Source organism: Lissotriton vulgaris, chromosome 7 (assembly GCF_964263255.1).
Source record: "Lissotriton vulgaris chromosome 7, aLisVul1.2, whole genome shotgun sequence".
NCBI lineage: Eukaryota > Metazoa > Chordata > Amphibia > Caudata > Salamandridae > Lissotriton > Lissotriton vulgaris.
The window spans coordinates 386,108,940-386,213,169 of NC_141695.1; the positions used below are offsets into that span (position 1 = coordinate 386,108,940).

The 104,230-nt window shown below is 45.2% G+C and overlaps 1 protein-coding gene across 1 annotated transcript; it reads right to left on the minus strand.

The window, feature by feature from the left end:
* Window positions 1-31,495: 31,495 nt before the first annotated feature.
* On the minus strand, window positions 31,496-100,963 carry HSD17B14 (hydroxysteroid 17-beta dehydrogenase 14). Its single transcript, XM_086930335.1, has 9 exons — window positions 100,787-100,963; window positions 71,994-72,029; window positions 69,900-69,997; window positions 59,259-59,325; window positions 58,141-58,232; window positions 55,304-55,408; window positions 46,470-46,537; window positions 44,490-44,586; window positions 31,496-36,478 (listed from the first exon to the last, which is right to left on the minus strand). Exons 1-9 carry the CDS (start codon window positions 100,890-100,892, stop codon window positions 36,314-36,316), a joined length of 834 nt encoding a protein of 277 aa, XP_086786461.1. The 5' UTR covers window positions 100,893-100,963; the 3' UTR covers window positions 31,496-36,313.
* Window positions 100,964-104,230: the final 3,267 nt, after the last annotated feature.

Consider the following 104,230-nt stretch of genomic DNA (forward strand, 5'->3'; position numbering starts at 1 on the left):
CTCCCTTTTCCACAACAGCAGTTAAAACATGAATGGCTAAATATCCTAGTTTGCAAAAGTTTTCTAAATAATAATGGCTCAGCCATATTTGTCTCATAATGCAAGATGATGTGATCATTTCAACTAATAAATTGTTTGTAGCTCAAACATATCAAAAGTTAAGAAAAAATGTGACTTGTGTTGCTGCAGAGTAGATGACATAGCTCAATGTTCTATGTTAGGATTTTAACTTATAAACTGCAAGTAACAAAAGGAACGCTCTGACAAAAACAGTAGCCCACCACCCACTGGCCTATTTACATGATTATGTGCACTTTGTGATCTGCACGGTACATGTTTTTTGCAGCAGGTACATTAACCCTCTGAGCTACCTTTCCATGAGTCAAATCTTCCATTAGACAAAATTCCGATCTCGCTCTAGGAAGAACATTAATCACAAGTCATCCTGACATTTTTGTAGTTACCGAAAATTGCTGGAGGGCAGGGAGGAGGCACTGGTTATTAAGGCTGGCTGAAGTTGGTTCCCCAGTTCCAAATTCAGCAGCTCCTCTGCCCATAGTGCCACATCCTTTCCCCCACTGAACACCATACTGCAGTGCCCCACTGAGAAAAACTCAGACTGCCTTCAACTACAACCCAATTATTGCCACTGCGCTACAAACACCTGGATGCGGCTCAATTACGCACTAGGCAAGAAGAGCAATATGCGGCCTACAAAGCAAAAGTGACAGCATCCTGGAAAAAGCAAACAATCAAACGGAATGCAAAATGTTGCAAACCATGTATAATGTAAGCAGGAACAACATGGCTACTTTAACGCTTTTACACTCAGTGTTCAGAAATGAGTGCTTTTGCTTGAAAAGTTAAGGACATGACTCGGGCCCTGAATGGCCCATTTCAATGGCCATTGCTTATATCCTTACAAAACATAAGCAGTATCTATGGTAAAAAAGACATCTGTAGGTGCAGAGCAGCAGTACAAATTTTGTTTTTGAATCCTCACTTTGCAGTACCTCCAAGATTGGTGCACTAGTTCCAAGCCCTGAGAAAACAATGCCAAGACAACAAAAATAGCGCTTCACTGGCAAAGTCTGTAAAAGTGGCGCTAAATGTATTTGGGTGTGAATAAAATCTATCTAGCCAGTTTGCTACCACTAGTCTGTCTTACTTTATTTAGTTATTTCTTTTTTATATTCTTTAACTTTTATTCCCGATGCTGCACTTTGGAATTAAATGTCAGAAAAATACGACATTAATTTCCAGCAAGAACTACAACCCATTACAGGCAGTGGGCAAAAAGAAAGTATAATAGCAGCTCCTAACAGCGTGGAGAACTCAAAGGCAAATCAGCAGGGCATCCCTTTGGCACTCATGATGAACTCCGCAAGGCCGCAAAAACTATCATCTGCGTCACTCACAAAGTAAAAAGAAAAACAGAAGAGCAGCCTGTGACTGTGTTATTATTAGTGCGTGTGCCCCCCCACCCCCGCCGGTCCGGACGGAGAAACTCACTGACTCACCTGTCCTGCTGTTAGACGGGGGGAGGGGTGAGTGGGGGGGGATCTACACATAGCTGCCAAGGTTTCAGATTGATATGTGTGACATTTTCATAATTTCAGTGTAATTATGAGTGACATTTCAATGACTATGAGTGACACTTTCTCGCTAGCAAAATCAAGCAATGAAGACGAGGGAATCATGTAAATATCGGAAAGTACACCCATTTGAGCATAGCTGCTAAAGTTTCAGATTGATTATGTGTGACATTTTCATAGATTCAGTGGATTTAAAAGAGTCAGAAAATGACTAAATATGTAACACATAGAGTGGCAATTTCTTGCAATCAAAATAATGTAATGAAGTCAATGGAAATAGACAAATAGCAGAAATTAACCTCATTTGAGCAACAGGAAGTCGAAGTCTGCAGTAGGTGCGTTTAAAGCTATGTCTTAATTTCGAAACAATCAGCACCCTCCGCCCCAGGCTCTGCTGAACCACAATGCGCCTCGGAGTCAGAGGTGATCTCCTAACGTCTGCCTCCACCCCTCCTAAGCAGCAAGAGCACAGTGCAAAGACAGACCCTCTCAAGCACAGTGTGCCAGGCCACAGAATGAGACCCATGGGAGAGTGAGACAGAGCCCCCCCAACCTCAGTTCTTGTCCCAATCCCTAGTCTGCCCCCCGCAAAGCAGACACAGAACTGAGCTAAGAAGAGAAGTGTCCAGGGTAGGACAACATGGGAGAAGCACATAGTGCTCCCCCAACCAGGCCCAGACTCTTACATCCCCCTGCCCCTGTTCCAATCCAACCGCCAAAGTATGACAGACAGGGCATTGCCATGTCTCGGGGCTGTAAGCACCCTTCTCAGACCCTCCTCCCTGCCGAGAAAACATGTGGGACTGGGAGAGCAGACTCCTTTAGGCTGCACTGCTCCCCCACCCTCGGGACGTTTTCTCATCCCTCCTCCCTGCCGAGAAAACATGTGGGAGAGCAGACTTCTTTAGGCTGCACTGCACACCCAGCCCACGGGACCCCAAACGTCTTCCTTCAATCACTTACACTCCCCATCTCTGAGCAGTTGGATTTGTTCCCCAAATCGTGGAAAAATACATGGAAAAAGGCATTACTGGGTCTGTGCGATCTTTCCACATTCCAGACGTTTAACAATTATTCTGCTTTCAATGATTTTCAAACAGGCAGCGCTGCCTGACTGGCGTGTTGGTGACTCAAGACAGCTCAGGCCTCAACGAGCGAGCCACCGCACTGACCCCCCCCACCCCCTCCTCCCCCAAAACACACATCCGTCTTACTTGTTGGAGGTCCGGGTGGCTGCTGCAACCTTGACGCCGGTCATCATGACTTCGTCACTGACGTCCTGTCCCACGGTGCTCTCTCTAAGCCGGCACGGAATTATACTACATTAATATACTTGAAATGATCATCGGTCACGGTGGCCGGGGAATAAAATTAAAATCAAGACGTGCCGCCTCTGATCCACCTGCTGCAGTGCAGGCCAGTCATGCGCCCTTAGGGCCCAATGCTGCGCATGCGGATTCAGAGTCAGAGATGAATGGCAAGACATCATCCGCAATCCGCCTGTACGCGAGCGGCGGGCCTAAGAGGCGCGCTGACGTGGCACTGCGCACAGGCACCTCCTCCAGTCCTCCTGAGCAGGAAAGTAAGGTTGCAAGTTGCTGCGAGGCAGTGCAACTGACTGAACTTGCACGTACGTTGCGGTTGCAACGTCGTTTACTAGTTTTTCACTTCAAGCAAGTCTGCACACTGTTTACAGCACACACTGCTGCTGACCGCCTTGGTGTCACCCCAGTGGGATGGTGACACCCGGTGCGGGCCGCACCCCCCGCACCCCCCTAGTGACGCCGCTGAACTGGAATGTAAGTGGTGGGTTCGAAAATGAATATTAAGTCTGAGAAAGTCTAAATTTTAGGAGGTACCATGACCTAACCTCCTCTCTTGCCCAATCAGAAATTAGGGAACCTTTCACTTGCAACATTTGTGGGTGGTACATTTTCCCGAAAACAGTATAATTTGCCTAGGTTTAGCTAGAGAAATTGTCCGACTTGTCCGAATAGCTGACCTGTCACTGACCCAACAAACTCTATGGGTGATTGATACAGAGAGCTGCGGAGCACTCTGTCCGTAATTTCCACAAACTCAGTCGGGGTTTGGGAAACCTTAAGTGCTGGCGAAGCACTTTGCTGGGAGATTCGAGTACCCAATCAGGGTTATTGGCAGATTCCTTGCAGAGAGGGGGTAGCGCAGGCGTTGCATCCGAAGCTGCAGGTGTTGGTCTTACCCTTTGGTGAGCCCAGTCCTGATCCAAATCCTGGGGTTATCCTGTCCTGACTGTCCATGAGCTGTACCTGCTCGCCTACTGGCAGCCTAAGTCCTTGAGGGTTCTTTCCCGCCTTTTCCAACCGACCCGTGGCCAGGGTTGGCCTTCATTCTGTCGTAGGTAAATATAAATTCTACGTGGGTGTTTGTCTTTCTTAAACTTCTTTCCCTTTTCCCCAATAAAGCATAATTGCCTATTGTCCTTTACCCTGTTTTTCTCTACAATTAAGATTTTTCGTGCAAACTGGTGTATTAGCATGTTCCATTCTCTCCCTACCCTTAGTCAAATGCAGAATCATATGCACATATAGTTTGTTCCATTCGTACGCTCCCATTAGTGAATAAGAACATCTGGACGAATCAAATTAAAGTTTTGTTTCTTATAGACCGTTAGTGATAACCAAAAGTCTGCTTTGATTAGTATGTTCCCTTTTCTTACCCGCCTTTAATGAAGTTGAGAAAGTCTGCTGACCTAAATTTAGCGTGTTCCTTATTTTTCCCCTTCCTTTATTTACCAATTTCCAAATGTTTCTTACTCTAATTCATAGTAACACTATCTTCTTAATCTTAGTAATAGACAGTTTGATCTGTGTAAACTTGTGGCTCATGGCAATTGAAGACGACGAGAACTAGATAAAGGTTTTGAAAACTTCTTGCGTTTGTGGTTATTAAAAAATACAACTGTTATTTCACATATTGCATGGTATTTTTGCGTTGTTTACCTACTTCTAAACTAGCTCCTGATCCATTGTGAGTTTAGGTACCTGTTACAAGGATTGGTAAGTCTGGTACACGGAAATAGAAAGGAGGAAACTGAATTGCTGATAACAGCGTGTAGGTTACCTGATTAAAATATCTATATGAAAAATTATTTTTTATGGGCCCGAGTGTGCATTGTGTTTGGTTGGGTGACCTGCGCGCTCTATCACTGTGACATGAAGATCCTGCAGCAGAAACATGCCAAGAAGATTTTGTCCTTCTACAAGTATAACTTTGGACTGAGGGAGCCTTTCCAGTTATAACTGGACGGGACCTTCTGCCAGGCAGTGCTGCTTGGCCAGATCAAAGAATAGCTTCTTAAATACCGAATGGTTGAGGTTACCCTCTGTACCACCGGGTAAGTGGCCGCGGTGACGAACAGAAGGCGGAATATAATTGGTTGAAGAGTATACAAGCGTGACTGTGAGGTGTAAAAGCGGTCTTTATAGGACTTAGGGGTGAGCCCCAAAACCAGGACATGACAGCCCTCACTTATATAGGAGTCTAATAATGCTTCGCTCGCGAGACGTTATAAAAAGTATACATTTAAACCAAGTTTCCCTTGAGATAAGTGTGTGAGCGATGATCAAAAGTGAAAACAAGCAACACCCGGACATTAAGTAAAGAGACGCCGTTGGAAACCAGCGTCTGACATTTGATCTCCGTCTTTGAATGCTCAGCAAATGTGACGAGAAAAGAACAAGATTTACAGGCCTGTTAACAAAAATGGAGCAGAGCTGGGAGTGGGTGAAAACAAGACCGATCGTGTGAATTGTTTTTAAGAAAGAAAAAAGTAGTTCTTAACAGATGCTAAAATGATGATCAGTGGATTAATATAGTGCTTGGTCTCTGCTCTCAGGGATGCCTAAACACAGAAAGAGGCATGACAATCACGTTCCATGGACAAATGGGGAGAAGCAATAGGAGAGCGACAATGGAGCCAGCAAATGGGAAGGCTATGGGCAGGCTAAAGCCCACAAGGTATATACATGTCTCGAAAAGACAACGTGGTCGCTGTCTAGCGGAGACCAGTGGTGTAACGAAACTTGGGGGGCCTCCCTGCAAGGTACATGTAGGAGCCCCGCTATGGATTTATTCAGGAGCTCTAAGGCCAGAGTACTGTGCTGAGGGGGCCCCCTAGAGCTCAGGTCCCCCCTGCACCGCAGCGGCTGCCGGGGCCTGTGTTACGCCACTGGCCGAGACCTAAAAAAAAGGAAGGAGAGGCCAGTAGGTGACTCTTCCAGACAAAGGCAGGGAAATAAGACCTGCCTTTCAAACATAAACAACATTGCTGCTACCAATGTCTATCCTCTACAGCCAGGCAAGCTGATGGTAGTCACAGGCGGTAAAACAAAAATGCACATGGAAGGTGCCACTGGCGCAGAGTTACACTCTGAGTCTCAATCCTCTAGCGCACACGCATGATCATCATGTGTGGTAAGGAAAGGGTCCCTAACTGTAGCTTTGCAAAATCGAGATAGGGGCACACTCTTTCCAGGGCCATGCAGGACACTTTTCTCCACCCCAAAATGCGCAAGGATGCCTGAATGTAGAGATAACTGCAGTTTACAGTCTAATTGAATAAGCACAAATCTGATTGATAATAAAGAATTTAAAAAAGGAACTTCTTCGCAGGGCTTAATTTGTATAATAATAGGGGCCTAGGAAGTTCACAGAAGCCCCCGCCGACAGTTCTGGCTGCCAGGGTTGCCGAATGCCAAGGATAACTAGTCTTGATTCGATTGCACCTCATGCCTCTTTCTTCCACCACCTTCCACACTTCCTGTGACTTTAACTCACTCCTGCCAATGGTTCTTTTACATCCCAGCCGATTGTGAGTGTGAGTGTGAGTGTGAGTGTGTGTGTGTGTGTGTGTCCCTCTCTCACATGATAAAAAAAAATTGAAGCCCAGGTCCCCAAAGAGGAGTGAATGGTGGTGCCCACCACATGCACAAATCGTGCCTTGTACGTTTGAGAATGGATCATCCCCCAACTATCAGGGTCATATTCCATTTCTGTTTATTTTGGCCAGAAGAAAATCTGGTGCTGGGCCATAAAAGCACTTACAAGGCAAGCTGCAAGTCTCAGAGAGAAGTCTTCCCCTGCTGCGCCTGAGAAACCAGCAGTCTGCATTTCCTGCAGTAACCGGATCCTGCATATAATATACCCTGATATTCACAGCTAGAGTTAACCATTGTGCCAGTCACAATGACTCTTGTCCAGGAACAAAGCGAGCAGGGAATTCTAGTTAACTGGCGACGCGGACAGACGCCGATTTTAAGTTCTGGAATCGCCTTGTGGTTTACGGCCACGTCTGCATCCAGGGTAGTGCAGAGAAGTTGGACTTTCTTGTGTTATTGGGGTTTGTTTCTGCACCTGTCACAGCCGCTGGGTGTTTTGGGCCGGCTGGATGGCAGGTTTGCCTAAGTCTCAGGGCTGCCAGATTCCTGAGCTGATACAACACGACTGTGGGCAACAGGCAGGCGCATACCTGCTGTAGTGTTTTGTTAATAGCTTGTTATTATTTTACTTCTTCTGTAGTCTTTTCACTGTTTCTCTTACCTTGCTCATTCTCAGAATACCACTGTAATCTACATGCCATGACTTCATGTGGCTAATGTTCCAGCTTGGTCAGTTGGACTCTGGTCAGCTGGTGGTGTGCTTTTTCTGTTCTCTGTACTGCAATAAATACTTGAGGACTTCTAACTTATAAGTTGTATTGGATCCTTTCGTCTTACAACATAGTGATGGCTAATTAATCATGTAGACCAGAGGTCTTCAAACTTTGGTAGGTTGAGCCCCCCATCTGAATTTATTTAGATGTCGGGCCCCCCCACCACTTGACAAAAAATTCTGGAACCTGGTATTCTACATAATCGACCGTCATCCGCATTTCCCAGTCCATATATGGCTAATAATGTTAAACACAGTAAGAGTTTAGAAAACTGCAGGTTTGCGAGTTGGTGCGGTGAAATGACAGAGGCTTACTACACAGTCCAAAACTACATTTTTCAAGATAACATTTGTGCAAATTGTAACGGGTTCTCCACTTAATTCTTGCAAAGCCTCCTCAAAGAAACTTCTGTGGTCAATAAAATAAGTACCAATCAAAGACTATGCTCTTCACTGAGAAGCACTGTAGAGTTACATTTATGTCACCGCATTTATTCAGGCCATACTTGCATGTTTCCAAAGCCTGGTGCTTGTGTTTGGCATCGCAGGAACCTCAGGAACAAAGCCTCGTGCTTATGTTTAGTTTTTCATGCCGTACTTGCATGTTTTCAAAGCCTCGTTCTTGTGTTTGGCATCGCAGCATCCATGCATCCATCCACCCACCGACCCACCCATCCATCCATCCATCCATCCATCATGCACCCACCCTTCCACCCATACATCCATCCATCCATCCATCCATCATTCATCCATTCATCCATCCATCATGCATCCATCCATCATTCATCCATCCACACATCATGCACCCATCCATCCCCCATATATCCACCAGCCACACATCATGAATCCATCCATCCCCCATACATCCACATGCACCCATCCATCCATCCATCATGCATCCATCCATCATTCACCCATCCACCCATCATGCACCCATCATGCACCCACCCATCCATCCATCCCCCATCCATCCACCAGCCACACAGCATGCATCCATGGACCCATACATCCACCCATACATCCACCCATCCATCATCCATCCATGCATCCATCATGCACCCACCAATCCATCCATCCATCCATCCACCCATCATGCATTCATCCATCATGCATCCATCCATCCATATATTCCATCATTCATCCATCCATCCATCCATCCATCCATCCACCCATCCATCTATCTATCCATCCATCATGCACCCACCCTTCCACCCATACATCCATCCATCCATCATGCATCCATCCATCCATCATTCATTCACCCATCATGCATTCATCCATCATTCATCCATCCATCCATCATGCATCCATCCATCATTCATCCATCCACACACCATGCACCCATCCATCCATCCCCCCATACATCCACCAGCCACACATCATGCATCCATCCATCCCCCATACATCCACATGCACCCATGCATCCATCCATCATTCACCCATCCACCCATCCACCCATCATGCACCCACCCATCCATCCATCCCCCATACATCCACCAGCCACACATCATGCATCCATGCACCCATACATCCACCCATCCATGCATCCATCATGCACCCACCAATCCATCCATCCATCCACCCATCATGCATTCATCCATCATGCATCCATCCATTCATCCATATATGCCATCATTCATTCATCCATCCATCCATCCATCCATCCATCCATCCATCCCCCATACACCATCCACCCATCCATCATCCATCCATGCATGCATCCATCCATCATGAACCCATTCATCCATCCATCCATCATGCATCCATCCATCATTCATCCATCCACCCATCATGCATCCATCCATCCATCCCCCATACATCCACATGCACCCATCCATCATTCACCCATCCACCCATCATGCACCCATCATGCACCCACCCATCCATCCACCAGCCACACATCATGCATCCATGCACCCATACATCCACCCATCCATCATCCATCCATGCATCCATCATGCACTCACCAATCCATCCATCCATCCATCCACCCATCATGCATTCATCCATCATGCATCCATCCATCCATCCATATATTCCATCATTCATCCATCCATCCATCCATCCCCCCATACACTATCCACCCATCCATCATCCATCCATGCATCCATCATGCACCCATCCATCCATCCCCCATCCATCCACCAGCCACACAGCATGCATCCATGGACCCATACATCCACCCATACATCCACCCATCCATCATCCATCCATGCATCCATCATGCACCCACCAATCCATCCATCCATCCATCCACCCATCATGCATTCATCCATCATGCATCCATCCATCCATATATTCCATCATTCATCCATCCATCCATCCATCCATCCATCCACCCATCCATCTATCTATCCATCCATCATGCACCCACCCTTCCACCCATACATCCATCCATCCATCATGCATCCATCCATCCATCATTCATTCACCCATCATGCATTCATCCATCATTCATCCATCCATCCATCATGCATCCATCCATCATTCATCCATCCACACACCATGCACCCATCCATCCATCCCCCCATACATCCACCAGCCACACATCATGCATCCATCCATCCCCCATACATCCACATGCACCCATGCATCCATCCATCATTCACCCATCCACCCATCCACCCATCATGCACCCACCCATCCATCCATCCCCCATACATCCACCAGCCACACATCATGCATCCATGCACCCATACATCCACCCATCCATGCATCCATCATGCACCCACCAATCCATCCATCCATCCACCCATCATGCATTCATCCATCATGCATCCATCCATTCATCCATATATGCCATCATTCATTCATCCATCCATCCATCCATCCATCCATCCATCCATCCCCCATACACCATCCACCCATCCATCATCCATCCATGCATGCATCCATCCATCATGAACCCATTCATCCATCCATCCATCATGCATCCATCCATCATTCATCCATCCACCCATCATGCATCCATCCATCCATCCCCCATACATCCACATGCACCCATCCATCATTCACCCATCCACCCATCATGCACCCATCATGCACCCACCCATCCATCCACCAGCCACACATCATGCATCCATGCACCCATACATCCACCCATCCATCATCCATCCATGCATCCATCATGCACTCACCAATCCATCCATCCATCCATCCACCCATCATGCATTCATCCATCATGCATCCATCCATCCATCCATATATTCCATCATTCATCCATCCATCCATCCATCCCCCCATACACTATCCACCCATCCATCATCCATCCATGCATCCATCATGCACCCATCCATCCATCCAGCATCCATCCATCATTCATCCATCCACACATCATGCATCCATCCATCCATCCCCCATACATCCACATCCACCCATCCATCATCCATGCATCCATCATGCACCCACCAATCCATCCATCCATCCACCCAAATACATGAAGAAGACGTGACGTTGCTTGCCGTGACAAACAGGAGCAAAGCAAATGGGAGCGATGCTGAAGCTAATAAATGGTAAGCTATTGTAGGGCTGTAAGCCCGCTGTATGTAAACAACATGTCTTGTAGAGACTGCACATGCGCTGTCATTGCGAGACCTAAAAATGCAACTACCCTAACGAATCACGCAGGAACCTGGGAACCTTGGCAGCTGACTTTGTTGGGGTTTAATTTACAAAGCAGCAGTCAGCACTCTGCTACCCGTGGCAATTAAAAGCTGTGCCCCAGGTCCTGGAGTGCTAAGTTTGTTTACTTCTGCTTTCATTTAAACCATTTCAGCTGTGGCTTCTATGAGGCGCTCACAGCATTGTGGATCCAGCTTCACACATTTTAAAAAACAAACATTCTCCGGTCCTGCCCAAGGCGGGTACAGCATCTTTTCTCAGATCTGTCCCAACCCAGTTGATTGTGCCACAGCGTAAAACAGGAGCGCTGCCAATTGCCACCTCCCTGATAGCAACTAAATTTAAACTAGTCCTGAGGCTCCTGTGTAAATGTAAATGTATGTAAATGTATAGGCATTTATATAGCGCACTACTTACCCGGAGGGTCCCAAGGCGCTTCGACCGCTGCAAAACCCTTCCTGGCTTCCCTGAGAGATGGTCCCTTAATGGGTATCTCCAGGGTGAGACCAGGCATCCCCGGCGGTCTGGTGGGGCCGTTAGTGAAGATGAGGCAAGCTAATGCCCAGAGTTGCCGAGTGTGATCGCTGATCAGAGTGGGCACCGAGGCGAGAGAATTATCGAGTCCGCTGACCCTGGTCCAGAAACCTGCCGCGCCGGGAATCGAACCCTGGTCCCCGGCCGTCCTCTGCTCTCGGGTCTGCCGCCTCTAACCAGTGAGCCACACTAGTGTGCCAACAACAGACGTCTGGTAGATTTCAACAACCTCCAACAGGTGAGGCTCCAAAGTAATCTGCTAAGCATTTATAATTCAAACACTCTGGTCTTGTTAGCTTACGTTTTTCATAAAAAGGTAAAACATAACTAAGTGATACTGTCCCTTCTTCAGCAGTCTGAAAACATGTTCATTGTTCTTTGCCGCATTTAGGTGGTGTTTTGCTCATGACAACGCTGAAAGTTTAAAAGGACTAGACTATAGTGGTTTTGCTAATAAAAAAGTTTACAGGACCTGCATTTTTCAAAACGAAACAGAACAGTTTACAATATTTGAAATTCTTTTTGTGTGTGCACTTGTGTTTGTGTTCTCATGCATCGGGGGCATGATGGGAAAGTGGCAAGCCATGACATATGATATAGCTGGCATGTCACCCTGCCCTTGGATGACTGAAAGCTTCAGTCTGTTCTTGCTTTTCACAGATCAATTTGCTTTCTGGTCTGTTTTAAGGCAATTTCTAAACCCTTTAATGTGCAAAGCAAGAGTTTCCCAATATTTGTCTCATTTCATGGTTATTACTGCTCTATTTAATTCACGATAAAGCGTCACACATATGGCCTTAAAATGTCACACACAAGCAAACCCAATATCTGGAAATGTCACCCATAAGCAAACTGAAAACTTGGCAGCTATGCTGCCACATCCTAGAAACACTCATCCACACACAGAACTCACCGAGGCCTGTGGAGGGAACGCAGTTTACAGCAGGCGCAATACAATACTTCCATTTTGCAAGAAAAACACAATTATAGAACATAATCTGGAAAAAGCAAACACTCTTTTGGAATGCAAGAGGAACAAAAAACATATGAAACGTAAACACAAAATGCTATCACTTACATGGATTCCCTATTGGTTTTTACAGACATTGTCAAGAAATCGATATGTGTTTTGCCTGGAAAGTTAAGGACATGTCTCTAGAACCCTATAAGCAGCCATCCATTCAAAGTAGAGTTTTAATTGCTGCAGGAGTGAGCCCTGTGATGAGGTACAACCCAGCCGAGCTAAAGTGAGGTCTCAGCAGAGCAGCTCTGACCTTCAGTGATTACCGCTTTCTTTGTCCGCGTCAGTCACTAAAGGAGCAGTTACAGAACAGGGGAGCAACCGTCATGAGCTCACAGTCTCACAAATACAGAGCTGAGGCATCCAGTGAAGTATACAAGCGTTCTAAGATGGCTGCCACGCACATGTGCAATGGGTTGTCTTGGTTTTCTGGTTACTCCAGAAATCTTGCACATGTGCTGCTTTCACTGTCGAGTCGCCCCTGTACTATATGAGCATCTAGAATTTGGAGTCCTGTTGATGGAGCAAGTATTCGCATGTGACGCGACTTGCTTGTATCAAGAACCTCAAATAACATTAATAAGCTAATTCAACATGTTTGTCTTACTAATATTGCACTTTTACACTACACGGGGGTGTCCCAGAGAAGCTTGCCTATGTGTTTGCTAAAAGGTAATAACGCTTGCTTCTAATATGGTCGCTGCTTTGCGGGAATCTAGTCTGCGCATGCGTCGGTCATACCCATGTCATGTGACGCACTCGCAGTTCTGGAGGAACTTGTTGCTCATGCGCAGTATTGCTAAAATGGCCGCTTTGTTTTTCACATGCTCCGTGCTTGCACTGCTGCTTTTGCAAAGCTGTTTGTTCTGCTTAACTCCTAATGCTATAGTTATTATAAAGTAAGGGATCTAGTATAGCCATTTACGGTATACAGTGTATTAATTTTTTCTTGTGTTTCTAAATTGTTTTCGCTTACTTTTCATGTATCACCTTTGGGGGGGCCCGGGAGGCGCTGCTACTCCATCTTGAAGCCCGTATAGAACCAGTCATGTGATGGGGGAAAAGAAAGTCATGCAGCAATGGAACCCAGCCAGCTGGCAGCCGAAGCCAAGATGCTCCTGGGAACCTGAACTCCAACCTAGCTGAAGAAGCTGATGTACCTGCATTTGCTACATTTGTATAATTTTACAGTATACCCCATTGTCTGCTAAAACTTCTCTTGCCATGGGAACTGGAATGTAAGTGGTGGGTTCGAAAATGAATATTAAGTCTGAGAAAGTCTAAATTTTAGGAGGTACCATGACCTAACCTCCTCTCCTGCCCAATCAGAAATTAGGGAACCTTTCACTTGCAACATTTGTGGGTGGTACATTGTCCCGAAAACAGTATAATTTGCCAAGGTTTAGCTAGAGAAATTGTCAGACTTGTCCGAATAGCTGACCTGTCACTGACCCAACAAACTCTATGGGTGATTGATACAGAGACCTGCGGAGCACTCTGTCCGTACTTTCCACAAACTCAGTCGGGGTTTGGTAAACCTTAAGTGCTGGTGAAGCACTTTGCTGGGAGATTCGAGTACCCAATCGGGGTTATTGGTAGATTCCTTGCAGAGAGGGGGTAGCGCAGGCGTTGCATCCGAAGCTGCAGGTGTTGGTCGTACCCTTTGGTGAGCCCAGTCCTGATCCAAATCCTGGGGTTATCCTGTCCTGACTGTCCATGAGCTGTACCTGCTCGGCTACTGGCAGCCTAAGTCCTTGAGGGTCCTTTCCCGCCTTTTCCAACTGACCCGTGGCCAGGGTTGGTCTTCATTCTGTCGTAGGTAAATATAAATTCTACGTGGGTGTTTGTCTTTCTTAAACTTCTTTCCCTTTTCCCCAATAAAGCATAATTGCCTATTGTCCTTTACCCTGTTTTTCTCTACAATTAAGATTTTTCGTGCAAACTGGTGTATTAGCATGTTCCATTCTCTCCCTACCCTTAGTTAAATGCAGAATCATATGCACATATAGTTTGTTCCATTCTTACCCTCCCATTAGTGAATAAGAACATCTGGACTAATCAAATTAAAGTTTTGTTTCTTATAGACCGTTAGTGATACCCGAAAGTCTGCTTTGATTAGTATGTTCCCTTTTCTTACCCACCTTTAATGAAGTTGAGAAAGTCTGCTGATCTAAATTTAGCGTGTTCCTTATTTTTCCCCTTCCTTTATTTACCGATTTCCAAATGTTTCTTACTCTAATTCATAGTTACACTATCTTCTTAATCTTAGTAATAGACAGTTTGATCTGTGTACACTTGTGGCTCATGGCAATTGAAGACGACGAGAACTAGATAAAGGTTTTGAAAACTTCTTGCGTTTGTGGTTATTAAAAAATACAACCGTTATTTCACATGTTGCATGGTATTTTTGCGTTGTTAACCTACTTCTAAACTAGCTCCTGATCCATTATGAGTTTAGGTACCTGTTACAAGGATTGGTAAGTCTGGTACACGGAAATAGAAAGGAGGAAACTGAATTGCTGATAACAGCGTGTAGGTTACCTGATTAAAATATCTATATGAAAAATTATTTTTTATGGGCCCGAGTGTGCATTGTGTTTGGTTGGGTGGGTGACCTGCGCGCTCTATCACTGTGACATGAAGATCCTGCAGCAGAAACATGCCAAGAATATTTTGTCCTTCTACAAGTATAACTTTGGACTGAGGGAGCCTTTCCAGGTATAACTGGACGGGACCTTCTGCCAGGCAGTGCTGCTTGACCAGATCAAAGAATAGCTCCTTCAATACCGAATGGTTGAGGTTACCCTCTGTACCACTGGGTAAGTGGCCGCGGTGACGAACAAAAGGCGGAATATAATTGTTTGAAGGGTATGCTTGCGTGACTATGAGCTGTGAAAGCGGTCTTTATAGGACTTAGGGGTGAGCCCCAAAACCAGGACATGACAGCCCTCACTTATATAGGAGTCTAATAATGCTTCGTTCGCGAGACGTTATAAAATGTATACATTTAAACCAAGATGCCCTTTTGATAAGTGTGTGAGCGATGATCACAAGTGAAAACAAGCAACACCCGGACATTAAGTAAAGAGACGCCGTTGGAAACCAGCGTCTGACATTTGATCTCCGTCTTTGAATGCTCAGCAAATGTGACGAGAAAAGAACAAGATTTACAGGCCTGTTAACAAAAATGGAGCAGAGCTGGGAGTGGGTGAAAACAAGACCGATCGTGTGAATTGTTTTTAAGAAAGAAAAAAGTAGTTCTTAACAGATGCTACAATGAAGACCAGTGGATTAATATAGTGCTTGGTCTCTGCTCTCAGGGATGGCTAAACACAGAAAGAGGCATGACAATCACGTTCCATGGACAAATGGGGAGAAGCAATAGGAGAGCGACAATGGAGCCAGCAAATGGGAAGGCTATGGGCAGGCTAAAGCCCACAAGGTATATACATGTCTCGAAAAGACAGCGTGGTCGCTGTCTAGCGGAGACCAGTGGTGTAACGACACTTGGGGGGCCACCCTGCAAGGTACATGTAGGAACCCCGCTATGGATTTTTTCAGGAGCTCTAAGGCCAGAGTACTGTGCTGAGGGGGCCCCCTGGAGCTCAGGTCCCCCCTGCACCGCAGCGGCTGCCGGGCCTGTGTTACGCCACTGGCCGAGACCTAAAAAAAAGGAAGGAGAGGCTAGTAGGTGACTTTTCCAGACAAAGGCAGGGAAATAAGACCTGCCTTTCAAACATAAACAACATTGCTGCCACCAATGTCTGTCCTCTACAGCCCGGCAAGCTGATGGTAGTCACAGGCGGTAAAACAAAAATGCACATGGAAGGTGCCACTGGCGCAGAGTTACACTCTGAGTCTCAATCCTCTAGCGCACACGCATGATCATCATGTGTGGTAAGGAAAGGGTCCCTAACTGTAGCTTTGCAAAATCGAGATAGGGGCACACTCTTTCCAGGGCCATGCAGGACACTTTTCTCCACCCCAAAATGCGCAAGGATGCCTGAATGTAGAGATAACTGCAGTTTACAGTCTAATTGAATAAGCACAAATCTGATTGATAATAAAGAATTTAAAAAAGGAACTTCTTCGCAGGGCTTAATTTGTAGAATAATAGGGGCCTAGGAAGTTCACAGAAGCCCCCGCCGACAGTACTGGCTGCCAGGGTTGCCGAATGCCAAGGATAACTAGTCTTGATTCGATTGCACCTCATGCCTCTTTCTTCCACCACCTTCCACACTTCCTGTGACTTTAACTTACTCTTGCCAATGGTTCTTTTACATCCCAGCCGAGTGTGAGTGTGTGTGTCCATCTCTCACATGATAAAAAAAATTGAAGCCCAGGTCCCCAAAGAGGAGTGAATGGTGGTGCCCACCACATGCACAAATCGTGCCTTGTACGTTTGAGAAAGGATCATCCCCCAACTATCAGGGTCTTATTCCATTTCTGTTTATTTTGGCCCGAAGAAAATCTGGTGCTGGGCCATAAAAGCACTTACAAGGCAAGCTGCAAGTCTCAGAGAGAAGTCTTCCCCTGCTGGGCCTGGGAAACCAGCAGTCTGCATTTCCTGCAGTAACCGGATCCTGCATATAATATACCCTGATATTCACAGCTAGAGTTAACCATTGTGCCAGTCACAATGACCCTTGTCCAGGAACAAAGCGAGCAGGGAATTCAAGTTAACTGGCGACGCTGGCAGTCGCCGATTTTAAGTTCTGGAATCGCCTTGTGGTTTACGGCCACGTCTGCATCCAGGGTAGTGCAGAGAAGTTGGACTTTCTTATGTTATTGGTGTTAGTTTCTACACCTGTCACACCCGCTGGGTGTTTTGGGTACGCTGGACGGCAGGTTTCCCTAAGTCTCAGGGCTTCCAGATTCCACTTTTTTAATTAGATTGTAAATTGAAATTGTTTCCTGCTGTTTGTAATGATTTTAATTAATCAACAAATAAAAAAACTACTACTACTTTGAAACAGATTCCTGAGCTGATACAACACGACTGTGGGAAACAGGCAGGCGCATACCTGCTGTAGTGAAGGTTAATTAATCATGTAGACAGTCCGAGTGGTATATTATAAGGTTTATTCTAGGTAAGTACATCAATCCATGGACCCCACCAGGAGCAGGTTACTACCCGCTCAGCCTCAAGTCTTCAACTGAGTCCAGGAACATTCTAATAATGCATCACAACATGTGAGCATTCTACAGGGACACGTCAGAGGCTGAGAAGGATGCAGGGAAGACAAGACACTACACATCTCCCTTTTTTTTACAACAGTATTAAAAAGAAGTTTCAGGAGGAAACATATCATTAACAATGTAATAACCATAACACTAAAGGAAAAAGAAGCAACCAGGTAAGCAAGAAACAGTAGAGAAAGGATTCATAAGGTCGAAGGAGAGACATCACAATCAAATACAAGAGGTGATAAAGGAAGTGAGTAACGAGTGATAGTGAAAAAAGAAGTAAATTATGAAGGACAGATTTACACACGTAAAGGATAAAATAAGAATGGAAAGAATGCAAATGAAAGGAAAGAGAACAAGGAAAGACAACAGATTTTCTCTTTAAATGACAAGAGAGAACACACCTTGTCCGTAAAAGGCAAAAGAGAAGGAGATGGTAAGAAAGTAGACACCGAACACCAAGTTGAAAGCAAAACAAAATACACCAATTGGCCAGACTGGTGAAATTGTGAAACAACAAACGAAAAAGTGAAAGGTATAACTACGCATATGAATATACATAAAAGAAGGAAATGCTCCACAAGAGAAAACAAATAGAATCTCCAATAAAATTAAGAAGAAAGGTGAGAATAAACACCTAATGGAGCACGAACAGAGGAAACCCTCAATTGCCAGTCCGAATAATGAATTGTGAATGAAACCTTTAAAAAGACAGACACTACACCTGCCAACTCACACTATATCGGCTCCCATCACACGGCCTCCGGCGAGGAGCGGATATCACACGGGGGCAGGAAACACACGCTGAAAACCACTGTTCTACAAGTTGGCAGGTATGCAGACGGAAGTCTGAGGTAGTAGCAGCGGTGCTGTTGTCTGCCTGTGGTATGTTATGCAGGTGATGTTTTAGGCAATGTTCATGCTGGTGTATGGTAACGTTGCTTACCTGTAACCGTAGGTTTGCAGCTTGTTCTGCTTGCAGGTGCATTTTCTTTGGACAAACAAGCACAGTTTTTTCCAAACTCTTTTGTTACCACTCTCATCGTGACTCGTGACCACGCCACCCTGAAGCACACAGAGCACCGGCTCAGTGCCCAGGGCTGACGCACGCGCACAGTGCAGGGCGGGTCTTAGATGCGGGGGAAGTGTTAGGCGACGGTGTGTGCAGTGTGCACGTTATGGAGTAGGCAAGAGATATTGCAGGTGAGGTGTTCCAGGTAAACAGAGGGGCGCGGATGTGTTGGAAAGAGGAAAGCCCAGGGTGAATAAATTGTATACTTCGAGATGGCCGTGACCAGGGATGTAGCCTCAGGGAGGGGGTGTTTTCAGTGGACTATGGTGAGGAGTATGTCGGGTTTCACCTGAGGTTTTGCCTCTTTGTTGTAGAGCGTCCTACAGTGCAGAAAGCCTGGGTTCAAAGTGCTCACACATGCAGCGTTTCCATTACACATCAGAGCGAGACACACAGAGGCCTATAGTTGTAAGCAGTCCTTGCATTGAACTGCATGAGGGACCAAAGTGGAGACAGAAGGCTAAACCCAAATATCCAATAGCAATAGCGTAGAGGAGAATCCTCTCCCGGGAGGAGCCAAGACGTGACTGACAAAGCCCCAAACCAGTAGCAAAAGTGTGGTCGAAAAAAAGGTCATGGTAGAAACTGGCAGATCTAAGACTGAACTAAGTATATTGTTAGTAGTAGGCCTGTTTGACTGAATTTTAAAGTAACAGTTTCAAACCCATTCTAATCATGGAGCTAGATGATAAAAGAACGCTGGTAAAATGCAGCTATGATCAATTTACAGACGATGTGGCGGATTTATTAAACTTTGACGGTAGAGAAGCCAGCCACCTTGTTGCACCGCGTGAAAAAGAAAGGAAAGGAAAGGAATGGCCAGTATTTAACAAAATATGCAGCATTCCTGTCCTTTCCCTGCACTGGAGCCCTTTTGGCTGCGGGTGGTGCAAAGGTGTCTGCGTTGTAGGCAGGATTTCTTTTGTGCAGGAAGAGACACCTTTCTGCCCAAAAACAATCTTCTGAGGTATTTCCCTCTTTCTATTTATGCCGCAAAAGGCAGCACACATAGAAAGAGGAAAAAACGAGTAGAAAACGTGATTTCTCCTCGTTACACCTTGCCTGTGAAGGCATCGCATTTTGATGCATTCCCAGGTCTGCCAGTAATGGTAAATCTGGCAATGCACCACAGTCCCTGGGTGGCTGCATGATGACACCCATGCGCCACCCATGGAACGCCTCCCTGGGGCAGAGCAACGCACTGCAGTGACTTGTGCTGCGTTACTCTAGATTTATCAAGCCACGCGAGGAGGCCTTGTGCGGCTTGATCAAGCTTACTTAAGTGTTGCATTGCCCTTGCGCCCTCCTTGTGTGGCGCAAGGGCGACGCAACACTTTGATAAATATGTCCCTGGTTGTAATGCAAAACATGTAGAGAGCCTAGCAAGAACAGCAGATACACATGGAGCTGAGTCGACTTACACGGTTAGTTTTACCAATCCAAGATGTTATCTACCATCTGCTCTATGCTGATGGCTTCAAATGAAGATGGGGATCTGAAGCCAGGTCTCATTTGTACTCATACAAATGCTGCTGACAGCATATAAGGGGGACTGTCTTTTGTCTGTTACGTTGCAATGTTGCAGTGTTTTTATTCTCTGTTTGTTCACTGTATTAACCCTATTTGTCATCACCTTCTTCCCCTTTAGTTCCAGCCTTGCTGCTCCTCGGGACCTGTTCCTTCCTAATTCCAGTTAGCTCTACCAAGCTTTAGTCTGAGCTAGGATGGCCCAGAGTCTGGGTAATCATTTAGTCTTCTAGATAGCTTTTTATTATGCAGCCTACCAGACTGCTTTGCTAAACATATCTTGGGGACATTCAGAAAGTTGATTTGAAATGCACTTCGCCCGTTGCTTACCATTCGCTTTGTAAGTCACATTTTCTGGCTTTCTATTTGCCTGCTTTATTTGTTTGCGGCTGTCCAGCTCGAGTTCGCCCCTCTCTGTGCCCAAACCTTGTTTACTGTATTCTTCCTCGAACTCAATTTCTGTAAGCATGCCTCTAAATCTTGTGCTGATCTTGTCACATTTGCTGTGCATATGAAGAAGGTCAAATGTCAGGCTGTGTCTTCCAGGGAGCTACGTGTTTTATTTTCATCTGACTTCAAATTGAGAGGCTTTATGTGACAATCATGTTGGCTATTGGGGACCTGCTTGAGGAAGGCTGTACAGATATTTTGTTTTCTAGCACACAACAATATTTAAATGTCTGTAAATAAACTGTGCTGATGGTTAATAGAATACATTGGGTGATGACATTTCCACACATTATCGTTTGTGCACTGCAAACTTTTATCAGTAAAACTGTATGTGAGTGCAAATGTAATGGTCATTTCAATTGAACATATGTTGTCTGTAATGACAGTAGACTACCAAACCATCATTACTCCACATTACCCCACTCCACTCTACTCTGCAATACTCCACGCTGCAGCACTCTGCTCTGCACCACTCCACAACACTCCACTCTGCGTCATTGCACTCTTCTCTGTATTACTCCAATCTACGCCTCTCTACTCTACACAAGTCCACTCTATGTCAATGCAATCTACACCTCACTACTCTACACTATTGCACTCTTTACCAATACACTCTAGTCTAGACCATTCCTCGCCACTCCACTCTAAGCTCTGCAGCACTGCACTTTAAGCCAGTGAACGCTACGCCAATCTACTCTGCACCACATCATCCTACACCGCTATTACCTATGCCAATCCACTCTGTATTGCTGCTCTCTTTGCCACTCTATTCTACTCTGCACCACTGTACTCTATGCCACTGCTTTCTAAGCCACTCTACTCTATGCCGCCGCACTCTACAACAGTATATTCTGCAACACTGCCCTCTCTACCACTCTACTTTAAGCCACTGAACTCTACACCACTGCACTCTATGCCAATCGACTGTAATCTACTCTGTATCACTACACTCTATGACACTACTCTAAACCACTGAACACTACGCCACTTCACTCTACTCTGAAACAATCTACACTGCCACTGCAGTCTATGCCACTCTAGTGTACTCTGTGGCACTCCATATCACTGCACTCTACGCCAATACACTCTGTCACTTTAATCTGCACCACTGCATTCTACGCAAATTCAATCTACGCCACTCTACACCACTGAACTCTCTGCCGCCGAACTCTATAGCACTGAATTCTCTGCCACTCTATTATGTGGTGCTCTTTGCGCCACTGCACTCTACTCTGCACCACCCTATGCCAATGCACTCTGCGCTACTCAAATCTAATGAGCTCCTCTGCACTCTGACACTGCACTCTACACCTCTCTACTGTACTCTGCACCACTCTACTTTTCACCATTGCACTGTTCGCCAATGCACTCTAAACAACTCCACTCTGCATTCTGTGCCAATGCACACTTTTCCACTTCTCTATAACACTCCACGCCACTTAACTGTACTCTGAAATAATCTACTCTATGCCACTACACTCTGTGTCATTGCATTATATGCCACTCTACTCCACTCTGTGCAACTCCACTCTATGCCACTGTAATCAATGTTGCACCACTCTACTCTACACCACTGCGCTCTACACCACTGCACTCTACCCTGTACAACTATACTCTACCCTGCACAAATCCACTCCATGCCTCTGCACTGTACCACTCTATGCCACTGCACTCTACGCTACTCTAAACAACTACACTCTAAGCCAGTTCATCTTACATAACTTTACTCAAAACCAATGTACCTTACGCCACTGTACCTATGCCAACTACTTTGCACCACTGCACTTTATGCCCCTATACTCCATCATTTTACTCTATGCCACTGGCCTCTACATCACTGCATTCTATGTCACTCTACACCATTGCTCTCTATGTCACTGCACTCGACCACTCTATTCTACTCTGCACCACTGTACTCTACGTCACTGCTCTCTGCGCCTCTCTATTCTGCACCACTCTATGCCACTGCACTCTAAGACTCTGCAGTCTACATGACTGCACTCTACACCACTAAGCTCTACTGCACTCTACACCACTGCACCACTCTATGCCAATGCACTCTACTCTGCATCACTCCACTCTGTCACTCTACTCTGCAACACTACTCTCTCCACCACTGAACTCTACGCCATTCTACTCTGCATCGCTCAACTCTATGACACTGTACTCTACACCAGTCCACTCTAAGCCACTCTATCTACTCTGCACCACTGCACTCTACTCTATACCTCTTCACTATACGCCACTTCACTCTACTGTGAAACAATCTACTCTATGCCACAGTAGTCTGTGCCACTCTATTCCACTATTCGCCAATCCACTCTATGCCACCGCACACCATGCCCATCAATTTTATACCACAGCACTATATGCCACTGCACTCTACACCAATGCTCGCTACTTCACTTTTCCCAAAACCAATACACTCTACACCACTGCACTTGATACCAATCTCCTCTGTACCACTGCACTCTATGCCACTATGCTCTACGGCACTGCACTCTGTGCCATTCTACACCATTGCACTGTCACTTTATTCTGCACCACCCTACGCTACAGCACCCTACATCACTCTACTCTGTAGCACCTGCACTGTCTGCCACTCTACTCTGTGCCACTTTAATCACTCTACGCCAGTGCACTCCACGCCACTCTAATCTACTGTACACCACTGCACTCTAAGACACTGCACTCTACACCCTTCCAGTCTAGGCCACTCCACTCTGCAACCCTGCACTCTACGGTGAAACAATTTACTATATGCCACTGCATTCTAAGCCACTGTACTCCACTCTACGCCACTGCAATCAATGCTGTGCCACTCTACACTACTCTACTCTACTCTATACCACTGCGCTCTACCCTGCACCACTCCACTTTAATCTGAAACAATCTACTCTACGCCATTGCACTCTATGCCCCTGCACTCTACTTTACACTACTGCAGTCTACGCTATGCCACTTACTCTAAACCACTGTACTCTATGCCAATGCACTCTACACCACTTTACTCAAATTCAATGCACCCGATGCCACTGCACCAATGCCAATTACTTTGCACCACTGCACTTTACGCCATTATACTCTACAACATTCTACTCTATGCCACTAAACATTACATCAAGCTACACTATTGCACTCTACGTCACTTTATTCTACTCTGCACTACTGTACTCTTCTTCGCTGCCCTCTGCATGACTCTACAACACTCGAGTCTGCAACACTTTACGACCCTGCACTCTGACACTCTACTCTGCTTGAGTGCACTCTATCCTGTACCACTCCACTCTATGACACTTCACTTCACTCTACACAACTCTACTCCACTCTGTGCCAATCTACTCTATGCTGTTGCACTCTATGCCACTGCGATCCACTCTGCACTGCTCTACTCTATGCCACTGCACTCTGTGCTTCTCTACGTCACTGCACTCTATGCCAATGCCCTCTACACCACTGCACTCTACGCCAATCTACTCTGCACCACTGTACTTTAGGCCACTTCACTCTAGGACACTTTACTACACTCCACTCTATAGCACTTCACTCCATGATGCTCCAATCTATGATGCTATAAACCCTGCTCCAATGACACTCTACTCCACTCTATGCCACCCCACTCTACCAATCTCTACGGAAATTCCTCTATACAACTCCATGCTACTTTACTTCATTCTATTCTAGGACTCACTACTCCACTCAACTCCACTCTGTCTTTCCACTCTATACCAATCTACTCCACTGTACCCCTCTCTACTCTAGAATACTCTACTCCACTCTACACAACACAGTCTATGCCACTCCACTCTGCTCTACACCACACTTCATCCCATTCTATAACACTCTACTCAACTCGGACACTGTGGTCCACTCCACCCAACTCTACGCCCTTCCACTCTACAACACTTCCTCCCTCCACGACACTCCAGAACACTGTATGTTACTCCATGACACTATACTTTACTGTACGCCACTCCACACGACTCTACACCACTCCATAACACTCCACTCTACTCTACTCCACTTTACGAAACTCCACTCCTCTCCACTCTCCTTTACCCTACTAACTTTTAGCCATGCTGAATAGCAGCCACTCTGGTCAACATTGCTAAAACTTATTGGCAAAGCCAATTAGTCTTGCATAGGCTTTGCCAATGCTTATTTATGTCAGTGGTTTATCCATCCTCTGGCACTTTTTCTTAGGGACATTTGCAAATGTCAAGGCCTTTCTGACAGGAAGTAGCTAGAAAAAATAAAATACTCCCCCCCCCTTATAATACCATCGAAAATGACACTGAGCAAGCCAGTGATGGGAGCGACTCCAGTGTTTGCTTGCTCGTGGTTGCTTTCTCTAAAGAAATTCTGAAAATAGTGTGCGGAACAGTGCATTTAGGGTCTCAAGTCTCAAAGAATGTTGTTCTATAGTGAAATTCTGTAGGTCTCATGAAATAACCACATGCCTAGAGTGGCTGATTTTCCTCAGATATGTGAAAGGTGTTACTCCTTCGAAATAAAACTTTGATATAATGGGGCCACCATGTGCATTTTACAGTAAAATGTTCAAATAAGTGCCTAAAGTAGTGTTACATTTTGCAGGTAACTATGCTTAAGACCAGGCTTAGCCACACCTGCAAATGTTGGAGCTGGGCTACCACAATCGCATTGCTTAATTTGTAAAAGCTTAAGTGTGGGGGACCACACCTCTAAACAGTAGCCCAATGGAGGCGCTGTTACATGTTCGGGCACCACATTCCAAAGCTGCATAGTCTGGATTTCACCCCTGCATCTTTAATCGACTACCAGACACTCTCTGCACCTCTATGTCACTCCAGCAAGTTCCTGCCTTTTCTCCCTTATGACAGTTCTTCCCTCTTCTTTCTGCTTTGTGGATTTTCCGTCTCTTTCTCTCTGGGAATGTGAGATGTGGAGAATAAGTGCAGGTCTCCAAAAAATGTGTGCCTGTGGCCCACACCGGCTCAAATTAAGCATTGCTTTCCCATCATTCTGCATATATCTTTCCATATGTATTTTATTCTTTCTGTTTTTTATTCTTTTCCTTATTTTGCTTCTATATTTTCTTATGTCACTTTCCATGTTTCTTGAAATTTGGGAAAAATGTAAAAGCATTATGTGGAGGGTGCAGGTCAAGAGCAGCACGTCAGAGTTTCAGGTTGGTGCCAGTACTGGAATGGAAGTGGGTGGGTACTGCAAGTCAATGGTTCAAGACAAAACTACATGTGGCTCTAAGTGTTGGAAAGGCACAGGGCGGGGGGAGGGGGGGGGGGGTTGGGGCTTCAAGTCAGAGGGTATATGGCAAAGCTACATGTAAGTCCCAGCAGTGGATTAGGGCTGCAGACTAGAGCAATATGGCAAAGGTTATCATTGTAATTTCAAGCTTGTTTGTGCCAAAAGTGAATTGGGAATACCTTAAGGAATATGATCCCGGTAGAAAATGGCCTAGATTCCACCTTAAATCAGTCTGACGTTTGCTGCCCTCAGAACGTTGCATTCTGGGACTTGTAGTATCACTTCAAGTATGAGTTTTCAGGACTGAGAATGCACATCTATATTCTCTTGAAAGTCAGGCCTGCCTGAAACTGTTATCCTATCACATGGAACCAGCAACCATCACCACCCCTTACAAACCTATTCAGGTTCTGGTTTCTCATGGAAACTTATGAACCATTCCGAAAGTCGCCTTCTCACTACCGAAGACACTGAATTGCACGAATAATAGCCTATTGTGTGTTAAATAAATCACAAAACATAATAATAATAATATGTTTACTAACCTGTGAGTAAACTGGGTGTTTTTTTTTAGAAAATCTTGTTCAAGGGAGCTGGAGTCAAATGTGATGGACTCTGCATCAGCTTTCTTAGGGGGAAATTCCCAATTTCTGGCATATCCGAAGAGGTTACCAGCTGCATGGAGCGCTTAGAAAAACCCAAAGAAAAGAAATATAAAAACAGTTCCCCAGAGGTCTGCCTCCATTACCCACACCACCCTTACCCCCTTGTGAGGTACAAAGAACGAGGGGCACTATTTCATCAAAATAATTGTTTTTATTGTCAAAACTGTTAGTAGAGTATTAGTTGGATTAGAAACAATTATGAGGTAACCTTCTCATTTCGAACGGTTTGTTGCCACACAAAAAGATCCCGTTGACTTGTGATTTTACCCCCTTCTGTTTGGCACGTGACAGATCATCCTCTAAGGTCTGCCAATCTTGACAAACAAAAAACAGACTCAATTAACTTGATATCCCAACACTTTCACACAATACCCAGCAGCCCCCTTGATTACTATTAGTAGTACAACAGATTAGGTGGCAGATTTACAAGCCCCTTGCGCCACTTTTGCATCACTTTTAACATGGGAAAAGTGACGCAAAAGTGGCGCAAGTGGCTTGTAAATCTGCCCCTAAGTATCTTGTCTAAGATAACACAGTGAGTCATTGAGGAATGGAAGCTGAACTAGGGGAATGAAAGGAAACCCATAGTTCACGGCTCCTGCATGTAAACGCCCCACGTCTTCAATCTCGCAAGCAAGACAATCGGGACGAGCTTAGGAAAGTTCTTAACACGTCCATCACCTCAGCCTCGTTCCCTGAAGAGTGGAAAAACACTGAAGGCAAGCCCCTCCTGGAAAAAAACATCCGCTGACCCAGAGCTGAAGAACAGCCCATCTCCCTGCTCCCCTATCCAGCAAAGGTCCTCAAGAAAGCGATCAACCAGCAACTCACCCAGCACCTGGAACACCACAACCTCCTGGACCCCTCACAATGTAGATTTTGGGCTAACCACAGCACAGAGACAGCCCTGACTGCAGCCACTGACAAAATCAGGGCCCTCCTGGACCACAGCAAAATGGCAGTTCTCATTCTCCTGGACCCATCAGCCACATTTAACACTGTCTTCCATCACATCCTGATCAACAGACTCCAGCACTTTGGGATACAGGGAGACGCCCTTCAATGGATCGCATCATAGATCACCAGAAGAACCCAGAGGATCCGCCTCCCACCGTTCAACTTGGAGCCCAAGAAGATCGTTTGTGGAGTTTCCCCAAGGATTGTTCTTCAGCCCCACCCTCTTCAACACCTACCTGACCCCCTGGCATACACCGTCAGATTGCATGGACTCAAAATCCTCTCCTATACCTACGACACCCAGCTCATCCTCTCGCTGTCCAAAAAACCCTCTATCACCAGAGCCAACTTCCACAGATGCATGAAGAACATCGCTCAATGAATGAAGGGTAAAGGTCTCAAACTCAACACGGACAAGACGGAAGTACTCATCTTTGGAAACAACACCTCGTCCTAGAACAACGCATGGTGTCCCGTAGAACTAGGTCAACCCTGACAGATGACGCACACAACCTTGACATCATCTCAGACAGCAAGCTATCTATGAAAAAACAGGTCAAATCAGTCTCATCCACCTATTTCGAAACCCTTTGCATTCTCCATAAGATCTTCAGATGGCTCTCAGTCAACACCAGAAGGACATTCATGCAGGCCCTTGTCACCAGCAGGCTGGACTATGGAAACACACTATGCAGGAATCACTGCATGCCCACTGAAGAGACTTCAGACAATACAAAACTCAGCAGCATTGCTCATCCTCAACCCAGGGCTGGCGCTAGGATGGGCAGTGTGGGCAGCTGCCCAGGGCTCTGTAGTCAGCCCTCTAACTTGGGGCCCCACACCAAAGCTACAGATTCAGATTATGGCATGAAAAGTGTGCCACCTTGCAAGTGGGTCACCTTAGGTGTGCAAGGGGAGCAGAGGGGAGGGGGACCCCCAGTTCCAGTTGCAAGAAGACATTTCTCAGGCTTGTCCGGCAATTAGGCCTCCACCACCCACATACTCAGAGGCACAGTGGGATGCCTATTGGCCTGCTATTTAGCTCAGTGGTAGTATTAACCCTCTCTGGAGATAAGCAACCCTTACACCTTCAGCCCTTCATGAGCTGTTAAGAGGTGCTTGTAGGTGGCTGTGAAGGAGAGGCTACAGCTCCAGGAGCATCTGTCCAGATGCAAATGGACCTGAATGTGTCACGTCGAAGCAATTTAGTGGGGACACCTACATTCACTTCTACCCTGGGCCCCAAAAATCCTTGAACCGGCCCTGGCCTCAACCTCCCCAGAAGGACCACATCACACCCAGCCTCAAGAAACTACACTGGCTCCTGATCCAGAAGAGATGCCAGTTCAAGATGCTGAGCCATGTTCACCAAAACCAGCACAACAAATGACCACCATACATCAACAAACGCCTGACCTTCCACCAACCGACCAGCCACCTTCCACCAACCGACCAGCCACCTTCAATCCTCCCTCTTCCTTGCAGACATCCCCAGGATCCGCTGAACCAGCAGCAGAGAACACTCCTTTTCACACCTGGCGGCCAAACCATTGAGCAACCTTCCCCTGCACCTGAGTACCACCCCCTTCCTACAGCAATTCAGGGAATAACTCAAGACCTGGATGTTGTAATGAACAAACCGTCCATAGGCGTGTCATAGTAGGAATGAACAAACCTCCATGCAGTAGCCAACATCTCCAGCGTCCCAAGATCCTCACGGTTAATTTGCTGCGCTTTATAAACGTTTGATTGATTAAAAGTGGACTCCATGGTGTAAGGGTCAATTGGTAAACAGTGTCTAGTTTTATAGTTTAGGCTTATTTCCTTTTTGGCCACATGGTGGCACTGCAGTATTACTTTTGTGAATGGTCGCAAGACATCGTTAGTTATTGGAAATAATTAAATTCCTACTACTTGTTTTGCAACAAAGTGACGTCGAGACGGTCGCTGAGCGTTACTGAGTCATGTGCCTTATCCCACTATATCAGTTTCACTAGGGGTCTCCTTTAACTTGTTCCAAGGACATTGAAGGAAACTGGATGATGTCTTCAAACAGAAATGGTATTCGCTGTGTCTGGCTCCCTTGTTACCTTTGAGGGGAAGCAGTAAGTTATTATTAATTATTTTTTATGTGTGCATTTTTATAAAGCGCGGACATTACCCGAAGGTGTCAGAGCGCTGTACAATATAGCCAGTTACATTACAAAAGAACAGCGGAACACAATAAAACATTGCAAAAACATTGCAAAGCTAAACAGTAGTGCTGTACAATAGAGCCAGTTACTTTACAAAAGAACAGTGGGACACAATAAAACATTACAAAGAAAAACAGGACACTAAAAAGGAAGGTTACATAGACTAAATTCCAATAAAGCACGCAGGAGAGGGGAATATACAGGAAAAAATACAAAATTTTACAATGATGAGCGAACTTCCAAGAGGGGCCTGAGAATGAAAGTATTAGTTCTCAAAGTGTCTGTGGAAGAGGAGAGATTTGAGATCAGCTTTGAAGATCGGGGTAGAGGAGGTGGCATGGAGCAATGGGGGAACTGAGTTCCAGATTCTCACTGCATTGCCTGAGAAATATTGTGCCATCAATCTTTCTCTTTTGAGGATGGGGGCTCAAGCAGAAGCTTTTCCGCATTGCAAGAGGGTCGAGAGCCTCCGGACAATTTCAATTTGTTTGCCAGGTAACGAGGGGAGGACGTGTGTAAGGCTTTATGCGTGATGCAGACAGTTTTGTAAATGGATCTTGCCTCAATCGGAAGCCATCGAAGAGCAGACAGGATAGGGGTGACGTGGTCGCGTCGTTTAGACCCTGAAATGAAGCGTGCTGCTGAATGGAGGATGGATTTGAGAGGAGAGAGGTGGGATTTAGGTAGGCCCATCAGGAGAGAATTGCAATAATCCAGTCTTGAGAGAACCAGAGAGTGTACCAAGGTTTTTAAGTCTTTCTCCTGGAAGTACCAACGGATCCCCCACAGGAGGCGCAGCTGGTATCGTGCGTTCTTGGCAATAGAGTTGATGTGGGAGATTAGGTTGAGTCTTTTGTCAAGAATGACACTTAGGGATTTAGCGCTGTCGACAATGATGGGTTTGCTGTTTAGTAAGTTCAGCTGATCCATCCACGATTGAACGGGAAGTGAGAGAGAGGTAGAAAGGAGGAGGAATTCAGTTTTGGCGGGATTTAGAATGAGTTGGTGACCTAACATCCAGTTGTAAATGGAGTTGAGAGTATAGTTGAGTAGTGAAAGATCATGTGCAGAAGACACCTTGAGCTAGATTTGAGTGTCATCCGCATATAAATGGTAATGGATCCCAGATTTGCTTAGGATATTCCCTAATGGTCCAGGTAGAGATTAAGCAAGGTGGGTGCCCGGATAGAACCTTGAGGGACACCTTGACTTACAGCCAATGGGGATGAAAGACTGTACGCTATCTTAATCATTTGGGATCTGTCCAAGAGGAAAGAGGCAAACCATTTAGCCCCTTTGATGCTCATGACGAGCTCAGCTCGTCATGAGGCACGGTTGAGCTGTGCTGATGACGAGCTGAGCTCGTCATGAACAATAGGAATGCAGAATAAGCAGCACAGGCGGGGAATTGCTGCAGCAGCGATGGTGTTAAGCACTGTGCCTTCCAATCCCATTCTCTGTTGAAGAGTGTTAAGGAGGGTAATATGATTAACAGTGTTAAAGGCTGCAGAGAGGTCTAGAAGAATCAGAAGGCACGAGTCGAGTATATGCAGCACATTATCAATCGCTTGCAGCAGGGCTGTTTCAGAGCTGCAATTTTGGATGAAGCCAGATTGGAAAACGTTGAGGAGATTATTGTCCCTAATATGTAGGGCCAGTTGTTTCGCAACACATTTTTCAGTGATTTTCGACAGAAAAGGGAGAATGGTGATAGGGTGGAAGTTGTTGAGGTGTTTTTTTTTTTTTTTTAGAAGAGGGGTAACCTGTCCTGTTTTAGGGGCAACAGGGAGGGAGCCCTTGACTGAGGAAGAGATTAACTAGCCTGGTCCAGTAAGAGAGAGTATGGGTGTAGAAATTGATGGCGATGCCGCTAGGGATGGGGTCAGAAGAATGGTTGGATGGGTTGGTTTCGAGGATGCATTTGAGTTCATCTTCCAAGATGACGTCATAGTGTTGGCTACGGATTTCCGCTCCTCAAAGGGGGTGGGGTGGGCGACCTGATTCACCAGTGCTTTGACCTTTTCATCAAAGAAAATAGCAAAATCGGCTGCTTTCTTTGTGGAGTCCTTAGGCTTAGTAGTTCGGGGATGACTGTTTGCGTTTTTGATGAGGTCAAAACGTTTTTTGGGTCTGTTTTTGGCTGAGTCGAGGGGGAATCTGAAATGTGATGCTTTTTCATGGAAGGTTGAGGTATTTGGATTTTGCTGAACGTAAATAAGAGAGAGTAGAGGTGGAAGGATATTTTCTCCAATATTTCTCCAGGGTTCTAAGGTTTTTGCTTTAATGGTAGAGGGCTTTATTGAACCACAGTGCTGAGGGGGTGGGTCTTTTCCTTTTGCTTTGGAGTGGAGCTACATTGTCAATTTCGACTGCTAGGACTGAGAGGCACTGAGAGGCACTGAGAGGTGAGAACGTTGACATCCATGCTGGGGTCAAGTCTAGGAAGTGACTGCATAGCAGAGTTACAAAAAGTGACCAGTTAGTGCTCTTTTAGGTTGACTGAGCGTTATAACGTGCGAAAGGTGAAAAAGGAAGGGAACAAGGAAGTGGTCAGACCAGTCTACATGGATAGGGGGAGCAGTAGTCAGCAGGTCTCCTTTGGATATGACAAGATCCAGAACTGAGCCCCTGGAATGAGTAGTTTCAGAGCAATGTTAGAACAGATCATTGGCTGAGAGAAAGGTGGCAAGCTGGTTGGCAGCCGAGTCTTCCAGAGAGCCCCAAAGGAGATTAAAATTACCCAGGAAGTTCTGCCTGTCATTTTAGGAAACTTGGTCACTGATGAAGTCAGTGAGTTCCTCCACAAAGGCAGAGCAGTTACTGAGCGGTTGGTAGATGGCATGGAATCTAAAGGGTGAGCCATGATGTATTTGAAGTTCTAGAGATAGGCATTCGAATGAACGGAAAGGGATGGTAGGGAAGGCTTTCATTTGAAGAGAATTCCTGAAGATGATAGCGACACCGCCCCCGATATATCTGGTCTGTCATTTCTGAGGACAGAGTAGTCAGTGGGTACCAGAAGATCAAACAAAGTATGAGAGGAGTCATTAAACCAGGTCTCAGTGAGGAAGAACATGTCAAGATTCTGGAGGGTGATAATGTCAGAGATTTATAATTTGTGTTTGATTACAGATCTGCAGTTGTGGAGCAAGCAGTGCAGCTCTGACGCAACTGCTTTGGTGACAGGGGTGTTAGGGCTGTTAAGGGAGATAGGGATGAGATTCTTGAATGAGGGTGTCCGGTAAGAGGGAGGGTGGTAGGTTCTGACAGAGGAGATGGTCTGAATAGTGAACTGCGTAGAATTCGTAGGAGATGCTGGTGGACTTGTAGCTGGCTAGTAAGTTGGAGATGCCAGACTGTGGTTGGCTTTATTGGGGAGCGGGAGCACTGAACTCCTCGGGAGGATATTAGGGAAGGGGGACTTCTTGGCCTTAAAAGTGAGATAGACGCTACAAGCTGGGAGATAGACGAGATGAGAGAATCAAGTTTATTTTCCAGGAAGAGGAGAGCGGAGCACTGAGTGTTAGGAGGCACGAAGAAAAACGGTGGAGTGCGGAGGGTGTGTGGGGTCAGGGAGGGGTGGGGGAATGGGATATGGGAGGTGGTAAAGATGGTGATTGAGGGCGGGGAGGGATGGAGGATCGGGAAACAGGAGGGAGAGCAGGGAGTGAGGGAGGACAGGGCTGGGTGGGGGAACAGGATAAGGGAGGAAGTGCAGAAGGAGGGAGGGGAGGGGTGGTGGAATGGGTGGGGATTTGGGGAGCAAGGGTAGAAGGTGGGGGAAGGTGGTGGGCGATAGAAGTGGATGGAAACACCGTGGTGGGAAGAGAAAAATTATTACTGTGTTGAACAGAGGAGAGGAGAAGAGTTCGAGGAGAGGAGAAGAGATCAAAAATAGGAGGAGAAGGTTGTGGAGTAGGAGGGGGGTCAGAGGAAGGATAAAGGAAAGGGGATAGGAGAGGAGAAGAGGCTGAGCAGGGAGGGGAGGCCAGGAAATTAGATGAATGCCACAGAGGAGAAGAGGCTGAGCAGGGAGGGGAGGCTAGGGGGTTAGATGAAAGCAACAGGTTCATGGAGAAGAGAGGAGAGGGGGCAGTACAGGGGGGAAGGGGGGGTCCCAGGAAGGCCAGGAGTATGGGGAAAAAAGAGAGGATGGTGCTGGACAGGAACTGTAGGTTATGAATGGTGGCTGTAGGGGGACAGATGCCAGGTGGAGTGGGGGGGATTGGGCTAGATGGAAACTGAGGGAGAAAGGGACTGCAAGGTCAGAGGTAGAGATGAGGAAGGAGTTGTCAAGGAGGGAAACATGGTTGGGAAGCAAAGGAAGAGGGAGGGGAGGTTGAAGAGAGAAGGGATGTGGAAGAGAAGAATTTGGGGTAAGGGGGACGGGGAAGAGAGGAAAGGGATAGGGTGAAAAGGGGAGGGAAAGGGGAAGGTAAGGAAAGTTGAACGGTAGAACTGGTTGTAAAACAGGCGGACTAAGAAGGGGGAAGGTTGGATGGATTAGGGGGGAGGCAAAAGCGTTTGAGACTCGGGCAGGTGCAGGGTGGGGAGGTGGAGTAGGTGCCGGAGGCAAGGCAGTCGGGATAGGGGGAGGAACATATTGGGAAGTGGGAAGAGTGGGAGAGGAGGGCGCAGAAGTAGGGTGGAATAAAGGGTGGTCTTGTGACTCCGGGGAATGTGGCCTGATGGCTCTCTTGTTGCCTTTGAGGGGAAGCAGTAAGTAAGTGAGAGTCGACTGGGGAGTCGGAGTCCGCGGTGATGTCATAATAAACAGTGAACGGGGTGGTAGCATCACAAATCATGTACAGCGGTGCCTGTAGGTGGGGCCTTTGAGTGAGCAGAGTGCAGACATCAGGAAGGGAGCAGAAAGAGAAAGGGGGGGGGGGGTGATCTGGAAGGCCACCTGTGGCGAGAGCCTATGGCTGCAGGCGACCCTCAGCTCCAGTCAGCCTGGTCACTATAGGAGAAAACAGTATTCTGGTGGATCCGGTCTGCTTGTTGGGACTAAGGCTACATCTGTTGCTAAGCATGGTCAGGCTGAGAAAAAAAATAGACCCGGGCACCCAAAATATACGTGGCCCCCATTAGAGAACTAATGAACTAAAAAAAAAAGTGACCATGTTTCCAAATGTTGGCAGTTTTGAACTTGTAAAGGACACGCTGTATAAGTGCTTTGAAAGGTATGGAAGACAGCATAGATTTGTGCTTGCTGCAGGCAATGTTATTTTAATATCTGGGAAACCAACAGCAAAACCGGCCCCAGCAGGCCCACAAACAGCCAAAAAATGGCCCACACACTGACTAGTCAGATCAGCTCATCAGGCACTGCCGGGCTGCCCTATAGGTCTTACGACCCTGTTACAAAGGTTTGAGTGTGTGAGAAGGCCCTGGATATGAAGAGTAAAAGTTCATCTCTTACTTCTGGTATTTTGTTTGCTCCTATAAATAAATCCACCGACTGTGGCCTGAAGAGGGTAAGGAGCAGCGGATGATCACAGGATTTACCCAACAACCTACTTGTGGTTCTACAGTCAACAATGTTGTCCCCAGACCACCTTTGTGCTAACCCAGAGGAGAAGGATGGATGGAAGACGGTTGCAGACTGTGCACGGGGCCTGGAAGGGAGGGAGACATCCTGCCCAAGAGGGAACCTCGGGTTACCCCCAGGAAGATAACCCCTAAAAGAAGCACGTCTTGGAAAATGGAATGCATCCATTCAGGGAAGAATAGAGGTATTTCCTTTAGTCTGATATAAAACTGGCTTTCTAGAAAAGTATGTATGTGGACACGTATGTCTGCGTAAAGGGTCTATACTGACCTGAACAACATCCCTTGCAAGATTTGGTTCTTGTTGGCCTATGTAAAAAGATATTCTATGCAAGTGTTGACCCTGAGAAGTACTACACCCCTCCCCACCCTACCACTCTACTGCAAAATCCTGAGTCTGTTGAATAAAGGTCACCTGAATTTAAAGGCTGGTGCCCATCCTAGCATTTGACCTTAGTGCAAATAGATTTATCATTCTTTTAACTGCATAGCATACATAATTGCCAAGAGAGTATCACGACTGACCCATTAATCTGTTACAAATCCATTTAGGCAGAAACACACCGCACATTATTCTAAAAGACAAGACGCTAGCCCATTTCAGCCCTGCTGATCATGTAGTATGCACTCCAGCGACATGTAAGGTGTCGCCCGTTACAAAAAATTTAAACAAATATAAAGCACAATTTGAAAACCTGGAATTATCTCTCAAAGGTGACATCTGCGGAATAGACACGAGAAAGGCCCGTTCAATGAGAATGTGGTGCAAGTATAATATTCACATTTTCAGGGTTGCTGCCTGCAGACGAGCTCTGGTTTATGAGAACGAGAACAGTGACCTGAATTAATAAAAAGGCAGACTCCATGAAATGCCCATTCTGGATTGTAGACCAGTGGAGTCTCTCTGAAAAGTCTCCTGGTGAGTTTTCTGTCCAGACGGGGGGTTTCCATAGGTACACCGTGTGCATACCCCGGCTCTTCCCGGAAGTGCAGACCCCAGATCAGTGGTAGATGCTGCTCTTTGACAATGTCTGGTTCTTGCACGCGTAGTTGAGCTCGGCCCCTCCGGTGAGCAGCAGATCCACGCCGGTGCAGAAGGTCCCTTCAGATGCCAGGTACAGGGCGGCTTGGGCACACTCCTCGGCAGTGCCCATCCTGCCCAGGAGCTGTGTGCGATCAAAGAAAGGGAGCAGGTCAGATACTGCTGCACGAAACAATGCAACAAAAGATAGCAAAGTAACTACTGTGATGTCAAACACATGCTAAGAAGTAGAAGGTGGATGGCCACGTCACACGCAAGGGGAGGGGGTCACTAAAGGGGGCAGTTCCTTAGTGTGATCTCATTGCCCAGGGGTAGTATCTCCTCAGTGGCCACCTGGTTTAGTAAGATAGCCATGGCCAGCTCGAGATTACGCCTCCCCATTGACCCCCGGTGTATTGCGTCACTTTCTGCCCGGGGAGTGGGAGGGGGAGGAGGTCGGAGGGGTATATAGGTGGGCTCACCATCTGGATATTCCTCTTTCGGTCACAAAAGTATGTGGGTAGACATGTCAGATGACAACAGGGCTAGGAGTGGAAACATCAAGAAGTGTGGACAGGACAGCATGCGGTGGCAGGATAAGTTAGCAGGCATGGTGCAAGTGTGTGGGCATGGTTGCAGCTGCGGCTCCTCCACTATGGCGGAGAAGCATCGCCTGCCCAAAAAATGAAAAATATAACTATAATAAACGCTTGTTTATTATCGTTTCATTTTGGCTGACGGAGCAGAAATGCTGGTGGAGGAGTGTTTTACCCTGTTATCAGTGTGCATGAAGGTTTGGCTAGCCGTCTCCTGACGGCCAAACTGACATGCGCACTGAAGCTCTCTCCAACCCCAGCTCCGTTGCTGAGTTGGAGAGAGCATGCACAAGCTCCCAGTCTACCTGGGAGCGCAAATACATGGCGCTAAGGCCAATCCTGATGCTACTTTCCTGTAGTGGCAGAATTGGCTGCAGGGGATTCTGGGTGACTGTGCCTGCAGTGCACGGAACCAGATTGGAGCGTGGATGCAGGTACTTTTTTATTTTAATGTCCGTCCCCGGTTCCCTTCTCCCCCCGCCTTGCTACTTTTCCCAGATACCAGCCGGTACTGAATGGATGTGAGATAGTGTGATAGTGCATGGCAACATACAGTGCTTAATTTGTAAAAGAATAAAGGGAAGGGCACAACATTTGGCTTCCAAGACATATGTAGTCTATTCCCAGCCCAGTACAGAATATAAGGAAACCCTGCAGAGGGCTGCAATGCTCATGCTTGCCTACCTAGGCATGCAAATAGAATAGAAACACTGCACTTCAGCTCATGCCATACCAACAATTTCACAGAGAGTTGATGACAAACATACATTAATTTCATTACATTTTGATACAATTTAACAGAAGGTGGCACTGTATATATAACACTATTTCAGAACAACTGCATGGTCTCCTGTAATTAGCAAGATAAATATGGCAATTTTCAAAAATCTAGTTAGTAAATGCTCTACTGACATCACTTACAGTGGAAAAGGATCACCAATGTATGCCCCTAAGAAGCATGAAGCATCATTACAGATCTTTGTTAATCAGTAAAGTACATGGCGCTGTAGTATTTTGTGGAGAAATTTCCGATTGCACTGAAAGATCAGCAATGCCACAACAGACTCAAACCTGTCATCTATGGAACACTGTAGTGCTGCTTCAAAATAGATGTCTCTCGCTGAACGAGTGGCGCTGAGTATGCCCCTGACATAGGACTTCAGCCTAACATAAATACTCTGTAAGACTAGATTTTGTCAGCATGATGGCATCACTCCTGTAGCATGAATCAAAAAGAGGGGGACTAGGAACCAGATTAAGGTCCAGTACTCATGCTCCTCACTATAATTGATATGTCTAATCAGTGGGTACTTGAACCTGTGTGGAGAGGGTATAGAAAACATTAAAGAAAAGGTGTGTTTGGTATACATGTTTCCAGGGGGTCTTCCTTATTCGGAAGAGTTGCCCTCACACACCCTTGTGGGTGTCATGCTTCATCAGGTGCTTTGCTCCTCGTGGGGCCGGTGCTGCAATGCCCGACGGGCATCGAAAGAGGGCTCTTTGTCAGAGATTTTTTCTTGTATCAGCCATGATGGTGCATGGGTAGAATGCTTGGGGTATAATGTGTAAGGTGGCGAGTGTGATCTTAAAATTGCCTAAAGGTGATCAAATTTCATTCAGAGACCCTTCAGTAAGGTTAAAAACTAAGATGCAGTAGTGTGAGCAAGGTCATAATATGCCACTACTCAGTGAGTGTGCTGTAGTGAACTATCGTAGTTTCACTATTCAGGTCGACATGTTTCACGCTATGTTGGTCCAATACTGAATCCCTAGCGTTTCTTCAGGAACAAAAAATATGTTCCCTACCTTTGAATTAGGGTATGTATCTAGAGTCTTATTATACTCAATCCCTGGTAATGATACAGTAGATACTAGGTATCCATGTCATGCTCACCACAGTACGAATCCAGGTAGGCAAGACGAGGGGTAGGTAACGGGCTGCTGACCGTGTATGGAATTAAACCACAATAATCTCGCAGTCCCCTGCCTTTACCTAGAGCACATTATGGCCCATGAAAAGGTTGATTTATAGATTTGTACTGGGATGAGCATGACATAGATACCTAGGATCTACTATATCACTACCAGGTATTGAGTATAACAGGACTCTAGATACCCACACTAATTCAGGGGTAAGGAACATATTTTTTGGTCCTGAATAGTGAAACCAAGATAGTTCACTACAACACGCTCACTGAGCAGTGGCGTATCATAAACTTGTGCACACTACCGCATCTTAGTTTATAACCTTACCAAAGGGTCTCCAAATAAAATTTGATCTCCTTTAGGTAATTTTAAGATTACACTCTCCACCTTACACATTATACCCCACACACCTGCATGCACCATCACAGCTGATACAAGAAATGAACTCTGACAAAGAGCCCTCTCGTGGTGCCTGTACTTGAAGGAAAGGCCCTTAATAATTGAAAGCTTGAGGGTAATATTTTACAGGTCTGAAAATCACAGTGGCAGCGTCCAAGAGCCTTAATTTAGAAGCCACTACTAGACTGTTCTGTCTAAAGCAGCTGTCCTTAGGGTCTAGGTCTCATGATATAAATATCCCACATAACATAACAATAAAATATTGTGTGGTTTTAAACCCTACAACCACATTAATTCAGACAACTGTACCTCTAGGGCTGTCTAAAAAGTAAAGCTTCAACCATAAGTATTGGGAATTGCACTTGATGAACAAACCAGAGAACAGGAGCAATCAGTAACCTGCCTCATTTCCCATCTCATCTGAAATTCTCTTTTTAGGTCTCGGCTACACACAGCTTTAGCTGTCTGGAGACCCATATGTTTTTTAAAATAATAAAAAATACATACTTATTTAGATAAATACAGGGACTTTCGGTCAGCCCTCTCAACTCATTGGTTTGTTCAAGTGACATTTACATTTCTTTTTGACCCACCGCAGCATACAACATGGGGCAGAGAGTTTGACCACTTCCTCCAATGGCTGGCTTGCAAGGCGAGTGACAGCATTTTTCCTGATATCATGTGCACAACCACTTGAAAAAGAAGTGCACTTCAGTGCCAAGTACAAGTGTACTTTAGCCATCCTTTTTTTTTTGTATTTTTTAAATACTTGCCGGTTGTTTTTGGATACTGCATATGTCTTGCATATGTCTGCAAGAAAACTTTTAAATGTTCATGCTTGCCAAGTCCATGCCTACTGGCTTTGCCAATGATTGTTTAATGTTCAAGTAAGATGCATGGTTATTCATGTAGGACTATGGTGTAACATTCCTTTTGACAGGTCCTTTGATCAGTTCGGTAATGTGCCACTTTGAGCCTATTTACCAGTCACCTCTTCATGTTTTGCCTCCTCCACTAATTACCCTCACTCCCAGAAGGCATGAATAAATATTTACATTTATAGTTCTTTTATTATTTATGAAATATAGCATTAGCCCCAAGCTTGCTTTATCAATTGCTTGACTGTCACAGTGTGAGTGACAACGAAGAGTAATAGACCTTCCCCTAGAACCTCAAGAGGTGGTTTCACCCATTATCCATCACAAAGGAAGGAAGCAGGACCATCCTGGCCATGGAGGAACAAAAATATAAACAACAACTATGGCTGGACTGCGTCTCTCAAACCCTTGGCAAGCAAAATGTCACTATTTGAGTTCCTCTAAATTTTCGTCCCTGTTGGGTACGCCATTTGTGAAATTTTGCTCCCTGTTTTTTTCTTAGATCTTCTAATCATCAGGAAGGCGCTGAACAGATCTCTGCGTGGCCAGAGGTCTTCAACTTTTCACACTCAACCAATTAAGCTTACTTACAGACCACCTATGATGGGGACAACGTTTGTATAATAATAATACTGAGGATCATAAAGCGCAACAGCTACCTCTAGCAGAGGTGTCCCGGCGATGTAGTAGCAGACACAGCGCGCAGCAGGGCCAAGCATTAAAATCCAAGCCTTGATAGCACTGAAGAGCCACGTCATCAAGGCCTTTCTGAAACAGGTCTCTGATTTGGCCTGGCAAAGTTTCCCCGGAAGGGCATTCCACATTAGGGCCGTTGTAACTGCGAGTGCTCTGCCACCCAGCCGTGCCTTCTCAAAGCGAGGGCTGCAGAGCAGATTCTGAGAATTAGACCTTAAAGAACGATTTTGTCTGTAGCGGCAAAGTCTTTGTTTAAGATACTCAGGGCAGTTCCAATTCAAGACCTGTAGGCCAAGGTCATGGCCTTGAATTCAATTCTTTTGGCAACTGGGAGTAAATGGGGCTCATGTAAATGCGGAGAGACATGGTTCCGAAACGGGATGTGTCTGACCAGTCGCATAGTCAAGCCTAGATGTCACTGTGGCATGGACCACGGCTTTAGGTCAGTCTTCTGGTAAGAAATGTAACCATTTCCAGAGGTTTCTTACTTTGTTGAAGCAAGTAGAGGAGACCTGTTGGATTTGTGCTGAGAAAGCGGGATCAGGCTCCTATCTCACCCCTAAATTTCTGATACAAGTGGCGGGAGAGGGTGGTGGCCCCATTTCTGGGGGCCACCAAAGATCTGAAGATGGCACTGTGCCCTTTCCGAAGAACAGTACTTCTGTATTTCCCGCATTGAGTTTTAATTTGTTGGAATTCATCCAGATAGCTATGTCTCTCAGGCACCCTTTACAATTCTTAAATGCATCTACTGTCTGCTCCTGAAAGGGGAAGACCAACTGGGTATCGTCATCGCAGGAAATCGCATTCACACCCCAGTTAGCGATCAAAGAGAAGAGTGGAGCTAGGTAGAGATTAAAAAGTAGAGGGCTCAATGTTGAGCCCTGCGGGACCCCACACCAAAGATGTTTGGGTTTTGATTCAAAAGGTTTTAGGTCGATTCTTTGGGTGCGACCGTGTAAATAAGATATCAGCCAGTCCTGCACCTTCCCCCCCAAATCTAGCTTCTTGTAGTCTATAGGCCAATATGGCATGATCTACAGTGTCAAAAGCTGCTGACAGACCCAGGAGCACCAGCAAAGCTGATGCCCCTGAATCAAGTGTCCATCTCACAGACTCGGCCACTTCAAGGAGAGCAGTCTCCATGCTGAAGCCCGCCCGGAACCCTGATTGTGTGTCATGCAAGGATTCATTGCTCTTGATGAAGCTAGTCAGTTGGCGCTGGACCACATTCTCTAGCATTTTACCGGGAGCAGGGAGCAGTGCGATTGGCCTTAGATTATTAAGACCTCCTGGGTCACCATTCGTTTTTTTCCTCAGGGGGAGAAGCGGTGCGTGTTTTCAGATCCCTGGAAAGACACCCGTATCAAGCGAAGAGTTCCAAATATGAAGTAGGGCACCAGAAAATGTAGTGGACAGCTTATTCCAGAGTTTAGGTGGACAAGGGTCATCTGGGGCACCTGATCTGCATTATAGAATTTCTGTTAGAGCATCTTGATGCGAGATAGGTGAAAATTAAGTCAATATGGGGGCCTCCAGTACACTGAGTGGCATATCAAATTTCTCTGTTGCCATTGGTGTCGAGAAGGAGTCGTAAACCTTTAAAATTTCGTGATAAAAAAAAAACTGGCAATATTCTCACAAAGGGCTGGGGACGCTATCACTTCCGTCTCTATTGCTGTAGGTTTAGAAAAGATCTGAACCACCTTAAAAAGCTCTCTACTAGAGTTGTCTGCATTATGGATACTCGAGACAATAAAATTTCGCTTTTAGAGACGTATGTAGGTTTTCCAGTGCTTTTTTTATAGATTGCTTTTTCTACGTCGCAGTAGCTCACTCTCCATTTGCGTTCCAATCACTTGCACCTACTTTTTTCTTCTTTTAGGGCACCAGAAAACCATGGTGCTGATGGGGACAGTCTAAGGGACTTTACCATTCTGTCAGGAGCAACGGCCTCCACCGCCGTGGCAATCCATTGCTTTATTACAGCAGCATCAGCATTGGGGTCAGAGGATAAAGAAGGATAATTGTCCTGAAGAATGGGACTTAGAGAAGCTGTGGTCACATTTTTCCAGTTTCTTTATAAAGTGGTGTGTTTTGCAGTGGGATGACCAAGTTTGGACAGAGTAAACGAGAAAGGAATATGGGAATGGTCAGACTAAACCAAGGGGTACAGAGCCTCCATATCTATAGAGGTGATGTTAGTGAAAACTAGATCCAGGGTGTGGTGTGGCCTGCTATATGCGTTGGGGAAGATACCCATTGTGCTAGATTTGCCCCTACTGGGGACGAAACCAGTCGAGCGGCCTGTACACAGTTAGGGTTAGGAAATTGGTGTGAATTAACGTTTTCAGAGCAATATAATTGCATAAATCCTGACATACCTTTGCAGCACAATCAGGGGGTCTATATATGAGTAAGCCTGAGAGGGAGGATGAAGGGTTAATTTGGAGGCAAAAATTAAGTCCTTCTACTCTCTGCATATAGAGAGGGGCTGAGGAGACTGGCTCCCATGAGTCTTTAAAGATAATAGCCACACCCCCACCCTCTTTTGTCACCCTCTCAATTGCCATATCCCAGTTTAAAACCCGGAAGAATGGCCAAGGCAATTGCAGCCATTGAGTCCGTATTCAGCCAGGTTTCAGTCAGAAACATAATGTCCCAAGTAGTCTCATTTAACAATAGCCACACATCCTCAGCATGCTTGGGCAGTGATCTACAATTGACCAAGCAGGCCCTAATTTTATCTGAGAGCTTGGGATCACTACCCCAGGGAGAGGTTTTCCCTGTGCTAATGTCTGTAGCAACCTTCAGCAATTGACCACAAGAGTCACATCTGAGAGGCAATGTTGTATTGGCTAGATCAATCTGGTGTGTCCCGGACAAGCAGGGCCTTTAAGGAGCATCAGCTCATCACAAGACCATCTCATGACCTTCTCGCATCCCCAACTGGCAGCATGGCTGGCGCTGGCAGCGTTCGGGTTGCAGACAGGCGTAGACGGGCTTGCCTTTGGTGCGCCGGCGGCACGTCTGCTGCGTGCGTCTGCTGCGCAGCCGAGCAACCATCCCACCTTAGTACCTGGGGGCAGGAAGTGCTATTGTATTGTGAGCGGAGTCGCGTCCCTCCGTTCAAGCTGCACTGAGAGCCGTGATGGACTGGGGATCTTGACACAAAGCAATTGAGGATATACAGGTCACAAAAGTAAGAACCAACTTGTTTTAAAATGCGGCGATCAGGGTTTCAGAGCAAGAATTAAGAACACTTATTTTTAAAATGCGGCGATCAAAGTTCAAGAGCACTGCCTGATATTTAAAAAATGTGGCGCACAGAGCTTAGCACCACTTCCCAGAAGTTAGCTTTGCAGCGCGTATCATCTACTGCTGTGCGGCCGAGCAATCATCCCACCTTTGTACCTGGGGGCCGGAAGCACGATTGTATCCATTTACTTATTGTATCCATTTACTTATAACAGATACTGCGTGTCTAGTTTTACGGGTAGCCAACAAGTACAAAAGTATCTGTCCCCATCAGAGGTGCCTGTTTCTCCATGAAAAGCACACCCACAGCCAGGTACAAATTCTCATGCCACATCACCCCAACAGAGCTTGATGAGTGACAAGGTGGATAAGCGTGGCGACCAAAAGCCTACCGAAAGCCTACCTGCGCATCCCGCCCTCCTTGGATCATTGCCTCAGGGTTGGATGAAGCACTGGAAAGTTCTTCCCACAGTGGTGTCCAGATATTCCCTGGGGAAATACTAACAGATGCAAAAAGATTAATTTCATGATTAAAGTTGAAAAGTTTTTTCTAAGATAGAACTTTAAAACTCCATATTGATAGCGGTTCATGCAGCAACATATCCCAACAACCACTAGTCTATAAAAATATAGAAACATACAACCAGCTGGCCTGGTTTCACTTAGAGCCAACGTCCTGCAATCCCTTACTCAACCCCCCTGGCTTCATGCACAACCTCCTCAAAACCATCTTGTAAAGGGCATTTCTATGATCCTATTGAAGAGGTATTTCTTTTTAAAGGGGACATTGTCAGCGAAGCACATTATTGACACAACATTAGCCATTCTCACCTCCCCCTTAGACGTAATGTAAGTAAGTTGGACATAGTCAACAATGCCGCAGGGTATGCTTGGTGCCTTTTTGAAGGTGAAGGGCAATGTGCTGGGGAAGCCACTGCCAGACCACATTAGAGTCTACAGGTATCTCTTCTCACCCAGAAAAGAACCTTTTTCGATAAGGCCCCAGGTAGTCACGTGTCAGAGGGAAGAAATAGATCTTTTAGGTATGGGCATTGACAGCACAGTCGTCAAACAGACCAGTGACTAACAATGTACACAGAATTCTTTGGGTCTGCCTCTTCCAACTATTGGCTTTCTTGGACTAGTCTCTTTCTGCCATGGGTTTGAGACTTTGGCCATCATGTCTAAGTTTAGCCTCTTGCAGCATTCATCTCTCACCTATTCATATTAGCTCTTTGAGTGGATCATTCTGATTTCCCCCAAATCCCAGTCTATTGATCTACATGAGACACTATTTCAACTATAGCCTTCTCTGTCTGTTCCTGTTAGCTTCACTTGTCTTGCTCTAGTGTGCTAATGAAACATGTGTTAACGCATTAAACCCAGATCTATTAACTTTGCCAATGCTTGTTTAAAGATCTTCTCTCCAGAATGAGGATTGAAAATTATACTTGTAACAAAAAGCAAGATGATCTGGCAGAAAATCAAGAGATTCCGCTGACAGGCCATGACTCTGAAAGGCTGAGAGGGCTGAGACCGAGCCGGTCACATTTCGGGCAAGGCCATTTGCAAGTTAAACAAACATTGGCAAATACAGTAGGTCTCGCCTTTGTGTAGAAACACGCAACCCAAAATAACACCTGCACTTCTTTTTTTATTTTAGTTACCGATACGATTTGATTCAGTAAAACGCACATAAGCTTTTTTAAAGCGGGTGGTCGGGTGATGCAGAAGCAACACGGGGGTGGGTGGAGGAAACAGCAAAGTAGTGGGCAAACAAGGGAAGCAACATGGGAGGTCGTTGGTGGCATTGAAGCAATACGGAGAGAAGACACTGAAGCAACACCGGAGGGGGAAGGAAAGCAATACAGAGGTGAGAGGACGTGGGTAGAGGGCAGCATTGGTGAGAAGCACACGGGCAAACACAAGGGGAAGGAGGGGGAGGAGAAGCAGTCGGGCAATAGTGAGCAAAACAGAGTCCTCCATGTTCTTGGTAAGCCACAATATACATCACAACAGACGGCACCTGTGCTGCCAAGTGCGCTCGACCTAACAAAGCCCAGTACAGAGCAAGACAGACTCAATCCCCTGACGGTCCAAGGTCATGGGCCTTTCGTTCTCATTGCTAAGCTTCTGCAGACTTGGCCAACTGTATTGGATTGGTGGGGTAAATTTGTCAGACTGGAACATGAGTAGGTCAATGAAAAATTGGACCTTGCAAAAGAAGTCTCCTGGCTCAAAATCCATTCCCATAACCTAATGATACCAGATACCAACCAAAGTGGGTGCAGAAACCAGCCTTTTTGGCTGCTCTGATGAGAGTGTGACACATATACCATTGACTGGCACCTACCTGTGTGAGAATGACCATCCCAATGCTTACCCATTCACCCTGACACCATGCCTACTCTCGTCGACTGCCATAGCCTTGGTCATAGCAGTGATAGCACCCTGGAAAAAAAGAAATCGAGTAAACAGCAAGATTAGTGAGTAGGCAAATTAGAAGCCAGCAAATGAGATACATTATCATGCAAGGGAAGTCAGTTTCTAAGGATTTCTATACCCCCTGACTTCTGATCATTAGCATTAAGGCTGGGCTTCCAGCAAGGAGGCACAAATCCCAGGAAACAGGTTGGACTAAGGACACAGCAGAGCAGTTTTGCACAATGACAGATAAGTATTAGTGCACACAAATATAGTGATATTCTCAACACACTGACCCATGACACACACTCAGGCATACCTCCTAACATGCGGAGCCCACGTGCATACAAGCCATTTCCTCTTTAAAAAAAGCGAAAGTATTCATTGTTTGACTAAAAATTATGCTCTCAGTTGAGCCAACAAGGCTAGAGATGCAAAAAAACAAAAAAAGTCATGCTTTCACTCAATCAATCAATCATAGCATTTGTAAAGTGCACTACATACCCGTGAGGGTCTCAAGGCGCTAGGGGGGTGATGCTACTGTTTGAAGAGCCAGGTCTTGCGGAGTCTCCTGAAGGTTAGAAGGTCTTCGGTCTGCCGTAGGCAGATGGGGCGGGTGTTCCACGTCTTGGCAGCGTGGTGGGAGAATGATCTGCAGCCGGCGGTCACGCTTTGGATGCGGGGGATGGTGGAGGGGGCGTGGTCTGAAGAGTGGAGCTGGCAGGCGGGGTGTAGAGGCGGAGTCATCTGTTGAGGTACGCTGGTCCGGTGTCGTGGAGTGCCTTGTGTGCGTGGGTGAGAAGCTTCAAGGTTATCCTCTTGTTGATGCGGAGCCAGTGCAGGTCTTTCAGGTGGGGTGTGATGTGGCTGCGGCTGGGGATGTCGAGGGTCAGGCGTGCGGAGGTGTTCTGGATGGGTTGGAGTAGTTTCAGGAGTTTGGCCGGGGCTCCTGCGTAGAGTGCGTAGCCGTAGTCCAGCCTGCTGCTAACGAGGGCCTGGGTGACCGTCCTTCTAGTTTTGGTGGGGATCCACTTGAAGATCCTGCGAAGCATGCAGAGGGTGTTGAAGCAGGAGCAGGAGACGGAGTTGAGCTGCTTTGTCATGGAGAGTGTGGAGTTGAAGATGACCCATAGGTTTCATTTGTGGTTGGTGGATGTAGGGGGTGCTCCTAGAGCCATCGGCCACCAGGAGTCATCCCAGGCCGAGGGGGTGGAGCCGAGGACAAGGACCTCCGTCATGTCCGAGTTCAGCTTCAGTCGGCTGTTCCTCATCCAGTTGGCGAGGGCCTTCATTTCTTCGTGAAGGTTGGTTTTGGTGGTGTGGGGGTCCTTGGTGAGCGAGAGGATCAGCTGGGTGTCGGCGTAGGAGATGATGTTTAGGTCGCGCTGTCAGGCGACGTGGGTGAGTGGTGACATGTAGACATTGAACAGCGTGGGCTGAGAGTTGAGCCTTGGGGTACGCCGCAGATGATCTCAGTGGCTTCGGAGCGGAAGGGGGGGGGGAGGCGGACGCTCTGGGTTCTCCTGGAGAGGAAGGAGGTGGTCCAGACCAGGGCCTTCTCTTGGATTCCGGCATCGTGGAGGCGTGTTCTTAGTGAGCGGTGGCAGACTGTGTCGAAAGCGGCTGACAGGTCCAGGAGGATGAGGGCCGCAGTTTCTCCATTGTTGAGCATGTTCCTAATGTCGTCGGTGGCGGCAATGATGGCAGATTTGGTGCTGTGGTTGCTACGGAACCCGGACTGGGATGTGTCCAGGATGTTGTTCTCTTTGAGGAAGCTGGTAAGTTGTTTGTTGACGGCCTTTTCGATGACCTTCGCTGGGAACGGGAGCAGGGAGATGGGTTGGTAGTTCTTGAGGTCCTTGGGGTCCACCTTGGGTTTCTTTAGTAAGACGTTGATCTCTGCGTGCTTACAGCTCTCCGGGAAGGTCGCTTTCTTGAAGGAGATGTTGATGGTTTTCCGGAGGTTGGGTGCTATGGTGCTGCTGGCTTTGTTGTAGATGTGGTGTGGGCAGGGGTCTTCTGGGGAACTGGAGTGGAGGGTGTTCATGATCTTGATGGTGTTGTTGGAGTTGATGTTGGTCCAGGTGCGCAGGCGGATGGTGGTCGTGGGAGCGGGGGTATGGGCTGTTGCCGGCGTGGTGACGGCGTCGAAGGTGTCGTGGATGTCTGTGATCTTGCAATGGAAGAAGGTGGCCGACGAGTCGCATAGGTCTTGTGATTGTGGGATGTCGCTGGTGTTGGAGCTGGGGTTGGAGAGTTCCTTCACAATGCTGAAGAGCTCTTTGCTGTTGTGTGCGTTGTTGTCTAGGCGGTCTTTGAAGGCAGTCCTTTTGGCAGATCTGATGAGTTGGTGGTGTCGGCGGGTGCCGTTCCTGTGGGTTGTTTAGCTTTCTGGTGTTCTTTCGCAGGTCCAGTTTTTTTCTAGTTTTCGGCAGGTTCACTTGGAGGTCTGGAGGTCTTCGGTGAACCAGCTGGTTCTCTTGCTGATGTGGGTGTTCGGGGGTTTCGTAAGCGGGGCGAGGGTGTTGGGGCAGTCATTGATCCATTGTTTGAGGCTCGGGCTGCGGCGTCTGGGTCGGTTGGGTCTGCAGGTGGGTTCTGGGCGAGGGCGGCGGTTAGCTAGTGCTCCTCGTTGATCTTGCCCCAGCTACAGCGAGGCATCTGCTGGGTGCGGTGGGTTTCCGGAAGGTGAAGTGGATGCAGCGGTGGTCGGTCCAGTGGAGTTTGGCGGTGCGGTCGAAGAAGACATGGGTGCTTGCTGAAAAGATGGGGTCAAGTGTGTGGCCGGCGGAGTGAGTGGGTGCTGTGACGAGTTGTCTGAGTCAGAGGTTGCCAAGGTTGTCGATCAGGGTGGAGGAGTTGGCGTCGTTGTTGTTCTCGAGGTGGAAGTTCAGGTCCCCGAGGAGGATGTAGTCCGTGGAGGCGAGGGCGTGTGTACTGACGAGGTCGGTGATGGAGTCGCAGAACTGCGGTCGGGGTCCAGGGGGTCTGTAGATGAGGGTGCCTCTGAGGGAGGTGTTGGGGTCGGTGTGGATCTGGAAGTGCAGGTGTTCAGCCGTGCTGAGTGTGTCGTCTGCGTGTGTCGAGATTTTGAGAGTGTTTCTGTGGACGATGGCAATTCCTCCTCCTATTGCATTGGTGCGGTCCTTGAGGGTGATCTTGTAGCCTTCCGGGTCGCCTATGGCGATGTCAGGTGCCGAGGAGGGGGTCAGCCAGGTCTCAGTCAGGAAGGCGACGTCTGGGGTGTTGGTGTCGAGTAGGTCCCAGAGTTCGACGGCGTGTTTGCGGGCGGAGCGGGTGTCGAGCAGGATACATCTGAGGAAGTTGGTTTCCATGTTGGGTGGGTTGGCGGGCCAGATGCTGGTGAAGCTGCAGTTACAGCAGGAGAAGGGTTCTTGGGTGTGTTTCGGGGCGGCCAGGCAGCAGGTGCGAGATCGTCCGGCGTTGAGTGCATGGAGAGTGCTGGAGTCGTAGTGGAGGAGGGTGTTGTGGTGTATGCGGGGACCAGAGTTCCTGGCGCTGGGCATGATTCAGGTGCGGACGGGCGCAGACGGGCTTGCCTTAGGTGCGTCTTTGGCGCGCCTGCGGCACGGCCGCGCAGGTTCCGGCATATATGGGGAGGTGGGAGGGAGGAGCAGCTGGGAGGCGGGAGCAGCGAATGGGCAGTGGTCAGTCAGGGGGGCTGGGACGCAGGGGACACAGAGGCGGGGAAGACGAGGGGCACAGAAGGCAAAAAACAGGGCACAAGGAGGGGGAAAACAGTGGCACAGAAGGCAAAACAACGGGGCACCATGACGGAAGAAGCACACTTACGAGCGAGACCTCAGCAGCGGCAGGGGCACACAGGCGGAGCTGTGCGGAGGGGGAGCGACCTAATTGAACTCACATTCAATTACATTTTTCGTTAAGTGAGATTATTTTTAATGCACTTGAAAAACGCATTTCCTTTTTTGGACTAATGTTCACAGTAGTGTGTTTGAAAACATACTACTAACAACTGAAAGCCCGAGCACACATTTTCGAGTTATGCTATGCTAATTGCAACATAAATGCTCATGATTCTATTTAAATTCTTGGACTTTTATTGTCTTCTTTGATGAACCAGCCAACACGTATTTCGTCATCCGAGAAGTTAACTCATGACTTCCTCAGGGCTGGAAAGACAATTATATGACAAACACTTGCATTGTGTACAAAGAACATTACATTATACATATTAAACCTCGTGGAGACCCACACTTCAATATGTATCTATAGCACTGAGGATATATCACAAAGTTGTGTTACAAATTATCATGCCTATAATGCCCAGAAAGTCAGTGTGTAGTGAGATTCTATAAAATCATCCTAGCAAGATATTGAGGGACGTGGTGCACTTATCAGTATCACTGACCATGCAAGTTAATGAAAAACAGCACTGACTCACACATTGAGGTGGTGGGGAAGATGCGCTTATTTTTGCTTTCACAGCGAGAGTGAACATCAATAGAAACCTATGAGCAAGAAAGTAGGAGGTTGCCTACCTGCCTTGATGCGATAATTTACAATAAACCTACAATAATGATGTAAATACTTGGTAAGGATCTGAAAAAAGTAATTCCAGTCGCGAGAATGGCAGAAGTACAACATAAATGAACATTTCTTTTTTTTTGTCCTACCTCTGCGCTAGTTATTTTTCCGTCTCGGACTAGTCTTTGAGTAATTGCCAGTGCAATGCAGAAAATAATACCCAACACTTTATTTAGCTCTGAAATGCGAATAATGGAAAGATTACCCTCAAATGTGTATTCTTAATAAGTTAAATAATCAATGATAAACATAGCAGTGCAGGAAGACCAAAAAAAAGGTGCATTATGTACGCAGTGGTAGTTAAGAGAGTCACTGCATCAACTAAAGTAAAGTTAGATACAGTTACAGTCAAGCGGACATCTAATAATTCATGAGGAGATATTCACCCCAAATGTATTGGGAGAGAAGACAATGCTACAATACGCTGAGACCAAGTAAACATAGGAGTCATAATCAAAGTATCTAGGGGAATAGTAGAAACTTCATAAGGTAAATGACCATAACTTATTTAGCAACTAACTGTAATAGAAAAACCCAGGCTTAACGTGCACACCTAAGTATGGACGGCACATGATAGAACATGAACAAGGCTAAATCTTACCCAACACGCATGCTGATCTGCGTGGTGTTGTCAGGTAAATACGGTGATAGGGCATCAAGTATTGCCTGGTGTGCAAATGTAAATTAGAAAGCAATAGTGCTTAATACTCTCTACATATTGGAACTGTAAGTACCTGGTACACCTTGGTATGACCTACCATACAAGGGTGCCTACTCGCATCCCAAAACGGCTCAGAATACTGCCACAGCGTGGGTTCACTTCGAAAAAACAGGAAGTAAAATAGCTGGGACAGGAACGCTAGAACGTGTCTCTGTGTCCCCATCAGAAACGATCCGCCATGTTGAGTTTCTGCGCCAAGAGGGCCAGATGGAAAAGAAGAGAATTGTGCTCCAATCGAGTAAATTGCAAGTAATGTGGCTAGGACTGGAATCACAGCAACAACTGGTCACCATATTGAAAGACCCGTGCGTACAGTGAGGACATGAAGAAATAACATTAAATAGCTGCAATAAAACGGTCAACCAAAGATGTTTGGAATAAGAATCGGTATCCAATCAATACCCTTCTGTGCAATAGCATTTTAGAAGTGACTAATAACAGATCTGTCAGGGGTGATAGCAGCAAAAAATTGAATGAATTTGCTCACCCCAATAAATTCAATAACAAGTCATCAATTGGTAAATGTATCAGAGTCACAGTTCACAGTCGATGGGTCAGTCACTGTTTATAAAAAAAAGAAGGCGAGAGGACAAATGTCTGCAAAAGTGAGGTAACTAAAAAATAGGCTGGCATCTAAGATTTACTTTACGTGTTGTCAAGATATAGAAAAAGAAAAAGAAAAAGAAAAAAAAGGACGGACAGAGATATATTAATTAGATTGAAGTCAAAGCCCAAGCAACCCATGCGATTCAAAAGGATACACCATGGCGCCACGTCCACTAATATGGAATACATCAAACACATTATATTGATGTCATTGTTATGTGATCATTAGTCACTAGACCATACATGTATTTATCATGGGGGACTTACATATAATAGATGTATATTGCAGCAAGTGCTGTATAGTAAGTCCACAGCAGAAAATGTATCATAATATACACATACAGCTCTTGATAACAAAATATGCAACATGCATGCACCAAAAGAAATATGGCAGGTTATCAAACATTATTATACAGCATATCATTATTCACCAAGAAAATAGTGTCATTCTTGATCCAAGTTCAAGCCACATTCAACCCCTTGTAAACGCATAATCCAGGTAGACTCCCTACGCCTGAGACAAAGTTATCTGTTGCCCCCTTTTGGATCTGTCACAAAAAATAAATGCCTTGTGTAATCCCTGAGAAATACACTCATTAATATGTGTGGCCGTGGGGTATTTTATGTCTCGATATCTAATGGCTCTCACATGTTCATTGATCTGTTCTTTCAATGATCTGATAGTACTTCCTATGTAGAATTTATGGCATTCACATTTCAGCATGTATATCATGTACTTGCTGTTACAATTGATCATGTGTCTAATTTCATAAGATCTCCCATTGGTATCCTTAAAGTATTTTGTATTGTCCATCCCCAATTTAAATGTACTGCAGTTGCCAGATTTGTAAAACCCTCTGCATCTTTGAGTAAGCCAATTGTCTTTGGGTATAGATCTGGTGTACGTATTTCTTGAATGCTGCCCTGCGAGGGGTAGTGTGCCGTCTGAGCTGCAATGGGAGGCGCCAGTCTGCTGCTCCAAAATAACTGACCTACAACTGTTTAATGATTATTCAAGTTAATTGTTAGCAAAGACTAGTACTGTTGAGCAGTTACAGGGCCCAGTACACAAACTGTGCTTTGGAATATTAAAGTAGTACTACAGTAGTATTACTTACTACAAAATGCAGTTTGCAGACCTACGGGTGCAAAACTCCACTTCCAACTCTCCTATATTTTCAATGGAGAGATTTCTGCACATGCAAGTTTACTACTTACTAGTAAATGTGTGAGACACTAGAGGAAGCGTGGGAAAATGTGGAATATCCAAAACAAAATGGAGGGGTTTAGAGAGGGATGTGGAGGGGTTTAGGGAAGGGCATGCTAATACAAACACCCACCTACAAAAGAGTAAAATTATTGCTATTCACAAACAACACCTTCAAAGTTACAACTGCCCTAAAAGTGAATAAACAGAAGTAAATGTATTCCTGCCCACTATGAGTAAGTATAGCATCTCACATAGACACTCACAGGTGCTGCAACAGACTCCCATAGAAAATAGAAGAAGAGACTTAACATAACACACTATAGGAAATAAGGTTAAAATAATTAAAATATTTCGACTTGTAAATTATGTGTATATACCTGTTTATTTAGCATTAAATATTCAGTTACTTTAAAAGTTAAAAGTTCATCTTATCAAAAAAATTATTTGAATTGAAAAATGAAAATATCAGTTACATTGACTAAACACAACTTGTAGTTACATTGACTAAATGTTGATTCTAAAAATTTGCTAGTAGTGTGTTTTTATTTTGTTTCTATTTTACAATAAAAGAAATAATTTATTTTAAAAAGTAATAACTTGTAATAATTTTTAATTTTGTTCCCATTGGAAGATATCCACCTTAGTGGCAGATATCTCCATCATGTTGGCAAAGAGCTCCGCCTGTGTGTGAACAGTTACAAGTAGTAACTTTACAATCCGACATTTGGCTACACTTCCTGGTTTGAGATGGTAGGGACATGCAAGTCTACACTTTGGAGTAAATGTCCACTTGTAAATGGTGAATAGGCAAAAGTAGTAAACTTACTCCAAAGTCTAAGAGTAAATCTACAAGTGTAGATTTTGTAAGCCCCTATGTGTTTACCACAGAGAAATCAATCCGATGTGCCCTGTTAATACCAAAGTCAGTTAATGACTGTCATTGTCCCTGTAGATATGTATACAAACCATCCCTTAAAAACTTGCAGGCAAATGTGCCCATTATTTGATTTTCATCATGGATCATCTCTGACAACTAGCAGGTTCAGACTAGATTTTCAGGACAGCCACATAAGGTACATTTACATACAATGGCTAAAAGGAAACTACATAGGTCGTGATTAACCTGAAAAACGGGCATCGATTGGGTACTCTGGAACTTACTCTGGACAGCCCTACTATATATAAGGGAGCAAGCTTAGATTCTTAATGGTGGTAAGACGCTTGACGTTTTAATGCTGTATTTTGTTGTTTATTATGAGTTTCAGTGTTGCAGTGGTATGTTTGCTACTGTTCCCGTTTTCTGTGCGAGCGCTCTGAAGCTGCTTCTGATATATGCGCGTTATGCAAATAAAATAAATACAACTAGAAATCTAGTAACGCACTACCTCTAATAAATGCTGCCTACACTTTTGTATCACCTTTTCTTTTCGACGTGTGCTGCCGTCTGGTGTTGTTATACTTCTCAGAATTTCTTTTAAGGCCTGTTTCTGTCTGCACTAGTTGTAATAAATATTTACTATTTAGGGTAACGAAGAAAAGATCTGGATTTAGCGGTCATCATCAGCACTGTCTTTTGTAAATGGATATCCACCCAACAAATCCAATACACACACCTCTGCAGGCAGCCTAAAGTAAAGTGAAAACTGCTCACTTGTCCTTTGCCAACACCTCCAGGGGTTGCCCTTACCTTGGTGGCAACATAAGGGATGGCGCTGCTCTGTCCGATAAGTCCCACGAGGCTAGAAAGGTTAATAATGTTCCCTTTGGTCTTTCGCAGGTGAGGCAAGGCGTACTGGAAGACAGACACAATAATGGAGATTACTGTATTGGAATGCTGCAACTATGTGAGCCCCATGCCCCCTATATCTATACAATCATCTCCTTATGAGCCCTCCCAAATAATATACGAGTCCCCATCACCAATAGGAGGCCAATGTCCATAAAAGCACTTCCTCACATGGCCACCAGCCCACACATATCGCCCCCTTGTGCATTGGAGGATGGTTAAATAGCCGAGTTGGTACCCATGAACACTCTACATGGTACCTAAATGTGCTTTTTTTTTTAAACGCACTACTCCGAAGTTCTGTGACCAAGATCTGGGCTGAGGGCCTTCACACTGGAGCTCATAGGCACAAAGGAGAAACACCTGCCCCATGAGGCAGAGAGCCTTGCTAGCTTGTGGTGAAACATGCACACAAGAAGGGACTTGCTGTAAAATAAGGTATCGCAAGGGAATTGAATTAAAGTCCTGCATGCTTTTGGTGACCATTGTTTTAATCGCCTGGGCAACCATAATACAAAGAGGCACAGTGCGGGACATACAAAAACTTCAGAAGCATTAAAATATTTCAGGAGAGTTGCAGAGTAGGAAAATGATAACGGGCACAGTGGAAAACTGCATTTTCAACCTCGCTCAGATTAAAACAATTTAATAAATAGCCGAATGAGTTTTTGAAGGTATGGACCTTCTGTATTCAGTAGAATTTATTTCAGTGCTTTGTATTGTCTGCCCTGCAAAACCCAACTGCTTCAAGGCACAGAGAGAATAAAAGGACTCGGGAATTTTTTGTACATGATTGTGAGTCCACGTGAGCAAAGAATCCTGGGAGCATAGGGTTTGGTGCTGAACATGGCGGATGATTGTACATGGTGTACACAATTTCGGTTTTGTGAGTGTGGCTTCCAATAAGATGGTGTAAGCAGGCTTTACAATGGATGCCTTCTTAGTCTAGGCCTAAAGAGCATGGGATGGGGCTGTTGTGAATGCCTTTAGGAAGGGGAGATGATGAGAAGCAGGTGAAAGGTATACATCACTTATGTGTTTGTATCTGGTATTCAGGGGTGCAAAAGAACAATTATCAGATGAGCAGAAATGTCGGTTGTGGGGGTAGGGCTTTCATTTTGCTGGTATTTAGGGGATGAGCCTTCTAGACATTTGAAGGTGACACAGATTGGCTTGAAGGAGTTTCTGGCCCGCAGAGGCTTCTGGGGTTGGGTTTAACATAGTGGTGGCTTTAGCGATGATCAGGCTGCTGACTGCATTTTAGTCTTTTTACAGTTATTTGGTTAGATGGGTTGAAAGGCCAGCATGGAGAGCATTGTTGTAGTTGAGTTGTAAGCTGGCCAGTGCACACTCTACCATGAATTGGTGTCTGGGAAAAGAGAGGTCAGGGTTTTGTGAGCTTAATTATAAAGGAAGAAATTGGCTGTAGAGTTCCCTTTCAATCAAGTACACTCTGTCTCTCAAAAGTGATATAGTAAATTACGATTTGCAGTTACTGACAACTCTATTCATTACATATTCTTAGTCTTAAATGCCATAAAGAATAAAATGTTGAAGCCTTTGACCAATTGGGTTGTTAGACACAATAGAGCCACCCAATAAGGACTGGGTATCATTAATAACAAAATTACAGAGCGTCCACCTAGGAATTGTTTTACAATTATTTACAATTTCAAATTAGTCACAAAAGTGATCACACATTAACCAATGCAAGGAAATTAAAGTTTTATACTATTATTTATTATTATTATTTAAGAATGCAACATGGCAAACCAAATACTACTAGATTTGCAGATCTAATTCCAAGTAGTATATAACACCTTTTGCTTTTTGTATGGGGAATCAAAATACCATACATAACAGAACTTTCAAATCATAATACATCAATTTCAAGATCATAAAAGATTCATATGTGAGCAAAACGATGTTGGGCGGACATTTTGAGTCGGGTGGAAGTGAACGCCGTGGGTTTCCGAATTAATTGATTAATACGCTTAAGAAGAATTCTGCTATTGATACAGGATACTGGTCTGAATAACGAAATGTAGATAAAAAATCTATTCGGCAAGTCTACATTGTGACACTGGTGTCCTTTGGAGCTTATCAACTTCCGGCTGGAAGTGATTGATATATATGTGCAACTTTTTTGTCCTGATGATGGTCCTGTGGATTGTTTAAACCGACGGTGGACCGAAACGTCGACGCCCAACATCGTTTTGCTCACATACGAATCTTTTATGATCTTGAAATTGATGTATTATGATTTGAAAGTTCTGTTATGTATGGTATTTTGATTCCCCATACAAAAAGCAAAAGGTGTTATATACTACTTGGAATTAGATCTGCAAATCTAGTGGTATTTGTGTTGCCATGTTGCATTCTTAAATAATAATAATAAATAATAGTATAAAACTTTAATTTCCTTGCATTGGTTAATGTGTGATCACTTTTGTGACTAATTTGAAATTGTAAAAAATTGTATAACAATTCCTAGGGGGACGCTCTGTAATTTTGTTTTTGACCAATTGCGGCCACTCAAAGTAATCAATAAAATAATCAGCAGATAGACAGACTCCGCACTCTGTTACTTCAGGTAGGTTCTTCCTGTGTAAGTGGTCATCAAGTCCTAACAAGACCTTTATAGGTTCTTTAGGTTCACTTCCACCGTATCTGGACAGACAGGTTCTAAGTCCCTTGAAGAATGGCACCCATTGTAAGCACCTAACGCAATTATATACCTTTGCTGTTAGGAAGTAGCCAATAAGATTGAGGTTCAAAAGGCTGCGGAAATCTTCTGCGCTGGTATCATCAATTGTCTGCTCTGGAGGATCTATAAATAAGCAACATCAGGGACTTAGTGCTGTGTAGGGGCAGCTGTAAAGAATACACTGGAGGCAGTGGACAAAGAGATTAGAAAGATTTCAGAAAGTGAGAGTCTATTTTAGATCAAACATGAATCAAGCTCCTCTGTGACTCCAGCCCCTTAAACTCTGTACAAACCAACATCACAAAGCTATGTGGATGAAATCAATAACAAACTGTTAATCTTGAAAAGCATACAATGTTTACATTTTCCAAAATATATAATGCCGTTGCTGATAGGAGTCTTTCTTCCCCCCATTATTTACAATTGAGAACTATTGATTTTTGTCACTTCCTTTGTATTTTATGTTCCTGTTTGAAGTCTAGTTCATGGATTCACTACTTCCATTTGGACATTGTTCGGTTGATACATCACCATTTGCTAGGATGGAGGGGGCACTGGGTGTGCCGCGGTCCACCTTTCTTTCTGTGACAAAACATGCGAGTTCTTCTAAGCCTACTGTATACCTTATGCAAGATTCATTTTGTTGAATTATTTTTGAGATTAAATAAAGTATTTAGCCACCCAATCTGTAGCGTGCACCCCTGGCGCCTTAGGGTGTACACCACATCCACAGGGGACAGTCTTCTTCTTGGCATACTCGGTGTAGGTGACGGCGTCCGGAATCACATTCTTCAGAAAAACCTTGAGCACACAGTGGGTCTCCTCATAGATCAGGCCAGAGACGCAATTGGATCCTCCACAGCCCGCTAAGAGATGAATAGCAATTTTGGTGATGCTCTGGATGTTGCCCCTAATCACTTTCCTGTGCCTCTTTTTACTCCTGTTGTATATACAAACATTTTCTATTACACTTTATGTGATGAGAGGCTTAGTAGCACACAGCTTCTGGTCTACATACAACTACAGACAAATATACATATGGATACATGAACATAATTCCCTCGCAAGGTGTTAGACAGAAGTGGTGCTGGCTGACTGGCGGTGCCCATACACCAAAAGTCGTGTGTATTGCATCGAAACAGTGCTTACGCCATCCGGCATTGTTGATGAGGCAGTCAATCTTTCCATACCGCTCCACTGTCATCTCGATGAGTCTCTGTAGAAGGTAAGAGGGAAGACTTAGGTGGTTCTGAAGACCTCAGTAACTGTAACAGAACTAGTGTGCATAATTCAGAACAGTGGTTGGCAGTACTGCACATCCCTTGCAGTCTGGCTTTACAAGTCTGTCAATGGAGCCAGCTTACAGTGGATGTGTGGCAGGTTTTCCACAATGAAACTAATTAAAATGCTTAGTTTAGTAAAAGGTAAATGTGTCTACCTTTACCCTCCACCAAGACAGAAAAGACAAAGTTGAAACAAGCTTGCTGGTCATGGGCAATAAACGTGAAAGATGTTATAACATTAAGGACAATGAGAGGTCACGTCTTAGTGTATTTTTTCAGAATTCGAGACCAGATCTCAACACAAATGTATTTTTTCATGTTATGTTATGTTAATATAATTTGTAAAGGGCATGAATCACCACGGAAGGGGCAACTCCGCACTACAGTGAACCGCAGGCAAGCGGTATTAGTTTTGAGAAGTTTCCTAAAGTGAAGGTAATCCGTGCACTTCCGAAGGTGAAAGGGTGGATGATTCCAGTAAATGAGGGTCAGGTAAGAGAAGGTTTTACCCACGAAGCGTGTTTTCCTAAAGCGAGGTATAGTGAGAAAAGATTTCACACCAAATCGCAAAGACCTGCTCAGCAGGTACAGAATGAGTTTTTCTGTTAGCTTACTAGGTCTTCTGCCATTCGGTGATTTGTGTACTACACAACAGATCTTGAATGTGATTCTCTTGCATATAGAAAGCCAATGGAGTGAGCTCAAGAGGGGGAGAGGGGGAGAGAGGCAGTTCTGGCCGGCATATCCTGGACCAGGTGGGTTGGGGTTTTCTGGACCACTTGAAGTTTGTAGAGTAGAGCCTCACTAGCAGTGGCTAAAAGAGCATTATAATAGTCTAAGCGGCTGATCGCCGGTGCCTGAACCAGGGCTTTTCTCACCGAAAGTGGGAGAAGTGGGAAAACTCTACACAGAAGACTCATCATGAGTAGTAGCACATAAAGTGAATACCCTTCACATTTCTGAGATACCACCAGAGACTTTTATTGTATTCCATGCTCATGTTTTATGTCCACTGAGACCAACATACACAAACTTTCAATAAATGTCCTGAAAAGTGCAGAGATATTGACAGTTCAGTCAAAACAGCCAACTCCTATATGGGAAGACTTTTTAACAAGCATTGTTTAAGAAACTGAGGCATGAAACCTCGACTACTTAAACGAAAGCAGGTACTTTGTGTAGAATGTGGGTAAAATGTACTTAAGAGCTATGGGTAAAAGTGTCATACCTTTTTGCTCGACTTTTAATTTAACTTAATATTTAGCTCCACGTAGGCAACACATGGCAACATCAATTAGTTTTCTTTCTGGGTATAGATTTCATATCTGACGTTTATGTAATCTGGTTTGCAAGCGAAGACAAGATGACTCTTTACATAACTTGACTTCTAGGCAGTTAACATGTGATGGACAAAACTCTCACACTGTCGGATTAGTTAAGAGCCACTCTGAGAATGCCCCTGCCCCCTTATAAACGTATATTTTAACTTTTTTATAGAGAAAAAAGCTGAAGTCCAAAGTTCAATGCCCATTCAGTGTAATGTATTGTGAAATCATAATAAACATAAGTGTGGCACTTGCCAAGCAAGCAAACACACACACAAAGAGTGACCTCAAGTGACTGACATAAAACATTCAGACTCAGAAGACAATTATGTGTTTTCTTCCGCCATCAAAAGCAAGGTTGCCCTTTCGTAGTTGCATTGTGCAACATGCTTCAACTTCGTGGCCTTTGGGGCAAGTGTGAGATTCTCATTACCAAATCTGTGCTGCACCATACAGTGTTAAGATTTGCCACCGCCCAGCCAACTATTATGCAGTCATTTTGTGGCTCCCATTCTGTGATGTTAATTTGCCTTCGGCTTCTGAGATCACTCCATCGGACCACTCATGGTCCATCCTTAGCCTTCAGTGGAGCCCGAGATCTGCTATAGAGCCCTTCTGGGATCTCATCATTTGAAACTTTGAGCGCATTTCATAATATAACGTTAAGTACGACATTTTCTCAATGCTTACAGCAGGCACTTGACAATCGAAGTTGTCTGTTGAGACAACTGCCCTACTTTTACTAGGGATTGACAAAAACACAGGTGCCATTCAATTCAATGGCCTTTCATGTCTTTGGAGGTTAAGGTTTGGCTAGGTAGCAGACTGTAAGTCCGAACTTTGACTTAAGGTGAGTTCAAGGTGTGGATCATTTGAGGAGTCTGCATAGAATGTTATAGATGATGATTTATACTGAGGTTTTAGAACTAGATGACTTACTTGAGTGAATCTTGCTTCACTTAATTAGGTGACTTTAATTGGGTCAGTATAGTCTAGTTCTGTGGAAGGGAAACTAAGAATAGTTGCCTAATTAAGTTCCTCATGTAGTCTTGAGTTTTCTTTCCATTGCACTATTGCCACACTCATCAGGGCTCCTTAAATTGGAAGCTAAACCCTTATTTGTGGATTATCTTGGAACATGCTCCCAGTTATAATTGATTAGGCACTTTCTAACATGCATCAAAAGTGGCCGTAGCATGACTCACTTAACTTCAGAGGTGATATGAGATATGTCAGCAAAATGAGATCATGTACCGTAAAGCTACTTTACTCCCAAATCAGTGAATTTGTTATTCCATGTTTCTCTTCCCTCATACTGCCATCCATGCCCTTTCTAAAATATGCACTTGTGCTGCTTCCTGACTACTGCTTCCTCAGTCTCCATGAGCTGTCTTGAGGTTATTAGGTGCAACTTTATGTGGTCTTTTGTTAGGGACTGGATGGCTTGTCACACAGAGTGCATCATTTGTTAGCAAAAGAAACCTGGACGCAGCCTCCTCATCAAACTGGTCAGTCTTCCTAAAACCACATCTCTCTAATCTGCGTCTGCCTCTTGACACCTCTTTCTGTTGCCATCTTCTTTGGAATGCAGATTATTAATAATTAGACTATTGACAAACCACACCAGTTAAGATGTGCAAATGTAAGGGGTGAATTTTATACTACATTAACTGTGAATATTATTGCTCAGTGTGTTTGCAAATGTATAGACATGAGAGAATTTTGTTGGCTTCAGAAATGGTCAGATGACTACAATTATGTAGTAGAGAGGGCCAATAAGAAGGGTCAATAGGGATGTCCTATTGCAAGCATGTTAGTTGTAACTATAACAGCTGTGGTTCATACTCAGAGAAGTTGTGCTGACTCAGCTGTCTAGTAGTACAGCATACCAAGCATCCTACGCAAAGTTTGAGGAAATGGCCTTAATGTTGCAAGCTCTTTCATGCCTCAGTACTGCCCACAACTCCCTCAACAGCCCCTAGCTCCAGATCTGGACGCTTGCCCCTAATCTGGGCCTTCCGTTGTCCGATACATGAACGAATATTTCCAAATACCACAGTGTCACTACATCCTGGAATATGTGGTCGGCAAGTACCCTTGAAAGCGGACATCTTCACACGAGTCAAAAGTCAAAGGCATTAAAGAAAACTTCCTTGTTGGATGAAGATTTCAAAGGATTGAAGAAAAATAGAAATCTGGAATGGGATAGTGGAATTCCCCAGGATCATGAAGTCAGGATCAGCAAGTGGAAATGCAAGGAAACAAGCGAATGAACACATCTTTGTCCTGATACACCCTCCAACCAGAATAAAGCCTTTATATAAAAAAAGAAGAGAAAAAGGAAATTACATCAAACATCACAATACAGGAAACACAAAGGATTGGGAAAACCAGAAAGGAATCAAGAAAGAAACAACCATGATGGAAAAGGGGAAAAACACAGGAACAAAAACCTGAATCTAGTTGAGGCAGCTGCAAACCCCTATGCAGGTGGTTACCATTTTGGAGCTGGAGAAGCAAGAAGAGGCAACCAGGAGACCCCGAGCATGAGGGAAGGCAGCTCCACGAGAATGAAAGTTGCAGACCACAGCTTAAGAATTCATGCAGTGTTTCCTGAGACCCGGGAAGAGCAGGATTGCACAACGTAACTATCACAACATTACACCCCTTCTCGAGGCACCAGGCTTCTAAGGAAAGGCCAGAAAAAATTGACAAATCAACCTAGGGGTCCTAGACTGAAAGGGCAGCAACCCTTGAACGCTCACTAGCAGGATAGCCTTTTAAGGGAACAAAACAATGTAAGCGTTCTCTAAAAATCCAGTAATCCCGGAACTTACCAACTTCGCACTCTGGTTCTCCGTCTACCATAACCAGGGCCAGCTTTAGGCGTGGTGGGACCGGTGCAGCTGCACCGGGTGCTTACCTGGAAGGGGGCACTCACCTCAGCAATAATTTATGATTTAAAAGCACCTGCTGTGGAATTCCTTGTGGTCCAGCTTTCAAGCAGCAATACAAATATAAAGATAACTCTTGTGATTAATGTTCCTGGTAGAGATTGAGATCAGAATTTTGTGTAGTGGCGGTTTTGACTCGCCATGAAGTAGTGTAGGGGGTTAATATGCCTGCTGCACAAAACAGATCTGTATTTTATGTGAACAACTGAGTGGATTGGTAAAGCCAGCCTTAACCAGCACTTTACAATAAATGACATATATGTGAGAGAGGAGATGATGAGTGCTTTTGCTGGGTGGTAGTGAGGGAATCCGAAGAGGAGGTCAGGGGATGGGGGAAAGTGGGTGCCAAAAAAGAATGTCGCGCCGGGCGCCATCAGCGCTAAAGCCGGCCCTGACCATAACTGAAGTGGGAGGAGAACTCGGACAAAAAGGATCAGGCACAAAAGGCTTCATCTTGAAAGACATGACAAGTAGGGTGAATCACCCAAGAGTTAAAGACAGAGCAACAGGGCCTAAATGTTACATTATTGATTTGTGTGGTTATTAAAAAAGGAACAAAAAAAATTGAGGACAAGACTGGACTGGCAATTTTCGGTGCGCAAGAACCTATAAGACAGTCAAACCTTCTCTCCTACCTTAAAGTTTGGGACCGGTCTTCTTAATCTATCTGTTCTAGGCTAGCCTTCATAGCAGTTTTAGAATCTTGTACATTCCAGACAGTCACTTTTCCTTTTAGAGTCAAGTATTCTAGGAAATCAGCAACAGCAGGTTCAAGAGGAGTGGATAATGGAGTAGATGGAAAGAAACGTGGATGGAAGCACTGCATACAATAGAATGGTGAAACCTTGGTAGCAGAGTGAACAGAGTTGTTATACGAGAACTCTGCTGAGGGAAACAATTTTGCTTAGTTGTTTTGAGAGGCATTGCAGAAACATCTTAGCTACTGTTCAAGACTATGGTTGATCCGCTTAGTCTTTCCATTGGATTGTGATGGTAACTTGATTAGAGCTTGATGGTTGCCCAGACCAGTGCAAATAGAGTGCTAGAACCTAGAAATGTACTGAGAGCCCCTGTCTAAGAGCATAGTGTGGTTTCACTCACTGCTGCAGCCATTGATGACGGGTGTCTCAGAGACATAAAAGCACGCAGGATATTCCCAACTCTCGGACCCCGGACCCCCGGGAGACACAGTTATTATTAAGTGCTGCCTCGCCCCAGCGTCAGCGTCAGGAAGAGGCGGGGCATGACCACCCTCCTTGGTCCTGGTCACGGAGCTATACGTCGCAGACAGGCTTCCTATTGCCTTGCAAAACCATCTCAGAAGGGTATTTGGTGACCCTTCTCACCCAGAGTTTCTTTGAACTGCTAACAACTGAAAATGTAAAGCAACAGAATCGCTTCCTGGGAAATGGAATAAAAGTTCAAAAACTGCCCCCTAGGTTGCGGACTGCAATTCTACAACTATCGTGTCTCTGGACGATATTGACGCCCTCATCGAAGAGTTTGGGTCTCTTCTAGGGGTAGGGGGTATCAGGGGGGGTACTGGTGCAAAACAAAGTAAAGTTGATGGAAAACTAGCTCCGATCTTTGCATCTAAGTGGAGAACTGCCCAGCAGACTACACCCCTTGTTCCAAAAAGCAAAGATTATTCATCCAAAACTGACAGAGGGTGCGTCTGCGGACAGTCTTCCCTGTAATAATCGTGCTTGTCATGGGTCTGTCCCTTTGGAGCCAGTTATTGTTTACTCCAATAGGTTTGCAGTATTTACCGACCCCCAGCAGAATGTTACCACAGAGGGGGTTGTTGAGAAGGTTGAGAGGGCAGCCTGTGCAGCGGGGAAGGATTACGGGGGTTGGTTAGTAGCAAATGTATTGGATGGTTCGAATAATGGGGTGGATATGTATAGCGTCATCACACGGATTAAGAGCTTGCAGGATGAGGGAATGGAGCTGCGGCCACAGCTGGCATCTGTAGAGGGGAGGTTGAGAAGCTGAAAAATCTAAAAATGACCCAGAGCGGGCAATCTGTCACTGTAATCCAAAACATTAGCGACACTGCACTGATAGCAGAACAAAACAAAAGTGGAGATCAATACGTAGGAACTAGACAGCTGCTGCCCAGAGTGCCTGTTTAAGTCGATGGACAATCCATCCCATGGGGCCCTCTCCAGACCGTACCATCAGGTTTAGGTAGGAGGTATGAACCTACAAAAGAAAGAACTCTAAAAGAGAAGAGCCAAAGGGAATGGTCAAGAAGTAGTCACATAGCCACTACAGAGAAGCAGAGGGGTTGGTCGGAGTGGGGATTTGGACGAGGGTGGCAAGAAACACCATACTGTCTACCTGATCAAAGCTTGCAGAATGGGCAAAAGAGGGTGAGGAATGATTAACAAGTTTATTCATTATATAAGACATGCTAGGAAATGCTACTCTAATCAGGTCAGATATCATGCATGCCAAAAGATCTCAGGACCCAGTCTCTTTACGGGCCCCTGTGGACTGTATTGAGCTAAGATTAAAAAACCAAGAATTAGCCGAGGGGATGGTAGGTTTGGAGTGGAAGAAAATTCTCCCAAACAGTACACTCCTACGGTTCAAATTCAGCATCCGGGTGTTACACGATCTGGTAGTATATCGGGGTTGTCATTGGTTGACTTCCCCCTCCCCTTCCAGCAACTAGCGTTAAGGACCCTCCACTAGACATAGCCTGTGTCCACCATACACCTGCTTGTGATATGGATGGTGTTACTTTCGTAAATCTGTCTTGAGGCGTAGATGGATCCTCAAACAATCGCCAGTCTAGACCTGTACCTAATCTGAGTATTAGATCATGGAATATTGCAGGGCTACCTTCCAAACTGGGTGATGAAGATTGGGAGGTGCTCATGGGATCAGTTTGGTATCTGTACGCTACAGAAGTCCTGGAGTTTGAATTCTATGCATAGACCAGACAATGTTAACTTCATTGTACCAGCAACCTCCAGTGGGAAGGGGCGCCCCCCTCAGGAGAGTTGATGATACAGAGTTATATCGCTCTGAACACAACATCGAGCTCTGTGTATGTTCCATCTCTAGACATACAGTGAATTAAAATAATTGGGTTGAATAACCTGGACGTTTATTTGTATAATGTATATAAATGGGGGGGGGGGTAAAAGGTTGCAGAAAAAAACCCTACCGTGAAGCAATTTGGACGCATAGAGAAACATTTACATCTCATGACAATAAGATTATAGCAGGGGATTTTAACACCACCTTTGAGCTCATGGGAGGTGATGGTTATTTGCTTAACTAGGAAGAGGACTTGGAAGGAGGGAGTGGAGGATTCCCACTTCTTGATACTCCGCCTGTAAAAAGGTGGTCTGCAGCTGCATAACATCTGCCTCCCCTTACATTACCCTAAGGGTTAAAGGCATGCAAAGGAGACACTAGGTCTGATCCCCCTGCAGCCCACACTTACAATTGAATAAACTGCTCCGCCAGGATCGACTACATTCTCCCTATGGAAATTTGTGGATGACAGTCTGATTTCCAATTAGAGTGACACTGACCATAACGTTGTTGTGTGTACAATGAAAAATTTCACTGGGCACCAAGAACATGTTTTATTCTCACATTCCTTTAATATGATAGAAAGGTGTATTGAGAAAGGCGAGGTAAACATAGGGGAATTATGGAGTAGAAGTATAAAGATGTACAGGGGGAATTAAATTGAGAGGAGTGAGGTAGAAGAGGCGAGGTTAAGTACGGAGAGATACATCAGATACATGATCATTTTAACTTTGCCTTCCAGCACAAGGGGTACGTATGGGCAGACTGGACACGCACACAAAGCTTCTGTGATGCGAGCATGCCCTCTGCATAATAAACAGATTGTTGCAAATTTGATAGCTGTCATTGTGGTGGAAATTGTGGGGTTTCTGGCTCAATCTGGATTGGGGCCCATTGTAAGGTGGGGGGCTGGCAAGTGCCCATTATGCTCATGCCTTAAAAAGGCTCTGTCTCAGCATTTGTTATGTTATGTTATATTAATTAAATTTATAAGAAGCGCGCGATTACGCTTGGTTGTCCTGGAGCTAAGTTCAGCCTACACGATGGTCGACGCGGTTAATGAGAGAACAACCAGGTCATGAAACCCCTTCTGAAGGAGAGAAGATTATCAGCATTCCTCCGGTGAAACGGCAAGCCTTGGATGTGCAGGTAACAAAACTCTTTCCTCCCCAGCTGGTTTTTTTGAAGGTGGGTATTTGAACATATTTAGCTCCCAAGGATGGTAGGGTTCTAATGGGGGTGTACCATTTGAACCTTTGCCTCAGATGGTCGGGCTGATACCATTAAGGGCCTTAAAGGGTATACAAAGGGCCTTAAAACGAACCCTTTGTTTCACCAGGAGTCAATGTAACCGAGTTAGTTCTCCTCGGACCAAAACAAATTTAGGTATGCCGGACAGAAGTCTAGCAGCTGCATTTTGGACTATCTGAAGCCTGTTGAGAAGTTGTTTTGGGGTATTCTGGAAGATGCTATTGCAGTAGTCCAAGCGTAACATTACAAGAACTGTGACAACCATCCTGAAATTGATGTCCGAGAGATAGGGTTTTATTTTCCTTAAAGTTCGCAGAATCAGGAAACAGGAGGATACTACTGAGCTAATGTGATCACAGAAAGTGAGTCTATTGTCGACGGTTACTCCTAAGTTTTTTACTTTGGGGGTGGGAACACAATGGTTTCCCATATCTGTTGGCCACCAGTCTGGGGTCCAGACATGAGGGTTGTTGCCAAAAACAATCACCTCAGTTTTGTTGGCGTTCAGTTTTAAACAATTTGCCGACATCCAGCGTGGAATAGCCCTCATGCAGTCATGAAAACAAGCTCCTGTTTCTTTTACCTGACTGTCTTTGAAGGATAGCACAATCTGAGTGTCGTCGGCGTAAAAAGTCAGCTGAAAACTAAACGATCTTATCAAGGCTGCCAGGGATATCACATAGATATTAAAGAGCGTAGGGCTCAGTGACGACCCCTGGGGCACCCCACAAGGCAAGCTAAAAGGCTGAGACTTATTGTTGTCCAAGTCGACGGTTTGAGATCTATCCGATAGGAGGGAGTGAAGGAATTTCCAGGCAACTTTTCTTACCCCCACCTCCGACAACCGGTCCATCAAAACTTTGTGATGGACCGTATTGAAGGTTGCTGATAGATCTAACATTATTAGTATAGCCTTCCCACTACAGCCTAGAGCCTCCCTTACCTCCTCACAAGATTTAATTAAAGCTGATTCTGTACTATGTTCAGCTGTGAATCCCGCATTGGGTAGGATCAAGTACATTGTTGCTGTGAAGAAAACTACTGAGCTGAGCATTGACTTTTCAATGATTTTTGCGGGCAAGGGGAGTCTCGATAGTTACCCGGGTCAGTAGGGTCTAAGGTAGTTTTTTTTAAAAGAGGGCAGAATTGAAGCCTTCTTCCAAACTTTAGGGAAGCTCCCGGAAGTACAAATGTTGTTAATCAAAGGATTAAGCACCAAGCAGATTACTTCAGGAATGGATTTACGTACCGGGACTGGACAGGGTCAGTAGGGGAGCCTGAGCATACAGAGGACATAAGTTTTGCAGTTTCTTCAATCCTAGAGGGGTAAAATGATCAAGAACTGATCCATCATTGAGAACAGCCTGGGTAGCACTCACCGAGTGAGGATCAGAGTCTTTCAACTCGGGAGTAAATGTGGAAAATATGGCCTCCACCTTTTGTTGAAAAAAGGTGACCAATTTATCACATAGTTCAGGACTACTAGCCTTTTTAATATGTGTGGAGAGGTTAACCTTTTCACAGTTATAAAAAGTTCTTTGGAATTAGATTTTGCTTGGAGGGTTTCATTCAAAAAAGATTTTTTTTTGTTTTCCATCAATAGATCTTTATAGTGTTTAAGATCGTATTTATAGGTCACTTTATCGTCGCTACCGTACCCTCTCCGCCAGGCCGTTCACGCTTTTTACAGGCCAATTTCTGAAATTTAAGCTGGTCTGAGTACCAAATGGCCGAATGAATGGCGCTCTTAGGAGTCCACCTTTTTATTGGCACCAATTTTTTATACGCTGTCTCAAGCCAATCTGTGTAAGCGTTGGTAGCTTTGTTGTAGGGATTTGTAATGCTAAAGATTCAAAATCATGGGGTAAAGGTAGATAAGTATGACTTGATGGATGAGACACTGGAAGAGTCGTGGCAATGACCTACCTTTATATCCTCCTCTCTAGTGACATCGCAGCGGACATACAAAAAGTTTCCCTGGCCTGAGGGCATCAGCTCTGCCTCCAGCTCCTTGGCAGCCTCTTCTGCAAGATGGGAAAAAGACCTTCATCAGTGAAGGATGGAAGGAGCTACAATAATGGAATTGTATTACTAAACAGGCATTTGTAATATCATTAAAGTAGAGACGAATTAAGGATAAACTGTGTGCAGAATAACACTCAGCACTCCCATCATGCACAGTAATGTCATTAGATAAATGATATAACTGGAGATAAATGGGAATATTATCACCTATCTTTATCTCTGCTCCGCACACTTCTATCTCCCAGAAGGCCCTTCACTGAACCCTGTTAGGCAAGTACCCCTATGCGCGCATTCAGCAGATAACCTAAGTCCAAGTCTCACTGGCCATACCATTGAAACCACATTTCCTGTCCACAAGCAACTCATGCATGGCCCTTCCAGTAAACATCTCATCAGCCCACTTCACCATAGGACCTCAAGCTCCTTTGGGAGCCTGCACGCTTGGTAACTGAGCCATTGTCAACTGGTGATAAACCAAAACCCCTGAAGTGCTTCAACTGCATGATCAAGGCATGCAGGCTTATTGTACAACTGAAGCTTCTCCTTGGGCTCTTTAAACTAGTCCATGCAGAATATGTATCAACACCACAAAAAGGAACAGATTCTTCAGAGATGCAAACCCTGGCTCGAAGAGTCGGAGGAGCTGGTAACCTCTGGCAGACGCACTGGTTACTTCAAAGGCCTGATGGGTCATATTCACCACCCACTGGAGAAACGGTACTGAGGGAAAAGGGAACAGAAATGTGGACATGTAGGATCAAGATCAGCAGAGACCTGTCCATTAGGTCAAAACCCACCACCACTCTGGGCCCTCAGTACAGCTCAATAAAGAACTTAGGCATCAAATGTGATAGTGCCCTTTGCTTTCAACCACAGATCCAGGCCCTGATAGGTTCTTTCTTTGAGATGCTACGGATGTTGAAATAATTCCTGCCCCATTTCTCCGAGTGTTCCAAGAGAATGGTAATCCAAGCGCTAATAACCTCTAAATTGGATTACTGTAATGCTCTACCTAGGTCTTTCCAAGTACCTCCTAGGCAGACTCCAGGTGGTACAAAACATGGCAGCCTAGTTGCTTCTTAACCTCCCCCACCCCCCCCGAAAACATATATGTGCTGACATCTGGAGGTCCTCCACTGGCTTCCTATAGAACAATGAAATTGTTTAAATCCATTGTCCTGGTACAGAAAGCTCTTCCATCCTCGTTGGCTGACCAGGCGTGCCCCAGCCCTGGTAATTAACAGGAGAACTGATGGGGTGATGCGAAGCTCCAGGCTCACGCGTCCGACATGTTTGGCTACCAAGCCATGCACCGGTGGGTAGACTCTTTTCTTAATGGTCCAGTCAGAAGGGCACAGTCATCTCACTAGATTCAGAGATGCCACTAACATTACAATGGGCAGTGATACACTCAGGGTACATTCACAATTTAGCAGAACTTGGAATTCCGTTGGTAAATACAGAAAACATTCTGTGAACTGCAGGCCCTGCCAGTGTGAAGGACCTACTGCACCTGAATTATGTTCACCTTTGACAGCCATCTGAGATGGCAGAGGGACCCATAGCTCTAGCTGAGTTAAGGCTCCTTGTCCTTCTCCCCATGAGATAGATAGGTCTCCAAAAGGAGCAAAATGGCGCCATAGCCTATCAGAGTACATTAATACAGTGTCTCTGAAATACCAGTTGTAAACAGCGGAACCGCACAGGGAACTGGCCACTAAGCACTGGCAGCTCCAAGAACCCAACAAAATACCTCAGAGTTTCATTATCACCAAAAAAACTGGGACTGTTCAGAAACGGACTAAACCAATTATATAAAAATGGAAACATACTTTTAAAAGTGTAGATCTATATTCAATAAAAATAAAGGGAATGTTAAATACTATATATGAGAATACGGTAACAACACTAGGCACCCCTTATAACAAAGGGATGGCATTATTGGAGGATCTGAGAACGCACGCGTGATTAGGAGACACTGATTGGGGCACTTACCTTTTGCACAAAACACGACCTTTGCACCATGCTGCACTGAAAAGGAAAGACAGTGAAATCATGTTTAACATCATTAAGAGTGTAAGATTCTTTTCTAATAAAACACACATTTCGTTACAGATGAAAAAGGAGGAAGTGGAAAAAGAGAAGTAGTGAAGGCAGGAGAAAGAACAGGAGAGAAAGGCAACAGACCATGGAGGCAAGGAGGGCAGAGAAGCATGAGAAAAAGAAAGGAGAGTGAACAAAATGAAAGGAAGGAGTCAGGTATACAGAGCCAGGGAATCGTAGAAAGGGACAGGTAGACGGAGGAGAGAGAAATGGAGATGAAAGGTCATAAAGATAGGCAAAAAGTTGAAACAGAGGAGGAATAGGAAGAAAAAGAAAGACAGAGAAAGCAGAGAGGTAGAGAGAAAGAAAGACAAGACAGATACACATATCTACAATCCAGAAATGTAAAAGCGGTTGAGAAGCACCTGAGAACATGTGTCTCCAACCAGTAGTGCAGGAGATAGTGGTACCTCATCAGCTGCTAGTGAGATGCTCAAAGGCATGGACTTTGGCTCCTAAGGCTCTCGGGCCCAGCAGGGCTCAGCTTCAGTGCTGCTCAGTATGAAGACCTCAGGGTTACAGCACTGAAAGTAAGGGCGGAGCCATCCTCAATACACTCGTACACAGTGTAATGGACAGGCGGGAAAGGGACAAGCTCGGTTTAGTATTTTCAGGCGAGTGCATCCTGAAAGTGCACTTATATGTGCTTTGGTCGGCTGTATCATCTACCCAAGTATCAGGGACCCGGCGCTGTTAGAATAGTAAATGTGCACCCCAATCACGGGTAACATTTTAAAATGGGAAAGTGGGGAGTTTGGGAAACAAAACCAGGAGAATGTGTATTCTTTATCGACTTCTATTGGGGGAGAGGAAATCTCAGGTGGGAGACAGCTAAAATAAAACCATGTTTTGCTTTAAAAACCGCGAGTCTCCGACCTGAATCGGATCAGTTGGCTTGCATGGTCTTGTATACATAAGTCTACAAAGCCAACACCTCCAGAAATCTGGAAATAAAATGCTAAAACCGCTGATGCTCGAAAGCTAGAAAATCCTTGCATGAAATTTTTCTTTTTTCTTTTTGCATTGTAAAATATAAGTTTGTGGTGTTCCTCGCTCATTGAAATGCCAATCACTGTTCACCAGCTGGGCCAGAGAATGGTGGACAGTGGACGGTGCCATTACTGGACAAAGGGATCAAAGCCTCCTGAATCTGAAAGCAGGAGAGACCAACGTGGAAGGGAATAAAAGCTTAGCTGCTAGCAGCTAGCAGGAGTGCTTGCTAAAGCTTTCATGCAGACACTTAGGGCATTGCTAAAGTAAGATATGACGTACTTACAAGCAGATAGGAGCATTACCAAAGTGAGGAAAAGCTAACCATGCAAGAAGGCAAGGGCATTATTACTAATATTAGCACAAGCTTACCTGAAAGCAGGTAATAAGCACAGCTAAAAAGAGAGTAAAACATGGTTAGAGCATTGCTTAAAATAAAGGGTACAGGCAGGTAAAGGCATTGCTAAGCAAGTAAAAGCTTACGTGCACGCAGGTAAGTGCACTGTTATGGTCAGCAAAAGTGCACCACCAGGTAGGCCAGGGTATTGATAAGTGAGTAAAGCATAGTTGACAAAAGGTGAGAACATTGCTAAAGCGAGCAAAAGCTTACCTGCAAGCTGATGAGAGTACCTTTAAGTGATTAGAAACTTAACTGAAAGCAGGTGAGTACATTGCTTGTCATATGTGCAAGCGGGGATGAACTTTGCTAATAACTTGTTTTTCTAATGGCACTAAATATTTAACTCTGCCATTTCTAAGCCCTTTAAACAGCAGACCCAAATTATGGTACTTATTTGATGTATTTAACAAAAATGGAAGGCCGGGTCTGCCTTAGCAGGACTTGACCTCCAGAAGGCCGCATCATTGGTCAGCTTATTTGCAAGGTGAGAAAAGCATAGCTAATGTGAGTAAAAGCTTGCCTGCAAGATTATTATTACGCCTAGGCATTTACTGGAATCCGCGTGCTTCCCCTAATTTTTTTGTTTTCATCGGCTGATGCTTTTTAGTGTAATTTTCATGCACAGGAGACTGGTTCGAGCAGAAACTGTTGATGGATATGTGCCGAGGTCGTATGTGCTGTTATAGCAACGTTTGCGTATGACTTTACACACTGAATGGAAACTATATTGAGCAGGTATCTCGCATGACTTTGAAAACAAGGCCATAACTCCCATACAGTTATTATTCCAATGACCACCCAAGCATGTTTGACATAGTATTTGTAATTTCCACAATAGTTGAAGATAGAAAAATATGCTTAGCCCTAGTAAAGCACATAGGAAAACCCCAAGCTGAAGAAACCTGTAAGAATTGTTAAAAGAAGCACTCTAAACGGAGGTCCCCACATGACTTTTAAGAAGTAAGACCCCAACACGGCCACAGACTGAAACACTTAAGAGTATTTCATATGTGCTTAGGTGATCCCAGAAACGGTTGCTGTCAATTTGTTAGTATTGGTTTTTTTTTCCTATTACCACTAAGTACCCCGAGACACACCTCTGATTGATTGACCCCACTAATGGACCCTCCAAGTCACAGATTTCTGAGCAACAACATATTAGATTATTTGGGTGTTGACATTTGGGTATGCCCTAAATTACATATTTTATTATTTTTCAAATCACTATATAGTTGGCAAAAATACATTGTTAACTACACGTCTGACACACACACACACTATCATAAACGTACCTCTAACAGTTTATTGTATTAGTCTATAACTAGCTCAATGAAAGCATTACAACCAGGAAATTTCAAACTATCAGTTAGGTTTTAATTTTGTGAATGTAAATTTCCAAACTAAAGTCATTTTTTGACTTGAATCATCATTTTACAAACACAGCGTGCACATTTTATCCTTAAGTAGATACATTCAAAAAGTGATAACCTGAAGCACAATATCTGAATTTTGGCCTTACTTTGGTAGAACAATTATTTAAAGCTGATAATTAGGAACAACTATCAACTTAATGTGCAACCACAGTATGTTTGTTACTTAGGGAGAGAGTTGGAGATCATAAAGTTACTTGTTGTGTCTTCTAATCCTTCACACAAATTCTAATAGAGCTGCACTTTTTCAATTAGTACAATGTGGAAAGATCTCACCGAAAAGGAGAAAAAGAAAACAGGACATGCAGCTGAAAGTCTGTTGACAGGGTCCACTTAGTTTCCAACCCTCTGTCTGCGGCCTGCATGGAGGAACCAATTCCATGTGCCTAGTCATCCCCTTAAACTGACAACAGAACCCAGAGTTGATGTTACAGGAACACAACACTCGATAATTCTGTGAACACCTGTGATTTAGGGAGCTTATGTCTTATCTGAAAGTTATTTATTTTAGGAAGTTAAATGAAACACTAATCGAAATACATGTTCTACTTGAGCAACAAAATCTCAACATTTCAGCAGAATCCCTAAAAGTTCAACATTTGCAATTCCTCCCTTAGAACTAGGCTTGCCCGAAGATATTGCGGGGGCAGGGTCTTCCACTTTAACAGGAGCACCAACAGGGCTTGTTATTACCGGATTTCTTGATGATCAGAACCTGCTTTGGTTGGTGTGGTCTCCCTCTAAGCTCCAACAGGCATCCAGGGGGTTCCAATCTTTACAAGCCCTCTCAGCTCCTTTGCTGATGTAAATGAGGCTTCCTCCTCCTCAATGGCTGGTTTATGGCGGTTTCCTGCAGCTCCAATGGCACCTTGCAGTCTGAGCCAGAAGAGAAGTTAAACGCATTTGGGCTTGTATCTAGGCCTCAGATTTCGATAAATGTCATTTTGAATTGCTTTTCTTGTCTGTGAATTATATCCCTGATACATGATCAGGTACGTGTCAGCGGAGCATGTGTCTGACGTGTGAGAGCACATACAGAGTCGACCAGCGTAGTGGCCAGTGTGTGGCTTGTTGCCTTGGCTGTCTCTTACTTTGCCTCTGCTCATTCCTTTACTGGTCCTTTGCACGTTTCTTGTCCTTGAGATTTTTTCAAAAATATATTTTATGGACCTCATTATAAGTGATCCAAATATGTGCCAGCACTTCCCCTGGATTTAACCATATAGGAGTATGGATAACACCAATGATAGGGTATCCAGCCTAGTACAAATTGGGCCCGGAGGGTCCCCTAAAACATTTGCGTGGTGAGAGGAGGGTGTCGGGAATTCTGGATCCGATTACCCTTGAATGTCACATGGAGATTTCGGCTGCTTTGAGCATCAGAAACCTGTGTGTGAAAGTAAGCAGTACCACCGTGTTTCTGTGGATCTCTTGATAGCCATGGGGCCAGTAACTGTCGTCCACATTGTAGCTGAGTCCACTCGCAATGAAAGCCTATGTGCATGCCACTTTCAGTGTTCTTGAAGTTGCAGTCATTTCAAGAAGGCGCTGAGAGTTTAGAAGAAGTAAATATATATTACATGTATTTTAAAGATCAGATGCCAAGTGCCTCCTCTGATTAGGTAGAGGTCGATTCACAAAGGTAGGTTAGGAGTAGTAAAATTAGGAGAAGTAAAGTTACGAGTGCGTATTCTCCGCACTGCTGTGCGCAATACTCGAAAGTTACCTTTGTGAATCAGGCCCTTAATCCACAATACAGTTCTGAGGGGCTTTTTCTTAATGTCTTCCATAGACTCGACAAGTGTCAACATATAGGACAAAAAGACTCTTAAGACAAGTTTGAACGACCATGTGCAATGCAATAAGTCTCGCATTTGCGAGATTTTTAGCTATTGACATTGTAAATGACAATGCCTTTTATTTATGTTTTAAAAACCTGCAATAATCAAAGGCAATGTCATTTGCAATACCAATAGATCAAAGTTTTGAAAATGCGACACCTATTGCTTGTCAGAGGACATGGCGTTCATAATTGTTTTCTTCTCTTTGTTAGAATAAAACACCAGAAGCCCTCTCACAAGATATGACTATTTTGGTTTTTACTTTTGATTAAAAAATTCTTTCCAAGAGAGAGTGCGATTTTTAAGGCACACCATTGGGTGACACCATTGCATCACTTTGTATCTAGTTTTCACGCAATGTAAAGAGAAGGCCAAATTTCAATAACCAAGTTTGTCTATAAATCCAGAAATAATAATTTCAGATCGTTACATGTCAAATGTGTGCTGCTAATCATCCGTGCTAATCTATCTTAAAATAATTCTTAGTGCATTTGACTTTATGAATATGCTGCAGGGTCACGGTGGGAAACTAACTTCAGACCAATAAAACAAGGGTCACTTGGGGGTGTCGAAGGGGGGGAGGGGTGATATGTACGCAAAACAAACATATCTATTGTCATTGTTAAAAATACACTAGCCCATAAAGTAGCAACTAAAAGCAGAGACACACCACCTAATCTAATTACTTAGACGATCTTAAGTATCTTGAGTTGGTCATACAGTCGAGGTTTTTGCTTTTCTTTGCGGTACTTCTAGTCTTGATTATCCTATCTAAAATCAGGACTACAAGTCCCGGAATGCAAAGCGAAAAGCTGCACTAGATGAGCTACTTAAGAATGGGCCAAACAAACGAAGTCAATGATAAAATCAGGACAAAAATATAAATAAATCAATAATAATGCTCGGAGATACATAGCAGAGATTTAGAGGGTTGTCGTCACTCGTGCTCTTTACAGGCCTGTTTTCAAGGCGCTTGAAATCTAAAGCCATGGGAAGCGGTTGTGCGACCACAGAGCCTTCCTATGCTGCCTCCAGAACAAAAGAAAACGAGCAGCGTCTTGCGAGTGGTGCAAGCAAAGCGGGCGCCTACAGTAGTAGAAACTCATTAACCCCTTTCGTGCTCGCAGGTGCTGCAAACGACCGTTGGCCGACGCAGCCATGCCCTCTCAGTAGAATGCTCGCACTGCGGCGGACACGAATTAAAGAAAATAGTGCTCACAGGCTGTAAATACCACATAGTATGTACCAACAGAAGTAAAAGTGCCAATCCTCATGTGAGGTTACAAATGAAGACAAGGCAGTACCAAGGAGGGACTAACAAGCCTGTTAACAAATTAGAAGCCAGCATTAACCAAGGACAATGACACAAGCCACTTAAAAATATGGGCGGAGAGTAGGCGGAGCTTCAAGTCTATACTTTAATACAGCATGCCTGGCAGAGCAGAGCATGCGCTGCCCAGGCTCGACCTAAAAAACGACTTGGAAGCACAGTTTTTTATAGATGCAAGTTTTGTTTGTTACACAATACGTGTAGTTGTAGGCTAGTCTTCCGCTGCCTCAAACATTGTATATATTTACCATAAACTATTTTACTTTACGAGGTAGAAAGAAGAGAGTTAATAAAAAGCGGCTCTTTTGGATGCTACGATGCAAGTTTTTGATATTACTGAGTTACATTTTTTCTACAGCCTTTTGTATCAATTTCCGTTAACAAGGCATTAGAGAGAGAGAAAAATGTCACATACACCTGAGCATAATTTGCCACCAATCACATAATATGGAACCTAATTGGCCTTTTGTGCCATATAATTTGCCCATCCTTTGCTTCCTAATGTGGTGGCTCTGATCAGATCTAGCTAGATACATCGTCGTGTTTGGTCTGTTGCTGCTTCTAAGAATGTCTTTTTTGATTGTAAACCAAGACCCACTAGGTTCTATGCATTAGGACTTAATCAATCAATCAATCAATCAGGGAATTTTAAGCACGCCACTCACCCGTGAGGGTCTCAAGGTGCTGAGGGGTGGGGAGGTCAGCAGATCTGTTTAGCCATAGAGCCAGGTCTTGAGGGTCTTCCTGAAGGTGTTCAGGGAGGGGGCGCATCTAATGTCCGGTAGCTCGTTCCAGGTCTTGGCTGCAATGTGAGAGAAGGATCTTCCGCCTGCTCTGGCTCTGTGGATGCGCAGAGTTTTGGCCAGTGCGAGGATGGAAGATTGGAGGTTTCTTTCTGGTGCGTGGAAGTTGATTCGGTCGTTGAGGTATTTGGGTCCGTTGTTCTGTAGGCATTTGTAGGCGTGAGGTAGGATTTTGAAAGTGACTCTTTTCTTCACAGGGAGCCAGTGGAGACTACGTAGGTGTTGACTGATGTGTTCATGTTGGGGGATGCCGAGGACGAGTCTGGCGGGGGTGTTCTGTATTGTCTGGAGTTTGCGGAGTAGGGACTTGTTGATGCCGGCGTAGAGTACGTTTCCATAGTTTTCATAGGATTAAGCCAGGAAAGTACCAAGGTTTTCTGGTGGTGTAACATTTCTAGTTCACTTGTACTTAAAAGCTGAAACACATCTTTAAGCACCAGCAGCTTTTTGAGGGCACAGCTCATACACAGCCTACTAGTGGCCCTTTGTCCTGTAAGCAGTAGGATCAGGGAAAGCCCTATGTTCAAGGGACCTGAGAAACTGTCACTCATCAGGATGCCTGCTAGGGTACAAAGTGCTACGCAAACAAATGACGGACTGATCAACTGTTTTTTTTGCAGTTGCGAGTGGGACGGGTATGCTCAGACGAGAGTCCTGTGCACTCCATGCCACTGGAATCAAGCTATCCTGGATGATGAGGGCTGATAGCCCGAAACAGGTCTTAGGATGCTTGTTTCCAGTCCAGGGAGGACCGGACTTGGCAGTTCGGGCTGGTCTGTTCTCATGGGGCACAGGGTCAAGACTGATTTGCATATGACAGGGTTTAAACTGGAATGGCATGGTGAGCAAAAAAACGATGGATTTAGGCCCATAACTCTGTACTGGGGTGAATGTATAACATTGTTCTGCATTCTGTCCATCAACTGTTGTTTTTGCTTGGGTTCAGTGGTCCTAGAAGCATCCAAACCCCTTTCATAAGATCCCTTCAATAGGTCCAGGTCATAGATATGAGTAAGCTATAACTAATGTGCACAGCATTCTAATGATTGTCAGCCCCCCTGCCTCCAATCAATAGATATTGCTGCTCCACATACCCAGTCAATGCTTACGCTCTCCCAATAACCATCAAATTTGAATTTAAAGGTTCCTACCTATTGGGAATTGAATGATGAATGTAGTGATTAGGGCGCGGGTGCCACAGCACTATGCGAAGGGAGAATGTGCACTGTGACATTCGACTGGTGATTCCCTTGTATGAAATGATGCATAAGCCAGAGGAAGGGGGCAAAATCCTTTATTTCCCCTAGATGCACAGAGGAGCGTGTTGGCGTGCAAGGGCAGGAGCTGGCTGTTAGTACACCGAGAGTGGGTGTGTATGTGCATGTGGGTGGTTGGGATGAAGAAGGATGCCTCGGAGGAAGCCAGTGCCTTATGGATAGCACCCTTGTAAAGAACCCAGCCTGGCAAGAGCCTCCAGGATGTGGTCAGGTCAGAGGTATAGCCCAAGTGTAGGACAGGTGGACTCTAAGCCTGTTCTGAGCCACAGGGAGATTACTCTGGGGAATCCTTGTCCTACCAAAATTTCAAACTAGACATTAGAAAGGAACCACTATTTACTGACACCTAGAAATTAGGGAGACAAACAGTAAATCATTGCACTGGATGAGATCCCCGCTGTAATGCAGTATAGTGCGAGCCTGGGCACAGGACAATACCTTACCTTACGGGGTGTGGGAGGGCTGTAAGACCTGCATTGGCTGCCACACAGGTTCTTTATTTCCAATTATGTGCTCCAGCCAAGGGATGTCCAAGGACCAGAAGCGAAGACAGAATGAGGGCAAGCATGAGTAAAAACCCAGGACCATCAAGTCTCGCCGTGCTACCACTATACTGTTGGCCTTGGAGGCAGTGATTACAATTCTAGGTTTCCTAAATTTCGGAAGAACTTACATTCAAAACTACGCAGAAAAGATTAAACCTCTACGAAGTAATCAAACCTGATTTTAAAACAGTTAATTGGACACAAAAACACACTGAAATTTTGTGTTTACTCCAAACAGACATGTTAGCAACAAAACATTTGCAAACACGCGTAAACGTACGCAACTTAGTGATCCGAATAATTCCAGGACAATGCGGATTCACTTACTTAACTTTTACCAGAGGTGAAAAAGTACCTATTGCTTACAAATCACACTTGTACACAGTTCACTTCAACAGAAAAAATACTGACAGCGGTTCAAACTGCAAAAGAGAGCCCTCGCACAGGGTAAGCGCATTATGGTCGTTACACTCCTTGGAGGCAATGACAAAAGCGAGCATTCCAAATGCTGAAGCATTACATCCGAGATGGATACAATGGGTTAATTTTCTTGCTGCGACAGACGTTGAATACGTTTTTGATCCTTATTTGAAAACACAAGCATTTCTACAATACGAACAAGAATGTCCTCTGCCTACTGAAATTCTCTCTCTAGAGCAGTATGAATGTATAATTTATACTGACGGTTCAGCTCAACCCGCTACGGGGGATAAACAAGCCTATAGTGCGACGTGCGCGATCGTTAAAGGTCGCTGGCGCGATGGCAAATTAAGACCAATGATCACTAAAACTCAATCTCTAGGAGATTGTACAGCTCAGCGAGCTGAACTACAAGCATTAAAGATGGCGCTTGACAATACGGACTGCGAATTCCCCACACTCATAGTGTGCAATTCGTATTATTGTGTTCAATCTTACAATGAATACTTGCTAAACTGGTTTCAAAACGGTTACAAAGATGCAAAAGGTGGCACAATCAAGCATAAGTTGCTTTGGGAACAAGTAGTTCAGTTACGACAGGAACTACGAAACGCTCATGTGATACATACGCTGAGTCGTGAACATGATGGCGTTCACGTTGCAGGGAATTCATTGGCTGATGAAGCCGCAAAGGCAACTGTGCAAACGGCATCCGTAGCTGCAATCACTTGTTCAAAAACAAAAATAGACGGCAAATTAATGCTAGCTGTCAATGCCACAAGCAAAGGCAGCGGTGCAGCATTACCTAATAAGTTTCCACTCAGATACTCAAATATAATTGATGCAAACTAAGTTCCTTTTGCTCGAATCCCTGCAGTGGGGAATAGGGTGATTCCAAACAGGAAACGTAGAGTAGCTTTGATACACAAAGCACATTTGGGAGAGGGTCTGATACATCAGAGGATCTCTAAATCTATACTAGAATTAAAAGAGCTGTACTAGTAACAAGGGATGAATGCTCACACTCACACATTTGCAATTAACTGCCATGACTGCAACAGAGATCGCAGCAGAGAACGCAGCCAGATACCTAACTACAGTGTAGCCAGCCCAGTACAGATACCACTGTTAGACAGCATTAGACTTTCTACACGCAGACGTACCTATGGACAAATGCGGTCCCACAAATATTAGGACAAGATTCATTTGGATGTAGCCTCAGCGCTAGGCTGACGCTCGAACTGTTATAAAAGTTTTGCGAGTCTTTATCAGCACATACGCAGTCGGCACGCTACATTCTGACCAGGGTCCTGCGTTTAGGAGACCATGGCCAAATTGGGCGTTGCATTGCGGTACTCTAGTCCATTCCATCCTGAGGGAAATTCGGTAGTAGAAAGAAAAAAAAGGGACATAAAGCAATCTAAGCAATCTATAACAGCTAGGGTATTAGGCTCGGGTGATGGGTGGGTCAAGCATCTAATAAGTGTCCAACGTAGTCTTAACAATCTGCCAAGAAGTTCTCTAGGAGGGATCACTCCATATGAAGTCCTTTTTGGGACCAGAATGCTAGTATCGGACCTGGATGTTCAGACTTCAGTGGTAGACCAAAAACCCTTTGATATCAAAGACCGTTTGGCTGTTTTACAGGACTTACATGAAATAGGAATGAAACAAAGTAACGTGTTCCTGAAGCCAACCACCACTGAAGAGAAACCGATCGTTCCAGCAAGGCCTGTCTGGATTCCTAAGCTTGGGGATCTAGTCAGAGAGAAGATCGTGGACAAGAAGGAATTTGGGCCTTCTTACAGACAACCAGCCATCTCCTATAAGTAACGCCGGTAATTTACAGCTCTTCAAAAATGTGCAATTAAGTATTTTTTAATTAAATTGTTATTGCGACCAAGTACACAGCCAATATTATAAAACCAAATGTTTCCTTCAACCACCTCCAAAGTGAGGGGCGTGCGGCCTCATATTACTCTTTTTGAAGATTTGTGGTAATATGCGGTGCAGAACAACCCCCGATTTGAAGTGCAAATTATGTTTTCTTGCCAATATTTACACTTCCCTCCTAATGAGGGAAGAGCGGAAGGCGAGGTGGCTGGCTCAGTTTTCGTACTTCTCTTTACCAACTGCCATAGTCTGGTAGTAAACCCGGCGTTCAGCTGGCGCTATACAGGGTGCAAACACCGGTTGTTCCTCTGATTGCCTGTATCTGGGCGCGGCGCTAAATAAGACGGCAAAGGACGTCGAAACTGGAAACTGCACTGCACGTTTAACTCCCAATTTAGCATATAAAGGGAAATGATGTCGGCCTGCCCAAGAAGAGATACAGCCAAGACGCATCGCCGGTGGGGGCGCTGAGTGAGAGACAGCACCTGCAGCCTACAGCTACCAGGAGTCAGTGGCGGCCACAACGGACTGCCAGCCCCTCCCCTTCCCGCCGGGGGATTTGAAAACTGCTCAGGCCTCCCGCTTCGCGGGAGACGCATCGCCGGTGGGGCGCGCTGAGTGAGAGACAGCGCCTGCAGCTACCAGTAGTCAGTGGGGGCCACGACTGACTGCCAGCCCCTCCCCTTCCCACCGGGGGCTTTGAAAACAGCTCGCGCCTCCCGCTTCGCGGGAGACTCATCCCGGTGGGGCGTGCCGAGTGAGAGACAGCGCCTGCAGCCTACAGCTACCAGGAGTCAGTGGGGGCCACGACGGACTGCCAGCCCCTCCCCTTCATGCCAGGAGGAAATTATTTAACCAGCTTCTCCCCCCACGCGGGACGCACGCGGGCTAAGCCCGGGCAAAGGGCGGGCCGTCTGAGGCGAGGCAGGGCCACAGCACTAACATCTCCATCGTCCTACCACGCTTCAAGGCACTGTGCCCTTTGTATTACTATAATGGGGAAGATGAAAAGTATGGAAGGCGTAGCTGATGGGCTGAGTACCCGGGCGAAAAGGAGGAAGTTTAAGAAGGCCAACAATGCAGTTAAACATGCTGGGGAGAATTGGGTCATGACTCGAATTGACAAACTGATAGAAGAATGCAGCCTTATACTTACATCTGAGCCCCCCAAAGACCCCAGCCAGGAAGAGTTTACAGGGGGTCGATGCTACAATTACAACGCAGAGAAACACCAAACGGGGTCAGAGTGTTGTCCCTGGGATGTTTCTGAGGAAAAGAAATTCGTGGAATTCTGAGGAAGGCCGTGATGGCGCAGGAGTAGTTGTTAATGGACTTGTAACAAGTGCTAATGTGGAAGTAGAAGCACCTCTCCCTCTCTCGCTTGATCCAATTGTCATCTGCTCTAATAGGTTCTCCGCCCTTACTGACATTGACTGTCCAAATGAGGAGAATGGAGACTTACTAATACAGCCAACCCCATCTGATGCTTCCGTGGGCTATGTGAGGGAAGGATGGGGGTGGAGGTAAACTCTTGTGTACCCATTTCTGGTGTGGGGGAGGACATTTCAAAACTGTGTATCTTTGTGAACCGCTTATGTAATTTTATTCATTGCATGCAAGATAAAGTTGATATTTTGACTGCTAAAGTGGACAAGGTAATTCCTAACCCAAATGTATGCTTTAAATGTAGCTTAGATAGCAAGCAGCCGAGCATTGCGCCTGCAGATAAGCAGATGCAAACAGTTCAACATTTTGAACAGCAACAACTTAGGGGTAATATGCTGAGGAAGGGAGTAGCGTCCCATAGTAAAGCTAGTGGAGACAGGGAGGTGCCTGCAAAAGCCATGGCCGAGACAACTCCTAAATCTAAACGCCCAGAATTAGAAAAAAACGGGGGGTCTACCAAGTTCAACCCTAGACTTACTAATAGCCTTAATACCCCACGCCTTCTCCTCGGAAAATGGTAGTCAGTGGCCCTTCCTCATCCCGTTCTATTCCTCCCAACTTATCTAAAGTATATATGGTGAATGTTCCGAAACTGGATGTAGAAAAGGACGTAGAAACCAGAGACTCCCTAACAAATAAAGTAATTCACTGGATCCGGCACACTAGAGGTTGCCGATCAGTGATAAGGGAAGACATCTCTAGGGCCACCAGGTTATCGCACCCAGGATGTAGAACTGACTATATTGAACTTAGCTTCAAACATGAAAACTTGGCACAAAATGTGGTTTTAATAGAGTTCAGGTCCTGCTCCCTCAACTGAGATCCTCACTCCCCCAACAGTGGACAAAAGGTAGGGGAACCCAGCCACTGGGCATGGAGGGGGGTGGATCATGTCTGGACTCTAATGACTGACTGACGACAGAGGGTATTGCTTCCAACCTCCCAGGTGACATGTAACAGGCACTCATACCATGCCGCAGTGTATTCCACTGGGAACATCCAGTACAATAATAGTCCCTGGGGTAGATGATGGGGGCGGTTGCTCTTCCGATCATGTTTTTAACTCAAACCTTGCCAAGGACTTTGATGCATTTGGTTCTATTATGTCATGGAACATTGCGGGGTTGAGAACCAAGGTGGAAAGCCCGGAGTGGGCATCCTTTGTTAACCAATTTACCATATGTTTATTTCAGGAAACGTGGCTTCTTGAACCTCAACACTTTCCAGGGGTCTCAAATGATAGTGTTCCAGCAGAAAAAAGTGACAGAGGGCGGCCATCGGGTGGCCTAACAATCTGGGTCAAACAGGATTTTGGAATTACAGTAAAAGAGCTCCAGACGAATCATAAGGATATCCAGATTGTATCTCTTATCTCAAAACAGGCCAAATCCCTAGACATTTATAATGTGTATGCTAGGAGTACAGGGGGCAGGAAGTCTAGTACCCTCGCTGCCCTTGATGATCTTATCGACAAATACTCCGCACATTCACGTCTGATTGTCGCAGGGGATATCAATGTAACTTTTGAACCCTTGTCAAGTGGCGAATCATATCTAGCAGAGGAACAAGATAGTCAGTGGGGGGTTCCTAGGCTCGAACTCAACCCAGTAAGAAGGTGGACCGATCTGGTGATTCATATCAACTCCACCTGTTTAACCAAAGGATCAAGGGCGACCAATGGGAGGACTCCGAGGGACAGGGTAGGTGCCTCCACATTCAAGAGTGGTCAAAGAGAAAGCAGAATTGATTATATACTCGCCCACCTTGAGTTGTGGAACCACATAGAGGATATGATGGTCGTAGACCACCTAGAGAGCGAGCACAACCCCCTGTGCATGATTTTCTCGTATTGGGTGGCGCCTTTGGCAATTGAGGGAAAGAAGGACGAATGTTCCCAATCTGTCACCCTTGCAAATGACATGCGTCACCTGAAATGGGCTTCAGTTGCCCAAAACCAGTCAAACATTGATTTTATTTTACATAACTTGGGACCAGCTATAAAAGACTTGAGCGTTTGTGCTATTGCCGAACCCTCATCTCTAGAGAGAAATAGACCAAACAAGGTGCACGAAACCCTGTTTCTCCAAATAAAAAGCCTATTTGTTAAAACAAATAACCCAAATAAAATTTCAACCAATAATTCTCCTGGTTGGTATAATAAGGAATGTAGGAAAGCACGTCTGGACCTAGGGCAGGCTATTAAAACTGGATCTAGAGTTAGTGTCCGTTCAGCCAGGAAAGTGTACAAATCCACCATCCAAAAATCCAAGAGCGCTTGGGATGAAAGAAAATGGGGGGAGATTAAGGAGGCTAGCTCAACCAAGAATTCCAAGCTATTCTGGAATCTGTTGAAATGGGGGCTGGAGGGTCGCCCAGAAAAGCCCGAAAACTGGGTAGCTCAAGAAGACTGGGTAGCCTAATTTAGGCCTCAATATGCTAAAGGGTTGGAATTGACCCATGAACGAAGTGAAAGGGTCCCATACACTGCCTGGGAGGAAGATGCATTCACTATTCAGGACATCCAACGAGCTCTGTATTCTATTAGTCCTGGCAGACATCTTCCTACACGATAGAGAAAGGTGGGAAAATACATATTATTATTGGCAAACATGATAGCGAAAGGATCGCCAATACCCGAATCCTATAATGGGGTGGAAATAATTCCTGTTTTTAAAAGGGGCGATAGGTCACTCCCAGGTAACTATCGCCCTATCAGTCTAATTGATACAACTCAGAAGATCTATGGAAGACTGATACTAATCAAAGTTCACGACTGGGCACGTGAGATGAATATCCTGTCCCATCTCCAAGCAGGATTTAGAGCCCGCATAAGCACAATAGACCAGGTGTTATACTTTGCCATGCTCTACTGGAAAACTGTCCAACTGGGGGGGGGGGGGAAGGGGGCAGTTTATATGCTGCCTTCATTGATCTGAGGGCAGCTTTCGATCTTTTCCCACATACAAACCTGTGACTTGCATTGAATGACATGTGCATGCCCCCTGCCCTACTCTCTTTGATTGTCAAATTACACGAGCACAACTATGCCCAAATAAGGTGGGGCCGTCCCGGGTAGTGTTACAACCCAGTTCCCAGTAGAGAGGGGAGTGTGCCAAGGCTGCGTGCTAGCCCTGACCCTCTTCTCTCTTTATATTAACAACGTGGCAAAGGTGCTGATCCAGGCAAATGTTGACGCTCCAACTCTAGCAGGCGCCAAAGTTCCAATTTTAATGTTTGCCGACGACTGTCTTATTATTTCCAAGACTCCAAGTGGTTTGCAAAAAGCCCTTGGGATCTTTGAAACTTTCTGTTCCATTCATGGGCTGGAAGTAAATGTTTTAAAATCAAAATTCATGTCTTTTAATCAACACAAAGCATTCAGGTGGAAAATATTTATGAATAACTTACCTCTGGAACAAGTCAAGTCATTCTTATATCTGGGCGCAACCATCCAGCATGATTTGCGCTGGAATGAACAGATAGATCTAGCCATGATAAAGCATAGGCAACTTGCAGGGGCACTGATCACTGAACATGCCAAGTCCATGACAAAACCAATGGCCCTGGCTATTATTGTCTACAACGCAAAGGCTGTGAGTGCAGCACTTTATGGCGTGGAAATATGGGGACAAGGGAACCTAAAAAAGCTTACAGGTTCTGAAAACAGGTTCCTACGCAATCTCATCAAACTTCCACAAAGTACCCCCATGGGCCTGGTTTTTCAGGACCTAGGCATGAAGCCTATTGAGATCATTGCAAACCTCCGCCCAGTATTATACTGGAGGCGTGTGTGGGTTACGCCAGAACTAAAAACATTCGCCATGGGTCTCCTAGATATAATTAAAAATTATGTTTTCCACCAGGTAAAATGGCACTCTGGAATTGGAGCAATTCTCAGGGAGTTAGGCCTGACGGAGGCATGGGAGGACCCTATTAATGCCACATTTCCTTCAAAAAAATAAATAAAGGGGTTGTACTGGGGAATGATATCCTCCAGAGTGTTCAGGACCACCTCTCCTCTCTCATTAACTGGGGCTTTTATGGAGTTCAAGGATGCGACTCTATTTGAGCCTTTCTGGGACGACATAACAAAGCCACTGGCAGAAAACTCTACTTCCAACTGAGACTAGGCAGTATCCCTGTCAGAGTATTTACATCTAGGTGGTCCAGTGGCGGAAATGCTTCATGCCCATGTTGCCCAGATCCAAAAGAAACAATTAGTCATCTGCTCTTTGGATGCCCCACATACTCTGCCCCGCGTAGAGTGTGGTTGCGTCCTATGGCCAAATTGCTGGACACACGGAGTGGAATGGTGGCCATTCGAATTATTTGCACAAGTCCAATTCCCTTTATATACATTGCTGTGGCGAAATTTTTAGGATGGGCGTGGGTCATCAGAAACAAAAGTGTAAATGTATGAGCAACAAAATGACTAACTTCCCATCACTTTTTGTATTTAAACATGATGAAATTTTTTCTTATTGTGATTTTATCCTTTTATGTATTTATCTAATTTTATTGTAAATGACTACATTTTAATTGTTATGCTTTTATGACAATTGTCGAATAAAGCTTGTTAAAAAAATAAAAACAATAAAAAAGATACAGCCACAACAGTTCTTCTAAATTAAAGCCCCCGTCTCCTAAATCAAGAAAGGGCTACAAAGAGACCCTGATAATTAAATAATATTGACCCGCTTATTCTTTACAACGGAGAAGCGACAGACTCTCACTCTTGAGTGAAAGCCCCTGCAGTGGTGTGACACTTCGCATCCTTGTAGCGTGACACACAGCATCCTTGTAGTGTGACAGGGCATCCGCATCCGTAGAGTGTGACATCCCCTCCTGGCTGTGTGACAGAACCACTGCTGCAATGTGACAGCCCGGACCCCTGCACGGTGATTGTCCTTCCTCGTAGTGAGAAGTCCCACCATTGCTGTGAGAGCGGGCCTCTGGAATATGACAGCTACTGGCTGCAGCCCCTCGCCCAGGCTCGAACCAGGAAGCGGCTGTGAGGTCCGTATTTACGTTCGCGGCGGACGCTGGGGTAAAAGATGGGCGGGAGAGCGGGAGATGTGTGCGTGGGAAAGAGCGCACGGGGCGGGGGCTCAGGCGAAGCCGGGGATCTGGCCTTAAATCTGTGGCATGCGGGAGGGCACTGGCTGCGGCATTTCTGCAGCGCGTTCCTACCTCTTGTCGAGGCCTGAAGGCTCGTTGCAGTGTTGCGGAGCAGGGATTACTGTTGCACCAAGGAGCTGTATGCAGATTGGGAATCCTGGAGGTGTGGGTCATACCAGCAGGCTCCGAGTGGTGGTAGCGATTGTCATGGGATTTGTAGTGTGGGGGATCTGTGTGTGTGTGTGGGGGGGGGGGGTTTGTGTGTGTGTGTGTGGGGGGGGGGGCACTGTGTGTGGGGGGGGCTCTGTGTGTGTGTGGGGAGGGCTCTGTGTGTGGGGGGCTCTGTTTGTGTGTGGGGCTCTGTGTGTGTGGGGGGGGCTCTGTGTGTGGGGAGCTCTGTGTGTGTGGGCATCTGTGTGTGTGGGGGGGGCTCTGTGTGTGGGGAGCTCTGTGTGTGTGGGCCTCTGTGTGTGTGGGGGGCTCTGTGTGTGGGGTGGGCTGTGTGTGTGGGGGGGCTGTGTGTGTGTGTGTGGGGCTCTGTGTGTGTGTGGGGCTCTGTGTGTGGGGGGGCTCTGTGTGTGTGGGGAGGCTCTTTGTGTGTGGGGGGCTCTGTGTGTGTGTGTGGGGGGGGCTCTGTGTGTGTGGGGCTCTGTGTGTGGGGGGGGCTCTGTGTGTGGGGGGGCTCTGTGTGTGTGGGGGGCTGTGTGTGTGTGTGTGTGAGTGTGTGGCATGGGGTGTGTGTGCGGATAGCTTTTTTTGTAGGTGGCTCTTTGTGTGGGTGGCTCTGTCTGTATGAGGGTGGCTCTGTGTAGGTGGCTCTATGTGAATGACTGTGTGGGTGGCTCTGTGTGGGTGGCTCTGTATGTGTGTGTGTGGCTCTGTGTGGGTGTAAATGCAATAGGTCATGCATTTGCAAGCGATTAAGCTATTGGCAATGTAAATGACAATGCCATTTATTTATGATTAAAAAAAAATGTCATGAGCAATACCAATAGCTCTACCTTTAATAATGCCGAGACCATTGCATTGTAAATGCTTGTTTGTTTTGGGGGCAGTGTGGTTGAGCAGTCTTAGGCTTATCGAGGAGGAGTGTAAGACATTTGTTACACACGAAGAGTCAAAAAATGCTGCACACACAAAAATGAGATACACACAAATTTAAAAAAGAACACCTATTTTATATATATTTTAAACACCAAGAACTTCGTAATTGGGCAGCTACTTTGTTTTGAAATATCACTGGTTTGGAAAGTATACAGAAATACACTTGTATTTGAGTTATCACGATTTTTCACTGTACAGCAATTCACTGGCACTTGTATCCTTTAAAACAGTAGTGTTATCCTATGGAAAAGAAACATATACTGCATTCGGGTACTTACCTGTGACTTACGGGACTGCTCATAAGGGCTTACAGTAAGTATGAGGCAAGGTCCAAGGCAGCACCAAAAGGTCACCTGGCGGCTCTTGGGTGTCCGGTTGTGGAGGTGCAATACAGCATTGGGTGCCCCTTTGAAGTCAATGAGGACCAATCTGGTCACAAAGAGACTGCAAGTAGGGACTGAGGGGCCACTCCAAGTGAACCCACAGGGGGGCTCAGTCCTTGAGATGCTCAGGTATGTAGGGACACCACTGGCCCAGTGGAACTCGGGCTGGTGGACTCAGCTGCAGTGGTGGTTTCTCCACAGGGCTGCACTGTGGGAGGCACTCACGGTTGTAGCGGGGGTCTGCAAAACAGGCGGCGACTGGGGTACCAGCACGGCCAAACCCACAGGTGGGCTCAACTCTTGAACGTCTCAGGACCCCCTTGGCACCATTGGTCCACTTCTTACAGGGATGTGGGACTTGGTGCGTCGGTGCTTCGTGGTGTCAGGTTTTTATGGTCTGAGGCTCTCGCGGTTCCTGCCGTCTGGCAAGAGATGCTTCATGTGGGGACTAGGAGGCCAGCCGTGGAAGCCCAACTGTTGTGGGTCTCTGTGCCTCAGGGGCACCATCAGTTCACAGCAACTCAGGCCTGGGGCTCGTGTGCAGTGTCGTTTGGTCCTGCGGGGTCACCCTGGCAGAGGCTCTAATTTCGGTCCTTTTGGTGCCTGCAAACGTGCAGGGAACCAGCTCCTCTGCTCCAAGGGAGATATTGCTGGCCAGGTGAAGTCGTGGGTCACTCTTCCACAGCTTTTGGAGGGGACACCACATTCTGGATGAGCTGGAATATGTGCAATTATCGGAGACAGCAGGCAGGCCGGCAGGGTTGGCACCAAGTCAATTGCTGCTCCTCAGTTATCACGCTAGGGGCACTTCTTTTTCCTTCCTTTTTCTTCGGACAGACAAATACGATTTCTTGGTGTAAGGGGGCCACCTAAATACTCAATTTAGGGGTGTTAAGGGGAGTGAAGAGTCCACCCACTAGAGTTCCTAATTTCACCACAACTAAGATGGTGAAATCCTAATTTTCATGTTCACTTCAGGTTGCCAACAGTAGGGATGTGACTAGCCTGGAGGTGAAACATGCCTCCTTGCATAGCTAATTTCCCGCCTGACCTGGTATCAAATGAGCCTCAGGGCAGGGAGTGGCATCTCCCAGGTCTGGAGGAAGCCAGGCTTGCATGTCAAAGGTGGTGGGCTCTTTGAAGCTCCCTCCCTTGACATTACAATGTATTAGCCAACCTGCTCGTCTGTGGTGGCAGACTGGACAGGCAGGCTGGACAGTACCAGTCAGTCAGCACACTGAAGGGCTAGTAGACTTCAGGGGGTACCTCTAAAGTACACTCTGGGTGTAGGTATTAATATATCCATCACTGGAATCAGTCTGGGTTCATTAATATGAGGATACCAAACACCATAGATTTTAGAGAAGCCATTATGTAGCTGGGAAACTCGTTTTGACTAGTACCTAGTTCATACCTTAAGAGGCTTCCCTGCTCTCTTGTAATATTCAGCAATGGAGATAGACATTACAGGGGCATATCTGCTAAAGCAGAGAACTCCTCACTTGCTATAAGGCACCCTGCCTAAGGGCTCCAAGGCCTGCTGTAGGGGTGACCTACATTTTGCCCATGCAGTGTCTTTGGCTTCGCACACAGGAGTGTGCCATGTCATGTTTTCATGTGAGAACAACAGGAGTAAACCCTTAAACCATGTTGGGATTGGTGTAGAGAGTATGCAATTAACATATAGTATCCCAACTGGTATAACTTTGAGGCAATTAGTAAAGATATGTATAAAACATTATCAAAAGGAGATAAGGAGCCTCTTTTGGTATTTCACTTATGTGCCTCAGGCAACACAAGCTCGGATACATTTTCCTGCAGAGACCTTGCTGCTCGGAGATTCACTCCCCGACTGCCGATCCCATCGTGGGTCGACTTCACAGGTCCATCTCCGGATCTACTGACCGGTCGCCTTCCCTGCCAACTAGATTCCCCACCAGTGTCGGCTTCCCATCATCGGATTCTCATGAACCCACGGACCAGGCGCTAGACTCTCGCTGCCTACGCACTGCACCTTACCCAAGTCCTGATGATGATCCTGACTTGAAAAGGATCGAAACGCCGTCGACCGTCCAGCGCGAACATAGGTGCCCCAGACTATATGGCTCCTAAAGCAATACTTGCATTACCATGTCGAAGCCAACTTCAAACAAATGAGGAACCATTCTGTGTGTCTTTTACTCACTGTATATATTAATCACCAGTCACCTGCGCCGCCGATTATTGTCACTTGTGTTGGTACCATGCCGCTCACTCACTCGCACTGAGCACCAAGTACAATTTGGGTTTTCCTTAATTGTGTTACATTGCCCTTTGCAGTGCTGTAATAACTGCAAAATTATTTTTTTATTTGTGTTTCTTCCCCTTTACTCCTACAATAAATATGATGCCACGCGCACATAAGTGAAATACCAAAAGAGGCTCCTTATCACCTTTTGATAATGTTTTTTACATATCTTTACTAATTGTCTCCAAGTTATACCAGTTGGGATACTATATGTTAATTGCATGTCATGTTTTCAAACATGGTTTGCACCATGTCAAGAACCCTGCAACCCTGCAGTCTGTGTAGAATCCGTGTGTGGGTCTGTTAGGGTGGTATAAGATATGCTGCAGCCCTTAGGGACCCTCTTTAGTACCCAGGACTTAGATACCTGGGGTACCATTCACTAAGGACTTACAGAGGTACTAATGTCTTTAGCCAATTAAGTACAATTCGACATAACTTTGTTTTATGGAAGGGGCACTGGCCCTGAGGTCTGGTTAGCAGGCCTCAGTGCACTGTCAGAGCCACAAATAGCTCAAAAGGAAGGGAGGGTGTGTGTGTGTGGGAGGGGGGGTGTACTGGAATAAACACCCAGTTTCCTATAGTTGCCTTCTTGGGAATTCCTCATTCAGGCAAGCCACTGTCTCCCATATGGGACACAGGAAGCTAGCCGACTGAACAACAGGTAACATACAGACGGGCATCTCTTGCCATGTGAGTCAAAAAGGCATCCTCCTCCTATCAGCGCCTCATGGGTGACAAGATGTGCTCTACAAATCTACTAATTAAGTTTGTTGCTGTTCTGTTTCAAGCCACTGAATGCATACACAGATTATACCGCCAATCATGTCTCCAGAAGCTACACACTGGTGATCTTTCAGGACCCCTCAAGCAAAACACTAAACAACTCCCAACTACAAAATATGGACATCTTCTAAAAGCAGATGGTAAAACTGCCGTCACTAAAGCATAGACTACCAAAACCTCAACCATGCACTAATATTTCTCGAAAAAGCTTTCCACCTGCATCTAATCCCACCATCAAGCACTGATCCTCAGAGAGACCACCACCGGAGATAGGAGAGTAAACTAACCCAACTGGAAAACATGTTGGAAGGGAATTTATCTGGGATTAGAAATTAAATGCAGGTCACGCTTTGGCGGGGACATAGGTCTGTAAAATGCAGGTTTTAGAAGACTATACATTGAAGTCTGTTTTTACAATTGGTGTTTCTACAGTCAAACATTTTGACATGGAACCTAAAAGCAACTCCTCGCTACTAAGGGCCAAAAAGAGACATTCACCCACCAAAGATGGTTGCAAAACTGAGCATGTAAAACTAAACTCTGACCAGCAAAGAGCGCGTGAAAGCAGTTAAAATCATGCACAGCAAACATTACTGCAGGGCAGGGATTTCTTGGACCTCGCTCTGTGGTGAGGTTTGCGACAGACCTCTTTGAAGGGGATTGATTAATAAACAGAACAAGGAGTGGACTTTGGAAGGCAGTGGGGTCTTTTACAAAGGATTAATATTTAACCTCCATGCAAGGCTTTGCAAATTGCCTAACTCCACCACTATTACAGGGTGCTCTCAAAATAAATTTCATCGAAACCTTTGAAAACAAATTACACTGTGTTCTCAATCCAGAAACTAAGGATCAATCATGCATGCAGAAAACAGAACGAATATCTTCAGATGGGATTTTAATTAGGTTGAAAAAGCATACTTACCTGCAGTGTGGGTTAAGGAGTTATGGCTGTTGGTGGAAAGGGAGAACACAGGTCTCTCCTTAATATGTGCGTAAGGATTAACAAAGTTGATATGGCTAGCATTGCTATTAAAATTATACTATCACAAAAAGGGGGCAAAGGGAAGATTACAGAAGAACACTATGTCCACCCAACCAATGTAAAACCCAGCATATTAAACTGTACCATTTATAGGTTACCTTGCCTGGGGGCCCTACATAAACTCCCTATGCGAGTGAAAAACATTTACCAGTATGGTGTAACACGAACAAAATGATGTAGGGCTGTTGATTCCTCAGCCACAAGAATGAGACTTAATTTTCTGATTAATTTTCCATATACATAGATGAGGCATTTAACATTGGACATACCTTTTTCTAATTAACAATTCAGGGCAATAGCCTTTATCACTGGGTAATCAGCATAACCAATTCAGAACAGTTGGCAAAATTAAAAATATATATAAAACTACATTTGGGAAAACAATACACAACACAACCCCTCTTAAGAAGGTTCAACAATAATTATGACAGTTCAAATCTATCCCCAGGGTTTACCCAAGGAGATAACCAACACCAAAATCACTGCTTACTAAGGTAATCTGCGCGGTTCCATGTGCCAAAACACAATCCTACAGCCTTCAACACAGTGTAAAAACAATCTATCCTTTAAGGCATGTTGGCTTTAATTAATGTGTTTCACAATAACTAAGGTAGATGTATTACCGTTGTTGTAACTTTTCATAAAAACAGATCAAACCTATAGCATTGGACATAATGTTTCTCAATGAAGCAATGAAGGCTTTAGCCTTCACCTTTGACTTGTCCACATAAGCAACTGAGGCTCCAATATGGGGCATAAACTGGCCACCATTAGACAGTCTTAAAATTACAACTATATACAAAGTTAAAATTGTCAAAACAATATAATATAACACACAAAGGGGCAATGGATGGTGTTTACCTAAACAAAATCCAATGGCTTTGGTCAACAGCGGCTTGATATCCTGCAACAAAGAACAGGAAACTTCCTCCTGACTCCATCACCTGCAGTTCCATGCCTTTTTGTCGCCCTATTGTCATGCAAACACCATTCACATCCATGCTGTGAAATTATGTTCTTCCATGGAGTACATCCTTATGCATATTATGCTTCAATGAAATGAATCCACATTGTCTGACACCTCTGAACCTTGTATGGGAGAAAGGTCTCGGGTTCAGGTGTAAAGATGAGACACCCACAATGGGCTGGTTTGTCCTCTGGTCCTGATGAAAATGACAACATTGTGCCGGGAATAAAAAATGTCGACCTTTTAGAACTATAGTTCATAAAATGTCCTTAGTGTTTGAAACACAGTGTGGGTGTAATTTATATTTAAAGTGACAAACATCACCCTATGTATGTTCTCATCTAGGTCACCCATACCACAGTTTTAGGTTCCTGGCTCCCTTCATACACATCTGAGATATAGGGTCAGCCAGAGCCTACAATCACAGAGATGAATGGGATTATAGCTCAAGTAACTTATATGATAAACATGGCCTCCCATCCCCCATGGATCGCGCACCAATGAAAGGAAGCATGGAACACAACAGCTGTCAGCATATGTTGTCCCTCTGTCACTCCCATGAGGTGTCTCCTCAACGCCATGGAGGCTGGACCATAGGCTAGTCCTTGTCATTGTGATGGATGTACCTTTGACTGCTTACATTCTTACATTTGAGTCTAACTTTATAGTAGGCTGAAGGAAGCCACAACAATTGAAAAAGTCTACCAGTGTGAGGATTGTGAGAAAAAAAATGAACTTCCTCTTCACAGCAGTCAATTGACTGTGACTTTTAGAGTTTTACTAAAACAAGATACAACTCCTTTGAAAGTGGCCAAACTGGGATTAGCACATTCTGAAAGTACAATTCTTCCGCCAGAGGATTGGTCATAGGGGGTAACCATCACCAAAACACTTGCCTACTATATTAATCTGCAAAATAGCAAAATGCCTTTCCACAAGCTTTGAGACATTGTTGGCAAACCACCATTGAAGGCCTTTTAGCTTTAATAATAAATAAGTCAGGCCTAGTGCGTTTGTTGTAACTTTTTGTAATAAACATATAAGGCCTGGAGCCTTGATCATTGGCTTGTACCATAACCAGTTACGTTCTGCTATATTGAGCACACAATTTCCCACAATGCACAATTAAGAATGTGGGAAAAATATGGTAAACAGATGGGGCCCTGGAGACAAACCACATTGGGGCGGTGGACGCATTTGCTGTCACTACACTGCTTCTCGATCTATGCTGAGCGATACTCCCATTATGTCACTGCCCTGTATAAATCAGTTAGGATTAGATTTGCCAATCTACATAGAGATGATAAGTGAGTCCATCATTTGGATCTCCTCTGGAAGGATCTCAGGTCCTAACAGAGCCCCGATCAAGACGTGCTCTTCCAAATGAGATCACCATCTACGTGAACGTATTCCTATCATTGCCAAAGGAGGGGACTCAGTCTCTGGATCACAGAGAGGTGGTCCTCACAGTCCTATTAAAGCACAGCAAACCAGCTGCTCTTCTACCACCCCACCCCATCCCATGATTAATACAGAGGGCAAAATCTTCACCAAGATCTTCACAAACGGCTTACTCCTCTGTATATGTTTTCAGGTCCATGAGGATCAGGGCGGCTTTATCCCGGCAAATCAACTCGCCAGAACATTAGTAGAGCACATGATGTCATTTCACTCTCAACTTGTTCAGAAGGACCTCCAGATCTGTTAATTACCGATTCTGGAAAATATTTGATTCAATTAGATGGGACTATCTCTACACATATTTGGAGTGGATGGGTTTCAAAATGTGCTTTTTAACATCCATCCATCTATTATATACTAATTAAACCAACATGAGATTAAGGTGAACGGTGCTCTGGCCACCCCCTTTCTAGTGATAGAGGAACAAGGCAGGGGAGTCCTCGCAGCCCTCCCATTAGATCCAGTGGTCGCACCCTTTTTAAGTTGAGATCAGACGCAAGGCTCCCGGACATCTGCTGGACAGAAGATACAGAGGACAGGGTCTCTCTATGTGGATGACCTTGTAATCTTCTTCTCGAGGCCCCCGCCCTCCAGCCCCAGAGTGATGCAGTTCCTCGATCGGGTTGGCACAGGCTCTGGGCTACAAACCAATTGGGCTAGATCAGCAATATTCAGGATTATGGCCAACCTTGAGGAACTGTGGGAGAGTTGTAAGAATAGGGTAGGAGAGATGCACGCCTGTCCCCGGCGACGTGGTGATCCAAGTCGGATACTGACAAATCCCATTTAAATTTCTCCACAGGCTCAAGTACACCCGAGCAAGGCTCCACCATATGGGTTGAGACTCGTCCCCAGCATGCATGAAACGTCACATAGCCCTAGGAACTACTCTGTTATATCCGCCTTCTTTTTTTTCAGCGCCTTTCCTCAGCCACCAGAAAATCCTTCCCTTGAGCCATCCTTCCGGTCACCTCCATGCGGGGCTCTCTTCAAATGGAACCAGTATGAGACCACCTCACCATGCAAGTCTAGTTGGAGGAGGATCTAGCACTTTGCCACGATTGGCATATCACCCACTCCCCCCAGGGGAGTCCTGCTTCATATCTTTAACGGTGTTGGCACCAACCATTATGCCTAAACTGTAGAGTTGTTAGCTGTTTATGAAACAGTCAATAAAACTGTTTATGAGGAAAACAGAAAGAATGTGAGACCATGAGATCTGACACCAACACTGGACGAGAGGCACTGCCACTCACTGAGGCTGGGCTGGTCTGAACAATTACTCTGCTTGGGACAGCAACTCCCAGCCGTTCACGCGAAAGCCATGAGAATCTTCGCCTCAGGTGCCTTCCACAGCACCACCACACCATACAAGCAGCAAACGTACACTAAGCGAATATCAAGTAACATCACAACAGTACAAATCACAAACACAAGAGGACATGAAGACAGAGACACAAGGTGACGAGAGGCACAGAAAGATATAGGGGAAGTGACAAAAAAATACTGATATAAGCAGATTTTACAACTCCAAAATGGGAGCTCACTCGCCCCTCAAAGCTCACACAGCTACGACGCCACAGCAATGGTCACAAGACTACTACAACACACAAAAGTAACAGCACAATCTCAGGACCAGCCCCTCCTTAAGGAGCAGCAAGACAGCAAACTTAGGGCAACGCTTAGTGGTGGCAGCAAGTTATAGTAAATGTCGTTAAATTCTTTTTTTGTGGATGGGGAGAGCTCCAAGGGCCAACATTCGATTTTGCTTACAATGTTATCATCGACGCACCTGTACAAGGAGGCCTTAATAAGCAACAAATACAGACCTTTAAGGCAGGGACATCTTAAGGACTTTTGGGGGCCCTGGGCCAAACGTACTTAGGGGGGCCCTGTTGGAACAACTGTGAATTTATGATCTAGTTTCAGCTCTTTTACGCCCTCTTTGACAAGGTCACTGCCAGTCCACGGGCACACTCGTCCAAATTCTAAATGAGTTTGTATCAAATATTCAGGGCTAGTGATATGTGTTTTCAAAATTGTAACAGCAGCAGCTCAACTAATACTACTGCAAATAATCTACGTGACACCCTCCTATTTCACATATGCGAGTTCCCATTTGGATCGGAAGAAAACGTTTTTATGGATGTTGCATGAAACAAACTAGAACATTTGTCTGCAAAATGTCTGTAATAGACTCTCGCACATCACTTACTTCAAAAATAAATTAAAGGAAAACGCTATTTGCAACAATCTGCTAAAGAATTATTCAAGCTTATCAAGGCAAGACTCAGCAGAACAGAGCTGGCTCTATCAGGGCCTTCTCAAAGGCCGAGGCTAAGGACCAGAGCCCATTTTGTCCATGCCTTAGGTCTCTGCTGTAAGGAAGTGGGAAAATGTCACTTCCTGAAAACAGAGCTGTTTATCAGCTTACTCCGGTCTCTTTTCTGGTTCCAGAGTTCTTCCTCCAGGCTTCACTGCATTCAAAGTTGCTAACAAGAATTACTGTGGATTACTGTGTTCCAGACTATGAAATAACCTGCTTTTATGAAGCGTCTGCAGCCACCAATCAATGACTAACACTGTACTAACCTTCAAAAATTGAAAGGCTTGGTTCAGTCTGAATTTGAATCTCTGACTTGGAAGATACACCGATTTCTGCAGCACGTTCGTTAAAGAACTGACCTACATTAGTACGATTGGAGGTTTTGTGACTGCCGTGTGACTTTGGCACCCACATTAACTTACTGTTTGATCCCTAGTCACAGATTGTGTATATTCAGCAAACGTTTTGTTGATGTAACGCTTCCTGCCACTGGCTTGCAGCTATGTTGCTCTGTGAATAGCAGCTGCACTTATATTTCAGTTTAACTTCGGCCAAATTATCGAGTTCAAGAGGATGAAAGGCTTATTCGGAGTCTGACCTACACCCACCACGAACCCAAGTCCATCACTTAACATTCATTCTGCAGTAACAGTAAGCAGCTGAGTCATTTCAGCGGGATGTGAACTTGTGACGCGCAGGCTGCACAGAGACTTCTTATTTACCAACAGAACTAATACTCAACGATTAAATGCTGACAGCTACAAAAGAAAACAGATTTCGAAAAATCAAAAATGAAAGTTTGCTGCTTTGCTAACACGCGGCGCACTTCTCACCAAAATGCCTGACGATGGCAGCACCGATGCCTTTGGTGCCACCTGTGACGACGGCGACCTTGTCCCTGTACCGCAAGACAGGCTCTGGTCCCAAAATGCGATCCATTCTCTACTCCCCTGAGACTGTAACTGCCAACTGTAGTGCTGCTGAGCCATCAAACAGTCACACCGCAAGCACCTGACCAGAAAAGAAATTGACAACATTCCTTCTGGGCATGCTCAGTTCACACAGGGCTGCTGGGTAATGTAGTCTTGAGAATAACATTGATCGTTTATGAAGTGTGTTTTTAGTGAGGAGGGGTGGGATTGTACAGAAATCAGGGGCGTAGGAGACACTAAAATTCTGGGGGGGGGACAGGGATAACCTTGTGGACTTCCCAGTGACCCTATACAAATCACCACCCGTTAAACAAATACAATTGCATACTTTCAAAGTGAAATATTGAGAAAAGCAGGCATGTCACAGTTTGAATGTATGCTTTATTGTTATTTACAGTCATATAGAAATCAGACCAAATGCAGAGCCGTTTCTAGGTGTTTTGCCGCCCTAGACGAGAATTGGGAAATGCTGCCCCCTCCTCCCTTTTACTACATCACTCTCTCCCCCTGTCATCCAGGTGTTGGGGAATAGAGGCCTGCTTAGGTGTCTCTCTATCTAGCCTGGACTGTCAAATCCGTATTAAAGTAAGTCATCTGTGTCAATTGTTGTAGCTATGTAAGTTATTGTCCTGTTTTGAGGGTTATTAACTCAGTTATGCTATTATGGGCTTGAGTTGGGAGAACAGTAGGGTTACTGGCCTCTACCATCTCCAATCACACCCAACACAGGCTGATACACAGACCCACGCAGAATAAAACCAACCCATAGTATGCTGGTTTATGGGGAGAGATTCTCGAGATAGAGCAAGCTTTATCTTAGACAAAGATATCAAGCAATGCCAGGATAAACTTTTTCGGGGCGGGCCCAGTACCAACTGTACTATAATAACCCAGGCACACAGGACTCATAGTATTTAATGGTTGGAAGACCCCGTGTGATCTCAAGCATTTGCAATGCAATAGGTCTCGCATTTACACGAGTTTAAGATATTGGCATTGTAAAAGACAACGCCTTTTATTTCTGTTTTAAAAACTAAAACATAAAAAAAGGCATTGTATTTACAATGCCAATAGCTCAAACTCTAGGAAATGCGAGACCTAGTGCATTGCAAATGCTTGTTCAAAGTGCTACAGAATACTAATGTGTTGTTCAAAAGACACAAGCGCTTCCTTTTACCTGCCTGGATGTATTTTTACTTAACCTGGGTAAAAACTCCATGTCAGTTTTTTCATGCACTGCAACCATCTCCAAAAGCTTGTTCCAGGCAGGAGCCCACCACGAGGCCCCCACATGTGAGATCTGCAGTTTTAAAAGTGATCTCTGGGTTTTTTATTTAGACAGACCGGGACGTAACTTTTCGAGTTTTGTGCCAATATACTATGTACACATTTCTGCTGCATGGTTTTAAATCCGCATTAAATTTCTCGAAGAGCTGGTGGGCCCCCATGGCGACAGTAATGTTAACACAGGGACAGGTAAAAAAATATAATACATGTACTGTGTGTAATTTTTCCTTTTATGCAAATTTACTTTTTAGAAATTTTCGTGGCTGCTCCAGAAGAAGGCGCTGGTTCGCCGAAACGCGCATAAGAGAAAAATATCTTGCCACTCTTTCTCTTTTTAACCTTACATGTATTCTCATATGTAATTTGATTTATGTATGGTGTTTAATTTTTCACTGTGCAAACCATATATATTTCTTTTCTGTGTATATTAACTTTGAAATGTGATTTTGTATGTTTCTTGTCAATTTTAAACTGTGGAATTTTTTAACAAAAATTTATGTTGTAGCTCAAGTTCCCTTCCATGTATTATTTTCTATATTGATTTGTTTCTTCTTGGTTGCCTAGATTGTTACATATCAATAGTAACGGGGGAAGCACAGCTGCAGTGAGCATTCCCCGAGTACGGAGGCCAGAAGACAGTAATACAGGCTCACAGTGTCAGACACTACCAGTAGAGGGCAGTGTAACATCTGTAAAGGTGCACAGAGCAGGCAGCACTCACCGTGCAACTGCAGTCACAATACATCAACAGTGGACTGTAAAAGAAGGCATGAATAGAAACAGGAATATAGTGAAGTGAAACTTGAGATGTGGCTTCTAAGAGCCAGGCCTGGTCCAGCAGTCCCGGTATACGATTCAGGCTATCCAAGCAGCATTTAATCCTCGCAATAGCACTATGAAGATACCTTTAAAATGTCATCTGCTGGTCTAGTCCCAACCTGGTCCGTATTCAGCACAGTGGACCCATTGGTGTGTCATAACATTTTGAAGGTTCTGAAATCAGGCTTACCTTCCGACCGCTGCCCAGTGAGGACACTGGCAGCAGTTGCCGAGGTTATCAACACTGAGGTTAATACCATTATCAATCTGTCTCTTCAGAAAGGGGTGGTCCTGCGGTGCTTGGAAGGAGGCCAAGATCCTTCCTTTTCTAAAAAAAAAGCTGTTGCTGGACCCCCTCTGCCCAGGGAATTACCGACCTATCTCCCTCCGCCCTGCTGTGGCGAAGGTGTGTGAGAAGTTGGTCAATAAGCTGTTGACAGGCTTTGTGGAAAGGGAGTTGCTTCTGCACCCTGCTCAATCAGGGTTCAGGGCATCCCACAGCACAGAAACTGTGCTGGTGGAGGTGGCTCAAGCCATCCGGGAGTGCTTTGACGCTGGCGGGGGAGCAGCATTAATTTTGCATTAATTTTGCTTGACCTCTCAGCGGCGTTCGACATGGTCCCACACATTCTTCTTCTCTCATGTCTGGCTAAGATCGGTCTGTCAGGCGTCGTGTGGGTCATTTCTGGATAGGCGTGCCGAGCAGATCTGGATCCCAACATCCTCCTCCTCCCCTAAACCGGTAACAACCGGTGTTCCACATGGCTCCTCCCTTAGCCCCAGTGGTCGAAGTGGGGGAAAAAAGTAGGGGAACTGTGGGTGGAGAATCAGGGGGCGGGAATAACCAAAGATTGAATCAGTGGGCGGAGTCAGGGGTGTGGCTAGAAAGAGCAAAACATACCAATTTTTTGTACGTTTAGCATTTCACTGACCAGTTACAGCTTATAACGCTATTTAATTAAAGCAATGGATTAACATGTTTGAGGTTTAATTCAGGAAAAAGCAAACACTCATAGGGAATAAAGGTTTATGTAAAGCGTGTGAAATATAAGCAGGAACAACATGTTACCTTAATGCTTTTACTCATTGTTCAGAAATCCATGATTATTTTTTCTCTCAAACATTGAGGTCATGAATACAGGGCTCCTCTTGTACACATGTGTTAAGCAGGGCTCAGAAGAGAAAGGGACTCTTCAGGAGAATCTAGACTCACGGAAACCCACAAAGGCTCCTTCATAT

Coding starts and splice junctions, on each gene's coding strand:
- HSD17B14 (XM_086930335.1), bottom strand. CDS start 100,892: ATGGATCGCATTTTGGGACCAGAGCCTGTCTTGCGGTACAGGGACAAG. Junction 72,030..100,786: donor TGCCATCGTCAGGCATTTTG/GTGAGAAGTGCG, acceptor TTTCCTTTTCAG/TGCAGCATGGTGCAAAGGTC. Junction 58,233..59,258: donor CATCAACAATGCCGGATGGC/GTAAGCACTGTT, acceptor GCTTATTTATAG/ATCCTCCAGAGCAGACAATT.